This window comes from Petromyzon marinus, chromosome 13 (genome assembly GCF_048934315.1).
Source record: "Petromyzon marinus isolate PM22_M1 ecotype Great Lakes invasive population chromosome 13, UKy_Petmar_22M1.pri1.0, whole genome shotgun sequence".
NCBI classification, from domain to species: Eukaryota; Metazoa; Chordata; class Hyperoartia; order Petromyzontiformes; family Petromyzontidae; genus Petromyzon; species Petromyzon marinus.
Genome location: NC_133679.1, coordinates 13,664,172 through 13,780,069, shown reverse-complemented (window position 1 = coordinate 13,780,069; position 115,898 = coordinate 13,664,172). Strand labels below are relative to the sequence as shown.

General features: G+C 46.9%; 2 protein-coding genes across 4 annotated transcripts; one reads left to right on the top strand and one right to left on the bottom strand.

Annotated features, from left to right (window-relative positions):
- Positions 1-1,022: 1,022 nt before the first annotated feature.
- SLC30A5 (solute carrier family 30 member 5) lies at positions 1,023-19,475 on the bottom strand. The gene is made up of 16 exons (XM_032953627.2): positions 18,428-19,475; positions 17,502-17,624; positions 17,008-17,074; positions 16,819-16,904; positions 16,243-16,330; positions 16,008-16,095; positions 14,672-14,748; positions 14,033-14,203; positions 12,815-13,103; positions 11,664-11,872; positions 7,498-7,655; positions 6,611-6,740; positions 6,243-6,486; positions 4,766-4,992; positions 3,636-3,764; positions 1,023-2,086 (listed from the first exon to the last, which is right to left on the bottom strand). The coding sequence occupies exons 1-16, from the start codon at positions 18,499-18,501 to the stop codon at positions 1,916-1,918; spliced, it is 2,331 nt and encodes a 776-aa protein (XP_032809518.1). The 5' UTR covers positions 18,502-19,475; the 3' UTR covers positions 1,023-1,915.
- A 2,728-nt stretch (positions 19,476-22,203) lies between these two features.
- On the top strand, positions 22,204-115,068 carry IPO11 (importin 11). 3 transcript variants are annotated; one of them, XM_032953626.2, is made up of 31 exons: positions 22,204-22,478; positions 23,672-23,913; positions 30,770-30,870; positions 32,722-32,794; positions 37,995-38,198; positions 41,477-41,609; positions 44,257-44,315; positions 48,958-49,006; positions 50,371-50,441; positions 57,522-57,714; positions 58,009-58,161; positions 61,392-61,435; positions 63,117-63,207; positions 64,878-64,925; positions 67,118-67,223; positions 67,732-67,858; positions 71,175-71,208; positions 72,780-72,820; positions 73,460-73,576; positions 73,996-74,109; positions 75,969-76,084; positions 81,934-82,010; positions 83,868-83,947; positions 87,366-87,446; positions 94,819-94,914; positions 95,859-95,972; positions 97,334-97,455; positions 99,959-100,054; positions 101,098-101,179; positions 112,933-113,031; positions 114,879-115,068. In XM_032953626.2, exons 2-31 carry the CDS (start codon positions 23,776-23,778, stop codon positions 114,942-114,944), a joined length of 2,925 nt encoding a protein of 974 aa, XP_032809517.1. In that variant the 5' UTR covers positions 22,204-22,478; positions 23,672-23,775; the 3' UTR covers positions 114,945-115,068. The 3 variants fall into 3 exon arrangements, with proteins under 3 accessions (XP_032809517.1, XP_075923002.1, XP_075923001.1); XM_076066886.1 differs by lacking the exon at positions 22,204-22,478 and adding an exon at positions 22,521-22,666; XM_076066887.1 differs by lacking the exons at positions 48,958-49,006; positions 50,371-50,441.
- The last annotated feature ends 830 nt before the right edge of the window (positions 115,069-115,898 follow it).

The following is a 115,898-nucleotide window of genomic DNA, read 5'->3' as shown; positions in this document are numbered from 1 at the left end:
TTTGGTGAATGTGAACATGTTCATTATTCTTCTTTGGTTCTTTCGGTAAAGTCACGTAGAATGAGAATAAAATAATAAAATAACACAATAAAATTCTCACGTTTCAGCCACAACGCAAGCGGCCGTCTTTGCGTTGTGGCCGAAACGTCGTGAGAATTTTATTGTGTTCTTTTATTATTTTATTCTCATTCTACGTGACCTTACCGAAAGAACCAAAGAAGATGAATCCTTGCAGTCACGAAAGCTTCAAATCGAAAAAAAAATGTTCATTATTGGATAACAGATTGTGCGTCCAATTTCACAAAGCCAAAAGCATCGATCACATAAGCACTGCGATTAGTGTGTGGTTCGTGATCAAATATAATTTTTTTTTTTACAACTGATAAAACTGGATGGAGAACATATACAAATTTATTTCTTGCATTTAAAAAAGTTCAGAAAATTCAAGTGTATTAACCGAGTTATTCAATAGCAGATCACATTTATTCCAAACTGAAACCATATACTTTTAATCCAATTTATGGTTTATATACATTCCACAGTTGGTATTTATTTCACCATTTAATTTTAAGGCAATTTTTATTACAGTTAACACCGATGGCCAAATCACACCCAAATGTGTCTGATCGCATACATTCTCCCGGATGCTAAGCAGGTTTAATCTTGGATAGGTGCTTTAATGGACGATCATAACTGCATGTATCAGGTGTTGTAGGCTGGTGTGGGGTGCCCCAAAATTAATTACTGTACCATACTATTTCCGTATATGCTCCCCAGATTCAAATTTCACTGGTAAGCGTGGTGACGCAGTCAATTTGCGCAGCGTTGGGAGGCCCTCGTCAACGCGAGACGACTGGCAAGATCGAAAACCCAAACAGAGAAGTCAGCAGTTCTGTTTACCGTTGTGGCGCATTTAATCACCTAAACTTGCCTCCAGGTGTGGCTGTGATAAATAAACTTCAATACAGTATATAAACAACTCATCACCTGCTTACAATCAGAGCAATACAATAAAACGCCAGTGAAGTGATCCAACATTTTATTTACACCAGACGGTTCAGAATTTTGATAACCAAACATTAGATAAGAGTAGGATGGTCTATTTTGCACTTTAAAATACACGCGCATTTGTTAGGGGTGATACCCATATGCAGGCGAGGACAAACACAGACTTTTGTGTAACAGCAACGCTTAGCAAGGTTTGGGGGTAAAAACAATTCTTAGCGTTCCCGTGGACGATTGTAGACTTCTCGGTGAAGGCGCCATGGCATTACTGCGTGGTTAATCGTAGAAACCCTTTAGTTGCGCTTGAAGAAATTTGAGCGGAACTGTTGAGTGAGCTGCAACTTGCTTGGCGTTGCTTTCGAATTCTGAATGTAAGCGAGCCATCGCCGTTGGCTTGTTTGGTTAACACTCGAGTTCACAATTGGAAGGTGGTGAATTCAAATGGCAGTCAGGGGTCACCACTGGGACGATAAAATAAATCACCTCTAGGCATGTAACGATTCGTCAAACAAAATCGTTTGTTGCACTCACAGAACATGCATTAAATCCTGTGCGTGAGAATACGTTATTGTCAACTTGCAACTGGTTCACGTGATTTCTGCAACCAATAGAGTTGCTACAATCACCATGATGTAAAAAAATGTTTTCCTGAATTAAATTGTGATCTTCATAAAATTGCAAGACAGGCAAATCGTTACATGCCTAATCACTGTGACGCAATAAATGAACAGCATTTGCCCTGTGGATAAACTTGACTCCCACCATAGGAATGTGGAATTTCTAACGTTAGCTAAAGTGCTGCCAATGGAGATAAGAGCGCCCCCCAAAATGCCACTTCGACGTTGTCGCTGCATCCTCCAACCAGAGACATCCCCCCCCCCACCTCCTTCCCAAGAACTTTCATCGCATGTCACATGATGGTCATTCCGTCCTTGAGTGTGCCCAGGGCGTCCATCTGCTGCGTGAGCGCGATGACTTCGCGGTGGCCGGCGCCCAGGCCGGACATGTGCTGGAAGTACTCCTCCTTCTCCACCTGCACCGTCATGTTCGACACCCCGCACTCCTTGAAGACGGCCGTCACCTGCAACACAGCGTGACGTGCATCGTGCAGCACAAACATGTGTCCCCCGTTAGCCTTCCTTGGGTGGATAGAGCCTCGGTGAGGGCCACCCAAAAGCAAACCAACATCATCATATGGATGTATGTTTGGTGAACCTCTTTCACACCGTACATAGCCAACCGGGCTAATCGGAGGTGTTAGGGAAAGGACAACAAACTTAAAACACAATTTTTTTTTTTAAGAAATGAGTTTTCAATCTAGATTATTTAAAAGTGCATATCGCTCCAGTGGCTTCCGAATATCAGAAGGAAGATCGGTCCAGGTGGCCGCAGAAGCGCATCTGAAAGCGTGCGATGCGGTGACCGTCTTCGTTCAATGGTTCGCCAAAAGCCGCTGCGAGGATGACCGGAGCTTGCGTGATGAATGATGGTCTTTGTGGAGATCAGCAAGGTATTATGGTTAATTTGTAGCAAGCACTTTGTGTGTAATGAGTGCGACCTCATAATGTATTTGTTCGGCAAACGGAAGCCAATACAGCTTAGTGAGCACCGGATGGACTTGGTCAGATCTTGCAGTACCCGTCACGACACGTGACAAATAATTTAGTACACGCAGCTTGCGATCGCAAGCAGGGAATTTGATTTAATTCCCATTCCTCCGACTGTGAAAGGTTTCATTAAAATGTTGATTCGATATTTTAAATTAAAAAGGTTCTTCTTTCTTCACCTGCTTGACGGATGTTTGTAATGTTGAAAGACCCCCCCCCAAAGGCTTTGGAACATGGGCGTACAATTATGTGACACATAACGTTCTTGGACCATAGGGCAGCCCCCACGGTAGAAGGCAGTGGGAGCACAGGGAAGGATATTGACCTGGCAGACTCTCGGAGTGAACAAAAAACTTAACCCCTTCCCCAATTATAAATCACGTTTGTTATTGCTCAAATGGGTGCCACCCATGTCTCAGATCTTTGACATTCCTGTACAATGATAATGGCACAATTAACTTTTTGAAGTGAGAATAATTGCAAGTTTAAAGGCTGACTCACTTACTGAAGAGACAGCGATAACCCATGACTTGGGTTCATACTTGAAAAACACAGCAATAATGAGTTTACGAGCAAATGGGGCGAATGTCAAAGCACTGGGCCTGCATTTGCCTATATCCTGAGCTTTCAATCCATCCAGCACAATATACATACGGTTTTCAAATGTACAAGTGGAATGAGTTTATAGTCTAAGCACAGTCTCCAATGACTCTATGTAAAACATACATGTTTTTATTTATTTAGCATATTCCAGTTCTGAGCATGAATGTTGGTTTGATTTCTAAGTGAAGAACACTCTTCGGAGGGCATATAAAAGTGTCCCTCTAGCATTACATATTGCGTGATGTCCTTTTCCTGGGTCCTCTCACACACTGCTCATAGTGAGATTCAGATTAGACACTTCTCTAATCTCACGAATGACTGCGATGGAATAAAATCAAAGTAAAATATCTAAATAAGAAAAACAGCCAAGTGTAAGCGACACGCAGAAAAAAGTTGGTACTGCAGCAGCAAGAGTTGTACCTGCTGCACGACCCGCTGCTCCACGACTCCCACCTGCACCTGCACGTGCAATGTGCCCGCCACAACTGCAGCCGAGTGCCTCCAGAAGTAGGGGTTACGGTAGGAGAGCACGCCGTCCACGTTCAGCACCTGGCGGAGACAGACGTGCGTGCATGCGCGTACGTGCGCACACGACATCAGCTGTACGAGACCTGACAATAATAACGATAAACCATTCGATAGGGTTGTAAATGATTTGTCAATTAAATTGCATTATATATAAAAAAGGGAAATTTGTCAATGTGTGTCAGTTCGAAATGTTTAGCATACTTCCCAACATGCAACAAACTTGAAATTGGGCATGTGGGTAGCTTCCAGACTGTACACAATGCAAAAAGTATAAAAATAGACTTTTGTATTTTGGGGGGGGGCGCAATAATGGATAAATTTTGCACGGCGAGTGAGCGCTGACGTCGCATCTGTGATGTCACCCGCATGCGGAAGCGTTACGCAGTGTGCCTGCTGACGTCACGCATTCCACCTCCCCACCCTCCGCGTAGGCCGTATATTAATCCAAGACAAGAATCCAAGTCTCGGGCGAAGCCGGGTAGTAAAGCTAGTTATTAATAAAAATTGGCGCATGTAAGATTTGACTATTTGATTAATGTGCTATGTTACGGTGTGCACTGGGTGATTAGCGCACTACAATACGAACCTTATGGCGACCCGAATTTGATTCCTGGAGATGGCTGGAATCCAAAACGGTCATGGGGCCCCCGAACTTACCAACCCGCACTGGCTAGCGTGGTGAAGTATGGTCAAAGAACTCCCAAAAAATACACGCCATGGGGAGGCCTTAATCCAGCAGTAGACTGACGAGATAATTATAAAGAGGTTACGCCATAAACAATTTATTTGACTCCCGCAGTCCAAATAGTTGAATTCAATTTACAGCAAAGCATGCTTAGTTGACTATTGAACGTGCAATTGCTCCAGGGCAAACGGGCTGGAGGGGACTGGGGGCCCAGCTAAGCAGGGGGAAATCAGACAGCTGGGAGGGGTTGGGGAGTGTGTGGGGGGGGGGGGCATTTAAATCCTTGCACCAGGGCCCACCATAACAACCGCACTCGGCTCCCACTGTCACTCCGAACCTTGTTGAGGCCGTTGGCGAGCTCGCGTTCGCACTCTGGGGGGCAACGGAGGACGAGCACACGGCACGAGTCTCGCAGCAGTGGCACCACGCTCAGGAAGATGAGCACCGAGATGAACAGCGAGCAGATGGGGTCAGCGGCCAGCCACCCGAACTGCCTGATGAGCAGCGACGAGACGATGACGCCCACGCTGCCCAGTGTGTCGGCGAGGACGTGCAGGAACACGCCTTTGACGACAGCGGCAACGTTCAGAATCAGAATGTTTATTTATACTGGAGGAATTCGATGAGCTATAAAGCTCTTTTTCACCGATGTCCAGCAGGGGACGGTCAGAACGTTCCAACAACAAAAAACACGATAGGAGTGCAAAGTGTAGGAAAGGTAAACAAATCACTTAATATATATGTAAATAAAACTAAACTATGTTTTATCTTACAAGATCCACTGAGCTGTTAACTTATTTTCCAGAAGCGACCTGGCCACAAATGGCAGCTCAACAAAGTGACTTATCACGTGGAATTTTATAGCAGCAAAATAACCCAAATAATCAGGTGGTCGGCATAACCCAAAACATAAAAAAATAACATACGTGGATTATCTTCTTTGGTTCTTTCGGTAAAGTCACGTAGAATGAGAATAAAATAATAAAATAAAACAATAAGATTCTCACGACGTTTCGGCCACAACACAAGTGGCCTTCTTCAGGTGAAAGGAACAAACCTGTCGGGACGACAGAGCTACAATGAACGCTGCTAAGATTCGCAGCATCTTTTAAGCTGGTTGAGAGAAGTGAGGCACCTTGACAAAGGCGTTTAGATATCAAACAGAATTTAGCATTGAAACAGTTGAGGGATTAGCTTGTGACTGGTCACAGAAATAGCTATGTTAAAGTCAAAGCCTACATAGCTTTAACATAGCTATTTCTGTGACCAGTCACAAGCTAATCCCTCAACTGTTTCAATGCTAAATTCTCCTGTTTGATATGTAAACCCCTTTGTCAAGGTGCCTCACTTCTCTCAACCAGCTTAAAAGACACGCTGCGAATCTTAGCAGCGTTCATTGGAGCTCTGTCGTCCCGACAGGTTTGTTCCTTTCACCTGAAGAAGGCCACTTGTGTTGTGGCCGAAACGTCGTGAGAATTGTATTTTTTATTTTATTATTTTAATCTCATTCTATGTGACTTTACCGAAAGAACCAAAGAAGATGAATCCTTGCAGTCACGAAAGCTTTAAATCGAAATTTATACGTGGATTATTACGTGATGTTTTACAACACACGTTCGTCCTCTGAAATATTAGATGAGTGATCACATGATCCACCCTCTGCCAAAGGCCGATAGGCTGCGATGAGACCACGGGGCTCGGACAGCAGCTCTGCCTCACAATGTAGGTATTAAGCAGGGCCGTTTATTCTATGTGATACAAACACTCAGGACAACTATGGCAAGTGTGCACTCCTCGCCACGACGTCCACGCACCTCTCATGTTGGCGTTGAGGCCACCACCAATACCACCGCCGCCGCCGCCACTCTGCCCATGCGAGTGGCCATGGCTGTGACTGTGCCCGTGGTCCGAGTGGGCATGGCCGTGGTGCTCCGAGTGCGAGTGACCGTGCTCCTGGTGGCCCGAGCAGCCCCCGGCGCGGCCGTGGGCGTGGCTGTGTGCGTGGCTGAAGGCGCAGATGCCCACCAGGTTGACCAGGAGCCCAGCCACCGAGACGGGCTGTGACGCGCAGATAAAACAAACGGACGTGAGACGTGAGATGCACGCGTGAACCTTGGTGGGGGGCGGGGGGAGCGTTGACGGACAAGTGGCGCGCCACCGACTGCAGCGACCGCGCACGTACGGTGAGCATGTCTGTGTTGATGTGCGGGGGGTCGACGAGGCGCCCGATCGACTCCAGAAACACGAAGAAGGCGATGACCATGAGGAAGAGGCCGTTCACGAACCCCGACAGGATCTCCACTCGTCCATAGCTGCGTGACGGCAGTGAAAGCCCATGTGTGGACACGGACGGTGCATTTTATCACGCAAAACACAAATTGCTTTTGTTAAAACAATTTGGCCAAAACATTTAAAAAATGTTACACTATCTCCCCACATGGGTTACATGGGTTATGATTTGAAACATACTGAGTATGCGTTTTTCAATTACCCACCCACCACCCAATGATTTGAGGAATTTTCAGAAATCATTTGAAAAATCTATTTTTAACCTGTCTGCCTATTTTTTCTGTGACATTAATCCCCCATTGCCAGATTATTTGGGCACCGCAGTGGCGGGATGTTCGCTCCTTCGCCTGGTATGCAGGTGGTGGGTTTGAACCCGACCCTGACACCTGCATATTTGGAGTTTGCATGTTCTCCCTGTCATCGCATGGATTTTTCACCAGGCGTTTAAAGTAATCGACTACTATACATTTCCACATAAGCCACTTCGTTGAGCAATCATTTGCGGCTTCTGAAAAAAGAGCTTTAAAACTCAGTGGGCCTTACCTGGTAAATTAAATGGTAAGTAGTTCACCCAAGCTTTTGAACAAATAGCTTTAAGGCTATGGAACAATTTTTCCGGTATCAAGATAAAAAAATATATGCTTTAACCCTATTCTTTTTTCACATTCTGAAAGCCATGCCACCTTGGGTAGAGCTCATTTTCGCTTTGGTTTGTGGCCTACGTGCACCGGCCATGATGTTGTTGAGGTGGCGCTTGCCTGCCTGCTTGCTGTGTCTCACCCATAGGAGAAGATGCGAGTGGGCTTCCAGCGTGTCATGAGGGCTGCGAAGAGGCCCAGCACAAGCGCCGAGCAGTCAAACAGCATGTGGAAGCCGTCCGATATGAGGCCCAGGCTGTTGGTCCACACTCCGTAAAACAGCTCTACAAAGGTGAACATCTGCCAGTGGAGAATAACGAATAATGTACAAATATTAATCCCTGACAAGTTTTCGAGAGCCTTGAGACTCATTTTCAGGAGGGTCCTGCAATGGAGACAAGACAATTTGGATTCGTAAAGCAACTAGACGCGACTCAAGATGCTGCACAAATGCCAATATTTTTTATAGAAGCAGGCAGTTGTAGGCAGAGGCAAAGATACATGTCTAGAGCCTAGATTTCAACGGAGGCAGGGAGTCAACAGCACAGATGGTTTGGGGAATTGAGTTTTAAACTGCGTGGGCAGCAGGAGAATTATCCAAATGAGAATTGGATAATTCCATCTTATGGAATATTTAGCTTCACATAGGAAGAAACCAAAGTACTTAAATAAAAGCTATCAAGCGTATGTGTGAATAACACGGGTGAGTACAAACCATCGCTCCCCCCCATACACACACTCCCAAACATTCCCCATACGGTTATACAGAATGTTGGGACAATGGTGTTGGTGAGCATCTATTAAGGCCGGAACCGCAGACAGCGTAGTGTGACTGCCACCATGCTCGGCTGGCTTTGCCTCCAAAGTGATAAAATTTAAACACACCGCACTAGGTGCTCATTCAAGGCCGAGTCGACCAAGGTGTAGTCCCAGGTGACCGGTTCAGATATCCGTCACCGATGTTAGCAATGACTGGGAACCGAACTTAGATTACCAGGTTCATAGTGTGGTGCACTAATCACTGCTCCATCACTCAACCAAGCACACACACACACAAAAGTCTGCTGTAATAGTGCATCGTATGCACTCACACCATAAGCTATGTTCTTTCACTAATCCTCCATGCTCTGTAAATCCACTGGCTCTCTTTTGGCCGGAGCAGCATCGGATTAGAGGGGAGGGGGATATTGTACTGTACTGCGGCACCATAACACTGAGTCGTAGCTCTAGGAGGAGCATGAATTGAAAAATACTTACGTACAATTTAATTATTTCTGTAAAGCGTCTTGGAATAAGGCGCTAAATAAATATAGATAAGATACTCAACAAGTTTGTCATCAGCATTGTTAATACTATCATGAACAGCGCTAACACTACCAGGGTGATTGTACTGTCTCATCCATATGGTGTTTAACCACTATACTACTGGGGGTCAAAACCCTTCCCCCTTTCTGCTTATTCTCACCCACTGCTCTGCTGAGGAATTCCCTCCCATTACCTCTTTTATTTTTTCCAAGATGTTTAAAATCTTGCTCCATTCAACGAACGTGTCAAATCTTATCTATTGCTACTTGAAAAGTGCCGTTGGTTGCTGGCCGCTTGGTGTTTTGGGCCTTTGGGCCATGTGCTCAGTAACCGTGGGAAGAAACACATTACATACATGAAAGCACCATCATCACTTATCAAAAGTGCTAACAGTATCATCGTAATTCATTGTGACACGATGTGTCCATCAACAGTGTCATCGCCTCTATTATAATTCACAGCATTAACACCTTCAACCAGTAGTGGGTTGCTCGTTGCAGATGATAAACACCATTATCAGTAAGTGTCACCTACAGTGAGGGAAAAAAGTACTTGATCCCCTGCTGATTTTGTACGTTTGCCCACTGACAAAGAAATGATCAGTCTATAATTTTAATGGTAAGTTTATTTGAACAGTGAGACAGAATAACAACAAAAATCCAGAATACGCATGTCAAAAATATTATGAATTGATTTGCATCTTAATGAGGGAAATAAGTATTTGACCCCCTGTCAATCAGAAAGATTTCTGGCTCACAGGTGTCTTTTAAACAGGTAACGAGCTGAGATTAGGAGCATACTCGTAAAGGGAGTGTTCCTAATCTCAGCTTGTTACCTGTATAAAAGATACCTGTCCACAGAAGCAATCAATCAGATTCCAAACTCTCCACCATGGCCAAGACCAAAGAGCTCTCCAAGGATGTCAGGGACAAGATTGTAGACCTACACAAGGCTGGAATGGGCTACAAGACCATTGCCAAGCAGCTTGGTGAGAAGGTGACAACAGTTGGTGCGATTATTCGCAAATGGAAGAAACACAAAAGAACTGTCAATCTCCCTCGGCCTGGGGCTCCATGCAAGATCTCACCTCGTGGAGTTGCAATGATCATGAGAATGGTGAGGAATCAGCCCAGAACTACACGGGAAGATCTTGTCAATGATCTCAAGGCAGCTGGGACCATAGTCACCAAGAAAACAATTGGTAACACACTACGCCGTGAATGACTGAAATCCTGCAGCACCCGCAAGGTCCCCCTGCTCAAGAAAGCACATATACATGCCCGTCTGAAGTTTGCCAGTGAACATCTGAATGATTCAGAGGATAACTGGGTGAAAGTGTTGTGGTCAGATGAGACCAAAATGGAGCTCTTTGGCATCAACTTAACTCGCCGTGTTTGGAGGAGGAATGCTGCCTATGACCCCAAGAACACGATCCCTACCGTGAAACATGGAGGTGGAAATATTATGATTTGGGGGTGTTTTTATGCTAAGGGGACAGGACAACTTCCACCGCATCAAATGGACGATGGACAGGGCCATGTACCGTCAAATCTTGGGTGAGAACCTCCTTCCCTCAACCAGGGCATTGAAAATGGGTCGTGGATGGGTATTCCAGCATGACAATGACCCAAAACACACGGCCAAGGCAACAAAGGAGTGGCTCAAGAAGAAGCACATTAAGGTCCTGGAGTGGCCTAGCCAGTCTCCAGACCTTAATCCCATAGAAAATCTGTGGAGGGAGCTGAAGGTTCGAGTTGCCAAACGTCAGCCTCGAAACCTTAATGACTTGGAGAAGATCTGCAAAGAGGAGTGGGACAAAATCCCTCCTGAGATGTGTGCAAACCTGGTGGCCAACTACAAGAAACGTCTGACCTCTGTGATTGCCAACAAGGGTTTTGCCACCAAGTACTAGGTCATGTTTTGCAGAGGAGTCAAATACTTATTTCCCTCATTAAAATGCAAATCAATTTCTAACATTTTTGACATGCGTTTTTCTGGATTTTGTTGTTGTTATTCTGTCTCTCACTGTTCAAATAACCCTACCATTAAAATTATAGATTGATCATTTCATTGTCAGTGGGCAAACATACAAAATCAGCAGGGGATCAAATACTTTTTTCCCTCACTGTACCACCTTTGCTGTGAACAAAGTTATTGCCCTCATTACGAGTGTAAACATATACTTCTTTAATGGTAATACACATCAATTGATAGTGTTAACATCTTCACCAGTAAGTTTTATTAACACCTTGATCGTAAATGATATTAACATCGCTAATGACAAAGAAACCAGGTTCTTTAGGTATATTTATGCTCGAAATGCACCTTGCCAATGCAGTCCCTTGTATCGGATATCTTGGTAGGCCTGATAACCCCCCACCCCCAGAAACCATTGGTATTTTAAACCAACCAATTGGCCTAGCCTTCCTGCCACATTCCCCTTGGAGCTAAGCATGAAAATGACATCAAATCATTGATTCAATTAATTATAGTCACGATACATGCACCAATTAATGTGAGAAAAGATTATTTTCTATACATGCAAAATACATACTAACATTACATGTAGGCTGTGGCTCATGAACACGAACATGTCAACAAAAGAAACGAGAGGGCAAAACTGGAAGAAATTACTTTCTTGCACAGAAACACGACCAAGAAATTGTAATACTTCATCAAATCGCTGGGATGGGTGGGGGTGGGTAGGTGATTGAAGTGGGGCTTAATTTCTGCTGGGTCTGTCCAAGGTTGACCACCCAGAAAATATGATCACGCTCGGCACACTATATCCACTATACACCCGGCTATGTATTGCCGTGGCTATTAATCACGTGCCTACTCTAGTCTGCCTCGGATAAGCACCTCCAATTAGCACGGTTCGCTATGTACGACGCGAAAGAAGTTCAACATACAAACATAAATAGCACGAACGATCTGGACGGAACATATTTCGTGGGGAAATTCAAGCCCCTGCTGACCGACTCGCCGACTTGGCACACGCACCAGGTTGAGGCAGAGGAAGTAGAAGATCTGGCGAGAGTCGTATTCTTCCAGGATCTGCTTGAGGCAGTCCTTGATGAAGCGTGGCAGGGAGTGCGACGTGTGCTGCAGGGCATCCCCCATGAAGTTGTAGAGTGGCGTGCCCTCGGGGGAGTAGCCCACGAAGTTGCCCTTCTGCCCGCGCTTGTTCGGCGACGACAGGATGGTGGTGGCTGCGCCAGGCGGTGGCACCGCGGGCAAGTCAGTCGGTGACCCAACGCAAAAGGGCAGAGGTCACAAGGCAATGGGCAATTCGTGAGTGTGGACGCTTGCCTTGGGAGATTCTCTCAATGCATAACGGTACATTATAACGCACAGCCTCCTTTTGTTAATCCACTGCTGGATGAGGGCCTCCCCACGCCACGCAGGTCACAAGGGTTGTTTGGACCATACTTCACCGCACCGGTCGGCGGTGGAGCATATATGTAGGAGTTTTGTACGTGTCCTACCCAAGAATCAGCTTGCATTACCTTCAACCTGGACATCTTCTCTAATCCATGTTTCTCTGTCACTCAATGTAATTCCAAGCATGCTTCTTTGTGCACTTTTCATGTTTTGTTTCTTGTGAACGACATGCTGCAGCAGACAGGACGGGCCGATTCATTCATCATCCATCTAAATCTGAGCAGCCCTACTGAAGAAGGACACCCATACCAATCAGTTACTTGGAGAGATGCCAGTCAAATTGCCAAATCCACCCCCTAACCTGAACCCATGACCGATGCACTTAAACCCATGGCAGGATCGTGAGAGGTAGCAGTGGACTGACCATGGCTGATGCTGACGATTATGTATGAATGAATGTTGAACTTCTTTCGAACCATACGTAGCCAACCGTGCTCATCGGAGGTGCGGGGGAAGGACAACAAACCAAACACAAAAAGCAGCTCTAAAGAAATTAGTTTGTCAATCTAGATTTAAAAGTGCGTAGCTCAAGTGGCTTCCTAATATCGTAAAGAAGAGTGTTCCAGACGGCCGCAGAAGCGCATTCGAAAGAGTGCAATGCAGTGACTGTATTTGTTCGATGGCGAGCCAAAGCTGCCGTTGCAATAATGACCGTAAAAATTAATCTAAAATAACGAATCCAACCCCGTCCATCCCAAAAAAGCGCCCACCTATGAGGAAGAAGCTGGCGCTGACGGCCACGCCTCCAGACAGTACGTGCTCCGTGTCGCCAGGGCCTGCGGGCCGCTCAAAGGGCCGCAGCGTGTCGGCGAGCGGGTGCCCCCAGAGCCATGCGAGTGCCAGCGCGCACGGCACCAGGAAGACGGCGCTGAGACGGGTGCAGCGCGCGTTCTCCAACTTGGCGACGCACACCGCGTCCGCGTAGTAGTCCAGCACGCACACGGTGAACACCACCACCAGCAGTGGCCACAGCAGCTGGCCCCACGAGCCGACCTTGTTCTGCGGCGGCGGGGGGTGGAGGAAAGCCCACGCGGGAATGTCCGCGGTAATGTGTTAAGTGTGTGTACGGCTCTCCTTTGTGAATCTACTGCCGGGCTGTCACACTTAGCGACCAAAAGGAGAAGAACGAGGGGGAAAAGGCGGAAATGTGACGAGGTAGGTTGTAATGTACAGCCCTTTTGTCAGTCTGAGCCCCACTACCGATACGACATGCGGAAGCACTCATGCGGTCGTGGACTGACTTGGTTTTTAATCTATTAACCATTACAGGACTCCTCTTATCAGCCTATTAGCCGCAATTTTTTAAGAATAGCTGGAGTCGCAAGGCAAATTCGTCCCGGTTATACACGGGTTATTCGCATTTTTACCTCGCAAATTAGTGGAGTAAAATTGTGAAACAATAGGATCCGCGATTTGCGTCCCCCACATTGCCGTTAATAAGAGGAGTAATCCCGTACATGCCTAATAACCCAGGCTTCCATTGCAGGACATAGGACTTCTTCACAATTCTGGCTAATTGCCTGATGAAGCTGGTTGTAATCACCAGCAAAATGTCATACTCGAATGGTAAATGTTGTGGGTTTACTTTCCAACACACCGGTGTGCCGAAGTAGTAACTATTTGGCACGTTTTGTTTACGTGACAAACCTTGCTAATTGGCTGTATCGTATAGTGGCAGGTTTAACAACACATTTATATTTACACAATCTCACCCATAAAAACACCTTTATTATAGATATTGGTTGCGAAAGCCTACGTGTTAAACTGCATGAGATAGTTAACCTTCCCGATCCCTCGTCAGTTTTAGAACAAGACACTTGCAAGTCCAAACAACTTAACAGTGGCTACAGCAATAAGCCATCACTCCGGCAAATGAGAGGGACACAATACCCACGTGAACAGCGCTGTTGACATCATCGCAGTCGTACCTCCGTGGTGGATGACAGCACGAGCGCCCAGGGCAGCAGCAGGCCGGCCGACACCAACGTGGAGAGGGCGTTGAGGCGCTTGCTGCCCCCCACCTCGATAGAGAGCTTGCGCGAGGCCGCGTGGTAGCCGACCTTGAGCAGCAGCGTCAGCACCAGCAGGAGCACCCCACCCTGTGCACAACCGTGTTCACACTCATTGTTACCACCACCGCCTCGGGGGGGGGGGGGGCGTTACAAAAAGGGGGCAAGACAATGAGTGAGATTCATATCAACCGGATGTGCCATACTAATTACACTCGCAAATATGCAGGGGATACCGCGAATGATCCAGAAATGTGGACGGCGTTAATTGTTCGTGGATCCCAGAGATTTGTAAAACTCCTAACCTTGCCAGGCTGAGAGGTGGCGATTACATGGCAACATGGTAAATGTTTGTGAACCTCTCTGTATGGGTCTTAAGAGTGGATTTTCTCTGGCCACTCCCATTTGTTAAGCAATTGGCCAAAAACCAGAATGGACCAGCAGCCTTCAGAAAATATTTGCGACTGAAGGTTTTTTTGTTATAGGTAAATTACATATTTTTATTACTACGTATTTTTATCATCCCATTATTAGACTGCAGCAAAGCAACTTCATTACCTTGTGATCTGCCAGACCCAGAAGAGAAATGGCAGTGTGCAGCGCATGGGTCAAGGCACTGTCGTGATGGTCTTCAGCTGTGTACAGCTTAAGGAAAAGAAACATCTTCCAAGAAGTCACATCATTAACAACATTACATGCTTAAGGCTTATTAGTAAACGAAAAATTTAATTCTAAACATTATCCGAGTAAATATTTACATGGTGAAAAATGATCTCGGCCAAAGTAAACACTCATTAAAATAAAACATGAATCGGCTGAAAACATCTTCAGAGGACTGCAGAGCTTGGGCCAGGGGCGGAGCCAGGGGGGGGGGGGGTGACAGGGCTGACATCTGCATATAAGTGTACGACACTCGGTCTGGCGGACTCCGTGCAACTGCATTGCCAGAGTGTGTCGCCAACCGATGGCGTCTAGTTCAACAGCCTGACTGAAATCCTGGCTCCGCCCCTGGCTTGGGCAATTGTTGACACCAGCTCACCACCTAGATGCTGCCTTCCAGCTTATCTTTGGATCCTCAGCGATTGCGAGATGCAATTTTAACGAACGACGCATAAAACTAAACATTGTTATCGTTGTTAAAAATGGCAACAAGTAAAGGAAACAGTGAAGCTGGCCCAAGACAATAACAGGTGGAAAGATCTCATATGGCCCCGTCATCTCTAAAATACAACAGAAGGGAAATAAAGATGAGTTAATATAGCTTTACATCAGAAGGGAAGTGGGGCATTGCATTGCAAACCTGCCATTGTGCATTCTATAAAACTATTTTTTTTATTTTATTTGACCAGAAAAGGCCCACTGAGCTATATAGCTCTTTTTCAGAAGCGACTTGGGCATAATTGATAGCTCAACAAAGTGACTTATCACATGGAAAAGTATGGCAACTATACTTAGCACGGTTGGCTACATACGGTGTAAAAGAAGTTCAATGTACGTACGTACACAACAGACAACTACTCTAAATTCATGTTTCTAAATGTGGAGGGAAACCTGGAGAACCTGGATAAAAATATCCATGCGACCACAGGGAGAACATGCAAACGAGGCAGGGTCGGGATCAAACCCACGACCTCCTCTATACCAGGCGAGGTAGTTAACATCTCGTCACCATGGGGAAGTTACCTTTACAATTCCTAGTCATGGCTAACATCAGCGGCGAGTGATACCCGAACCAGTCCTGGGCCACCCCTTCACCAACAGCAACTTCTGAGCATTGCAAAGACAAAACCATCCCAATAGCCAAGACAGCATGCAAAGGCCTTCATCTAGCAGCGGATTTACAATGGGCTGCACACAATACAAAAACACACACAAAGGCTTTGCAAAAGGATACGATGCTCTGCAATTTTTGCCATGAGGTCATCGTTGTCGAACAATAACAGGCAGATGACACCGATGATGAATAATACAGATCCTCTGGTCTGTGGAAATAAGAACAATTACATGACTAGAATCCTCAGCTCTCTGGACCTCACGAATTACACACATTATTTGCATTTGTACTGGGAAACAATTAAATAAAAATTGCTTTTGTCAGAGACAACGACAGAAACGGCATGGCTTTAAACCTTAGCAGGGCTCCCGGTGGAGCTTGTGAAGAGAGTGGTGAGCAGCGATAGCACCAGGAGGTCACTGTGTTCAAACAGCAAAATGGTCCTGAGAAAACAAAATTAAAAAGTACATCATTGTAAAATAAAATACTAAAAAGGGAATTGACCAAACATCTCACTTGACATACCTTTCCTTCAAATGAGTCACAAGACTTTAAGCAGTAAGCAAATAATTATATTATTACATTATTTAAAAATAATAATATTGTGGCAAATTATCTATTTAATCCCACTCACCACTGTTAAGCTTGAGCAGTCTGAATGGCGGGGAGTTGATCAGCGACGTTTATATGTTCATGTCGAGGTTGATAAGTGAGCAAGTGGATGGCTTCAGCGCATCCTGATAAATATCTTAAAATCTACCAGCGAATTATTGAAACGGGTAGTGGTTTTACTATGTGCTCCATGATTTAAGATTGGTGACTGTAGTCATATGCCATGGGATGATTTTATGTGACCACATAACGTTGAATAACAGATTTAAGTACAATTGCTATCTTTGCTTTTGGTAAAGTGACATCTAAAAACACTCACCTCAAGGGTCCACAAAGTGCAAGGCCGTAAAACCACAGCAGCGACACGACACAGCCAAAGAATGCGTTTCGGACAATCTTCACCCACTGTAGAGGAAAAACATGTTAACAATTTCGCTAAGGTATATCTTAAACATAACCCAGACCTTTTTAAATTAACGTGCAGGATCTAAACATGTTGTTTACACACCTGTCTCCGAGTGATCCTTTTGCCAGAAGAGAATGGCTTTTGGAAGAACAGCAAAAAAGCTGCAGACCTGAAATTACAATTCCTTATTGACTTATCACGCAGTGGAAATCAATATTACGGTTAATTGCACTGGCTTCTGTGTTTAATCTTAGGTGTCAACATAAAATCCAGCTGGAAGAACAGTGGCTAGAGCATACAACTCCAAAACAGAAGGCCAACAAGTTCAGATCCCAGTTCGCACTTGACTAAAACCATTACATTTGTGAAAGGTCAAAAGTTGTACATCCTCTGAATGCAATAAATTCTGCAAAGCACATTATGTGGTTCCACCAGTGACTCAGGAATTTAATCTGAAGATGCACACCAGCCCAAACTCTTCTGAATAGAACCACTCTGACATTTGAACTAAAGTGCAGTTGCAGAACGATGTATTAATCAGATGTGACAACAAATTCACGAACAGCGGTGAAGTACGCATGCCTGCAGACACTCACCCGAACTTGACCAAGAACACAAACTGGACAATGTTGACCACCCTCAGCAGGTCGTAGGCTTCGAAGAGGCCAATACATTTCAACAACTTCGCAATGGCCAACAACACGATGTACCTCGCCACCCTGAAGGTTCAAAAGACAATCGGAAAAAATCACAGTTTGTTATTTCACCAGAAATTCGTGCATCATAGTGCAGGGAATCCCAAAAATGTGCGCACCACCCCATTATTCGTTTGTGCTAGGAAACATTTTCACCAGTGCGTCTCTCCAATGACAACTGGGAAATATACAATGTGTTTCCTTAGACGAGGGTAGGGAAACATTCTCATCGCTGAGAGAAGAGAACTTTTAAAATACCTTTGGCAGACCACACATTAACAAACGCCTCGTTCAAATGTCGCTGCAAGAGACCCTTGCAGCAGCAGCAACATGTCACTGCCTACACTAAGATTAGAAAAAAAACACAATGTTGCCACGTCGAAGATATTCCAAGAACTGTAAGCAAATAGTGCGGCTATGGTGCTTACAGAGACGGATACGTTTCATTTGTTGAGCCGTTTCAAAGTGGAAAGACTCGTGTAGGCACCAACAGACCGTAAACAAAAATTAAGCATCTGGGCCATGAGCCAAAGGGTTCTGTCCCATTCCTTAGAATTGTGCTCACGATTACTGAAAAGATAGTAGGTCACGCCTGTAATGCAATTGCATTGGATTGCAATGTTTCGGCTGTTTGTAAAACTCCCTAGGCTGCGAGTTGCCCAAAGCGGGCCAGATTTTCAGACACGCCAGTGGGCTCGTCTGTGTGGACAATTTCGTTTTTGCGCGGTCAGTTTTCTACCTTCGGTTTCAATCGATACACAAAACATCGAAATGCAGCGATCTACCAAGTACCAATATCTTATAAGCATGCGACAACTCGGACTTACCCAGAATTGTGGTTGCTCCCAATCGACCCCAGTTTGCCGCTGGAAATCACGTTACTGCTGTATTTTTCGTCCATGGTCGCTTCGTATTAAGATGTCGAGAATCGTAAATATGTATTATGCTTGTAAATATTGTAATATATTGTTTAATAGTTGTGCTTTCTCACACGTTCGTTACGCCCCTGGTTTAGGTTTAAGCGACGATCGCTCTCAGTGAACTGCTTAATATTTGAGGTCTCCTCTGCAATAGACCATCTCAATGGGACCTCACTTCGTACATGTGCAGTATATACACGCAGATATATGCACCATTTAGGTATATGTAAATATATTCTATTGCATGTGCGTACGTGTATTTATGTAATTCAGTACGTATATGGATTCTAATGCAACACGGACACGCTGTCAAACTACTTCACTACGTCTATCAATCATCTTGTGTGGGGACATAGAGTACTAACAATAATGTGAACAATTTCTTAATATGGAAAAACGCGAGTTATGGTGACAATAACTGTCAAACATTATTTAACATAACACAGTGACGTTGCTATTGAGGTGCCATGTAAATGAGATCTGTACACTGCAGAAACCAAAGAGATCATTTATTTTGTTTGCGACACCCAATTTCTACACAAGTGGCGCAATTTAAATCGTATTACTTCAACCTTAAAATACTTTAAAGTCTTAGACGTTTAACACTGGACGAGGCGGTGCCTCTGGGTGCTACGGCTGCTAACCACATCACGTGACTTCATTGAAGCACAACGGAGGCACCGACCGAGACGATATCAACAACAACAGCAGCGAGTATGCGTCAGAACTGCGACTATCTACCTTAATTGTTTTAAACTATTTTAATTTCCCTGTTTACCGGGTACAGTGCGCGGAGCCGCGCGTACAGGCCTCGCTCGGAGGAAGCAACGTAGCGCACGGCGAGTGCCTTTTTCGCACGCGCAGATTCACAACGGGTGACGGTCGTGACAACTTTGCACCAATTCGGCAGCGCAACCGATCTATGTGCAAAAAAAATAGTACGGCAAACCTCCCCTCCCTCCCCCCTCCAAAAAAAATGTAATAACGATGCGAAATTATAACGGCCATAGGTAGAAACGCGCCTGTGGAACAAAAATAAATAAAACTAATGTGATGTAATTTATTTTCAGGAGGTGGCACGAATCTGCGCGCTCGGGCAACTCCCGCCGGTCATCGAGACTCGGCAGCGCCACTCGACGCGGCGTTTCCCGCCAAATCCAGCGGGTGGCGAGCGCTGCGCAGGCGCCATCTTACTCAGGGGGGCGCCCTCCCCTCTCCCCTCCCTCCCATCTCCCCCCCCTCCCATCTCCCCCCCCTCCCTCCCATCTCCCCCCCCTCCCTCCCATCTCCCCCCCCTCCCCTCCCATCTCCCCCCCCTCCCTCCCATCTCCCCCCCCCTCACTCCCATCTCCCCCCCCTCCCTCCCATCTCCCCCCCCCTCCCATCTCCCCCCCCTCCCTCCCATCTCCCCCCCCTCCCTCCCATCCCCCTCCCTCCCATCTCCCTCCCTCCCATCTCCCCCCTCCCCTCCCATCTCCCCCCTCCCTCCCATCTCCCCCCCCTCCTTCCCATCTCCCCCCCCCTCCCTCCCATCTCCCCCCCTCCCTCCCATCTCCCCCCCCCTCCCTCCCATCTCCCCCCCCTCCCTCCCATCTCCCCCCCTCCCTCCCATCTCCCTCCCCCTCCCTCCCATCTCCCCCCTCCCATCTCCCCCCTCCCATCTCCCCCCTCCCTCCCATCTCCCCCTCCCATCTCTCCCTCCCATCTCCTCCCTCCCTCCCCTCTCTCCCCCCTCCCTCCCCTCTCTCCCCCCTCCCTCCCCTCTCTCCCCCCTCCCTCCCCTCTCTCCCCCCTCCCTCCCCTCTCTCCCTCCCCTCCCCTCTCTCCCTCCCCTCCCCTCTCTCCCTCTCCTCCCCTCCCTCACCCCTCCCTCACCTCACCCTTCCCCCCTCTTCCCCCCTCCCCTCTCCCTCCCCTCCCTCACCTCACCCCCCCTCCCCTCTTTCCCCCTCCCCTCTCGCCCCCTCCCCTCCCTCCCTCCCCTCACCCTTCCCCCCTCCCCTCTTGCCCCTTCCCCCTCCCCTCCCCCCCTCACCCTTCCCCCCTCACCGCCCTCACCTCCCTCATTAGCATAACGCTCTCGGCGTGCTGTCACCCCGCAGGGCAACCAATCCAAGAAGCCGTGGGAATGTTTATTGAGGGCTGGAGGAATCTGATGAGCTGTAAAGCGCTTTTGTTGTTTGTGTGTGTTTTTTTTAAATCGCGGGTGTCCAGTAAAGGGTTGTGAGTGCACGGTGTTGAGAACGTTACAACGGCAATACAACAAATCACTGAAATACACAAATAAAACTAAACTATATTGTGTTATCTTACCAGGTAAAGCCCACTGAGGTATTAACTTTTAGACGCGACCTGGCCACAAATGATAGCATCAATAAAGTGGCTTAAATCGTGTGGAAATTTACATTTGCTGCTATACATTTCCACACGATAAGCTATTTAGTAGTTGAGTTATAATTTATTGTGGCCAGGTCGCTTCTGAAAAAAATAACTTAAACAGCTCAGTGGGGCCTCACCTGGTAAAAAAATAGTTAAGAAATTTTTTTTTTAAATAATGTAATTTTTAGAGCAGCCAAATATAAAAAAAATCACGATGGGAGTGTAAAGTATATGGAAGGTAAATAAATCACTTAAATATGTAAATAAACTAAACAATGTTTTGGTTATCATACCAGGTAAAGCCCACTGGAGGTATTAACTCTTAGACGCGACCTGGTCACAAATGATAGCATCAACAAAGTGGCATAAATTTGTATTTAAAGCTTTCGTGACTGCAGTGATTCATATTCTTGGTTCTTTCGGTAAAGTCACGTTGAAGGGAAACAATAAAATAATAAAATATATATAAAACAATAAAATTCTCAAGACGTTTCGACTGTAACACAAACAGTCATCATCAGGTGTGAAAAACCAACGGCTTCTTGAAGCGTCGTGCTTCTTGAAGCACGCCGTTGTTTTTTTTAACACCTGATTATGACTGTTTGTGTTACAGTCGAAACGTCGTGAGAATTTTATTGTTTTATATATATTTAATTGTTTCCCTTCAACGTGACTTTACCGAAAGAACCAAGAATATAAAGTGGTTTAAATCGTGGAAATTTAATTTTGTTGTGGCCAGGTCGCTTCTGAAAACAAAAAGAGAGATACACAGCTCAGTGGGCCTTTGCACTGGTACTAAAATGTAAAAAAAGTTTTCAAATAAGTAATATTTAAAAATACTTTTTTAAAAACACGCTTTAATGAAATGTACCGTACTCGTAATGTCAGAAATCCACGACTCCTGGAAGTGGCCAACGTCAGTTGAGCGTGGACAATTAGACCCAAGCCGAAACATAACATGTAAAAAATAATGTTTAAAAATATATTTTATTTTAATGATAGAATATAGTATTGCCATCAGTATGACATAAGTATACCAAGTTTGCAGTCGATACCACATTGGGAAGTGGGTTAAAATTGAGTTACAGGATTTGAGGATACAACAACAGTGAGTTAAATAAAAGCGTGTAGTAATAATACAAAACATTCTTGGTTCTTTCGGTACAGTCACGTAGAAAGGGGAAACAATAAAAAAATCAAAATAATACAAAAGTGTAGTTTTTTTTTAATATCAAACCGAATGTGGTTGTTAAGACGAGGTTTTTTTTTTTAAAACAAAAAATCCCTACGTAAGATGGCCGACGTTGTGTGTCGCCTTGACTGGCACAAGCAGCAGCAGCAGCGATCGAGCGTGTTGTGGATTTCCATCGCTTCGTCGCACGGGCAAGAGGCGGAGTCGTTGGTGGTGGGATAGCACACACAAAAAAAAAACGTGAGAGCCATGCCGGGACTGGATGAGGCTCCTGCTGCTGCTGCTTCTTCTTCGCTCGGTTAAACGCAACGAAGTGAGAAGGATCGCTCGAGTTGAACGTCAACGCTAACGGAATGAACTCGCTCGGTGGACGTTGATCGTTGCCAGGTGAGAAAAGCTCGCACGAGGGAGTCTGAGCTGCTGCTGCTGTTGCCCGGGGGGGGGAGGAGAGAAAGGAGAGGATGGAAGAACCCCGAGGGAGATTGTTTGGGCGGTGTCGCAGTGAGAAGGGGAACTCGCGCGGCCGACGTTGATTGCAATTCGCGCTCCGCTCTGCCCGTCTCGGAGGCCGCTTTGTGAGCGGCGATTACACGCGGAGCTGTGTCTCTGTCCTTATCGAATGTGCTCCCCAAAGTCCTCTCCGTTGGGCTCTGTATTCGTCTATGTTAAGTGGGCCGCCGCGTGTTCTGGCCTCTTATGTGGGGCCGGCCCCATGTTGTCTGGCCTCAATGATGGCATCTCTTTAAATGAGGCCCCCCTCCCTCCCCCTCCCCAATGTTCTCTCGTCTCTTATTATTTTAAATGGGACCGATGGAATCTGTGCCACGTTAAAATAGTCCCTTTTAACAGGGCCCCGGATTTTATGGGCTCCTAAAATGTCTCTTTATAAAAATGTGCCCAATGTCCCTCTGGTTTGCTATTAAATAGGCCCTATGTCATCTCGTATTTGCCTCTTATTTTTTGGACATTTACAAGACAATGTCAGAACGTCATCCATATTCATGATGCCTCTGGGGCCTATACTGTACTTTTTGCAATTTTTTTCAGCTGTTTTAAGATGGGTGTCTTCACGTTCTCTTGATCACTTTCATGGGCACCTAATGCTCTTAAATCTAACACATTGTGCGGGTGGCAATGATACGGTTTCTACGATACAACAATCCCACTTCGACCTATTAAACCAAGCCCAGCAGAATTAAAACGCTACCCCGTGGAGAATGTATGGGGTTAAATGTGTTTTATTTCATTATTTTCGTTTTCTTTTATAATCCCAGTTTTTTCTTGGGTGTGCTATCGGTGTCCTATCATGAGACAAAGTATCGCTTTGTACCTCTCAACCCTTTCAATCAGAGAACGGCCCATGGAAGCGGATATCACAGAGCTACCTCTGAGATCACCGCAATAAGCTCTCCGGTTCGCACAGTAGGGGGCAGCAATTTCCCACTGCATATGAGAGTAATGATCGTCGCATCACATTCAAACCAACATTTTTAATTTCCAGCTGTAATGTAGTCAGGCGTTTTCTTTAACGTGTGGACCACAAACAATCTTGAACTCCCCGTACCCCTTCCCACCCATAGCTCGTTTTGGAGCGGTTTGAAGTCCCTGGACGTTCACCTCGGCGGAGAGAGTGACACATCACGCAGAGCGCTTGCTCGCGACGCAAAGAGAGAGAAGAAGGGCTATGGAGCTGGCGAGTGCCAGCGTCGTGGTGATCCAGACCCTGACGCGCGCCACCAACCAGGATGCCAGCGTGCTCAAACCGGCGGAGGAGCAGCTCCGCCAGTGGGAGATCCAGCCGGGCTTCTACAGCGTCCTGCTGGTGAGCACCGGCGCGCCAGCTGAGACGCAGCGTCGGGCGGGCCGACTTTAAAGCCACGGACGCACTAGAGCCAGTGTGAATTCCGGCTGGAATTGCGTCAGGATTGTAATTAATTGCATTCGGAATGTAATTGTAAATTTGGAGAAGAATGTCGTAATAATATTTGACCCCGGGTCTGCTGTACACAACAAGGCAACCCTTGCCTTCGATGGTAACCTGAAACGTGTTCGCTCCGAGCAACTGTGGCAACTTGGTATAGCAATGCCGTAGAGCGTAATTCCTCAACTATGTTTTCAGGCAGGCTTAATAATAAAACTGGTATGTCCTGGCAGGCCACGTATCGACATCTGGACATCTCTGCTAATATTGATCTCTACGGCTCTGTCATCTTAATCGTTGTTTATCTCTATTTCATCTCGCTTGTGAGCCAATTCCCTTGGTAAGCCATAGCTTTGTGGACCACTTCAAGGGCAGTTGGGGACCACATCTTGCTTTGCGCTGCCAGTTTTAGAGCCCTGCCATAGAGTGATGGAGTTGTCTAAAGACTGTGCTTGATGACCAATGCGCATTTCATAGTTGTTAACTTCTTGTGACCTGATTTAAAGTTTCCAGTTCAACGCGTAGGTTTAACACTTTCATTTATTATGAAAGTTTCAGTAGAATTGCCCACTAGGTGGCGTAGCAATCATATTTAACTACTGTAGATTTGGGCAACTGAATTTCCTATCGTAGAAAATGTTGCAGAAATCATTGTTTGCCCGAACATGTACCCCATGGATAGTGGGCCTTCAGGTCCTCTTTTGTGGTTCAAATAATTATTACATTTTTATTCAAATATGTTATTTCGATGTTTTATTTTACATGGGGTTGAATGTAGTATGCTGGTCTGGCCGGTTAGCTCAGTGATAGAGTGGCTCGCAGTAAGAAGGTTGTGAGTTCAAATCCTGGTTGGGGGTTCATTCAGTCCATCATCCCTCAGAGGTTGACAAATTGAGAACCACATTGTGGAGAAATCAATAATGGTTGTCCAATGGAGAGACTTCCCCCCTCCATAGAAATGTGTAATTTCCACCACTCTCTCTGGACTCTAAATAGGAAATGAGCACTGAAAATATCTGACTTTTGTCAGTTGTCATCTGAACGAATTGGACCGAGCAGAGGTATAAGGATTTGGGTAAGACCTGCCCTATTCACGTGATAACGCAAGTAACTTGGAAAATCATGGAAACGCCACTTTTTTTACTAGCTTGTGTTGTCCATCAACTTGAGTTCTGGAATAACTGGCGAACTTGCGTGCATTTGAGTCAACTCTACTTGGCTGTCCAACCAAATTGGAATTTCTGGTACTCAGCCTCCTGTAGCGATCACTCGCTGTTTGATGTTTCCGAGTTAAGAAGTGTTGTTATGGCATCCAGATGCCTATCTGGTGCTTTGATGGGCGACTGAAGCCTGCTCCCATTGTGTCTGATTTAAGAAGATGATTGATAGTGTTACGACATTTAGGTTCAAATTGAAAATTCCACGTTTTTAAATTGTGTTTTTTTAGTATTGCCGATTTTGTGGTGATGCAGGGGGGGCTTTTGCGATAAGATGTCTTATACAAAACACGAGTGGTGGGGATGAAGATGGTGTCAGAAAAATCATTGGCATTTTTAAAAAGAAGAAAGCAAGTCAGTTTGGCGACATCTCACCGCGGCTTATCTCACAAACAGCTGCTCGGGGCCACCGCAGCCCCATTGCCACCATGCCGTGTGTGTAATTATTGATCGCTGTCCACATGAAATAAACGGTCTTTTGGGAGGAAATCGCTTTCATGAACGGACCCACAATGGTCTTTGCAGCCCACTGCTTGCGAGTGCCAGCACTGTTCTGCTACTGTGTGGATTTCTTTTATCGGTGAACGCATTGTATTGACCCCGCACTGTGCTGCCATGCTGCGCGTTTGCTGTGGAACAACATCGCTGACGGTTCGCGGCCTAATTTGTGTGGCAGTTAATCAAGCGGGAGTGCTGCCTCTTATTCGATTCGATAAGTGAATAACTGAACAAACGTTATCCGCACACATGAATATAAAATTAAAATACATGTTTAGGCCATCCGCCTTTGAGCTTTCCAGGTCTGTGTTTTCTAGATGATGGCAAAACTTATTTTTAAATATATTAAACCGGGAAAGAAACTGCTGTCTAGCGCAATAATTTAATTATTTCTTACGATCACAATCCATTAGGGCCCCATGGGATTTTTAACAATTTTTTTAAGCATATAATGTTTGGCAGTGATTTAAAAAAAATGCAAAACAAATGCATTATCAACACTGACTCACATCAAATAATATAATAGGGTAATATTTTGACAGGCAGTATCTTTTATAATTGGTTCTGCTCTGAAGAGAAATCATTGCTCATAACATAAGCTTCGTGATATGGTCTTTTTTTAAAATCGTATTTTAGTTTCAGTTTATTTATTTTGGTATAGCCCTGTGAGCCATTCGGCTCTTGAATCGGGTGCAACCACAACAAACAAAAAAACAAAAACACAAACAAGAAAAACATCTTAAAGTGACTATGTGACTGTGCAAACAGAAAATCCATGAAAAAAACAGCACAATATTCCTGAAAAAAAAGCACCGTACACCAACGCTGTGTGCAGAAAATCCCAGTGGGATGCAAGTCAAACAACAACAACAACCACAAGAAAACTTAGATTAAGGCCATCAGTCTAACTCCGTACTACAACAAAACAAACATGTCCAAACCACAAAACTTTTTCGAAATCACCAAAAAAATAAAGCCATAATTGCATCGTAAGAGTATAAAGGCAGTATCTTTAAAGTTACAGTTATTGACAAATTTGGTGTTTTTGGTCACTGTAGTTTTTTTTTTTAAATTAAACATACACACGATGCATATGTGCAATTTATGGCAATTTTTTTTAAATCGTGTTTCCACTCATGGGGAGATGACAAAAATAAAAATGAATGAAAGTGGAGCTTCACCGGTCAGCCTGGATTGGAAGTGTTACGGTGAAGCTTACATGGGGTTTTCCCCCCTATAAAACCCCTCAAATATGCTTTCTCATTGAAATACTTTCCATGTGAGGATGAAGATGAAATCACTCACTTTCTGTCAGGACAGACAGTGCAACTCTGCACTTGAGGCTGAAACTCGGAATTCAAACACCCATGGTCGCAGTAGTGCCAGCTCTGTGTCGCTGACCTCCGAGCCCACCCGGTCACAGAAAAACAGTATTACATCTTCAACGACTACTCACCCTGCTCTTGTCGTGACAATGAATGAATGCCGGCAGGTGATAGTCTCAAGTTCCATCTTGAGTGTCTCAGCATAGCTTTTGATGCACGGCAGGTATCAGGAGATACTTTACATTTCCCGTGTCTTTCTTGGAATTTCAACTCAAACTAATAAATCATTGCTCACCAGCCTCCCCATCACCAACTCGGGAACGGTAATGCACTCATGTTTAAATTTTAGCCGGCTGCGTGCTAAGTTTACTTTGTTTAGATTGACACGTTTGATTCAGATGTAACGCCTCGCTCGGGTTGATAATATCACACGTTGCCCCCTGTTGTGCCTTCGGACTACCACGTCATGGGTCCAAAAGTTCAGTTTGTTTTTCTAACAGAGAACTGCAGGTGTTCCGACGGCTCTTGCACAAACCATTTCACGCGTGTTCACCCCTGTGGTGTCCCGTGTTTGGCACTGGTCCCGGGATCCATTCACCCCCCCCCCGCCCCCCGATTTCTCCCCCCCGGCCTTTTGTAACCCTGTGTTTGGGCCCCTCCAGGCCGTGGGGGCGTCAGCATTCCGGGTGGATTCAATTAGCCGTTTAAAGTTTCAGCTCCATCGCGCTTGCATGAAGCGTTCAATCAATAGTCTAGTCGCTTTTTTTACATTGTTGTGACTGTAGTGGCCTCTAGTGGCTGGAGGGGGGGGGTCACACAAACAAATTACAGAAATTACACATTCCTATGGCAGGTATCTCCATATGACAAGCACTGTTGACTTCTGTCACAGTGGAACTCATTTTAACTGACCCCATTCGGTGTGATGGGCTGAGTCAACCCCCGAACATGGTTTTAGCTCGAAACATTCTGATTGTGAGTCCGGTCACTCTACCGCTGATCCATGTGGCCGGATTTTATGTAATTATCGCATACGTTGGCTTATTAATAATGTCGACAGCTACCGCGTGTTATGTGTGAGTGCTGTTTGAACGTTTCAGCATTTGAAATCAACCTTGGTTTTACTCCAGGTGGCAGCACCGTTCCACCTGCGAGCGTGTTCTGTCCCTACACGTTTATATGGCCATAGGATGGCGCTCGAGAACCGATGTAATGACTCCTCACCCTAAAGGAAGATGCCATAGACTCGCACAGATAACCATAGATTCGCACGGCTAACCATAGACTCGCACAGAAACTCACAGACTCACAACAGAGACATATCTCTGATTGTGTGGCTTGGAACGTAACACTTGTCAGGAATGAAATGCTTATCAGCAATGAAAAAAAATTGCATGTTGCAAAGTATTGTTTAATTCATGCGTATGCGTGCTTTTTCTTCCTTGTTTTCATCATAGTTGTGACGATCAATAGACTGGGGGTGGAACGTGTGCAATTGACCGATGGGCTGACTGCCATTTGAGATCCCTGCCTCATTATCGTTAACGCAATTTAGCAATTCATTACACAGACTGCTTAATATTCATTGATGTAGAATGCAATTTACTGTGCGCTACATTATGAAAACACAAATTGCATCTGGCTTATTTTTTAAAGTACGTAAACTCATTCTCTGTTTTTTTCTTCTCGCGTGTAGCTGAGTGTAAAACAGTGAAAGTAATTTAGCTTTCAAGGTCCAGTTTATTGAGCCAATTAATGGCGTTTGTGGAGGCCACGTGCAGCTCCTGCATTCCTACTTTGAATGATCTTTGGGGCAGCGGTTTAGGACATATTACACGGCTTGCGGTGTGGATCCGCAGTCGCAGCTGGGGGCATTTCTTTATTTACCTTTTGCGCGTGAGATGGACGCAACACCCGTGCGATCTCCTCGTATGGTCGAATGCGGTGCAGTGGTGTCTGGTCACATTGAAGCCGGGGGGACGGTGGGGGTGGGAGGTTTCTGTGTGGGGGCGGAAATGATTTGTCTGTTGTAGGCGCCCGTTTTTGTCCGCTCTGCTCGCCAGCATTCGTTACACGGAGTCAAACCCTGGTGGTTTCGAGAGCTTTTTCTCAGGACTTAATTGGTTTTCGGGATGTTTGGCAGGCTCTTGGTGGGTTTTGCAGCTCCTCTTGTGTTGTCTGCAGCTCGGGCTTTACAACATCATCCCAGGGTACTCGGTGAGAGATCGAGCCTCTCTACGGACATTGGTGAATGTGCGCGAGCTAATTCGTGAACCCCATTTCCAAACCCAAGTAACCTAAGACATCCATCGAATTGACTTTTAGCTATCCCTGCAACGAGTAATAGGAATAGGTGACAAAACCATTGCCGTTGCAGCACCGTCGTTTTGGAACAACCTTGTTTCCTCTCTTAACCCTTTCCGAGACGTCTGCAAGTTAAAGGGCGGGTCCCGTTCACCGCAGAATCTCGGAACGCGCAAGCAGTTGGCGTTGATTTGACTGAGAGAGGCCTAGCGCTGCTATTTTAAAAGACATTGTACTGTACTCACTGCAGAGAACTGTATAGCGATCTGACCGCACTTTATGATAGCTGGTGCCAAACTGTGTCACACGCCATCCCGCATGGCCTTTTACTTCCTGATTTCGTTCAGAATCGATTCGACTCCCTTGGGAATAAATTCCGTTCCGATGACGTAAATGTACGTAATCAGAACGGAATCGGAAGAACTGATGACGTACACGTATGTCATCGCAATGGGAAAGGGTAACATCGTAAATCTTCCTTAAAAAAATATCCTGAAGCAGAAGATCAGTGCTGGATACAACTGCATTTGCAATTGTGATTCGTAACTTTCATCCTTACCCATGTATCGGTAGTTCAATTTTATTGAGGGACTGTGTGTTCTCTTGGTGTCGTCTGGGACTGTTTTCTTGTTGTTTTGCTGCATTGCCCAAGTTAGGAATTGGTGTACTTATGCAATTTGAACTTATATACTTAATGTATTTTATGTATGTTTTCGTGATTTGCTTACAAATTCCTATACTCTGCACTCCTATAGTTACTTGTAGTGTTTATTTTTGTAACTTTCTGACCCACCCCTACTGAATATGTTGGAAAAAGAGCTTCATAGCTCTTTGGATTTCTCCAGGATAAACAAAGATTCTGATTCTGAAATGCGGAGGTCTGATGCGAGCCAGGCCGAGAAGTCGCTGGGACGTCGTTGAGTTGAAGGCACCGGTTCCTGTTAGCCTTGCAATGCAGAAAATGTTAAGATGCATTGGGCAAAATATTTGTGGTTGGAGACTGTTGCAGATATCTTCATCGCAATCGGCCATGATCTCTCTGCTGCAGGATGAAGGCCTCCCCGTGTTTTCAAAGTTATTGCGCCATCCCTCACTGTTGTAATTTCCAAAATCAATCTCGCCGCACGTGAGCTGATCTGATTATGGTGGTCATCCTCTTTGGCTGTGTTCTCTAGTTTGCCTGCTATTCTGTCACCGGTCTCAATCGTTGGCTGTCATCCTTTCCAGTCATGATACATCCTGCCCAGGCAAAGTAAAAAAAAAAAATGTAAATTCAATGTGATGTCTCAAACTTGTATTTGTTCTCTAATACGTTGGCATCCTCTTTCCATCTCTCGTTGAATGGTGCGCAAACACTGCATTTATTATACTAATTCCTTAACCATTTGCCCTGTGACCCCATGAACCCTGCAGAACATCTTCATGGACCACAGTCTGGACGTGCACGTGCGGTGGCTCGCTGCCCTCTACTTCAAGAATGGAATTGACCGATACTGGCGGCGCCTGGCTCCCAAGTATGCTCCTGTCACCCTCATCATTAAGATAGCCTGGCGGTGGTGGTGCATACCTGTAATTCATCACTGTGGAGACGGTGAGGGTTGGTGGGTCAGACGAAGCTTGCGAGCCTCCTTTCCCGTGAGCGTCGGGGAGGAGCCAATACCCTGGTTTGCCAACAGAAGGTGGTACAGCAAAATGTGGACTCTTATCTGTTCCGTCTGTATGGGATAGTGTTGCCCTCTTGCGTGTGTGGGGTTTCCCCGGTTGCTCTGGTTGCCCGCCCGCACGTGTAAATACTCATTGATTGGCCGGCATCATCTTAATATATAGAGGACTGCAGAGCTTGTGCAATTGTTGGCGCTGGCTCACCATGTGGCTGCTGCCTGTCTGCTTTAATGTTTCCCCCTCGTGCCTCTGAATTGTTCTCTCTCTTCGAGAGTGAGCGAATACTCTGCGACGGTGGCGCGTTACAAGCTGAAATATATTATTGTTGGTCGTCATCTGCAACTCCTCTGAATAGGAATTTGTCATCATCATCATCATCGTCGTAATTGGAATTCATTATCAGGAGCACATTGTACAGAATCATCCACAGGAGTTTTGGTATCAACCACCATCATCATCGTTATAATCATCATCGTAGGGATTTGTCATTGAATTTCATCATTATGAGTGCATCGTCAGTAATCGTCAATAGTAGCTTATCCTTAGCCATCGTCATCATCGGGTGCATGTCCGAAGTTGGCGTAATGGGAATTCATCATCATCATGATCATCAGGAGAAAATCAGCATCACCCATATCTTTATGTCAATTATCATTTTCAGGAGCACAATACGGCATTATCACCACCATCATCACCATCGGATAAAATTGTCAGGAACACCATCGTCATAATTACTCATATATTCTTGGTTCTTTCGGTATATCATAAATAAAAATCATAATTTTCTTTATTGGAATTCATCATGAATGAAGTGCAACATGGGTAGCAAATAATGATCATCACCATCATACTTAGAGTCGTCAGAATAGTCATCATCAGTCCGTGTAATTGCCGGCTCAAGGCTTGGTTGTCCATTGTGCTCATCATCACCAAGCTGCATTTAACCGCATCGCCGGGCGCTCTGAGCCAATGAGAACGTGCGATGGGCGGTGCGTGGCCTCCTGCCAATGAGAACTCGGGGGGACGAATGACGGCACACCACGTCAAATTTATGTAGAGTAAATCCCCGTTTACCGTGCGGTCACACTTCGCGTTTTCGCGGTAACGCGGTTTTTAAAATATGGAACGTTTTTCATATAACTCGCACCGAGCCTGCTATATCGCGAGTCTGGTGTGTGATGGACTACTTTTCTGAGCAGCGTGGGTGTTGTTATCTTTGTTCGATGATGCTCGGCGCTGGTACCTTACCGGTGCGTACTGTGGTACACGGTGTGCCTTCCAATTCCTCAGTCTTTGTTCCGGCAGCATCTTTGTGTGCGCAGCGCTACCTCACTCCCTTATCTTTTTAATTCGCCATATCTCTGTATCACACACTTTATATTTGAATAAATGACTGTCACACAGCATATCTATAGTATTACTATGTAAACACATTTAAAAATAAACATCTAAAACAGTGTCTTGTCAAATAAAAAAATTGTAATAAAATTAAGGGCTGGAGCGGCACCCCCCCCACCTTTATTCCTTACGGGAAAACTCCTCCTGCTTAACGCGAATTCTCTTTATGCGGCAATTATCAGGAATGCACCCCGTCCCCCCCCCCCCCGCGTTAAGTGGGGACTTTCCATATATAATTTTTTTTACGAATTAAATGTGAATAGAAGATGAAGATGATGTGTTTCCTACTTGTGCTTGCCCTTCAGCTCGCTGTCGGAGGAGGAGAAGTCGTCGCTCCGTGCCGGTCTCATCGCTAACTTCAACGAGCCGGTCAATCAGGTGCGTCTTCCGCCCCGAGAGAAATGGGAATCCTGCCTGCTAATTGGTCGCACGGGAGCATCTATTATTAAAATCCCATTTGTTCTTGTCGGCTGTTCCTGCCTTTTTACATTGGGGGCAGGAGGAGAAGAGGGGGAGGCGTGGCTGTCCTTTTTTTTTTCCCCCCATTACCAGAAACGAATGGCGTTTCATGAAACTACTTTTACGCGCCCAAGGATTGTTCAATTTACGGTTTAATTATATTGTAACGTATCCTCGAGGATGGACGCTGAGAAGATGGAGCGATGCGATTGGTGGTGTGTGCAGGTGCTGGGTGGATTGTTGCATCGCAGGATTGTGATGGAGGATGGTGGCTCAGGGAGGTATTCTTCCAGCAGTGGATAACCATGGCTACTGTTGATAATACTTATCTGTTGTACTATTGGCAGATATTGTTATCCATGCCTGTCTGAAAAAATTACTTGGACACCTGCAGATAAATACGGATAATAGGTTGCATTTGCTGCCACGTCCATGTTACTCCTATTGTCCGCATAGATGTGGGTAAGAGGTGAATTTAGCACTTGTGCCAGCCTATTTTCTGGTAACTCATTTGTGAATAAAACGGGAATAATTTTACAATATAATTATATACGGGCTTTTGTAAAGCCACCGCTGACTGAGTGCCACCCAATGCGGTATCGAGATTGTGTCACCAAAATTCACCATAACACATAGGCTTTCGTGACCAATATTATTCATCATAAAGATTTTTCGGTTAGATCGCGTAAGTATAAATGTGTCATAACCCTCCACCACCCGACACAGCCAGTAAGGTTTGTCATGTAAACAATGCGCCAATTAGTTACTACTACAGCCCATCGGTGTATTGGAGAGTAAAGCCACAACATTTACAATTTGAATATGACATTTCGCTCGTAATTACATCCAGCATCACCTGGCGATTTGCCAGAATAGTGAAGCCATCCACCTGTTTCCGGTCTTAAATAGAGCAAGACGACATCATCACTGAACCCATCAGGTGCAGAAATCAGAGGCGGAGGGGGGGTATTGTAATTATATAATAGTTTAGTAATCATTGAATTAGTATGTGTTTCCTCTATAAGGAATTGTAACTGTAAGATGTCTTCTTTTTCCACGCGTTTGTTCCACTCATGTAGGGCCCGCTGTCCTTGCCAACCTTCTCCACGCTGCCCTGTCCTGCGCCATCTCTCTTTCCGCTCCTCAGGCCACCATGTCCGATCATTGTAATTGTAAGATGAGGAGATCAAGAGGAAGGCAGAAGAAGAGGTGGGGCAGGTGGATGACTTCACTATTCTGGCAAATCGCCCGATGATGCTGGATGTAATTACGAGCGAAATGGCATATTCAATTTGTAAATGTTGTGGCTTTACTCTCCAATACACCGATGGGCTGTAGTCGTAACTAATTGGCGTCGTATTAAAATTGTAAATGTTTTGGATGTACTCTCCAAGAAACCGGTGGGCTGAAGTAGTAACTAATTGGCGCGTTGTTTACGTGACAAACCTTACTGGCTGTGTCGGGTGGTGGAGGGTTACGACACATTATACTTACGCGATCTAACCCAAAAACCTTTATTATGAAACTTCACCATGCTGGTCAGTGCGGGCTGGTGAAGAGGGGGGGCCTGGGATGGTTGAGACTTCACTTGCTACTGACGTTAGCCACGGCGGGGAACCAAACTCCGATGCCATAGTCTATAGCTCAGAGCCGTAATCACTTGGCCAGCACGTGGATAACAGGAAGAATCTACGCGCAGTTCCATGTCACAAAATGCCACAGTCTTTCTCAACAGCGGAACGTTAAGATAAAGACTTCCTTTGGGAATGTCGGATGGCATTTTATTAATCGGCGCTAACCGCGTGTCGTCGGAATTGCCGGTTAGCGTGATGTGTGCGCTCATCTGTCGGGGTCATCGCTTATTTCTGCTGGCGGAGAAGGAGGTACGGACACATTCGTTTTCTCAGACACGTGCACGGAGTGAGTTGCAGATAAGGGCATGAGCGCACTGCGGGTACTGCGCCACATGGACTTTTAAGGCCGGAGCCTTAGAGGCGATTGTGTGGCTCAGCGGGAGTTGATAATGGCCATCCCAGAGCGCTGAGCTGGTACGACGGAGATCAACTGGCTTCTCAAGTGTAGTAAGTTGATAGTCTCGGGCCGAGTTACTTTTCATTCGTCAATTAATATTGGCACAATTCCAGATCTGAGAATTGCAAAATTAGATTCGACTGTCATATGACTTAGCTTTTTCAAGGACATAAGCGGATGCACTATCTAGTATGGATTAGAGGCTTTTTAAGGGAATTCAGAGAAGTAGTCTAATACATTATCCCAGGGGTTGTGTTCCGATACAAGGTAATTCACTGCTCGATGTGAGAATTCTGAATGGGACTTGTTTTTTTTTCCATAATAAATCTGTAGCCTTCAGAAATAATCCAAAAATAATGTGCCCTGGAATTTATCCACATGAAGTAACAACCAAATTTCTTCATGGCATTTTTTGTGCTGTCGTGATTTAACAGGTTGAGACCATCAATTCGCTACGCTTAAGAACCAGGCTTTTATTCCAAAGCCAGTTTATGTGTATCTCTGGGTCTCTGTGCGAGTCTCTGTGTATGTGTCTGTACACGAGGTTCTATTCATAAAGTTATTTGGGACTGAGCTCAACCCCAGATTCGAACCCGTGGATCTCAGCAGTACCAGCTCTGCGTCCCTGAACCCCGAAACATGCGGCCACCTCGTTGAGAGATCAGTGCAATTCGTGTGATGACGGCGCGGTGTCAAATGTGGGCGTGCCGGCCGGCGCGATAAGATGAACCGTGGGTGGTGGCGCTCCATGTGTGAGGGAAGGTCATGCGCGGATGCTACGTTAGGACGGATCAACTGCCGCCCTCCCCCGTTTCCCCGTTAGGCGACGAGCAGGCGGTCCCTTTTGGCGTCAGATAAATGAAGTTGTCTTATCAATTAAACATTTCTCCAGTGGAACACGTTTCTAACCTACATCTAAGATTCATGGATCGGTGGAAGAGCATGTGGCTTGTTTTAAAAGAGTCCGCCCCGGTCGCGTTAACACGCCGACACGAGGGGGGCGCTCCCCCGTGCCGCGGCAAAGATTTCTTGAAAAACAAAACGATATCGCCTGCGTTTGAATTGAGCGATGCATTATGAATGTGCATTTTTCTTTCATGATTCACGGTATTTGCTGTCGGCTCGTCCTCGTTGGCTCGTACATGACGCCATGTTTATCTTTGCACTTGAATAGTAAAAGAAAAGTAATAATGATAGTCACGACAACCACCCCTTTGGCCTGCAGATGCCTACGCTTTAGCATTTCGTAGGCTGTCCGTCGCACATCCCTTATACTCGTGTTGCCTACCAGTAAATGGATTTTGCTTTGTACATGTTTAAAATAAATATATAAATCCAACCAGGTAGTGCCATTGTTAAAGCGGACAGCGTCATGATTGTAAGGCCACGAATTTAAATCTTAGCCATGGTCGACTGAGTGCTTCATCTATCCTGGGCTGATGAAATGCGGTTCTATTTTGTAGAAGCATTGGTGCTCAGGATAGACTCATCCCTACTACCACTGGTTGTAAACACGAGATGAAAACTGCCCCCTACCTCGCTCCTGCACACGCCACCTAACCTTTTTATTCGAAACAGAGAGCTGCAAATGAAGCCACTTTTGGGAATCCTCTATCAATCGGTGCTCCAGTCAGCTGATTTTTTTTTAAGGCAACCAACCCTCTGTGCACGAATGCCCAGGTGGAGGATTTGTGGCTTAGGCTGTGCGAGTACAGAGCGGCATTTCACACAGGACCATTCCGTTAAGTTCAAGCAAGAGAAAAATGAGAGAGCGGTGTAGATTGAAATTTCGTTAAACCGCACATGCTCATATTATTCGCACCCTTGTTACCACCGAACACGAAGTGTTCCGGTTGTTTGTAACGTGTGCTCGTCACTCTGCCGACAGCATCTGGCTAAACACGCTCGGCGTGTCGGAGAGCAGCCTCGCCACATTCTAATGGTAATTGGCCGCGTCCCTTGATACATTTCTGCAATTTCAATACGGTCTCGTCTCCCCAGTAACTCCCGGGGGTTGATTAGCATTGGGGGGGGAGTCCTCCTAGGAGACCGATAGCTATTCACGCGTTTTACGAATTGCTTATGTCCTCCGTGACCCGGCTATCGCGGGCGCACGCTGCATTCCGCGCCCATGTTGGTTACCGCCGTGAAAAGATGGGCGACATGAAAGTATAATCCCCTGTTATTTCACAAACGTTCATATTTCCAATTGTTAAGATATATAATGGTGTTATCGGCACATTGATTAACATTGATTCTTGAGCTCTCCATACATGCGTTGAATCATATGTTTAATAAGCATGTTTTTTTTTTCTTATACGTTGCATGTAATGGGTTCAATTCTGAAATAATGTGTTGACCCCGAATCGTGACAATTCAATTTAGAATTTCCAGAGAGGAGCAGTGGGGGGTGTAGGGGGCAGGGCGGATAATTGGTGAACTACAGCTGAGCATTAGTTCATTATATGGTGCTCTATTAGCTGTTGCTTCAAATCATTTACAATTAAACAGAAATATCTATTTCGAGCCTTTTTTCCGTCGAGCAAGTCTGTTGCCCGTGGCCCGTGTTTGGCGCCCGTGATGGCAGCAGCATTGGTGGTGGGGGTGAGAGTGGTGGCAGTGGCAGCTGATGCTGCTCGTGACGGCTATGGCTGCGGTGGTGGTTGTTGCTGTGATGATCATCGTTGTGGCTTGTTTGTATTATTGGTACTTACATTGGTGCTGGTGTTTATTATTATTTAATATTACATTTGTTTACCCAGGAAATAAGGCCAGGTGGCTCAGCGGTAGAGCAAGGGGCCTGCAACGGGAAAGTTTCTGATTTCAAATCATCCTTCCGGAGTCAATAAAATGGGTACCGCTTTGTGGGGAAGTCAACAGTGGTTGTCCTCCTTAATCAAGACTCGCCCCCACCATCGCAATGTGGAATTCCCACCGCTGGGCCCGGGTCATAAATAATAAATGAGCACCAAGGCCTCAATGCAAATTTTAGCGAGAAATCGCGTTGACTTTGAACGCGGGAAATGCATTCGTCATCGAATATTTCCGTAGCTAAATATGCGAAACGGATCTATACGCCGGCGCTCAGGTGGCGACGCAGATCGCGGTGCTGATTGCCAAGGTGGCGCGGCTGGACTGCCCACGCCAGTGGCCCGAGCTCATCCCTGTGCTGCTGGAGGGCGTGCGCACACAGGCCATGCTGCCCCAGCACCGTGCGCTGCTCACTTTCTACCACGTCACCAAGGTGCTCGCCTCCAAGCGCCTGGCCGCCGATCGCCGTCTCTTCCAGGAGGTGAGCCGCCCCCCCCCCCCCCCCCCCGCCCGCCCTACGGTCCCCCCCCCCCCCCTTCTTTACTCACCGATCGTCATCGCGGCGAACCTCATATCGAGACGTCATTCGCTCGTCACGCACGGTCAGCGAAGGACCGTTGTGCCAAACGTGTGACCTCTTGCGAGAGCATTCGCGTTATCTGAACTTGCTGCCATACGAGCGTCGCAAGACGTGGACGCACTCGTATTCCAAGACCTGTTCGATTTCCAATAGGCTGTCACCAGATTAATGAAATAATTTATAAAGAGGGACGATACAAAATAGATTATTCAACAGTTTGTAACCAATTTATAGCCTTTAATCCACGATCCAAGGAGGGGGTACTTTGACCATATTTCACCACGCTGGGTTGGTGAAGGCTGCAGGGGGGGTGGGGGAGGAACGGTGAGGGTGGGGGGGGGACCCCAAGACTGGGTCGTATGTGAAATTATTATTTTTTTCAGCAGGAAGGGCCTAGTGAACTATGCTCTATTTCATGGCCAGGAATCAAACTGAGGTGGCCCGGTTCCTCAAGCATCGCGCTAACCCCCTGTGCCACCGCTCCAGCACTAAAGAGTTAATAAATAATAGGTTCTTAACGCGAATCGTGACCCTCCCATAATTGGACGATTGATAAATTCATTGGGACGGGCAACGGTGAATCAATGTCATTCCTACTGATTGCAATTGTATTATCTTTTTTTAAACCCTTTGTTTCATCGCAAGGTCCTGTAGTCTTTTTGCAGGTTCGCTTACATCGCTGTTATAGATCGGACACACACGCAGACTTTTTTCCTCGGGCACTCCACGCTGCCCTTTATGCGAAGCCTGCAGGCTCAAAGCCGGGTCCTGCTCTCGTAAGCGCTTCTTCCCCTTGAGAGAGCTCCCGCTGCCACTCTTATTGCTGATCTTTGCATGATTAATGTCGCCGGTTCAATGTAGCGATTGCTGTGTGTGTGTGTGTGTCAGTGTGGACGTGTGTGTGTCTTTGTTACGTGGAGAGATTCTGCGGTGGTTGGCGCACTGCGCTACAAACCTGGCGATTCTCTCTCAAGGCCAATAACAGTGGCAAATATGAATCGGTTGAGGGTCTACCCCTAGGTTGGCTCGGCCTTATATAAATTACCTGCTGCAATATGTGAACATCAGTGCTTGGAGAGACGAAGGTGCCTGCCACACCCCACCCTAGGTGCTCACTAACAGCACTTGCCCCAATAGTCTGTTAAGGCTATATGGGGAACCTTTGTCGTATGTCTGTCCTTGTGTTATAAACATGGCCTGAACATATTTTGGTGCTGTCATGTTCAGCTACTGCCTTTACAGTACCTTGAACTCCACTTATGTCAATGGATAATCCTTGTTTACACTATACATTGAAACTGTTAATGATCCATTTAGAGGTAATATTATAAATTCTGCTGTATTGCATATTACGAAAGTAGCCACGTTACTTTTTGACCGCGGGCCCTTTTATGATAGCGTTGACCTTTTGTTTGTACGAATCCATCCACGTTTTAGTACACACGTGTCACGGTGTTCTGCGTGGTGCCAATAGTGAGCAATTTATTTATTAATTTTCATTTTGCTAAGTGGCTGCCCACACACACACACGCGTACACATGCCTTAGAAGAGAGTGTGTGTGGGCTGAGCTAATTAAATGGCAAAAACAAAAAAAGGCGGTCGTTTTTTTCCCCCCCGACACCGCGACCCCTGCGCGCCACGTGCACGTGGGGCATTGACGTGGCACACTAGCAACCTTTGTGTGTGCGCGTGCGAGCCACTCGTTATGGTTAATCACCACGCCTAAGCACGGCTCGTCAGCTCGTGCTGCAGCCTATGTTGGTGCGAGCCAACGCGTCTCTTACCTTCATCAGCATTGTCGTCGTCATACCAAAAGAATCACCGCCTCTGTTTTTTTCTCTCATTCATTTGTAAAAAAAAAAAATTCGCCATCTGGCCAAGGTTTGGGCAAAACCGAGCCCACTTTTCACCCCGGCAACTGGAGAGCACAGAATAAGTGTTACTAACCTCATATTAAAACTAACAATGACATATCTGAGAATCACAATTAAGCGACAAACAATATATACTATAAAACATAAGAATTAAAGTAAAAAAAAAGTCAACCTCGAGTCTCATTTATGACTTCACCGCTTCCTTGTGAAACATAGGCGGTGCAACTAAGCATTCGATTAATCGTCGTCAATTTGTTAATTGGGCTCGCGATGTGCGCCTCAAGATTTGCGCGTGTGCCAATCGCGTAAGGGTCAGTTTGTACGTCGTTTGTCAAGGTGGCAATATGTGAACTACCCTGCCTTGTATGCAGGATCGTGTGGGTTCAATCTCGACCCTGAGGCCTGTATATTTGGAGTTTGCAGGTTCTCTGTGGTCGCGTGGATTTTTCTCCAGGCCCTTCGGTTTTTTCCCTCCACACTCTGCCCTAAATTTCCACATGATAAGCCGCTTTTTGCTGAGCAATAATTAGTAGCTAGGTTGCTGCTGTTAAAGAGCTAGAATAGTTCAGTGGGTCTTACCTGGTAAAATAAAAATAGCTGGTAATGGAATTGTAGCAAAAGGAGTGAACGCATCCAAGATGACCACCACCGTGGAGATGTATCTTGAAATACAGCATTGGCTATCTTAAAAATAACAATAAAAGACAAAATTACAATCTTCATATTATAGGTGCTACTCTTATCACTGTAAGAGCTGTTGTCACTTCTGCTGTTGTATTTATGTACGTTGAACTTCTTTTGCACCGTACGTAGCCAACCGTGCTGATCGGAGGTGTTGCTGCTGCTCTATCTAACAGCTGCTGCTGAAATAGCTGCTGTTGATGTATTAAAACTGGAGAAAGTCGCCCTCCAACAACAGTAGAGGGCAGAGGAGCGACACTCGCAACGACGAGCAGAGCGCCGGGCGGCTAAAATGCAGCAAGTTGGCACAGTCGGGGGCGCAGGTGGTTCATCTGCTAGTCATCTCAGTCGCTAAACCCATGGCACCTGGGTCTGTCCTGTGACCTGTCAGCGAGCCTTCGACACTTCACGCGGCCTCGAAATGCACCCGGCCTGGCACAAGGGCAGTGTTGGCACCACCGCCACTTAGTGGTGAATTTCGACTGTTGTTGTTGCTGCTGCTCTATTGAAGCTGGTGGTGCTGGTCTATTAAAGCTGGTGCTACTGCTGTAATGACTCCTACTGCTGCTGCAATCGCTGCTGTTTCTAACATCGCTCCCTCGGTTCCTCTCCGCTGGGCGTAGTTGGCGTCCGGCATCTACGGCTTCTGCTGCTCGCTGTGGACTCACTACACCGAGTCCTTCCTGCAGCAGGTGGCAGCCAGCGACCAGGACGCCACCGCTCACTCCCTCGAGCGCACGCTCCTCTCGCTCAAAGGTTTGTCGCTCTTGTATATATGTATGTTGAATTTCTTTTGCACCGTATGTAGCCAACCGTGCTAATCGGAGGTGCTGGGGAAGGACAACAAACTAAACACAAATAGCAGTTCTAAAGAAATAAGTTTTCAATCTAGATTTAAAAACGCATAGCTCCAGTGGCTTCCTAATATCTGAAGGAAGAGTGTTGCAGATGGCCCCAGACGCACATCTGAAAACGCGTGATCTGACCGTCTTTGTTCGATGGTTAGCCAAAAGCCGCTGCAACGATGACCAGAGTTCACGTGATGGTTTATGTTCCTTGACGAAATTAGCAAGGTATTGTGGTTCATTTGTGGCAAGTACTTTGTGTATAATGAGTGCCACCTTATAATTTATTTGTTCGGCAATCGGAAGCCAATGCAGCTCAGCGAGCACTGGACGGACATGGTTGGATCTTGCAGTACCCCTCATGACATGTGCCAAAGAATTTTGTATACGCTGCGGTGGACGGCGATGATGATGACGACGATTACGACGATTACGACGATGACAACGATGACAACGATGACAATGATATAGTCTGTGTACGTCGATGCAAGCCTGCGGCTTGTCCGTGTTTACACACCAGTGGTTGTTGATTTTGCCATTAGATTTGTGGTTGACGATGCAGGTGCTTCTGTAGTTTGTGTGATTTCTGGTTCGCGATCGCTCGGTCCTTTCTGCGTACGAATGTTGAGCCGCGGAAGGCTGAGTTGCGGTCGTTGGGTTGTGGTTCAAACGTTTCAATTAGGATTTTTTTTCGTGAACTCGGTGAGGACTCAAGACACCCTGAGATGAGGCTCGTTTGCAAGAGTTGACCTGGTTTACCGATACGACCGTGGCAAAACAAATAAAAATAGGACCACAAAAGAACTGTTGTCACACGAGAAATTGGAAATATTACACAAAAGTAATTCTCTGCAGCACAAATCGACTCGTGCAGTTTAATCTCCAGATTGAACACAGCAAATTACAAAACAAGGTCACAGAATATTGAAGCATTAGACAGATATATGGCAGTTACTGTAGTACTAATATGTCAACAACCAAGGGTATGTATAGGTTGTTGACTCTTGTGGTGTACGTGAATGAATTCTTCCAGTGGCATGTAATAGCACACACACTGACTCGGCCATCTTCATAATTGACGAACCACGGTATCATCATCATCATGAAGATCATCATAGTGAACACACATGCTCACAACGGCATCGGGGTTGTATTCATTATCATCAGTGGAATTAATAATAATTTCACCTTTGGACGCACCACACAGTATTCACTTTCTTTGGGACACGAGGAACCACCGACAAGCAGGAAGGCAGCCACGCAATGCGTCGTCGCCAACAACAATTTCCCAAGGTCTACAGTCCTCCATTTATACATATTAAGGAGTTATGAGCCAATACATGAGCACTTATACTGGTAGGAACGAAGTTGTAAACTGAGTGTACCAGCCTGCGATAGATTAATGTGTCCGTTCGTCCGTCCCCTTACAATACTTTAACGAAGTGAAATCTCGTGCTGTTGGGGTGTAAAAATTAAATTGCGCAAAATTCCAATGTTCCTACCAGCCCACCCTGCAGGGACCTGTTATGTGGGAGAAAACTCGAGCCCCCCCCCCCCCCCCCAAGAAAACCCACACGTGCAAGGAGGAAACACTCTATCCCGATTTTTATTGCTCCATCTCCACGGGTGGTTCTCTGTGGGTGCATTTTCTCCTTTGGCTGCGGTTCCTTCACGTCGTCAACATTTCACTTATCTGTGTACATTGCAACATTTGGATTTCATTCACTGTTATCACCTTGGCCTGTATATTTTTTTAGCCGTCCTAGTTTAGCAGCTTCCCTGGACCCTCGTGGTCTAATTGGTTAGAATGCAAAGTAAATAAATTGACACCTTGTTGTGACAGCTCCTACAGTGAATTAATCAATCTCATCTGAGTCTCCACCACCACCACCAAAGACAAAGTTCCCCCGTATAGCCTTCACAGACTCTTGGGGCAAATGCTGTTAATGAGCACCTATGAAGGCTGGCACAGCACACGGGACGGTGGCCAGCACAATGCCTGGCCGCATTTATCTCCCCAGTGGTGATCTTTACACACTGGACCGGGTACTCGTTTGTGGCTGAGTATATTCAGGGGAGACCCAGGACTGATTCAGATAATTTTCACTGGCATTGGCCGTGAGTTGGAACCGAACTTGGGGTGCCAAGTTTGTTGCGCAGCCTGTTAACCACTGCACTACCGCCGCACTACCGCTTCCCACCAATAGCAATAGCCGCCATCCACGGGGCCTGTGCCAGGCCAGGTGCACTTTGAGGCCACGTGAAGTGTCGAAGGCTTGCTGACAGGAGGTCTCGGGACGGACCCCCAGGTGCCATGGCTTGGCTGACTGAGATGACCGGTTGATGTACCAGTTGTACCCCCTACTGTGCCACCATCTCAACCAACACCACCGCCTTGCACCACTCCTACAAAACACGCCCCCACATGGCCCCGCAAGCCTCCACTCCTGTGTCAACTGTCGAAGCCTCCGTGAGTTCCCGTGGCCTCCCAGCCATCGCACGAGTTGACATTTCATTTCATTATCCCCCCTCCACCCCCACTCCCGACCCTCCCACAGTGCTGAGGAAGCTGACGGTGCACGGCTTTGCGGAGCCACATGGGCACGCAGAGGTCATGGTAAGATGCAAATATTTCTGTCTCTCTTCTCTTTCCCCCCGTTCCCTCTCTCCTCTGCCGCCCCATGCCCCTTGTGCTGCCCCCGTCACACACAAGCACACACAACAATAACAGCACCCCAAGACAGCTCTTGTGCCAGGCTAGGTGTGCTTTGAGGCTCCGTAAAGTGTCAAAGGATTACTGGGAAGAGCATGCCAGATGACAGACCGAGGTGTTGATGGATTAACTGGCTGAGATGACTGTCAGGCACAAAAAATCTTGGATTCCCTGGGTAGCCTACACAGGTGGTTGGGGTAAGTGCCATTAGCAAACACCGATTAGGGCTGAAACGGCACATGAGGAGGTAGATGGCCAGCACCTCACCCGGCCGCCTTTGTTTCCCTCATGGTGATGTTTATACATGGCAGCAGGTACTCAATTGAGCACTCATTTTAGTATCTGCTAATCACCAGGACTGATTCAGGTAATCGCCACTGGTGTCGGTGGCCGTGAGCGTAAATCGAACTCAGGTCTCTGGGTTCGTAGTGTATCGCGCCAAGCGTTACACTACTGCTCCAACCACTGCATATACAAGCTCACGGATGTACACTGGTACAGGCGGCCCATTTGCAATACTACCAATCACCACCACCACCACCGGAGTCTAGCCAATTAGAGGATCCGTTTTCTTCGTACGCGCGAGTGCAAATCGGAATGCGGCCAATTAGCGGCAGTAGCTGTGCGATTTGGCCGGCGAAGAAGCTGAGTCGAGCCCGTAATTGCAGCTTCTACTACGAATGCAGAGCGGGGAAAGGACACGGATGGGAATTAGGCCAATTAGCGGCCGTTGATAAGACAAGCGGTGCAAGAGAGCGGAATCTTGGCAAATTTGTAATGATGTTTTGTAACGCCTGCGCAAATTGGAGTCCAACTAGTTAGCGCCCGTTTATAGTTCAGCAAAAGTTTTAGGAGAATAAGCAATATATGTTCTTGCTATATATTTTTCTTAGGTTACGTAACGTATTGATATATCCATTTAATTGGTTTTCATTACCTTCGTTTTTCATTTTTTGATTTAAAGCTTTCGTGACTGCAGGGATTCATATTCTTGGTTCTTTCGGTAAAGTCACGTAGAAGGGAAACAATAAAATAATACAAATATTAAACAATAAAATTCTCACCACGTTTCGACAGCAACACAAGCAATCATCATCAGGTGTGAAAACCACAGCAAGAAAATTTGAAAAAAGTGGCGTTTTTTTAACGTTAGCACCACGGAGAGCGATTTGGCAGTTATTCAGATGGACGAGTCCATCTATGTTCGGAAAAGAGGAGGGGGGAGACGAAAATAATGGATGCGGTCTGAAAGCCACCGTAAGCGTGAACAATCAATTACGACCCGAAATTGTTTATCAAATCCTTCCGATGATTGCTAAGCCAGAATCCATCTTCTCAGTTGAAATTGTCTCTGTTTGTATATGTGGATAGCCTCATGAACAAATGTCTCATGGTAGCCAGATGGCTTGCAAAGAACCTCTGTCTTGGAGAAGTCAATGTCATGTGAGCCTACTGAATTATAACAGTGATCTTTCAGAAACCACAAAATATTATTAAACTATATAAATATATTTTTTATTTTACCAGGTAAGGCCCACTGAGCTGTATAGCTGTTTTCAGAAGTGACCTGGTCACAAATAATAGCTGAACAAAGTGGCTGATCACATGGAAATTTATATCAGCCAATACTCTAAACGCATGTCTATAAATGTGGAGGGAAAAACCGGAGGACCCGGAGAAAAATCCACGCGACCACTGGCAGAACATGCAAAGTTCAAAAATACAGGCATCAGGGTGGGGGTTGAACCCACAACCTCCTGTATACCTGGTGAGGTAGTTAACATCTTGCCACCGTGTCACCCTGTAACACAAGTTGCTTGGCAGTCATAGTTGTGCACTTTTACAAGTGTCTTCGGCATCGTGTGAGCTTATGGTGGGGAGGATTGGAAACCCAACGAGCCATTAGCTCGCTGTATTTGGTGTTAAAGTAGACCCCCCCCCCCCAGCGACCTGACTGCCTCTTAAACCGCGAAAATAATTAACGCGCACCTGCCCTGCACGTGCTGCTGCTGCTGCTGCCACTGGTGTCATTGTCACAGCTTTTATCTGAGCATTTTAACGTCGGGTCGCGATAATTTAAACAAGTGGCCGATGTGTATGATCACAGGCTTAGCTCCCATCTGGTTGAGTGTGCAAGAGATGTACTACAGCCAATTTGGTGTTGCCGTTTTTTTTCTCCTACCAATGCACTCTTGTCAATTACAACCGCAATAACAAAAAGTGATGTGGAGTATTTAAAAAAATATTTGCACCCTCTCCCCCCAAACATTGTTGTTAATGTTCTGTGCGTGGAACATCATCGCAAGCCGTGGAAGTAGAATGCATTCTCTCCTGCTGGCTGGAGTCAACAACTTTGGAGTTTTCCTTTTTTTTTGCACAAATTTGGGCTACGATTGTGGTACTCATAGCGCCTGCAGGTACAACGCTATATTTTTTTCCCTCGAATTAATATTTTTTTCCCCTGAATTAATGTTTTTAGCAGTAAAGGGGATGTCTAATAACTTAAAAACACATGTATCCCATGGCAATTATGGAGTATGACTGAGTGAATGCTGTTTGAAGAGACAAAGGGGCAGCACGTGCTTGCCCAGTGCTTGCGTCCCCCCCCACCCCAACTCCCACCCTAACCCCCCACCGTCCTCCACCATCCTCCACCCCCTTTCCCACTTCCACCCCTCGCACCTCCCCTAACCTCTGCGTGAATCCATCGAAGCGCGAGTGGCTTGGCTGCCAGCAGGCTCGTGACCTCCGACCCTAGGCCACGTCTCGGACCTTGGGTTGACGACTTGTCAGACCGTGTTAGCGTCTCGTGCGCCGCTGGCTGGCGGGCGTGCGTGTGTCCCACCAACACGGCCGGTGCGCCAATCTCTGCGGCGGCTTGTTATAATGTGCACGCACAATCCTACACTCAGTCTACTGCCAAACGAGGGTCTGATCACGCGGTGTGGGCCGTAGGGGATTTGTTTAAGCATGTTTCACCCAGAGCTGATGAGTGTGGCATGGCGAAGGTGAGCATAGACGTGGGAGCATAGAATTGTATTGCACACCAAGAGAATTTGCCGCTCTTGCCCTCCGCTGCCCACCGTATAGCTCGGCAGACACCTATGATGATCTCTCCTGCCTGGGTGGTCAACGGTCCCCACCACTATCCAGGCTCAACTCTGCTTAACTTCCGAGGTGTGACGAAATAATTGGGTGCATTCCGGGTGATTGGTAACAAGTGGCGTAATTTAATAATGCCCTTCGTTTACGCAGGAGAGTCTCTGGGATGTTTTGGCCATTTCCATTGATGAGCATTTGTCTTCATGTGCCAAATAATGATTTGTTTATTTATAGAAAGCAAAGTGGTACAGCACTGTGTAAATATAAGATAAAACGTTGTTGCTTCTTGGAATTTATATAATAAATTATAGATTAATAGAAAATTATGACTTTGTAAATATATTGTCTCACTTACTTTCCTGAATAGGGCCAATTACCCAAAATATTTAGACTTTTAACTTTCTATACGCATAACGTCAACACTCATAAGTAATTAACATGTTATTAAAAGTTGTATTTGCGATCTTTACATCAATAAGGTTTTTCCGATTTGGCTCAAACGACTAGGATGAAGAATGCCTCCCATATGCCACATCAGTTATTGTAGTTGTCTGACCTTACTTCACCACACTGGCAAGTGCAGGTTCAGTGAAGTTTGGCGGGGGTGCCCAAGCACACACCGATGTTAGTTACGGTCGGGAATCAAATGGGGGTCACGGGGGTTTAAAGCGGTCCAGTGCACTTAAACATTTTTTTTTATTTTACCAAGTAAGGCCCGACTGAGCTGTATAGATCTTTTTCAGAAGCGACCTGGCCACAAATGATAGCTGAACGAAGTGGCGTATCATGTGGAAATGTATATCTGCCAAATACCCGTGAACGCATGTTGATTCTAAATGTGGAGGGAAAAACCGGAGGACCTGGAGAAAAAGCGACGCAACCACGGGGGGGAACACGCAAACTCCAAATATACAGACATCAGGGTCGGGATCGAACCCACGACCCCTGTATACCAGGCGATGGAGATAAGATCTCGCCACTGTGGTTTCCCCCTGTGCAATATTCATCATCAACCATGATCAATCCATTGCTGCACAAATAGCATTCCTATCTTATACCGCACAAATCGACAGATATATCGCAAGAATTACAGCTAATGTTATTTGACGGAGTAGTTAATTGATTGATACTTGGCTTGTGAATAAATAGGTTGAATCTGTATTATTTTTTTTTTTTACCCCGTACAATTTCTTCTTCTGCCATATTTCACAAAAGCACTGAACGTGGGATCCCTGCCGTTGGCAAGAGGGAAAGCTGCTTAAGTTGATACCAGGCTGTGCCGGTCACTGCACATCCTTTGCCTTCCCTCTGGTAGCAGTCTGGGCAGATTTTCAGCTGGCACAGCCCCCCCTGGGTCACGCTGGGCTCGGTGTGTCCTTCAGCACGCGCTCTTGGTCACTGTGACGGACGCGCCGATGTGTGTCCGTTTCTCTCATTTGGCCAGGCCTTTCTGAACGCCGTGTTTGAGAGGATGCAGCAGTACCTCAACTGCCGTGAGTATGCGTTACAAGTGTTGATTGCGCGCTCTGCGCCGAATGTCCTCCGGGTTCACGAGTAGACTTATGAGCAGAGGTGGCACGCAACTGCATCGGCCTCCACCATAACGAATGGAGGTATACCGGATGTGGTGTGCCAGGTGCCGAAATATTTCACAGGTTGTCGATTTGGACATATCCGGCTGACGGGGATAAATAAATTACCGGTTGACGTGTGCCACACTGGCAGCATCGCCGAAACGATAACAATAATTACGCTTATGCCACCAGACTCGTTTTCGAGCCTGTTAGTCACAATCCCGATGGACAATTTCCCCCACAGGGTGAGATATAGCTAACAGCATTTTGGGAAAGTGCTCACCTTTTTTTTCATTTTGCGAATCTATGGTGTTCTCAGAGCAACCCGCCCCCCCCACCTGTGCTTGGACCTATGATGCATTGTGCCGAATCAAGAGAACAAAATAAAAAGAGGCATTTGGTCCAATTGGTGGGAAATGCTCGCAATTGCGGGAGGTGCATTTTCCGTTGGAAGTGCACGGATAAGTGGTCTCGTCCTTCGCGCTGCACTATGGGCAGCCGAGAGTTTGTCCGTGATGGTTACAAATTGTAGCTTGGGTTGCCGCCGGCCTGGTCTGAGGGTGCAGTGCTCTTGGTTAAAGCTCCACAAGTTAAAATGAGGGTGCTTAAAAAAATATTTTTTTTCCCGGTGACCATGCTACAAAAAAAAAGGTTAAAACCGGTTTGCACTGGTTTTCCATGCATATAGAAATATATGGAGAAAACATAACGATCTCACATTTTTAACTGTCAAACAAAGGGAGCTGCCTCGGTGGCATGGTTCGGCACTGTCACCCCGCTGACCTCAGCAGTGTGTATGGGTATGTTAGGTCGTTACATTTGGTGGGTAATAGTGTGGGTATGCCCACCTCTTCTACCACGTCTGGTCAGCGTGGAAGAGCAGACCAGATAAACCTCTAGAGCAAGTGCTAGTGGAGACCCGGTTACATCATAGACACCTGGTCACAGCAAACAAAATAAATCGTGAATAAAACAATCCGAAAAGAACTGTTCGTGGTCAGGTTTCCGAATGGGAAGGTCGTGCATCAACAGCGCACAGCTAGCACAACAAATATGAGGCTAGCAGAACACAAATAACATAGTTATTACACCTGCGTTAATCAGAGCGGCCACTGGATTTGAACCGCGAACCTCTGCAAACAATTGCCAAACTTGCTGCCGCTGGGCCGTGCCACCCGCCCCTACTCACTCACCACGCTTGCCGTGTCATGTACCCTAACTATATTTTTTTTTCCTGTCACCATCACCCCCACCCCCCACCTCCCCGTGTTCCCCTTCTGAAGTAAGAACTATCACAGCAGGCCACCCGTGCAGAGAGAAGCTGGAAAAAGCAGTCATCCTGTGCACCAAAGTGGTAGGTTTGCATATGGAACCCCAAACAGCGGCCCTTTGTTGTTGATGATCAGCCGTGATCAATCCACTGCTGGATAAGTGCCTCCCCGAGCCATGACGCCAAACGGCGGCCCTTTGTTGTTGATGATCAGCCGTGATCAATCCACTGCTGGATAAGTGCCTCTGTGAGCCTTCCCCACCTGTAACGGTCCTGCGCTGCAACGATCCACCTTGCACATGCGCACGAGCCGATTTCAATGCTCTCTTGTCGGCCATTCCATCAGTTTACCAGACGCATGCTTCCTGGGGCCATGCGTGGCATCTATAATGTCTGCATGCACAGCGATGATCTAGGTTGTTGTGGGGACGGGATGGCCCGGATAAAACAAAAACGCGCGTAATGCAAAGCATTTGTTAACGGTGTTGAAGATGTAGAATTTGTCTGGGGTTTTGTTGCCTTTTAAAATCATCGGTTTACTTTACAACGTGGCGGTAGTCACATGGTGCAACTGAGTCACTGACCCTCGATGAGTGTGGAGCAGCTCACAAATAAGCGACTTAAAGTAAAATACAAATATATTTTCACATAGTTGATCGAGCATTTCATCCAATTTGTGTGTACATTTTGGTTTTGTAATGGTGGAGCAAAAATGTAAAATTATTCATTATTTTGGCAAGACATAATTACTCTTGTCATTAAATTGAACTTTGCATTCATAAAATTAACCATCCTGCATGTCCACTGGTTGGGTGATTTATGATTTGTCGTTCATTCGGGAGTTTTTTTTTGTTACACCATTTAGGCAAACCAAAATAAAAAGGCGTGCCGTGCGCAAATTAACGTTCATTGTACGCAGCGGTACAATACGGAGTGTCCTCTGCATGCCACCTGGGAATTGCAATCATCTCTCCAGTGAAAATACAATGAAGAACAGCGGAGCGTAAAGCCGTACACAGCCACAAACGGTAAAAACAAAACGTTTACCGAGCGCCCGTTCCACAGGCAATTCATCATCGAGAGCACGATATGACATTTTTACGCTCCGCGCATCCCACGCGGATTAATTGTCATCGGTAGAGTCTTGTTACTGGCATTATTAACTCCGTGGGTGTATTTATACGATGCTTGAAATCCCGTCTGCGGAGGAATAACTGCGATTGGGTGGGTGGCGGTGCAGGTGTGCGCGCACTGATAAGCAAGTTCCGCCTCTCGGCTTTGCGCGTGTCCTCAAACGGCTGCTGCTTGCCGTCACGGCCGCACCCGTTAATCGGGCGACATGCCCGCTCACCGCGCCATCGCCTGCGCTTAGCGGTTCCCCCGCCGAGCCTCTCGCCACGCGAGTGTAGGAACTGCGCTCCGCCGCCGTCGACGCCACTAATTGATTCCATCGCTCGGGCCGCGCCATAGTGCGCCGAGAAGTGTCGCTCACAAAAGTGGAGTGTGCCGACATGAAAGGTCAGCGGTTTTGTTCCCAATTAAGGTTGATGCCACGTTGTGGGAGATTGTGCCATTAGCGAAATACGTGTGGGAGATGGTGCGAACGACTTTGGGGCCACCTTTGAGGAGCCGTTGACTCGCAGTTTCGATTGGCGCGGCTAGAAAATGCGCCCGTAGCGTGGAGTGGGGTCTGGGCTCGGAGTGGCGGTGACAGGTTACAAATTTTGCATGTCCGCGGCCCATTAATTAGCCTCAAGATGCGTGCCTTTGCTTCGAAGGTCAAACTCTTTCCGAGGCCCTCATGCACTTCGTCGCTCTGTATTTTTAATTCGGATCCGGAGTGTGGTGGGTTTTTTTTTTCTCTCGCCATGTCCTTGTGAGAAGGAAATGAATGGCCTTGGCTGTCGAGCATGTTTTGGCATAGAGACACGGATAAGTAAGTACATCATGTCTCATTTGGCAGCCATGACGTGATTAAATAACCCACCGCCCGTATAATTGATGTCTTTTTGAATGCCGTATTTATTTTGTCGTTTTTATTTAAATATTTCTGTACGCGGCACATACGTCCGCGCGGAGCGCTGTAATTCTGCGCCGCACGGGAATAAATCAACGGGGGTTCCGCTCGGATTGTGAGAGAGCGTGATTTACGACAGCGAATCGCTCATTCTAGCCTCGGACCGTCCGCCCGATGGCCTGACTTTCACAGAGGTCACCTCGTCGTCTCTAGCGCAGCCAGGTGACGGGGGAACCGGTCCCGCTGGAGACGTGGCATTTTTGGTTACGACCGCCTGGTGCCCGTTGTCCGTTCGTGGTGTTCGCACCTCTTTCGCCGCTCAGGCGAATTGTCGCTCTGTTGCGTCCGATTACCTTTGTGATTGGTGCCCTTTTAAAGTTTTTCGTTTTTCCATCCGCGCGTTCACTGTCCCGTCACCGCGTCTGTGTCGCCCGCCTCTTTATCTCATTCTGCGGATCGCAGTTCTTGATGTGATCCCAACAAACATAGTGCTTTATTTTGGGCCTCTGGGGCGCGCCGCGCTTGCGAGATGTGATCTTCCTCGCCTGGCACGCAGGAGGTCATGGGGTTCGATCTTGGATCCTGGCGATGCTTGTTGTATATTTGTAGTCTGTGTGATCTCTCTTTCCTCATTTTTGTGGCATGTATTTTTCTCCGGGTTTCCCCCGGTTTTACCCTCCGCTTTTAGAAACATGCGTTTAGGTTATTTGGCTGTTGCTATGAATTCCCACATAATATAAACCACTTGGATGAGCAATCACCATGTGTGGCCAGGTCACCTCTGAAAGAGAGCTTCTAGCTCAGTGGGCTTTATTATCCACGTGTTGTCCTGAGAGTAGTTTTGCAGTTTTTACGGCTCTAATTAAGTTAACTACTTATCACTCAGAACTGCGTTGGTGACATTGCTTGTTGTGGAGATGTCCTACACCAGTGGTTCTCAACCGAAGTCACGAGGACCCTTGGGGGTACATGACAATATCCCAGGTGGTACGTGAGGTAATTTATAAATGTGTGAAATTATATCATACACGAGAGTCATTGGTGAATAATCATGTATGAATCTGCCAATATAAAATAACTTCGATAAAATGTTAATCCATATGGTAATGTAGAACAATGTTAAAGACATATTCTTAGTTTTTTCGGTAAAGTCACGTTGAAGAGAAACAACAAAATAACAAAATATATATAAAACAATAAAAAATTCTCACGACGTTTCGACCATAACTCAAACGGTCATCATCAGGTGTGTCGGTTTGCATAAATTTATTTTGAAAACGGCATATTTATTTATATATATAAAAAAATAACGTTTGCGTCACGCGCAACGATGGCAGTTTGCCAGGACTAGTCCATCTATTTTTTGAAAAGAGGAGGGGGGAGACGAAATTTGTTTTTATGTATGCTGTCTGAAAGGCACTGTAAGCGTGAACAATCAATCAAGAACTGAAATGATTTATCAAATCTTTCCAATGATTGCTAAGATAGAATCCATCTTCTCGGTTGAAATTGTCTCTGTGTTTGTATATGTGGATAGCCTCATGAACGAATCTCTCATGGAAGCCAGATGGCTTACAAAGAACCTCCGTCTTGGAAAAGTCAATGGCATGTGAGCCTACTGAATTAGAACAATGATCTGCTACGGCCGAGGTGTTGGTCCTACCGTGTTTAAGGTCTGCTTTATGTTCACGAATGCGGTCCGAGATATGGCGTTTGGTTTCTCCAATGTAACTACTACCACAGAGGCAACTTAGTTTGTAGACACCAGGGTATTGTATGTCCGGAATCACATCTTTTACAGACGGAACCAGATCACGGATTTTATGTAATGTGTTGAAACGGACCTGGATCTTGTGTTTATTCAAGATTTTGGAGATCTTTTTTGTGATCCCAGCAATGTAGGGTAAAGTGATGGTTTTGAAAGGCTCCTCAAGAGGGTTCTTCTTCATGGTTTGAGTGATAGCTTTGCGGATTGTATAGTCGGAGTAACCATTAGCCCTAAGAGCTTGGTGTACGTGCTTGAGTTCACTGCTTATGTGTTCCTGGTCGGATATGCATTGGGCTCTATGATACAGAGTCTTGATGAGAGAATTCTTCTGTGATGGATGGTGGTGGGAATCCGGTTTCAGATAAGCACAAAATAATTTCTGATTCAACCGCATTAATTGATCAATCTAAACAGTTTTCGTTGAAACCTTCTGCTGCCAGGCCACCAAGATTATACGGCTTACCAAAAATACATAAAGTTGATACACCTCTTCGTCCCATAGTCTCTACTATCAGCTCCCCCACCTACAAACTAGCTCGTTTTTTGTCTGAAATCCTGCGTCCTTTCACTGGAAAGACCACCTCTGCGGTACAAAATTCTACTCACCTGGTATCAACAATCAAGGGTATTTCCCTGTCCCCAGACGACCTGCTTGTCAGTTTTGATGTAGTTTCCTTATTCACCAAGGTTCCTGTACCTGACACCATTGCAATCATTGAAGACTTGGTTCATCAAGGACTAAACACTGAGGTACCCCCCCTGGTGAGACACTGTTTAACCAATACATACTTCACTTGGAATGGAACTTTCTACAAACAAACTGAGGGCACCCCAATGGGCTCCCCCCTTTCTCCAGTTATAGCTAACATTTTCATGGAGAAATTTGAGACTGACGCCATCCAGACTGCCACTCTGCGCCCAACCTTATGGAAGAGGTACGTGGATGACACTTTTGTCATCTGGCCACATGGCCGGCCTGCTCTAGACAAATTCTTCGACCACATCAATTCCATACACCCAGCCATCAGATTTACCATGGAAGTCGAAATAGATGGCAAGATACCTTTTTTGGATGTCCTAATTAAAAAGAGACCTGATGGTTCAATGAGCCACTCTGTCTACAGGAAAGCTACCCATACGGATGCTTATCTGAAACCGGATTCCCACCACCATCCATCACAGAAGAATTCTCTCATCAAGACTCTGTATCATAGAGCCCAATGCATATCCGACCAGGAACACATAAGCAGTGAACTCAAGCACGTACACCAAGCTCTTAGGGCTAATGGTTACTCCGACTATACAATCCGCAAAGCTATCACTCAAACCATGAAGAAGAACCCTCTTGAGGAGCCTTTCAAAACCATCACTTTACCCTACATTGCTGGGATCACAAAAAAGATCTCCAAAATCTTGAATAAACACAAGATCCAGGTCCGTTTCAACACATTACATAAAATCCGTGATCTGGTTCCGTCTGTAAAAGATGTGATTCCGGACATACAATACCCTGGTGTCTACAAACTAAGTTGCCTCTGTGGTAGTAGTTACATTGGAGAAACCAAACGCCATATCTCGGACCGCATTCGTGAACATAAAGCAGACCTTAAACACGGTAGGACCAACACCTCGGCCGTAGCAGATCATTGTTCTAATTCAGTAGGCTCACATGCCATTGACTTTTCCAAGACGGAGGTTCTTTGTAAGCCATCTGGCTTCCATGAGAGATTCGTTCATGAGGCTATCCACATATACAAACACAGAGACAATTTCAACCGAGAAGATGGATTCTATCTTAGCAATCATTGGAAAGATTTGATAAATCATTTCAGTTCTTGATTGATTGTTCACGCTTACAGTGCCTTTCAGACAGCATACATAAAAACAAATTTCGTCTCCCCCCTCCTCTTTTCAAAAAATAGATGGACTAGTCCTGGCAAACTGCCATCGTTGCGCGTGACGCAAACGTTATTTTTTTATATATATAAATAAATATGCCGTTTTCAAAATAAATTTATGCAAACCGACACACCTGATGATGACCGTTTGAGTTATGGTCGAAACGTCGTGAGAATTTTTTATTGTTTTATATATATTTTGTTATTTTGTTGTTTCTCTTCAACGTGACTTTACCGAAAAAACTAAGAATATGAATTACTGCAGTCACGAAAGCTTTAAATCAAAATTTAATGTTAAAGACCTTTCTAAAGCAATTGATCGTGAGCAATGTGCTTTTCAAGAGTAACCAGCGAGCGTGAACAAATTACATCACACATGCAGAGCGTCCGTAGAATGTTTTTTATTCACTTGCAGTTACCAGCTAGTTAGGATACGTCATAAAATGGACAGTTGGTTACAATGATAATAGGTTTTTCCACTTTTATCTAGCAACAAAACAGGTGTTAAGATGTTAAAACACCAAACTGAAACCTTTTACAAGGAATCATGTCTGCATTAACCACAATACTTGTGGTCAGAATGCTAACAATAAACATACTCTGATAATACATTGGCATTGTCCTTGAAACTGATTGGTCCACACCAGAGACAGCTTTCTTTTGAGCCTCGTCTCAAACGGTGTTAGACCAGAGGATGCCAAAAGGCGTACATCCCAAAGACAATGCCACTATCAGAGTAATGAGAGCTCGGGATGAGCATCTATATCATGGGACCTCCTTTGCCAGTACCAAAATATGAGAATAGGTTTTTCCCCTTTTTTCTGGCAACAAAACAGGTTACAATATTGATGTTCATTATTCATACATTTATTTCTCAGAACCATGTTGGGTCATGCAAGGGGGTACTCTATTGAAACAAAATTCAACAAGGGGGGTACAGTAGCCAAAAATGGTTGAGAAACCACTACAAGTGTAAAGCAATCCTTTCAAACTTTAAATTCGAATAAAACGATTGCAACGAGCCGTGTGGCTCCTCGCTCCCCGCGTTTCCTCTCCCCGTGTGCGTGCGTGTTTTTGCCATGCGTGTGTGTGCATGGCACAAGCGCCATGGTGACGTCACCGCCACTTAGTGGCGAACGACGATTGTTGTTTGTGGGGAGCGGTGGCAAAGTGTTTAGCTCGCTGAGCTCCATACCTGGTGAGCCAAGTTCAATTAACCACTCAGGGCCAACGTCAGTGATGAATAATCTAAACCGATCCTGGGCCTCCGTTTATGTCAACTCGCCCTTAAATACCTGGTGTGGTGTGTAACCATCACCGCTGTGGATACAAAGGCGGCCAGGCACGGTGTTGGCCACCCACCCCCTCGTGTCCCGTCCTGCCGTGCCGGCCATCGTAGGTGCTCGTTAACCGGCATTTGCCTCAACAGTCTATTAAAGGATATATGGGGGGGGGGGGTTCTTTATGTGTGCGGTGTGCAGCTACTGGACTTCCTTGAGCAGCACCCGTTCTCGTTCGTGCCGTTTGTGAGCCGCTCGCTCGAGCTAGCCGTGGGCTCCGTGTTCGCACGTGCCGAGGGCCGGCCCGCGTTTGAGCGCTTCACCGTGCAGTGCATGAGCCTCATCAAGATGATCGTCAAGAACGACTCGTACCGCCCATCCAAGAACCCCGAGGGTACTGACTTCTCACCCCCCCCCCCCCACTTGCATGTTTCTTCCACCCCCCATGTCCCCCACTCCCCCCCCCCCCCCCACCGTGCATCTCTTCCACCCCGGCCTTCCTTCGTCAACAAAGACGGGGAACACCACAGCTGCCCTTGGCTTGCGCTGCGACCTGGGCCAGCGGATGCCATTGCTGTTATAAATTTTTAACATCGGCGTTATCTCCGTTGGAATGTCACGAGAGTTACACAAGTACACAACATGGTACGGGTCGCCCAGCTCTGACATAGTGCTGTGTGACCGACAGACAGCAAGCCGCAGACTATGGAGGCGTACCGTGTGAAGAGCGCCTTCTTCAACTACCAGACGCTGACGGAGATCTGCCGCCGTCTCGTCTCGCACTACTTCCTGCTCACGCCCGAGGACCTGGCCATGTGGGACGAGGACCCGGAGGGGTTTGGTGAGAGCTCACGCTCCTGCACAAACGTGGTGGTGGTGGTGGTTGCGTAGGCCTTGAGTCCAGACCATGTGCGGTATTCCCTCGTTATTCACGAACTTCCTTTCCGCGATTTTGGATATCTGAGAATCGCATCTGGAAGTCTTCACACTGCATCGTGAGATAGAGCGGAAGAAAGTGATGAGATAAAGTGAGAGAGAATGTGATGTGAGAAAGTGATGAGAGATAAAGTGATGAAATAAAGAGATGAGAGAGATAACTTCTCGATGCTTTAGAAGCATCTGCAGACTTTGTGTTTACGAGATAACACTTCAAAAAGCTTTATAAGCATTTTTTTGTATAATGATAATTTTCATGTATTTAATAGCTTATTTATGAATTTATTTAAGGTAATTCATTGAAAAGATAGGTTTCCATAGGCCAATATCATTATCTCTGAAATTTGCTATTCACAAGCATCTCGAGAACGTATCCCTCGCGATTAACGAGGGGAACTGTATTTCACTCGTCGGTACCACCTGAGGTGTGGTCGTCACTTTAGACGTTACAATTTCTTTGTGTTGCCAATAACAGTGAATTTACTTGATAACCACTTGAAGTGAGTGGGTTGATCATGTAACTCACTCATATTGGGCATGTAGGTAAATCGTAAATATGGCATGTCTGATTCACGTGACACTTATTAATTGGCTGTGTTGGGTGGAGGAGGATTTACCACGAACAGTTTTGCACGACCTGACCCAAAATGAAACAATTATGAATCGGGTGAAGACCGCATTGCTGATAAAAATGAATGTCAAATTCAAAGATTCGATTTTCCCGCTGCCTCTGTGATGCTATCGATTGCCTCGTTCGAAGATATATTTCCATTCAACTCGGAATGCGAAGTCGGCCAAAAAATATCAGCCAATCTGAGTTGAATAAAAACACAGAAATGTGGTGTCGGGTTGGGGGGAGGGAGCGCGGCAGGGGGTGCAACTTGACAACGTACTGTGTTACTAAACAGGCCATAGAAGTCGATATCATGGAACTACTTCTGAAATCCTGATTTTTTTAAATTTACATATTCACAAGAGGGGATATGCTGCACTTTACCACAATTGTGTTACAGTCTGAGCAGTGTTGTTCTTTACTCTCAGAGTTAGAGTTCAGCCAAATTAAGTGCAAAAACATATCTCATGATCTTGCGGTGTAGCATTCCATCTAGCTCCTACTTATGAGCTAATTTCGTCATTCCATCTACGTGCTGAACGTGTCCATCCAACTGGATAATTATTGGCTAATTGATGATGTTGAAGTGAAAAAAACCAAGATTAATGCTATGGGTTTTTTGGTGCCGTCATTGGTGACCACACTGGAAGCATCAACTCACTGCTACGCTTGAGAACCCAGATTCCAAGCCAGAATCTCAGACTGACTGGTACCAGTGTACTGGTCCTGGAGCCACTGGGCCCACCTTTACTGCTAGAGGGGTTTATAACATTACTAAATTTCACGACGTAGATTTGGAAAGTCAGTAAATGAGTTGCTGCATCATTAGAAATCTTTCACGTTTAGCCACAATAAATGCCTCTGTCTCTATTCGAACCCAGTACCCATTCGCGGTGCTAGCTCTGACCTTTGAACCCCCCCCCCCCCGCCCAACTCCAGGATGCAGCTTCCATTCGAGTCGCTTCATCGTTATTACAAACAATATTTAGCCACAGTCGATGCCTCTGCCTCGGATAAACCCCACAGGTGTGACACTCTAATTTGCTGAAAGCTTCTCTAATAATCACCTGACCTGTTCCGCGTAAGAATGTGTGGTTAATTAAACCGTCCGCAGTGCACGATAGTAGTTTATAATAATCGTGCCTCCCTTGCGGTGATTGATTAAATGCTCGCTTTTTTAAATTATTTTATTCCTTGCCGTAACCTATTGTGCCGTTAATAAAGCATAATGTTTATTGGAGTTGGCAGTGCGCGCAATACAGCGACACGTTTAACGACTTTTTTGTGGAAGATAAACACTCGCGCAAGCAGCCGTCATGATGCCCTTTGCCGTCCAACGTGGTTACATCATGGTAACTCCCTTGCCTGGTATGCAGGAGGTCGTCGATTTGATACCGACCCTGGCGCCTGTTTATTTGGAATTTGCATGTTCTCTCTCTCCATGGTTTCGTGGATTTTTCTCGGGGTCCACCGGTGTTTCCCCTCCACATTCAGAAACTTGCATTTAGAGTATTGTGCTGCGATATATTTCCACGTGATAAGCCACTTTGTTGAGCTACCATTTGTGGCCTGGTCGCTTCTGAAAAAGAGCTATATAGCTCTGGGCCTTATGTGGTAGAATAAAAAATAGTTTATATCATTGGGCTTTTTGCTGACAGCGGACCACAGTTGGGCACTACTGATGCAGAGAAAACAAATCATGGTAATTTAGGACTGGTAGTTTCCGGAAGTGACATTACTATTATTGAACAAGCCCTCGTGCATAAACTAGATATCTCCAGTTATTTAGATTTCATCCAGCAGTGGATTGATCATGGATGATGATATAAACCAGCCAAAGAGTGCGCAATCTTGATTTTAAAATGTCAAATATGATTTCTTGCTTATGGGCATTTAGGCAGTGCACATCTTCCGTTTAAAAACCCTGAGCCAGTGGTGGAAATTCCACAACCCTATGCCGGGGAGGGGAGGTGAATTTATCCAGAGGAACAACCACTGTGAACTTCCTCACAAAGTGGTGCTCATTATCTTCCCCGGAGGTGTGGAGGGCCCCAAGTCTAACCCGAAACCACGATACCAACTCGTGACTTCTCTGTTTGCGAGCTACTCGCTCTACCCCTGAGTCAACTGGCTGGGGGTTTTTTTGAACGCACGTAAATGATTGTGAATTAATACATTAAAAAAACACGCCCTGTTAACAAATGAAATAAATAAAAACCCGTGTGATTTCCACGTCCATACAGGCATTAAAACCATAGGTATCTGGCTGCACCCCCCAACATTTTCACAGTTCATATGCTTCCCCCCCCCCTCCACTGAATATCCTTAATAAAGCCCCCCCCCCCCGCCTTGTGACTCAACATGTCACTCAACCCCCATGGCTACATGACCCACCCCCAACTCCCCGCCCAACATTAAAACCCTTCCTACTCGGCAGCTGTTAATTCGCACAACGCGCGTTCAGTGCAGCGAATAGAGCCACGTGTAATTGTGTGCTTGCCCCGCCCTTTTTTTCCTTCCAGCCATTGAAGAGAGCGGAGGCGATTCCTGGAAGTACAGCCTTCGGGTATGGAGAAGCGCTCGCTCGGCTTCCTGGCTGCGGTTGCTGTTGTATTGCCACTGGAGCTTTGCACTTTTAAATCCCCGATTGAAAACCCATTTCTTTAGAACTGCTTGTTGTGTTTAGTTTGACTGTTCCACCCCCCCCCCCCCCTCCTCCGAATCTCCAGTTAGCACAGTTGGCTAAGTAGAGTGTAAAAGAAGTTCAATATACATACGTGCATACTTGTATACAATATCCATACACAAAATACAAGATACCCCCCCCGGAATGCCTTTAACAGACGGTTGGGGCAAGTGCTGTTTGCATGTACCTATGAAGGCCGGCATAGCACATGAGGGGGTGGGTCTCCCCAGTGCTGATATTTACACACCACAACAGGTACTAATTTAAGGTTGAATCGACCTCGGGGAAGCCCAGGACATATTAAAATATTGGCCACTGTTATTGGTCGTGAGCGGAAATCGAACCCGGGTCACTGGGTTCGTTTGCGCAGGACGCTAACTAACCACTGCACCACCGCCCCCCACACATCCATACAGCCACCCACATGCATAGGCGTGCACATTGTGGGGCGGCAGGATGGCAGCGCTGCGGAAAGCACCCGCAGCGAGAATGACCTGGGATTGATTCCAGACTGGCACCTTTCTAACAGAATTTGTATCATCTCCCCTTATTCTGCATGGTCTCCACCAGATTTCTCCTGTTTTCTTCCACATACATTGTAAATGGTGTTTAAACATCCCATTGTAGCAGGACCCTCCTGGACAAAGAGTCATGCGACTCATTCTGGCTTTCCTGGGTTAATCAGGAATATTTAGATGTTTTTTTCCCTGGATTTTCTGTTTGCACAGTCACATAATCACTTTAAGATGTTTTCTTGTTCATGTTTTTGTTTGTTGCGGTTGCACCCGATTCAAGAGCCGAATGGCTCAAAGGGCTATCTATACCTAATAAATGGAACTATGAACTAATCAGTGGGGTTGGAATAAATTCACCCTCGCTCCCTGCCAATGATTATATTGAGTTGTAACGATTCAGCAATTGGCATTCCGGCCGGGGTTCGATCTTTTTTTCTTTCAACTTCCTCATGAGTCACTGATTTTCTAGTGCTGGCGAGCGTTGGTTAAACCCATTGCACACAACAGAAGCAACGTCGCGTTTTCTTTCCTATGATGCAGTCGTTGGTGGCGTGGCAAGAGACCTTCAAAATTGCAGTTCGCTCTTGAAAAAATAAAATTTTGTTTTTATATAATAGCGTCATTCATGTGACTGCACCACGTAAACACTGTGCGATCCGCTACGGAAAGAAAGCGCATGCATTAAGATGTTTTCAGCCAATTAATGAGCGTGCTTATAATCCTCGTCTCTTGAGGGGTCTAGCCTGTTTAAACAGAACTGAGATTGAACGCGCTACTCTTGAGAACCCGGTTTAATTGCTGATTGGAACCCAGCTTCCAACCCAGGATCAGTGGCGACCCAGTGCTTTGACCTCTGAGCCACCCACTCATGCGTAGCATTGTCTTTCAGAGAGCTGCTCTATAATTGGGGGGGGGGGTCTTCTGAGAGCACTCAGAATTTTTTGGAGCGGGTGACGATGCAGATAATGATAACAATTGTGATGATGGTGACGATAATGACGACGACGATGATCTGAATGCCTCACCTGTCTGTGCTTTCCCACCAGCCCTGCACTGAGGTCCTCTTCCTTGACATTTTCCACGAGTACAGTGAGACGCTGACCCCCGTTCTCCTGGAAATGCTGCACGCACTCCAAGGTGAAGGACCACGACGTGACGATTTAAATAGATTCTCACGGTCACGATACGTGCTTCGAATTGTGGCTGTAAACAATGTGGTCTCTGTTGTGTGCAGTGGCTTCTGGTGACCTCTTACAAGCGACTAGAGGCAGCTTGTTACATTAAAACAAATAATTGATTCTTGAATCACAAAGTTTCGTCTAATTAGCGAGAAGTTGGTGGGGTGAATTGTTTACCTGCCCAGGAAGAACCAACAAGGGGAGATAGACTTGCTTCCCACAGCAATTGCTTGTGAATTACAATCTAATTTCCAGCATCAATTAATTAAGCTCTACATTTAATTTGGCCGACTTAATTCCTGGTTTGCTTAAAAATGTGATTTATATTGCAGAAAAAAAAACATTCTTGTGTAAATGCAAGCTGGGCAGATGAAAGCTGAGGTATGCATAAGCTTGCGTGTTTGGGTGTGTGCTGTAGTGTTGTGGTTAGTACGCTGCGCTATGAATCTGGCGACCCGGGTTCGATTCCTGCTCACGGCCAACATCAGTGACGATTATCTGAACTGGTCCTGGGCCTGCCCTAGGTCGACTCAGCCTCAATTTAGAACCTTGTGCGGTGTGTAAACATCGCCACTGGGAAGACAAAGGCGGTTGGGCGTGGTGCTGGCCGCCCACCCCCTCGTGTACCGTTTAGACTTTCATAGGTGCTCGCTGACAGCACTTGTGCCAACAGTCTGTTAAAGCTATACGGGGGATCTTTGTATTTGTGTTGAGCGGTGACCCAGCTGTATGTTAGCATAAGCATTGGGGAGACAGAGGCTGGCCGGGCGTGGTGCTGTCTATCCACATCTTCATATGCCTTGCTGGCCTTTATAGGTGCTGCTCACCAGCAGCACTTTCCCACAGACGGTCTGTTAAAGGCTAAACAAGGAATCTTTATCGGGATTTGTTTTTGGTGTCCCAGTACGTTAACGCACTGCACCATGATCCCATCGGACCCGCGTTCAATTCCCGGCCACGGCTAACACCGGCAGCGAGCCGTATCTAAACCAGTTGCGCGTCTCACCAAAGACGACTACTCGACCTTACATGAGAAATCTGGTGGTGTGGGTGTACATCGGCACCGACGGCTTGACTTGGTGCTGGCTACACCCACCACCACCCCCCGGTTGTGTGCCGTTGCGGTTCAGTAAGTCCAAAAGGGTGCACGGTTGTGGGATTATTGCCTTTTGTGTTTCTGCTCGGTTTGCAGCAACACCAAGGACTGAATTTAAACACTGCTGGCTCAGTAGAACTGTGGTCTGATCATGCGGCGTAGGGAAATACAAGTCACATTATAATTGTGATCCTCCCTTTGCCAATAAAACACTGCTATTTGCATATAAATTGGGTGTTAGCTCGGGTTTATAAAGAACTTTTTTTCCCCCAGCATATATATTTTAGCTATTGAATAGAAAAATAAATGTTATTTCTACTAAAAATTGCATTTACTGGCAAATCATGTCATGGACACTTCAGTTCGCAATTGTTTTAATCCCAGTGCTATCTTGCTTGTGCGCTTGCATGTGTGCGTTGTTTGTCGGATAGAATTAAAAAGGAGGATATTGAATAGAGGGCTCTGAGCGGCTTTGTTTTTACTCCGGGAGGCCTTGTTTATTTATTTATGTCTCCATCTTTCTCTCTTTGCAGTCCCCACCAGCCAGGAGGATTCCGTGGGGTTATTTATTAAAGATGCAGGTGGGTACTAAATAACGCATCGGCAATTCATCGCCGTGGCTCCGCGCTATATTTAGCGGGGGGGGGGGGGATGAGGAGGTCTGTATGAGTTTTGGGGGGGGGGGGGCTTGTCATCCGTTGGGAGGGCTCCATTTTCATCCCCCACACTATATTCCAGTGGAAAAGTATGGCCAGGAGTCATCTGCTCTGGACCATTCAAAGTAAAGGTGCAGCGCTGCTATGACTCGCTCACGCCACTGCCCGGCGTAAGGGCGTCGAGTGGAGGGAAGGAGGAGGCCCTCGGACAGGAGGGTACCTTGGACTCCTTTTCCTTGGTGGCCAGACGTTTTGGAGAGGGCAGGAGTTTATCGGCACAGCTCCACCACGCACGGCTTGACGATCAAACTCATACTTTATTGTGTTTAGTTTCTTGTCCTTCCCCGGCACCTCCGATTAACGCGGTTGGCCACATACGGTGCGAAAGAAGTTCAACATACACACGTGCGTCTCTGCGAGTCTATACACTCCACTACTATACACTACATTATACATTACACAACACACCACTACTATACACTAAACTTCTATGTCACACACTACACCACAATGTTAAACTGAAAACTAATTTCTTTGGAACTGCTTTTTTTTGTTTAGTTTGTTGTCCTTCACCCACACCTCTGATTAGCAGTTTAACATACATACGGACTTAAGAAACTTCTTCCGTTGTTTCAACCGCGGCAAATCTAGCGTGCTAGCCGCCACACCACAGCAGCATCTGATTGCTGGTGGCGTGCTTTTTTTGTTGTCAGCATGCCGCACGGCATTGCACGTTTTGATTTTAGCATATAGAATATTTTTTTTTCCCATATCTGGCCGCTTTACACGGCACCAACGTAGCAATAAGTGAACGCGAAATGTATCACCGTTCGGTGGGCGCTTTTAGATTGGAAATTAGCGGCAGCTTTAAAGTAAGATTTAGCCCCTGAAGAAACAAACATCTCTTATCTTGTAGGTACAAATGCACATAGGTTGTGCCCTCCCGCGCTGTGTGCGACGTGAATTTGAAGGCTCGTTAACGGGGAACAAATTACTCCGCTGTATTGTGCAAGAAAAGTCTCCGCAGCGATGGATTAAAAAGTTTGGCAGACATAAAGATTCAGACTTTGTATGGGACACAGTCTAGTTATGAATGTGCGTACGTACGTATAAAGAGCTCTCTGTTTTTTGAGGTTGTATAGTCCTTTAAGGTACGACTGTTCCCTTTGTATGGCACAGTCGGGAGCGTTTAGTGCAGTGGTTAGCCCCTCTGCACAACGAACCCAGTGACCCGGGTTATATTCCCAATCACAGCCACCACCAGTGACACTTATCTAAGTACCAAGTAAAATGCACTCGGATATGGAGCTGGCCACCCCACCCCATCACGTGCCGTGCTGACCTTAATACTAGTCGCTAACAGCACTCGCCATAAAAAGGCTGTTCAGGCTATATAGGGCATCTTTGTATATGACCTATAGGTGAATAGGGATGCATTGTTACAGTTGATTTATAGGATAACGACAGATGTGTGTATTGAAATGTGTAGCCATTCATGCTGTCGACTGCCCCTGTTCAAGTTCAGACTCCAGACTTTCCTTGTAATCTTCTGCCTACCACTTACTGCCTTTGCCTCTCTACAAGATATGCTTCTATATAGATGCAGTGACATTTAGATGCCACGTAAATCTACATTGCCTTATGTAGGTTATATGTAATTGAGAAACACGCTGTGTAGCCGTTAAAGGCTCAAACATTCCCCAAATTGGTATAAAGAGGATTGGGACTCCTGAATTGAATTGCGACCCAGGATTCTAAGAGTTGTTATCGCTAGCTTGCTTCTTTCTTTGAGGTGTGGTTGCGTTCCCACTGACGCCCTGTCCTGTTGTGTGAGGGGTGCCACGGTGGCTAGGAGATGTTAACTACCTCACCTGGTATTCAGGAGGTCGTGGGTTCGATCCCGACCCTGACGCCTGCTGCTCCTGTATATTTGGAGATTGCATGTTCTCCCGGTTGATTTTTCTCCGGGTCCTTTTTTCCCTTCGCATTTAGAAACGTGCGGTTGTGGCCAGGTCGCTTCTGAAAAAGAGCTATATAGCTCAAGTGAGCCTTTCCTGGTAAAAAAATAACAAATGGTGTGCTGCATCAATCCCTGGTTGTCCACGCACTGTCTCCAGTTTACAACGCGGTTGGCCTGGCTGCGTACGAGCTCTTTGACACCGTGGACTTTGATGAATGGTTCAGAAACCAGCTCGTCGTCGAGCTGCAGGTGAAGGACTCGAGGTGAGTTATATAAGACCTGCCAATTCTCTCCTCCCGTTGAATTAAAATATTAACAAGAGAAGAATAAATGCCTTAAATCGCCTTGCATCTTGGCTACTGCAGCTCCCTCTGTACTGTGGCCTCTTCAAATCCGTCCCCACCAATTCAGTTTGTTCCTGAAGGTGCTTAACGTTTCAAGCAAAGCTTGGCGTATCTCGTTGATAAATTGGTTTGCGAGGATTGTTCATCGACTCACCCAGTAAGCGAGGTGAATACCAAATAATTGGTGCTTTCTATGCGTGCACACGTGACGATTTAATTTGTTTGACTATGTTGGGTGGTGGATGGTCTTAGGACACAAATCGACCAGATTGTTGCACGGCCCACGCTCAAAACAAAATCGATCACGAATCGTAATTAGTGGCCCACGAAAAAAATGACGTGTGAAGTAAGTAAATTAAAAAAAAAATGGTCCACGGATTGCGCTTCGTGTGGCTTTCACCTCGCCGCGTGGCCGTTGCTGGTGCAGGTACCGGCTGATCCGCAGGCGGGTCATCTGGCTGGTGGGCCAGTGGGTCGCGGTGAAGTTCAAGCAGGAGCTGAGGCCAGTCCTCTACCAGGCGCTGCTTTCCCTGCTGCAGGATGCCGACCTAGTGGTGCGTCACCGCCCCCCCCCCCGCTTTCCCTACCGTGGCTTGTTGCACAATCTGCCATGTACCGCCAAGCTAAGTTTACTGATCGATTCGTCAATTAAAAATGTTATGCTCGTGATAACCTGCATCAGATTATCTATGTATGAATACATTATTTTCATCATTTTTTTTTATATGCCGCTGTTTATTATTTGGTTCACGTAACCCCCCCCCTCCCTCACATGTGGTCACTAGAATTGCAGACCCATCAAGTGAAAAAGCCTTGAATCGTGGAGCAGGTGGCGAGTTGCTACACCCATTTAAATTACCCAGGAAAGCCTCGACTGGGTCTCCAGACTGCTGTTATTCATTCAAGAGGGTCCTTGATTATGGGTATGCCTCTGCTTTACCGAGTTGGTCACAGCACTTAATTGAGGGTAATTTTCATTGCCCTCAGGAAGGACTCATTGTGACCCCCAGGAACTAGGGATTTATGGTATTTAAGAAGAGAACCCTCTATGTGCAATGTATAATCTTGGACCAAGGTCAAACCAATACATTTTCTGAAATGTTTCACTGTGACCTTCCATCATGATTCATAATCACTTGTGCCATCTGACCCAAAAATCAGCCATTAATCATGATATCGGTGGCGAAAGTCTGCTACGTGTGAAATGAACGTTCGTTATCGTTCGTGGTGGTGAAACCTCGCGGATTGCCCCCGTACTCTGCGTAATGTAAGTAGCGACCGGGGCAGTAGAGGATGAACCCTTGTGAGTCTTCGCTTCAATCGCGTTGTGCAGTTTTATATCGGTGGATTATATTGCCAAGAAAAAAATATATATTCTTGCCCATACGTGTAGGCCGGCTTTGTTCCTGTCGTCAGCTTGGGCGCAAGGTGCCCGGTCAGTGGCGGCAGCTGTGGCAGCCGCGGCACTGCTAGGTGCGGCAGGGGCGTGGTGCGGCTGCTTCTCCTTCGCTGCTATGGCTGCGTTCGATTGGCGCCGGAACCTACGACTATGCGATCAACGCTCTCGCATTTAATCCGCTTGGTTACCTCTCAACGCGATCTCACACCCCCCCCCCCCGCCGCTTCCAAGGTGGCCGACCTGGCAGATAATGAACTCCCGGATGGCGCGTTGCGCCGCCCTCGTCAGACGTGATTGCTTTTCCCGGTTCCCTGCTGTGCTGCGTGTCCCCCGGTTGTCTTAATGAGGGCTGTTTGCCCGCGCCCCCTTGCAAGCCGCGCTATTCAATCGGGGCACCCGGCGTGCTCTATCGCTGTCGGTACTTGGCACACGGTGTTGACTTGTAATTATCTTGGGGGGCGTTTCAGCGTCTGGTTTGCGTGAGATGCCGATGAAGGTCGACTTGTTGTTGATGTTTAGCTTTGCTCTGGCTAGGCTAAGCAGTGCTTGGGCAAGTAAATGCGGAAGAGACTTTCACTTGCAGCGACGTGCGTGGGATTTGTGTTCTCTTGCCACCGAATTGGCGCACGGTATAAAGTGTCGGAGCACTGAGCCGGCACACTGCTGAGATCCTGGGATCGATTCTAAGCTCCAGCCACCCCTGATGAAACCGTGTTTTCAAGCATAGCAATTTGCTGGTCTCAGCCCGATCGCCAATTACTGCACCAAAAAAAGGAAACCTATCGCATTGTATTGGATATTTAACAAAATTTCAGCATATTTCAGTTGTGTGGATTTACCATTTTAATTAGTAATTCTATTGCTGGCTTTCCTGGGTAAATAATTATTGTACATATTTCGTGGAGCCATTTCTGACGCAAGGTGGTGCACGTGCACAGCATCACCGAATGTATATGTCGTTAAATAATATGGTTTTTCCCCTTTTTTTCTGGCAACAAAATTGAAACCTTTTTACGAGGATTCATGTCTGCATTAACCACAATACCTGCAGTCAAAATGCAAACAAAAAACATACTATGATAATATATGCATTGTCCTTGAAACTGATTGGTCCACACCAAGGGACAGCTTTCTTTTGAGCCTCGACCCAATTGGTGCTCGACCAGATGACGCCAAAAGGCGTACAGCTCAAAGACAATGCACTATCAAAGTAATGAGGGCTCGGGGTGCGCATCTACATCATTAGACCTCCTTTGCCAGTACCAAAATGTAATAATAGGGTTTTTCCCCTTTTTTCTGGCAACAAAACTGAACATGATTGATCTCAAACAGTATTCTCATGCTCTATGCCAGCGCAATCATTTGGCAGTCCAATCAGCCCAACTTTATCATGGGTGAGCAGCTCTGTGCTGTTGGTTTCAAGTACAGCGTGCGGCATGAGTTAATGCACCCATCCCACCTATCTGGAACCGGCCTGGTCCTGGTCTCGGTCACTGCCAGCCATGATTCTGTCCCGTGCGTGAAAACCTCTGACATATTGGCACAGACACCTTGAACGCAACACTGATCCGTGCAGCCAGCGTGTACGTATTTTTGCTTCACTAGTAAAATTGACATTAAAATATTTTCTTGGCCTCTGGTCCTTGGGGTGTTTTCACACACACACTCTTCCTTGGGAACTTTTCCATCGTGGCAGAGAAGTAGCGCTGCTGAAGTTAATGCAGATCACGTACGCTTCATTGGGGTTGGGAGAGTGCAGCAGGGAATAAAAATTCTGAGTATATAGATTGATTGATAGATTTTATTTATTTCAACAGGAAGGGCCCCAATAAGCTGTTGGGTTCTATTTCATGGGCGTTCTGTGACGATACAGGTATTAGTTTACACAATCATGGTTACATAGGTCGCGATACAAACGGCGAGTTTCGGTACATGTGCTTCACGTGTCTACAGGAATAGGGAACAAAGTAAAGGAAGGAAAAAGATGCAATTCAACAAAGCAAATGCAGTTTGCTAAGTATGAGCCACACAGAATCACGCTCTCTGCCAATTAAATATTACAGCTATGTCAGACCATCAGAATCTTGATTTGTTTCTCACGGAGAAATGCGATGAACTATGAAGCTCTTTTCACATATATTTCCAATAGGGGAGGATCAGAAAGTTACAACAAACAATACACAAACGATAGGAGTGCAAAGAATATCACTAAAAATGTATAAAATAGATAAAGTATATATTATATAACGCATCATCGATTCGCGGGCAACATCACTGACATCCACCAAGCCTCTGCAGAGGCTATTGAAAAGTTTAATCACCTCAATACACACACACACGTATATAACTTTGCTCATTTCACCTTGCCACATGAAAGCACGAGAAGGTTTGGCTCTCATTGGTTTTAGGAACATACTGTCCGGCAAATCGAAGCGCGGCCCTGACTGTAACGGTGTTTATCTCTTTCGCAGGTTCGGCTGGCAGCGGCGACCACCCTCAAACTTTATATCCTTCTTAAAGCGATTACACCCATTATATATTTACTGCTAAACTAACAAAAACTATTAACACTATTTTTTATTTTACCGAGTAAGGCCCACTGAGCTTATAAAGCTCTCTTTCCGAAGCGACCTGGAGAACACAAATGATACCTCCACAAAGTGGCTTATGATGTGGAAATCTATTGCAGCCAAATACTCTAAATGCATATTTCTAAATGTGGAGGGAATAACCGGGGGGCCTGGAGAAAAATCCACGCGAGCACGGGGAGAACACGTGGACTCCGAATATACAGAAAGCGTCGGGGTCAGGATCGAACTCCTGCATACCAGGCGAGGTATTTAACATCTCGCCACCATGGCGAGGTGTTGCTGGGGGGAGGCCTTTATCCAGCAGTGGATTGACAAAGCTGCAGTTTTTTTTACTTAATTAATTGAAAGATCGTTATCCTTAACACGAGAGAGCCAAATATTAAAAACGCCTGTGGGCAAACAAAAACACGAGTGACATTTTTCTTAATTAAGAGTTGGATGCTCTCATCTGTGTTTTTCCCACACAATTAACCCCTGTGTTATCTATGTGGTACAGCTCCAATAAACCATGCATAATAAGGTGAATTTAGCCACCACTTCTGGGTGAACTTATCTCCCTAAAGGTTCTAAAGGTACAAGGTTTTTTTCGCGTGGATAATCGGGGGGTGATTTCGCACGTTTATGCAGGAGTGCCGTGGATAGGGGAAATATTTTAGACCTGACAACACTTGATTCGTAATTTATTTTTTGGGGTCAGATCGCCGTGTGAGTAAAATGTTGCGTCATTAAAAAAAAACACTCTACCCAACAGAGCCAATCGGTAACGTCACGTGTTGACCAAACTTGACCAAATTATTACCGCTTCAACAGCGCCCACCGGTGTGTTGTTTGGAGAGCGATCCGCACAACGCTTAACCGGGCACGATGTGTCACAGGTTGCTGCTCAACACCGGTGGCGCTGAAGCAAGTCATGAATTGGCGTGTTTGTTCATCACGTCATGACTTTATTAATTGGCCGCGTCATGTAGAGGGGGGTGCTCGACGCGCATTTTAATAACGCGACCGAACTGACCGCAAACATGAGCCGTGAATCTTAACATTGTTCGCGAAAGCCCTCCTGTTAGTGCGCCCCGTGATAGACGTGATCGGGCTGTGCGTTCACGAGCGGCCTGCCAACGGTGTTTTGAAGGTCGCATTCGGCCCTTAGTGATGTGTTAGGTTCCCCACCCCTGGTTTGCAGCGTTTCCAGAAGCCTGCACTGGATGGGGAGTCCGACTCGCAGTTAGAAGGTTGCGAGTTTAAATCCCCGGGTTGGTTTTGCAGTCGGGCCTTCATTCAACCAGAGTTCGCCAAATCGGCACCCCTTTGTGGGAAGTCGCCACTTGTCACGTGGATCGACTCGTCCCCCTGCCATAGGAATGTGGAATCTTCACACCGCTGGTTCGTGGCAGGAAAGCACGTCGACTTGTTTCACTTGCGAGAAGCATCGCAGGCAGTACCGCTCATGTACAGTGTCTCCGTTTTTTTTCTTGACGAGCCTCATACCTGTGGATGATTTTGACTTCAAGACCGAACAGTTCACGCCTGTAAGTAAAAGCCCATGAGAACTTTCGCCACTCAGGGTCTCAGCTCAAACCCCCTCCACCCCCCACACTCACGGCGCCCCACTTAACTTACCGGCAGTGAATCCCCAGCAATCTCAGTGAGCCCCACACACACACATGGACATTCTTAATTAAGCCCGTGTAATTATCTCGGTTGTATAAAACCGGCCGAACCTTCACCATCATCCGTGCTTTCTCAAGCCCTTCTCAAGGGTTATATTTGGGACATCTTAATAATACTCGTGCACACTCGGCATCGAGCCGGTCTGAGATGACCGGGTATTTAACTGTTTGTTTATCGATTAAAATCGATTTGTTAAGCTTCTGACACGCATTGAATGGCAAGTCAGAAAGAATTGGGACATTTACAAAGTATGGTAATCATGCGGTCGCGTTGCATTTCAGGCTGTTGTAAGAATTGTGGAACGTCATCGGCAAAAAACGAGCCGAAACAATTGCTTTGTCAAGACGAATCGCGATCCGGAATCGTGACAATTTATCCCGAGCATCGCCGGGCTCGATATTTGCGAGCGGCTCGTCGTTTTCCGCGGTGCGCGCGGTGCAGTGTATCGACGTGACTGCTCTCTTCGCGCTGACCATCCGCGCTTGTCTCCCGGTCAGTACCTCGAGTCCATCTTCAGCCTGCTCTTCCAGCTGCTGCAGAGCGTCTCCGACTGCGACTCAAAGATGCACGTCCTGAATGTCACGTCCTGCGTCATCGAGCGGGTCGGCTCCCAGGTGCTCCCTCTCCTTTCGAATAAACCGATGTCTGACGTTGTTAAATGAAGCTGCTCGCTTCGGAGCGCAGTGGCTGTCTGTGCCTGCGTTAGACGGATGCGGGCAGCAGTAAGCGCCGTGGTTTGACGCACCGGGCTACAAATCCAGCGACCCAAGTTCGTTTCTCGCTCGCGAACCAATAACAGCGGCGAATGTTGAAATGGTCCTGGACAATCCCCTAAGTTGACTCGGCCTCAAGTAAGCACCTGGTGCGGTGTGTAAACATCAGCACCGGGGAGACGAAGCGGGCCAGGCATGGTCTTGGCCACCCACCCCTTCCTGCACCGTGCCGGCCGTCCATAGGTGCTCGCTTAACAGAACTTGCCCCAATAGTGTGTTAAGAGGCTACACGGGGGGGGATCTTTGTCTTTGTTACACAGATAAGGCCGCATTCGGGCTCGCTTGTGCAGTACTTGCCGGTGCTGTGGAAGCAGTCGGAGGAGCACAACATGCTTCGCTGTGCCATCCTCACCACCCTCATCAACTTGGTGCAGGTGAGCATGCCGCTTCGCTCGCTCGCTCGCCCTTCCGCTCGCCCTCCCTGCCTCTCGCAGCCCTTCTCTTCTCCCCTCGCACTGCCCGCAATAATTTGGAACTGAAATCCCGTCATCTCACTAAAGCACTTTTACCACCTTGTTCGGTTCCAGGAAAGCGTATTCGCCCTTAGCTATTACTGCATAAGTAGTGCTGTTTGTTGCTGGCCTGTTCGCGTTTTTGGGCCTTTGGGCCTGTGCTCGACAACCTTTGGGAAAGGGGGAGGGGGCGATGACTTCACCCCTTATTTTGTCCCTCCAGGGACGATACAATGGTATCGAGATGTTAACTACCTCGTCGAGTATACAGAAGGTCGTGGGTTTGATGCTGACCCCGACAGTGCCTGTATATTTGGTTTGGAGTGTGTATTTTTCTTCAGGTCCTCTTGGGTTTTTTTTCTTTCTCCACATTTGGAGTATTTGGCTGGTATACATTCAGACAAGGTAAGCTGCTTTGTTGAGCTATAATTTGTGGGCAGGTCGCTTCTGAAAAAGAGCTGTATGCCTTTGTGGGCCTTATCTGGCAAAATGTAAGTAGTTTTTAAGTAAATCTTTATTCCTTGCTTGAGCTCCAGCAAAACAAAGAACAAAGACAAAATACAAAAAAGAATGCAAAATACAACTACAGATTCATGTGAAGCTGATAATATCATCAGCGTCATGTTGTGATATTGTTGGTATCGTGTAGGTTAATATCACGGCAGCCCTCATTGGCAAGCGCCAACGGGTACGTAAAGCACAATGTTTTTTTATAGTCCATTGGGCAGCAGAAGTCTCTGGCAAGGGTGCAATAAATACTCAGAGTAAAGATAAGATGGCACATTCGTTTTGCAATTGCGATGGGATCCAGTGGAACGAAGGAAAGTGATTATGAGGTCATGTCGACCATGATGACCTATTAACCTTGACCTTAATATGTACATCACGGGAGAAATTAAATAACTTCTGCACAATAGAGAACATAAATAATCTTCCGGATCTGGGTAGGTTAAGCTGCCCCACCTGCGTAATTCATCTCACTAACATCTCAGCACGCCCCTAAGTCATTTTCACTTAATACTTCGCTGTAACAAAAACAAATACTTCAATTCTGTGACCTTTCACTTGGGACGGCAATTAATGTTTCTCGTTCTCAGTAGTTGTCGGTGGGCTCTCATAAATTGAGTTTATGAACTGCAGTTTTTATTTTTAGGAATCGATAGATGCTGAGCACAGCCAGCAAAGCACAGCCCTATCAACGTTTGTGACAGTTAAGCGTTGAACACGTTTTTTGACTTGAGCGAGGGCAACGTTCGAAGAGCTCGGGGGGGGGGGGGGGGGAAGAGATGACGGCACGGAATTTTCTTGGCCACGGGAGAACAAGCAAAACATGGGCTTTCCTCTCGCTTCCCACCGTCCAAATTTTGATTTAAAGCTTTCGTGACTGCAGGGATTCATATTCTTGGTTCTTTCGGTAAAGTCACGTAGAAGGGAAACAATAAAATAATAAAAATATAAAACAATAACATTCTCACGACGTTTCGACTGCAACACAAGCAATCATCATCAGGTGTGAAAACCTCAAGAAGATTTGAAGAACAAAAAACCGCAACTTTCTTCAAATTTTCTTGTTGTGCTTTTCACACCTGATGATGATTGCTTGTGTTGCAGTCGAAACGTCGTGAGAATTTTATTGTTTCATATTTTTATTATTTTATTGTTTCCCTTCTACGTGGTGACTTTACCGAAAGAAACCAAGAATACGATTCCCACCGTCCATTACGGACCTCGCGTTGGTGCCAGCGCCGCTGGGTTTCGTCTGCGTTGTCTCGTCTCGCAAGGGCCTGGGTGCGGACAGTGTGGGCCTCTACCCGTTCCTGCTGCCCGTCATTCAGCTCAGCACGGACATCTCGAAGCCCCCCCACGTCTATCTGCTCGAGGACGGGCTCGAGCTTTGGTAAGAGCACCATCTCCGTACGTCTGTTTTGTCAGCGACCGCCCTGCACGCACCCTCAACCCGCCTCCCATTTGTCGGTTTTATCCCGGCAAGGCTGCCGTTTGTTGCCATTCAAGTAATTTGATTGATCGTTCTCCTTCGTGCCTTCGAGTCGGTGCCGCGCACCGATCGGCACGATGTCCAATGATTCGCCGCGCGAGCTGTGAAAGCTGTCCAGCATGTTCGACTGAAATGTCCAAAGTCCTGCTGTGAACAACGCGCGCACGGCACGATCCGAAAACACATCAGCGAGCAAAACCGCGAAAAAACCTACGCGGCGGTAGTAGTGGTGGTCATGTGATTTATCGGCATGCGCCGGATCAGTATGCGGGGAGGTCAGAAGTGGCATGTGTTGTTGTACCTGGCCGGGGTGTAGCTTCTTTCTTGATTAACCGCGTGATTGCTGCTCCCCCCCCTCCCTCCCTCTACCATACAACATCAATCAGCTTATGCCTCGCTAACAGAAATAAAATAAATAACTCCTGGTACATTTGGGGTGACGCAGCCCGGCGTGTTGCGTTAATTGAAGCCGCGTTTCCCGGCCGCATGCCGTGGCCGCCCACAGCGGCGGTGGCTGCCACAATCTGCCGCGTGTTGGTGCGTGCGCGCTCACCGTGACGCAGAGCGATGTACGTGGAACATCTTTGGCAGTTCGCTTTTTTTTTTTATTTCTCCCACTACCAGAAGGGACAAGAATGTTGGCCGATGAAGTTTAAAAAAAAAATTGCGTAGCATTTTTAGCGCAGATTCCCATCCGGACAAATTCGGCCCAAGAAAAAACGCTGATTGGCGGTTTGCCTTGTTTTGTCGGTGATTGAGATGTTGTTGCTTCATAAAAAAAAGATGATCACGAACGTTGTTCACTAGGGAGATATTTTTTTCTCACGTAATTTTAAGCTTTTTTCTTTCAATTGCAACCTACATTTCAAAATTGCGCACCTATGTTTGTTTTAGAATATATACGTGGATACGTTTGGTTATATTCTTGAATAATTTCTGAACTCTAATATTCGAGTCCTTCCAGATTGTTTACAGAAAGGTAATGGTTTTCCTAGTTTACCGACTTTTTTTTGTTCATCACGATCCTGCTACATTGGGATGTTTGCAAAATTATTTTCATGATCGTTGGCTTTGTGTGGGAAGAGAACTGCACAAATCCCACCACACATACGAGGGTGATGAGACTCAGAGCTCCGCACAGATGGGTTTCATTGCTCCGTTTTGTCAAAAAACTGACCAACTCGCAGTGCAAGCCTTCAACACCTGGTATTTCCAGGCAGTCTCCCATATAAGTACTAACCAGGCTCCACTATTGCTGATTTGGTCACGGACAAATCTCCTGTAATAATAGCGTTAATGGAATTGTTCCTTGCGATGAAAATAAAATATAAAAATAAAACATTGATATGCCATCTCTCACCCATGGGTCAACTAATCCGGTCGTTTGGAACATAATGGAGAAAACGTCAGATTTTTACGATTCATAAAATCTCCTTGCAGCACCTGTGGTTTTTGGTTGCCCACCGTTGCGTGAAGGTCAGCGCATGATTAATTGTGGAGGAGTCCTGATGACATTCACGAACGGGACATCTGGGGACGAAGTCATCCTGAAGGTTGCGTTCTTTTTATTCTTTTTTTAATGACTGAAAACGCTCGTTTACGAGAGCTCCTTTGGTTTTTAATGGGATGGCATCGCACGCGCGGGGATCCGTGGATGGCGGGCACAGGAGAGAGCATGCATTGCAAATCATCTCATAAATATTTACCAAATTAAATAGTAAAGCTGTAATCTCGCGCCTATTAGTGCGGTGGGCTTAGGCGGCAAGCTGTCGTTTGCTCGCCTCTTGGCCCGTGTATTATTAAAATCTTAAGTAAGTGGGTTCATTATTTTATTTGTTCTGTGCGTTGCATTTTATTTGTGTGTGCTCGCATTGCCCACTGCACGCGTAATAATGTGTAATCTCTTTAATGGTAATGAAAATTGTAATAATGTTAGTGTTGCTTGGCGGTCGTGCTTGAACCGTGCACCGACGGCGGGATCTGGTAGAGGGTAGCAGAAAGTGTTGGCGAGATGTGGTGGTGGAATCACCGGTTTTGGCAACCGTAACATCTCGGCCTATCCAGGAAAAACTCACCGAGTTCTGGAGAAAAATTTTATTTTCAGCAGGATTCCACTATTATTGGGATATTTACATATATGTTTTATGTTATGGGTTAACATCACCGCTGCAGCCACTAACTAGGAGGCGCTGCCATTCGCCACGTTGTCCAAAAATAAATGGGAATCAATTCCCTGAATCAAATCACGGACGTGAATTGTTCCACACCTTATTATAAATCAGTTTAATTTGGCTTGTAGCGGAGATCCAAATGAGCCCGTTTATTAACTCTTAACACTTATTATAATCTGGATTGCCGTAGCCATTTAAATTGATGGTCGTGGTGTCGATGGATTTTTTTTCGCGTGGAAATACAGTGTCTTGTTTAATAAGTGCGGTTGTAGTTGCTTTATTATTGCTCATAATACGTACACATTTACAGTAAGCGTAGGTCATAGTTTATTGTGTACGAACCAAGACCTTCATTTGGCAAACGATTCTTTCCCTATTCATTAAGCCTAACCTGATGGACCCTGGCGATAACAATTTAATATTAAGACGCTGGCCAAATTAGAACCGCTTTTAATTAAGTTGCTATTTTCGTCTTTTAAAAATTATTACACATGTGTACACACACACGCACGGGCTGCGCACGGCGCGCTAAAGTAAAATTGTGCGTGTTTGTTCGGAAGAATATTATCGGCACGTTTAATACGCGTAGGTCACGCAGCGCAGCTGTTCCAATGCTTTTTTACTCGCTGGTGGCGGTGGTGGTATTGGCGTTCTGGCCTGCGCGCGTGCGAGCACGTGATATTTAAGAGAGAAACAGGAGCCCCGGTTTGTAGACACAGTATTAGGCCGGCATTTGGTTAAATATCCTGCGCGTGTATGCTCTTGCCTCCCCTTCTAAGCAAACAGTCGGGTCAATTATGCTCGCGGCGCAGAGAAAGGGGGGGCCCAGTGCTGGCGCTGGATCTGCCTGGGACACAATTACCGGGTTTCCATTGAGAAGCAGGAGAAATAACTCTGATTGGTCCAATCCATAGTACATTTGTGTTGAGTCATTTTAGGTGCGTTGGTTGTGGATGGACGGGAGGGGGGGGGGGAGGTGTGGATGGTTGTTTGACCATACACCGCTGGTCATCGCGGGTTGGTGAAGAGGAGCACGTATTGTCTCGCCTCGCAGGTGTATGTACGTTGTATGTACGTTGAACTTCTTTCGCGTCATACGTAGTCAGCCAACCGTAGTAATAGGAGGTGATTACCGAGACTGGTACGTGTGTCTCTATCCAGCACTTGAGCTACTCAGATGTATGAGGCACTCGATCCGCCTTGTCCCCCACACACGAGTCGATTTGGTATCACGACCCCACAATCCGCCTGGCTCCCGCACACGTGCCGATTTGTTCTGGCCTCCATCTCCGCGGTGGCGGCGGACGTCGCGGCAACGGACGTCCGCTCGGGCGTGTCCACTCCTTCGGCCGCCGCTCCCGTCGTTCAGCCTCCACGGCCCGTCGGGCCACCATTGCCCTCTCCAGCAACTCTCGTCCTCTGCTGAAAATCGCTGCTTGCTAGCAAGTAAATGCTAAATTTTTTTTATTTAGTTGCGCTAATTTAATTGGAGCGGAACATGTAAGTCACACCTGAACGGAGGGGTGGGGGGCGAGAGGGCTTTGTATGGAACGGGGCCGCTCGCCGGACGGATTGCTAATGGCGTAATTAACATGGGGAGGCAAGCTTCGGCGGGCGACCTTGTTCCCGTGGGGGCGGTGAGCTGCAGCTGATGATATAACGCTGATTGACACTTGTGAAATTAGGCGCGGCGTGTGCTGTGGGGGTGGGGTAGGGGGTGGGGAGGAGGGGAGGGGTTGGGGGGCACCTGTCTCGACCGTCGGCGCGTGCGCCCAGCGGTCACCCGCACGCTGACGCCGCTTGCACATCACTTCTGTCAATCTGGCCGCGTATCGGCATGCTAGGTGCGGCTTGGCTGAGCGGGTGTGATCGCACGTATGGCTTGGCTGAGCGGGTGTGATCGCACGTATGGCTTGGGTGAGTGCGTGATGTGTGTGGTTGGGTAGGTGAGCCCGCTACGAACCTGACGACCTGAGTTCGATTCCCGCTCACGGCCAACACCGGTGACGATTAGCCTCCTCGTGTGCCGTGCCAGTCTTCGTAGGTGTTCGCTGACAGCACTTGCCCCAACAGTCTGTTAAGCCTATGCGGGCATCTTTGTCTATGTGGCTGGAAAGTAAGTAGGTGGGTGAGTGAGTGTGGCTGGGTGGGTGAGTGAGTGTGGCTGGGTGGGTGAGTGAGTGTGGCTGGGTGGGTGAGTGTGGTTGGCTAGGTGAGTAAGTGTGTGTAGCTGGGATCAAAAGACCACAAGAGCCGCAAGGCTTGTGGCGCGGGTTTCTGGGGGGGGTGGTGGGCACCGCGGTGGGGTGGGGGGGTCTGATTATTTAGGGTTTCGGCACTCCTCGCGATATTAACCGTTCACTTGGCCTTCCCTCCGCAAATTAATTAGCCGCGCTTACAACCACGGCATTAAAGTGACATTGTAGGTAATGCGGGCGTAATTTAATTAGCGCCGAGCTCCTCTTTTTGCCCCGTTATTACTCTTCCGCTCCTGAAGCGCGCTCCCAAACATTAGCCGCATTTCGGTTATGTTTCCCCGCCGCATGGCCGCGTTGCAAATCTTCCAGATTGATCGTCGCCCGAGCTGGCCTTGACTGCAAATTTATTTTTACCTTTTTTTGTTGCTTTGCGCCGCACAATTCCTATTGGTTCTTTGCGGAGGTTCGTGAATTTGTTTCGCAGGGTGTCGGTTTTCGCGGATGCATGCGTTTGTTTTATGGTCTGTTTGCGAAGTCGTCCTGTTTTACAATTAGCTGCGGAGATAAATAACGTCGGGACTGAGATGTGCGTGTGGCCATCCATTTCCCGCTTTTCGTTAGTCGCCGCAAGAAATGTCTCCCTTCTTTTTTGGTTTCCCGCTAACAGAATCTTAATAACACGATTACAATCGCGTCTTACGGCTAAATTTCGAGCTGAGAAAATAAACAGACGCCGCGGCCTGATCCGCTGGAAATTATTCTTTGAGAGCAAATGTTGAATGCTCAGTTTTTGTTTTCTTAAGACTCTGCACATCTCCCGAGTGTGCGGATTAAAATAGAGATTAAGGAAAGGTCTGCCCTGCCGCACAAACACAGACCTTGCAAAAACCTTTTCACCCCCCCCCACCCCCCCGTGATTAATGCTGCCTTATAGCCGTAAAGTATGCAGCTGGGTGACATTCTGGGCGTCTGCCCTATAAAGAAGGCTTATTTCGCAAAACATCAGCCTCGCTGATATCAAAATGTAAAATCAGTTTTCCGATCAAATGAGTGTAACACTCTGCTGCTCAACCACCATTTGCCTCTTGAAGGGCAGTCGTGACATTTCTACATTGACGTGGCATGTGTCAGTCATTTCACAAGGAGCACTATATGGCAGCGCTCACACCAAAGTGGGGTGAGGGTTTTCTGCACGGGTCCTGATGAAGAGCCATTGCTGAAAATGCGAACCGACTGAATATTAACGATGTGAAGTCCTTTTTTTGATTCTCATCAGTCTTAACACTGAACCTACCCCGTCACTCGGGGTTTGGCTGCTATGGCGTGGCCGGGCGTGTGGCTTGTTGACGCACGGCATGGCGTCTGCTGTCGCGCTGCCCAGGTTGATGACACTGGAGAACAGTCCGGCCGTCACAGCCGAGCTGCTGCACATCTTCCACAACATGCCGGCCATCCTTGGTACGCCGCACTCTCCACAGGGACACCGGGCGTTCGGCGGATGCGACTAATCGTACAACGCGTTCACCCGTCTCGACCTAGTCCTCAGCACGATGGGTCGGGCTTCGCACCCACCCACCCTCACTCAGACCGAGAGACCCGAACCTCAAGACATTAAAAAACAATCTCAAACTGACCGAGGAACTCTCAGATCAAATGTTGTCAGAATTTTAACGAAGTCTCTACATTCAGGGTCGTGATTCGACTCAATAATTTTTTCGTTTTCTCTTTGTTGCGTTTTCAGTTGGCCGGATGCGAGCCGTATCCCTAGGAAGGCCGTAGCTCGTTTGGCCCTTACGAGAGCATTTGTGGGCCGCGTTTGACCTGCGGGCCACCAGTTAAAGAGTGGAGGCTCCTGCCAGCAGTGGTGTGAGCGAGCAGTCGCAAGGTTGCACCTGTACCCTTTTGTAAAGACCAGGAGCTTTAGTGTTCTTGTAAGTGAACCTGAAGGGGGTGAGGCTCATCCTGGCCTCAATAAAATCCCCCACGTGAACCGGCGATTGGACCGCAAGGATCCATATAATAACAACAACAAAACTTGAAAATGTTTTATTGCTGCATGCGGGTGATTCCAGATGCTGCATAGGTAATATGCTCGGTTCGCCACATCTCTGCTGACGTAGTATTCCCAGGCAGCAGCTTCGCTTCTTTAACGCTCACCTGCCGGTGTTTAACTGCTCGTTAGACGGCTATTGTTCGTAATAATTGAGAGCAAACTTACAATAGGTACAATCAAGTACGCATTGCCAATGTCGTGCTCCGGTCTGTGTACGCAGAGGCAATGCGCGCAGTACTTGAATGACATTCTGATTTGTTTTATAGGTTGGCCGGTGTATGTGCACACATACGAGTGTGTGCTAGCGTTCATTGCTTAATTTCTCATCAATTGTCAGGATTGCATGGAAACTTATTAGCACCTCTAAATTCATCATCATCATCATTACTTTTGTAATTTCATAGAAAGAGTGCCCATTGATTTCATTTAACCCAATAGTGTTCCTCTTAGGCAGTGTAATGAAGCCGGTGCATTGCAAACGGCAGGCTCATGAATATAAATCGGACAAAAAAAGTGTAAAGTTTACGCCGTTCCGAGCCTTCACAAATTTGAAATTTGATATTGAGGCCATGAAACTCCCATACTTAGTCCGTCCCGTGTCACCGGCGCATTTGGGAAAAGCCTAATCCTTTCCACTTCTCGCTGTCTTGCGCCGTGAGCGATGCAAACCCAGCGTTAGATGACCGCACCAACTCAGGCCACGCTGCGTGATTGACCGATGCCCTTAAATGACTCGGTATTATTATTGACGGACCTCCCTCGTGAATTACCTTGCCCTCGCAGGATATGTCGCGTTCGTCTCGACAGCTTCTCCAACCCTCTTTGCCGATTACGACAGAACCATCTGAAGTGACTAACTCGTCCTTATTATTTGCGTTTGCTTAACCAGGAAAACCTCAAGCAGTCTCTTTACACTTGTTTTCATATATATAAAGGGTTCTGCCAAGTTTTGTCACAGGAGTGGGCGACATGCCTCCTTGTAATTACAATCGAGTCATTTGCAGGTGATTTCTTTAGGCATTGGGATGTTTGGCCAACACCAGTTACGGCGTATGCTTTTTTGTTTTTAAATAATGGGAGGAAACCAAAGAACCCGGAGGAAGCCCATGCAGCACAGCAAGATGTCATCCAAACTCCACATAGACAGGCACACCCGAGGATGGAATTGAACCCAGGTTCCTCTTGCTGTGAGGCACACACGTTATCACGGCGCCACGAAAACTGAATGGATGCATGCGCTTGCTCCTGCCTGCTGTCTGCAGAACTGGGCTCGGAGAACATTCAGATGTGTTTACAGATCGTGCGGGCCTACACTTACTTGGCTCCTGTCGAATTTCTGGAGGTGAGAGCTATGTTTTATTTACCGTTTACCGCCACACCCCTCCCCCTTCCCTTGGCAATCCCCTGCTGGATGGTCTCCCCACCCCGCCAAATGCAGTGTCAGTCACAGGCGTTGTTTGACCTTTTTTCACCACGCGGGTCTGTGAGGGTTGGTGGAGGAAAAGGGGATGGGACCAGATCAGAACGCCACCGTGGCGAGATTTTAACTACCTCGCCTGGTGTACACGAGGTTGATCCCGGCCCCGACGCCTGTACATTTGGAGTCTGCATGTTCTCCCCGTGGTTGCGTGGATTTTTCTCCGGGTCCTCTGATTTTCCCTCCACGTTTAGAAACATGCTTTAAGAGTATTTGGCTACTATAAATTTCGACATGATAAGCCACTTTGTTGAGCTGTCATTTGTGGCCGGGTCACTTCTGAAAAAGAGCTTTAAAACTCAATGGAACTTACCTGGTAAAATAGATTTTTTTAATAGTTTTAGATCATTTGTCACTAGCCGCTACTGTTTTACACGGCTGTGAATTGAACTCGGGTCGCCCGATTTACAGCCCGCTCGGTGCGCTAACTGCTGTGCCACCTCTCCTCCCGTGCAGGATGTGAGATGAGTGTCCTTTCCGACAGCGTTTCTCCACTCCAGACCTCGCGAACCACCCGCGGTCCGCATCTTCCTGATTTACCAATCCCTTGTGCCCATGTGCAGATTGAGCCACTGCACGTGTTGCGTGGCTGCTCTCCAGGACTGGAGTCGAGAAACATTGCTGTAATGCCTTCCCATTAGCTGATATGTAGTTCGCACAATGCTGTATTCCTGGGGCACTTTACACACGGCTTGTATTGCAGTGAAGGCAAAGACAAAATCTCTCATTGTATAACTTGGTGCACGGATTGGTGTATGTCTGGGTGCATGGATTGGTGTATGTCTGGGTGCACGGATTGGTGCATGTCTGGGTGCACGGATTGGTGCATGTCTGGGTGCACGGATTGGTGTATGTCTGGGTGCACGGATTGGTGTATGTCTGGGTGCACGGATTGGTGTATGTCTGGGTGCATGGATTGGTGTATGTCTGGGTGCATGGATTGGTGTATGTCTGGGTGCACGGATTGGTGTATGTCTGGGTGCACGGATTGGTGTATGTCTGGGTGCACGGATTGGTGTATGTCTGGGTGCACGGATTGGTGTATGTCTGGGTGCACGGATTGGTGTATGTCTGGGTGCACGGATTGGTGTATGTCTGGGTGCACGGATTGGTGTATGTCTGGGTGCACGGATTGGTGTATGTCTGGGTGCACGGATTGGTGTATGTCTGGGTGTATGGATTGGTGTATGTCTGGGTGCACGGATTGGTGTATGTCTGGGTGCACGGATTGGTGTATGTCTGGGTGCACGGATTGGTGTATGTCTGGGTGCACGGATTGGTGTATGTCTGGGTGCACGGATTGGTGTATGTCTGGGTGCACGGATTGGTGTATGTCTGGGTGCACGGATTGGTGTATGTCTGGGTGCACGGATTGGTGTATGTCTGGGTGCACGGATTGGTGTATGTCTGGGTGCATGGATTGGTGTATGTCTGGGTGCATGGATTGGTGTATGTCTGGGTGCATGGATTGGTGTATGTCTGGGCGCATGGATTGGTGTATGTCTGGGTGCATGGATTGGTGTATGTCTGGGTGCATGGATTGGTGTATGTCTGGGTGCATGGATTGGTGTATGTCTGGGTGCATGGATTGGTGTATGTCTGGGTGCATGGATTGGTGTATGTCTGGGTGCATGGATTGGTGTATGTCTGGGTGCATGGATTGGTGTATGTCTGGGTGCATGGATTGGTGTATGTCTGGGTGCATGGATTGGTGTATGTCTGGGTGCATGGATTGGTGTATGTCTGGGTGCATGGATTGGTGTATGTCTGGGTGCATGGATTGGTGTATGTCTGGGTGCATGGATTGGTGTATGTCTGGGTGCATGGATTGGTGCATGTCTGGGTGCATGGATTGGTGCATGTCTGGGTGCATGGATTGGTGCATGTCTGGGTGCATGGATTGGTGTATGTCTGGGTGCATGGATTGGTGTATGTCTGGGTGCATGGATTGGTGTATGTCTGGGTGCATGGATTGGTGTATGTCTGGGTGTGTGGATTGGTGTATGTCTGGGTGCACGGATTGGTGTATGTCTGGGTGCATGGATTGGTGTATGTCTGGGTGCATGGATTGGTGTATGTCTGGGTGTATGGATTGGTGTATGTCTGGGTGCACGGATTGGTGTATGTCTGGGTGCATGGATTGGTGTATGTCTGGGTGCATGGATTGGTGTATGTCTGGGTGCATGGATTGGTGTATGTCTGGGTGCATGGATTGGTGTATGTCTGGGTGCATGGATTGGTGTATGTCTGGGTGCATGGATTGGTGTATGTCTGGGTGCATGGATTGGTGTATGTCTGGGTATATGCCTGGGTCGGTGTGCGGCTGATGCATGGATTAATATTGAGGTTTAAGACGATAATATGCAGCGTGTTGCGTGCATGAGAATGCATATTCTCGGATTTATGCTTGTAATGTGCTTACATTACAGCAATGCCAATGATATACAAACTTTATAAATTAGACCTTATGAACTGAAAAAAACGAGACTGTAAAAACGCAACAAGAAAGAATCAATCCTTGAAATGGTTCATGGCCCTGATTCGTGACAATTCATGCGAGGGGGAGGGAAAGTTAGTTGAGTGACCTCATTGTGAACTCAAATCCCATACGGTTTAACACAGCCTCAGTGCAGTGACAGTGATTTTATTGGAGCAGTGTGACGGAACATCTGGTCGTGAATTTTACATCTTTTTTTCAAGCTCGTGTTGGACATCCTGGGACACAAAAAACAAAGACCAAAGATCCCCCGTGTAGCCTTAACAGATTGCTGGGACAAGTGCCGTTAACGAGCACCTATCAGGACCGGCACGGCACACGATGGGGTGGGTGGCCAGCACCATGCCCAGCTGCCTTTGTCTTCTTAGTGGCAATGTTTACACACTGTACCAGGTACTAATTTGAGGCTGAGTCGACGTAGGGGATGCCCCGGACCAGCTCAGATAATCATCACGGGTGTTCGTCGTGAGCGGGAATCGAACTCGGGATGCTGGGTTCGTAGCGCAGCGCGCTAACCGCTACATTAACGCTCCCACGCACACACACGCACTCACCGTGTCCATCTACAAAATCGAAACGTGATCGTATCATCGCGTCTTTGCGATGGAGGCAAGAATGCTGCCAGGATGGAACCGACGGCTCTTCGCGATTTGCAAGCCCAAGTGGTTGGCTTGTTCTTGGAACCTTGAGCTGTCATCTGCCTTTGTGCCGTATGGTAATGGTAACCTCGGGGGCCTTCTGCTGGATGATGAATGCTCGCATGTAAATGTTACCGCGTCCCCGCAGAGCTACGGGGCCACGCTGTGCAAGGCATTCTGCGACCTGCAGGCCGACATCACCACCGAGGGGCAGGTGCACATCCTTAAGGTGAGTGTGGTGTGTCCGTCACTCCACGTGTACGTGCTTGTCCCGTTCCCTTAATTGCAATCGTTGTGTTCTGCCCACCTGCTCACTCGCCGACTCGCCCAGTTTTGTCGTTTGTTTGGTAGCACGCGCTCATGCGCACACGCTCATGCGCGCACGCTCATGCGCGCACGCTCATGCGCGCACGCTCATGCGCGCACGCTCATGCGCACACGCTATGTCACTCATTCACCCAATTGCTCACTGGCTCGCCTGCTCTCTCACTCATTCATCCTTTCAGTTACCCGCTCCGCTCGCTCGCTCATCTCTCTAACCCACTTGCTCACTCGTCCACTGATCAGCTCACTCTGGCCACCATCCCGTTCAACTCGCTCATGGTGGAGACTTGACGTGCAGAAAATGTTATTTGCGATGTGTGCAATATTATGGAGATGTTAAGTTTAGGCTAGTAATGGCTCGAACGAAAACAAGACAGGCGAGACATTCGGAGACACAAAAATGAGGTGAAAAAAATCATTTAAATCTTTGTGACCTCGGGTCATGACATTTCATTAAATGTCGGGAGGATTGAAAAATCATAAAAATTCCTAACAATATTAAAGTGACTTCCAAAACAGACAGCTACAAAGGAGATGGGAAATTAATGCATTCTCGAGTCAAAATCGTGACCTCGAATCGCGACAATTTAATTTTTTGCACGTCTCGCGACCAGTTGTACTCCTTATCCGAGACAAGGGTGTGCAGGGAGAGGGGGAGACAGAACCCCCCGCCCCCCCACTCGCCGCTCCAGAGACTGAGACGATGGACGGAGGAGGGGGGGGTCGTGTCCCCACTATAATTAGACTGGTCCCTGTAGCCATCCCGACACACGGAACCTCTTGAGTGCATGCGTCTCTCTGCGAGCTACAGCGACAGGGTGAGGGGGGGGCGGGGAGAGAACCCTTGACTTTTGCCGCACTGCAGTGGCGGGGTAGACGGACGGATGGATGGATGGACGGACGCACGAGCGAGTGAGCGAGTCACTCCACCGCCGTCAGTCCCGCTTGACAAATGCATTGCTGGCCATGGAGAAATGGCATTCCGAGCTGGCAGTGATCGACGGGCGAGGGGAGGGTGGAGGGGAAGGGGTAAGGGGAGGGGGTGTTGTAGCCCGGGCCCTTGCTCACGCCGACACTCGGGTCATGGTGCAAGAGCCCCCATTAAGCAAACGGAATCCGGCCAAGCGTGACCCAAACTGTTTGCATTAAAGTTATGGAGCCCGTCACTTGGCGCAGAATTAATGGCGGGGAACGTAAGGTGCACACAGTGTATAGCTAGGGATGTTAAGTCGGGATTTTTGCTGCTCGGTGAAGGTGGCGTTACTATTGATTTTTTTATCATTATGTTTGGAAATGTTTCACTGTGGCCTCGTTTCACAGGTTTGTCCTCGTCAGCACTGCTGCCTCTACGCGTGCGGAACTTACGCTTGCGCAAAGAGCCCCCCGTCTCCTTAGAGGCCTTCACACTTCTCTCTGTGTCTGTCGCTTCTTATCTCAGTGTCTCTCTGGGTAGCTCCATGTCTGACTTGGTGTGTTTATATATTTTGCTGTCACTTTCCATGTCTTTCTCAGTCTTTGTCTATATCTCCATGTCTCTGTGTCTCTGTCTATTTGTGTCGTGTGTGTGTGTGTCTCTCTCCCTGTGTTTCCCTGCCGCATCTGCCTTGAGCATCTCTCTCTGTTTCTCTGTCAACTCTCTATCTCCGTGTATCTGTGTGTCTATTAACTGTCGGAGAAAAGTAAGCAGGATTGGGCAGAACACGTCGCTGGATGGGATGAGCGCTGGGGGTCCAGACTAACCATGGCAGGCAAAGGGAGAACTCGTGGGGACTGAGCGATGAAGCCGGCCCATGTGCAGGATCTAGATGAGATGTTGCATGGCAGGACCGTAAAGAGACTGTGATGGCACATTGAGGCTTTCATCCACCACCGGATCACTCGCGGCTGATGGTGAAGATTGTGTGAACGAAGATGGGGAAGGGTTACATATACAATATGCATATATATAATGATCCGACACCCAAGCTAAAGATATGTACATACAGGTATGTTGTGAGAAATAAATAAAAACATCAGCGTGCAAACAAGTCTGCCTGCGATGCTTGCAAGGCGCCGCGTTTTGTAAATAACGGAAATAAGGCATAGAGCGCCGTTTGTCCGCCCGCAAGCCCGGCGGAGCGCTTCAAAGCCGTCGCGTGCAGCGCCCTCCGCGTGGGTTTCACGAGACGGAGGTGCTGTTTGCCGACGGCCGCCACTGCGCCCGACAGAACTGCGAAGTCTTTATTATGTACATAGCCAATAATCGGGAGGTGCGGCGGGGAAGGGATGTCTCAATTTGTGTGCAGTAAATTATAAATGTATCTTGTAATTTTACTGTTTGTTTCAGGTTGCACCCGGATCAAGAGCCGAATGGCTCACAGGGTTATTCCAAATAAATGAAACTGAAAATAAAATGGAACTGAAAACACAAGAAAGCTATTCTAAAGAAGTGTACATTGGCCAGCGAAGTTGTATCTGGTCCCTTCAAGCCACATTTAAACTTTCAATTGAGTTTGAGTGTGCTTAATGTGTTACAGAGGATGATCCCATTAGGCTAGTTTCTCGGATATTTTACACGGGAGATCCGTGTTACTGCGTCAGTACAGCAACAACAACAACAAACGTACACGAGGCAAAAGCATCAATATCGAAGACGAATTACACCACGTGTACAGCATTCATCATCCAGAAAAATCAGTTCTCAAGAAATGAGTTTTAACGAGCGTAACGTTAAACAGGTTGCTTGATCGTAATTCATTCTGACCGTGTTAGGAGACCACGAAGAAAAAATTCACACGTTATCAATGCGGGGGGGGGGCGGGGGGGGTGATTTAAATTTGATTGCCCGGGGGGGGGGGGGTTAAAAAGGCGGTGTGACCTCATCGGTGCGGATGAGATTCCAGTGCGCTGGTAAAAGCCGTTCTTATTGGCCGTCCGAGCGCATTCACATATGCTAGGTAGGGAAGGACATGAATCAGCCACTCCTTTGATCAGTCTGGGTTTTTTACCCTTTGAAGTTGTGCCAGCTGCGAGCGCTACGATTCTATTCTTGAGCCTAGCGGAGGTGAAGATTTGACGTGAAGTTCCATTTTTGTATGTGGAGCGGTGCACGAGAGAGCGCGAGGAGCAGGTCGCGTGCGGGGTCCGCAGGCCCCCCCCCCACCCCCTGCTAAAATCGTAGCCGTTATCGCTGGGCTCTGGAAGAGGTGTGGGGGAAGCCTTTACTTACAGAGGGGCAAATAGGACTTTAAAAAATATATATAAATATTCCATTTGGCAGGTTTCACCTTGGCGCCATCCTATTTTTTACTTTCACTGAACCATATTAATTTTAAAGATTTATTTTTCTAGGTAAGGCCCCCCGCTGAGCTATATTGTAGCGGCTTTTGGCTCGTCATCGAACAAAGACGGTCACTGCATTGCGCGCTTTCAGATTTGCTTCTTCGGCCGTCTGGAACGCTCTTCCTTCCGATATTAGGAAGCCACTGGAGCTTTGCACTTTTAAATCTAGATTGAAAACTAATTTCTTTGAAACTGATTTTTGTGTTTAGTTTGTTGTCCTTCCCCCACACCTCCGATTAGCACGGTTGGCTACGTGCGGTGCGAAAGCAGTTCAACATACATATATAGCTTTTTTTCAGAAGCTCGCAGGTCATAAATGGTAGCTCAAGTAAAGCGGCTTATCGTGTGGAAATACAGAGCAGCCAAATAATCTAAGCACACGTTTCTGAAACCGCGAGAAAAATCCCCGCGACCACGTGGAGAGAGACGTGCAAACTCCAAATATACAGGCGTCACGGTCGGGATCGAACACACGACCGCCTGCATAGCGGGAGAGGGCGATAACATCTTGCCACCGCGGTATTCCAATAGTAATGCAAACAAAGCTTATGTGAGTGTCGACCGAGTATAAAGAGTCCTTTGCGGTGACAGAAGGGGCTGAGCTCGCTTAAAAGTTAGAGGCATGGTGTTGCTAGGGCTTTTAAAACAACGATCCTCCTCTCGTACCCAATGAGTGCAGGTAACGTGTTTGCTTGGCACATACGTGTCCTTTACGGGACGTTTTGAAACGTTAGCCTCGTGTGATCACATGCCTTGTTAAAATGCACATATCCTGAGCATGGAATCGGTTGTAATCCATTAATCTCTGTGTTTAATCAGTGATAAAGAACTTTATTGCTCATCGGATTTCTCGAGTATAAATAAATATTCTGAGTGAATCTGTTCATCAATACACGCATAGATGTGATGCTGCATTACGGGAGGCTCATTGAACTGTGAGAGTGATGTTATTGCTCCTCTGTTGTAGTACATTTCCCATACAGTGCGGATTTATATTGCATCCAAATGTGACCGCATCTCAAGATATTCGTCAGAACAGTGAGCATATTTATTTGATCTATGGAGAGAGAGAGGCAGCGAGTTATAGGTCGAGAAGAGAATTGTCTGGAGCCTGTACTTGGACACGGAGACAGGGAGTTGACAGTATGGACGGCTGGGGATAAGGGACACCAGGACTATGTGGGACACCAGAGGTTGAATGAGTGACATCCCACTCAGCAAAGGTTGACATAATCTGGATTGTTGCTCTGTTGAAAATTCTGAATTATTACATATAGAAAATTCCATTCATATAGTGCTTTTCATCAAGGATCTCAAAGCACTGTCGCAGCAGACACTCAGCATAAAACTAATGATATTATAAATACATTTAATTCCATTTATGAAATGAACTTCAAGTTTAATGAGTGGAAGCGTATACATAGCTTTTAAGACACATTTTAAAACATGTCCACAGATTCAGAGATCCTGATATCTCGTGGAAGACCGTTCCATATCCTGGGCGCTACACGGGAACTATCTCGGTCACCCATAGACCGAAGCCTTGACCTGGGAATTCAGAGAAGATCTGCATCCACAGATATATATGATGACCGTGACATCGATGACAGTGGTTAAGTGTAATTTTGTACATTTAATGTTTCATTTATTCATCCTTGTACTCGCAGATCATCGCGCTCCCATATGGACATGAAGTCTTGTCCAGGAGGCTTGGCCAGGGGCAATGGATCGGGACACCTAGAGGGATATTCGAAACGGCCCACTGCTTTTCTGCCCTTCGTGAAAGTTTATTTAACTGTCCAAAGTGAATGCTTGGGGAATGGATTTAAGTCTTTGAGGGAGTGCACCTGCAAATCTGACGGTGCTTAAGTTGTATTGCCAATAAAGATTTAAAATTTCGTGTTCAACCCAGAGGATGAACACGAAATTTAGCACTCTTCTGAAATTCGTGGTCTGCCAGGCAAGTGTCTAACTGTGTCGTTGGCCGACTGGTTTTGCATCACGTAAATTTTTCTTAGGTTTGTTGAATTCTCGTCTCTCATCTTGTTGTATTTACCTCCGTGCAGTTTAACGCTCTCTGTGTGTTGCGTTGATGTCACCCTATGTGCTATTTGTTTTTTTTACACCTGATGAAGATCGCTTGTGTTGCGGTCGAAACGTCGTGATTGATTTATTTTATTTTAATAGAATTTTATGGTATTTCTACATACGTGACTTTACCGAAAAAAAACAATGTGTATTGCCAGTGTTTGTTGGCAAGGCTGAGCGCACCTGTTTTCACAACTTCGGAAACAAAAGAAATTCCTTTCAGAAGAACGCAAAACAAAGCGAAGAGGCACTGTCGCTTATTTGTTCAGAACTCCAGCTGCTTTGATAACACATCAATAATTCATTTTGGTCTGTCACCAAGGAAATCTTTGGCAGTGTGTTGTCCTAAGGAAATGCGTCAAAAAACTAGTGCATTTGTCAGCAAAGCGCATGCTGCATACCGGCGTGGATTTTTGTGCAACCCGAATCAAACTGTAAACAATATTGATCCATCCCCCGTAATCATAAAACATGACGGGTCCATTTTTTTAAAGTTGTCATTCTGCCAGCACACAAAATGACTGCGACGTGGTTCAAAAACAGGCGACATGGCGAGATGTTAACAACCATTGCCTGGTATACAGGAGGTCGTGGGTTCAATTCCGACCCTAACACTGCCTGTATATTTGGAATTTACATGTTCTCTCCCCGGTCGCGTGGATTTTTCTCCAGGTCTTTGGGTTTTTGCCCCATTTGGAGTATTTGGCTGCTATACATTTCTACATGATCAGCCACTTCGCTTCTGAAAAAGAGCTATGTAGCTCAGTGGGCCTAACCTGGTAAAATTAACAAAAACTGTTGAGTTCAAGTTTAAGCTCCTTCCATGATTGAAATCTGCATATCGCCATTCGCACTTGAGGGTTGGACCGCGGTCAGTCTGTCGGTCAATTCGAAATATCCGATTATTGGATCAAATGCAAGTGCCCGTGAATATAAAGAAAATAAGGGAGTCAATTAAGCCTTGTGCATCTGCCTATTTTTTGTTGATCCAAATGTCAAAGGCAGAAAGTATGGGGGGGGGGGGGGTTGGGGGCAGAAGGGCTACTGATGTTTGTACTGAAAAAAAAGGTGAGACATCAAAAGAATTCTAAGATATGGTTAGAAATTATTTGCTCCGTTGCTTTTAACCGCTCCAGTCATTTGTCTTCCTAAAAAAACACCTTTGGTCTTTCGGTGTGCACATCATTTGCACACATGTGCGGCACGTGTACGTGTGTGTATGTTGATGTGTGTGCACGATGAGCAGTAGTGCAACGATCTTCGTGCTATAAACCCGGCGACCCGGGTTCGATTCCCGCTCACTACTATAATTCAGTAGGCTCACGTGACATTGACTTCTCCAAGACAGAGGTTCTCTGCAAGCCATCTGGCTATCATGAGAGATTCGTACATGAGGCTATCCACATATACAAACACAGAGACAATTTCAACCGAGAAGATGGATTCTGGCTTAGCAATCATTGGAAGGATTTGATAAACCATTTTGGGTCTTAATTGATTGTTCACGCTTACGGTGGCTTTCAGACCGCATCCATTATTTTCGTCTCCCCCCTCCTCTTTTCCGAACATAGATGGACTCGTCCATTTGAATCACTGCCAAATCGCTCTCCGTGGTGCTAACGTTAAAAAAAACCGCCATTTTTTTCAAATTTGCTTGCTGTGGTTTTCACACCTGATGATGATTGCTTGTGTTGCAGTCGAAACGTCGTGAGAATTTTATTTTTTATATTTTTATTATTTTATTGTTTCCCTTCTACGTGACTTTACCGAAAGAACCAAGAATATGAATCCCTGCAGTCACGAAAGCTTTAAATAAAAATGTATATGGAGGATCTTTGTTTTTGTGTTGTTGTGTTTGTCATTTGCAGATCATTGAAAACATTCTCAAAGTGCACCCAGTAGCAGGGCCACAGATTTTCCACCCACTCCTTCCCAGCATCTTCAAAGGGATCCTGGATGGGGAGGTAACGGACTCGAAGCTTTAATCTTCATATACAACATACATACACATACATATATGCCGGCATTTGTATGTAGTCGTTTTTTTAGTTTTTTTGCTCTGCCTGTATGTATGTTGAACTTCCTTCGCACCGTACGTAGCCAACCGTGCGAATTGGAGGTGCGGGGGAAGGACAACAAACTAAACAAAGAAAGCAGTTCTAAAAAAATCCGTTTTAAATATATAGATTTGAAGGTGCATAGCTCCAGTGGCTTCCTAATATGAGAAGAAACTGCGTTCCAGACGGCTGCAGAAGCACATCTGAAAGCGTGCGATGCAGTGACCGTCTTTGTTGGCTGGAATCAGTGCCCAGACTAATCCTTTTCTTTCATCCACTCCAGCGCTTGGTTTTCTCTTTTATAATTGTGGAGCGCAAATCTGCAAGCCGCGAGTGCTGTCTCCTGTACATTCAACCCCCCCCCCCCCTGCCCATCCCATCTCCCCCTTCCTGATTTGAAATTCACCGTGGTGAGAGAATATCCTGAGATCGCCAAATGCATTAACATGTTTGACGTACCGGCGTATACACACCCCGTTGGAATGTTATTACAAAAGCCCCGCAATTAGCGTTCTCAACGTAAACCAGATCATCGCAGGATTACGTGGGCGTTGTTGTTAACCAACCCACTTTAATTGGCGCTTAATTGTTATATCGAAGGCTGTGAATAATTCCGAACAATGGACTTGATAAAGCACCTGTTTCTCGTGCATAAAAAGCACTCCGATTGCTTTTGTGATACCACAGACGAGCACAAATGGGAGGGGGTGGGGGGGGGACGTTGTGATACGTTCTAGCAGCAGCAGCAGCAACAGCAGCGGCAGATTGTCGCAGCGTGTGTTTTCGCGTGCAGGGAAGGTGACCTCTCCTTGTGTCCCCCCTCCTCCCCCCGTGCTTCTCGCCACAATCAGAGGTATCCGGTTGTGATGGCCACGTACCTCGGCATCTTTGGTAGAATCATCCTCCAGAACCCTGCGTACTTTTCGGGCCTGCTCGGGCAGATCGGCATGGAGCTGGGCCAAGAGGTGAGGAGCCTTGTGTCTTGGTGTTTCCGGTTTTACGATGGTTTTAGTTTCAAAGGAGACCGGGTGGCTCCGAGGTGAGAGCACCAAGCCAGCATGGCTGAGAATCCGAGACTCGATTCCAGTTTTCAGCCGTGCTAAAATGATAACAACTGTGCGTTATTGTTATCAAACAACTGCATCATGAATTCCTCACCATCTCCACCATCTCCTTCGACGTCAAATCGTCATTATCAAAGGTAATACAAAAAAAAAACATTGTCTTAATCATTTATTACGTATTCATTGAAGTCACTGTTATTCGACACTTACCATTTCCCCCCAATGTATCTCAAATTTTTTCCCAGTGGAACAAGGTTTTTGCATTCATGAGCGTTTTCAAAAACGTAACCCTCGCGGATAGAGAGGGTTTACTGCATGTTCAACTTCTTTCGCACCGTTCGTAGCCCACCGCGCTAACACTAAAAGCAGGGTTATGTGAGTGTAGCGTGCTAATATGGTCTCGGCGTGGTCCTCAATACATTTGGTTTTTCACTTGAAATTTCAGAAAACAAAATCCAGATCTGAGAATAAAACTAAACACTAGTTGGACTACTATGCAAAGAACACATCAACAGCAACGTGTATTTGAATATGCAGTGTCCTCCCAGTGTGGATAAGAGGTCACTTGAAAACATCCCAGAAGTGATTATGTGAAGTCGCATTCCACGGGCTGATCTCTAACACGCGGGGGGGCAATGCACTCATCTGCGAGTCTTCCCAAAAGGAGCTTGGTCTCGAGGTGAAGGCAGTGCCTTGTTCATCATCTCTATCGGGTTGCTTGATTTAGAGGTCGCGCAGAGGTCAGAGCATCAAGCCAGCTCCGCCGAGTTCCTAGGCTCGAATCCAGTTTTCAGGCTCGCGCGATCAAAATGGATTTTTACGACGGGAAAAAAACAACGTTTCATTTTGTATAAACCAGAGAGTTCAGGGTGCCTTGCCCTCGCCTTTTGGCTGCTTCCACCATAAAAGAACGAACAGGCGAGCAAGCGAGCAAGTTAGCGATACAAAAGACTCCCAGTTGGCTTTGCTCTCCCACGTATAATTCGTCCTGTTGAGTCACCCAGATCGTTTGAGTTGTCGCTCCGCTGACACGCTGTTGTTGCTGTACCGCACGTTGTTCGGCACGACATCCGGCGTTTTGCTTTCGTGAAACGAAGAAGCTGCAAGCACGTGGGAGCAGAACGTCAGGATGTGATCTCCGAATAAGACGCGGCACAACAACGCAAAAGCAACATCGCGAAAGCTTACGCAGCAAGTGGGTGAGCGATTCCGCATTTGTTTTGCGCTACGCTCGAGCGCTCGCCTCTCTAATCGCTTCACAGCCGGACCAGCTGCTGGGCTCCCTCGTGGACATGTGGGTGGACCGCATGGACAACATCACGCAGCCAGGGAGGCGCAAGCTGTCTGCGCTCGCGCTCGCCTCCCTCCTCCCCACGGACAACAGGTACGGGGCGCTTGCGCGTGCAGCGCCGTGAAGCGCCACGCAGCAGCAGCAGCAGCAGCAGCAGCGGCAGCAGCCGTGGGCTTGCGGAGGCGGCGGCGGTGGTGGTGGTGGTGGTGGTGGCGGCAGTGGTGGTGGTTGCGACTCCCCCGTCTCATTTACATTTCTGAATGTCGAGCGCCGCGGCGCCGGGCTGATTAATGCCTGCCGCCCGTATCGGACCGAAGCTAAAAAGGCAATTAAATGACCGTGCTCATTGCTAGTCCGCGCAAGGTTTATGCGCATGTAATATGCGTAATTTTCAAAGGGGATTAATTGATTGTCCACCAGACTGATTTATTCAGGCTTTGTGTAAACAAAACTAGTGTTTTGTACATATGCGCAGGGTTTTTGCTTCAGGTGTGGCTAATTTCCTTCGATGTGAATTAAGTTAGAGAGTGCACGCACGCTGGTCGTAAACTAACTAGAAGTGTAAAGTAAAAGTAAATGACCGCTTCTCTTTCGGCTTCTTCCCTTGGAACTGCTCCTCTTTGGAACTGCCTCCTCCCACCATCGTCACTTTTATCAACAATAATAACGATAACAATCTTGCTCAATTGCAAGAAAGTGCTACTTTTCTTCTGCTCACTTGACCCTGTGGGCCTTGTGCTCAGCAATTACGTAGAAATAAATAAATGCGGTGCACGCTTTCGTGGATTATGTGTGCACACAAAGACAAAGATCCCCCATGTAGCCTTAACAGACTTGGCAGGTGCTGTGAGCGAGCATCTTTGATGGCCAACAACGGCACACGAGGAGTTGGGTGGCCAGCGCCACGCCCGGCCGCCTCTGTGTCCCCAGTGCAGATGTTTACGCAACCGCTCTACCTTCTCATTTAAGGCTCTTGTCGACCTAGGGGAGGCCCAGGACCGGCTAAAATGTTCACCACTGCTATCGGTCGTGAGCAGGAATCGAACCGAGTTTGTAGCTCAGCGTGCTCACCTCTACACTACCGCTCCCCCGCTGCACTACATAGACAAACACGCGCGGAGACACTGGAGGTGCAATTACTCGCATCATTCACGCCCAGGCGATGCATGCATTCAGATTATCCGTGGCTTCTTTCAGCCGGGAGAGGAAGGGAGCTGGAGAGAAATGCTGATACCGCCGCAGGGTATATTTCACATTGGTTTAGGGTGAAATTAAAAGACAAAGGGCTCAGTTCCTTTTGGCTTGCGAACGAGAAGGCTGTTCGGCGTCGCTCCCACTGGGGTTAGGATGCGGCTTTACCGCATCTTAAATGCACCAGCGTGCATCAAATAGTTACCATTTTGTGGGGCGTTTTGTAGTTATGTATTCGTACAATTGTTTATACCCAGGAAAGCCTCCCACAGTTCATTGAGACTTGTTTTTATGGAGGGTCCTGCCCGAGTGTGTTGCAGTAGAGGGCGCTGATTGCTATGTAAATTCCAACTGAGTTAAATTGGCAGATATATATTTCTTCGTCAAATTTGCACCACGATGCCCGGCGCATAGTGGCGCCCGCCCTTGCGAACGGCGTCATGAGATATTTTAACTTCCACTGTGCAGAAGCAGACGGTGTTTTTTTGGTTCATGCACTGGACCACTGCAGTAACGACAAAGGCCGGCCACTGGATTTGAATCTTGAACCTCCGCAGCGAGTAGCAAACGCTTTCTGCTCGGCCATATAAAATCGATGGTTCGATGGATATGGTTGCCTCTGCCATAGGAATGTATAATTTCCTGTACCAGCTCAACAAATACAAAAATGCCAAGTTCAGTCCTCATTTGACAGTGCAACAATTTGACTTGCACATTTACACGTTCAGTTGCTGGTCCGTCCACGTCTCAGTGAACGTCTTCCCTTAGTGTAAAAGGACGATTCAACCCCAAGAATCTTAACAGCTCTTATCTTGTAGCTACACGTCTGGTAATGACAACAAAAATAGTTTAAATTGATTTTCGGCATTGCTGACTTGTCACCGCAATGGTTTTGGAGATATCAGGATGGTGCTGTAGCGGTATTCCTAAAGTCACCTTAAATATATTTTTCAATAACCTTAAAACTGTATGTCTGTAAATGCTAGGCTTGTAAAACAAATATTTGAGTGTTGTGTTTTTTTTCAATCGTTTGTATAATTTCTAAATATGTATATACTTTTTATCTCTCCCGGAAATGTTTTATTTTTGGCCATTAGCCTGACAAACACAAAATTTAACATTAGCATCGCATTCGAATATAATTTGTATGCACAATTGCATAAATGACGCTTTATAAAATGAAATGATTATGATGATTCGACAGGTGTTATCATGAGCATCAAAAACAAGTTTTTAATCTATAAATGTATGCATCATTGCATATATAATCCGTAATCATTCGCCTGACTCTCCGTACGTATGTACGTGTATATCGCGCGTGTGAGACTCCGAGTTGGTGGAACGACGGGTGGCTTCGTGTGGAATGCACGCGTGTGTGCGACTCTGAGCCGACGCTGTTGTGCAGCATTGTCCAGGACCGCTTCTGTGGCCTCGTCAACGTCTGCGCCGAGGCCTTGCACGACATCATGATGGAAGACCCGGACGGAGGCGCCTACAGAGAGTGAGTAAGGTGGGGGGGGGGGACCAAGTGGCTGGGGGCGGCGTGGGGATTTAAACGACTATTAAACGAATTATATTTGACCAGGTAAGGCCCATGAAGCTGTATAGCTTTTTTTCAGAAGCGACCTGGACACGAATGATCACCCAATGAGAAGTGGCTTAGGTGGAAATGTATTGCAGCTAAATAGTCTGAGCGCATTTTTTATTCTAAACGTGGAGGGAAAAACCAGAGGACGTAGAGAAAAATCTCCACGACCACAGGGAGAGACACATGCAAACTTCAAATATACAGCAGGCGTCAGGGTCGGGATCAAAACCACGACCTCCTGTACACCAGGCAAGGTAGTTAATATCTCGCCACCACGAGGATAGTGCGGTCACACCCTGTATTTGCATAGCAGCGGTCGTGAAGAGAGCCCTATGCCTGCAAAAAAAAACATGATAGTTCATCCGTCCATCTCCAATGGGGATGAGCCACCACCTAAATGCTCATTCATGCATAACGACACTTTGTTATTTTTTCCAACATTTCAATTTTGTTATCAAAGTCACGTCGTAAGTGAAAGAATACATTAATAATTTGAAACCTTGCAGAGCAATGCATAGCCTCATGTAACAGAAATGCACGTGGAATGTGATATCAGAGAACTACTTTTGAGATCCCTTTCATGTGACGTCATATCGACAACCAGGGTTGATGAGACTTTCTCACGTACCCGGCTATCGGGATGTTTATTGCATTGTCGCCAAGCCAATTATGTTTTTGCTAAGTCAAATCAAGTAAAAAATAACTTCTCACGATGTTTTATGTTGTTGTGCAATCATTGGTGGAATTGGCTGAGACCATAAACTCGGGCGGTAGAAGCCTCGATTTGAACCCAGAATCTCAGCAATGACAGCTCAGTTGTCCAAACCCCCTTGAGCTGCCCGACTGCCTCTTATAAATGATTAACACGTATCGTTTTTTGAAATCATCGTCGTCTTCGCTTTAGACGTTAACGTTTTGTTCCCGACGGTGATGATTGCGTGTCGTTCCCCCGGAAGCCGACTGATCATGGCCGTGGAAGAGGTTCACTTCGGAGAGGAGCTGGAGCAGCCAACGGAACAAGACAAGCGAAAGAAGCTGGTGAGGGTGCCCCCCTTGCTTCTGTGCCGCCACACCAGGCCCCCCCCCCTCCGTCCCTTTCATGGCCATCCGCCTCTGACGGTGGCTGTGCGGCTCCTGAGTATCGACCTCACACCGCCAAGATCTTGAGTTGGCTAGTGTGTGTATGTATGTATGTAGAACTTCTTATGCACAAACCATGCTAATTGGAGGTGTGGAATCTGGGTTTCACAAGCGCCCTGTGATTATAAACCGGCTTCTGAAGGGTGGCAAGTTGATGGTCTCGGCCCGGCCACCGATGCCTGTACGTTGAATGTTTTTTTTTTTTAAACCAGACCTGTACCGCGTGCGCCAGGCAAATGTAAAGTGGTAGAGCTGATAAGCAACATGCCAGGACCATAAGTACGAATTAGCCAAATTACATAGGGTGACAGTAGACAGTGTTTTCTCTCGAAATTCCAACACCTCGTCTATCAAAGCTGGTGGCCTACGAAATCGCCGCTTATTATGCAAATGAGACCGATGAGTTAAACCCCAACGAGGGATCCTTTGAACACGAGGTTAAGAAATCGTGTGGAGGCGCCACGCGCGATAATTAGCGCCGGGAATCAGTGCTGGCAAAATAAATCGCCTTCGACGTGGAAAAATCACGTGCGTCACGCGTCCCTGTTTTTTTTTTTTTTACAAATTGTTAATTCTCATTTTAAAGGCCAATTTCTCCACTAAAATTATGAAATGATTATCCGCAAAGGGAATATAGGAATAGGCGTACCTTTAACTTTGTATTTTTATTTTATTCTGCCAGTCTGAAAGATGGTTTTGACGATAATTACAGTCCTTACAAACTACCGTTTAAATAGAAAGCGTAATTATGCTTAATAACGGCCCGGGAATTGGTCACTCTTTGCAGGACACTGTACTTCCCCCGTCAGTTATTATTCCGCAGAAGGTAATTTCCGTAGCAGGCTTTGCAAATTGTCGTAATGAGGTACAGTTAACGTCGGCCAGCATTCTCCGTCTCCTTTTCAACTTCCGCTCCCATCTGCCGTCACAAGTGCAGGCCAAACTATCCCTCGCCTTAAGGTCGTTCCGTTTAGTTTCGCGTGTAACGATTGGATGATTAATTGGACGACGTGTCGACTGATGTGACGTTGTCATTATCGTTTAAGGCAAATCAGAAGTGTCAACATACGCTTTTATCTTTTGCATGTTTCACGCCCATTCCAAGCCGAATTTAATACGTTGGCTGAAAATGAATCCACGTTATAAATCATGTTATGTGATCCGACCTTTTCAATGCCAAAAGTAACACCTTTATCCACGGACCTCTGTGATGTGAGGAACTTGGAAGTACCGCGTGCACGTGTGCATGCGTGCACGTGCCTGTGTGTGTATGTGGGCTTAGACTTGGTATGCAAGTGTATTTGCGTATGTGTATGCCCTTGTTTGTATGTGGGCGCATGCGTTTGTATGTATGTGTGCGCGTGTTTCTACGTGTGCGGGGACCTGAGTTCAATTCCCGCTTAAGGCCGACACCAGTGACGATTGTCTAAACCGGTGCTGAGCCGTCCGTAGGTCAACTGAAATGAGTACCTAGTGCAGTGTGTAAACATCGCCACTAGGGAGACAAAGGCGGTCAGGCGTGGTGCTGGCCACCCACCCCCTCGTGTGCCGTGCCGGCCTTTATAGGTGCTCGCTAACAGCACTTGCCCCAGCAGTCTGTTGTGGCTATACGAGGGATCTTTGTCCTTGTTGTACGCGTGTCTGTGTGCGCGTGTCTGTGTACGCGTGTCTGTGTGCGCGTGTCTTTGTGCGCGTGTGTGCGCACACAGACACAAGCGCCGTGGTGACGTCACCGCCACTTAGTGGCAAATGGCTGTTGTGCAAGATGAACATCCAAACATTGTTGGATGTTTTGATTTAAAGCTTTCGTGACTGCAGGGATTCATATTCTTGGTTCTTTCGGTAAAGTCACGTAGAAGGGAAACAATGAAATAAAGAAATTGTTTTATATTTTTAATATTTTATTGTTTCCCTTCTACGTGACTTTACCGAAAGAACCAAGAATATTGTTGGATGTTCTATTGATCAGACGGCAAAAGTTTTGAAGCGCATCCGCTGGGGGTTTGTTTTCATTTTCAAAAGTAATATGTTTTTCTTGTTTTTAATTTACATGCAAACATATTGTATATATATGAAACACAATTCACCAGTGATTTATTCGCTGCCCTTGACAATTTGCCGTCACAGCTATGCAATTGATCTCAATCGCACAGACGCACCTTTTGAAAGGTTACATGTGAAGATATGCTTGCAAGTTTTTTTTTAAGAATAGTGGCATGGGTTATTATTTATATGGTCGTATACAGTGCAACGTCGTCATCATCATCATCAAACATCTTATGAAAGACTCAACTCGGAAGAACCCCTTCGTTTTGATCTTGCGCGAAGCTCCATGGTCGACCCTAAACTGCATTCACTGCACAGACCATGGCAGATGCAGGTTCATGATGCACAAATGGAAAATTTCGAAGTCCCCAGTGCGTGACTTTGGTCATCCAGAACGGACCATACAACATATCACAATGCAATGCCCGATCCACAAATATAAGAAGGCATCGCAGCGATACACTCCGCTGCTCCTGATGCCGTTATCTGGGCTTGACCAGCTGAATGTGGAATTGTAGTTGTTGCTATGCATCTCCCATCAGCCGTACGAAAGAAGAAGAAGAAGATCATCATCTGTCACGCTAAGTCTGCCCCTGCTGGATGAAAGTACAGTGAGGGAAAAAAGTATTTGATCCCCTGCTGATTTTGTACGTTTGCCCACTGACAAAGAAATGATCGGTCTATAATTTTAATGGTAGGTTTATTTGAACAGTGAGAGACAGAATAACAACAACAAAATCCAGAAAAACGCATGTCAAAAATGTTATAGATTGATTTGCATTTTAATGAGGGAAATAAGTATATGACCCCCTCTCAATCAGAAAGATTTCTGGCTCCCAGGTGTCTTTTATACAGGTAACGAGCTGAGATAAGGAGCACACTCTTAAAGGGAGTGCTCCTAATCTCAGCTTGTTACCTGCATAAAAGACACCTGTCCACAGAATCAATCAATCAGATTCCAAACTCTCCACCATGGCCAAGACCAAAGAGCTCTCCAAGGATGTCAGGGACAAGATTGTAGACCTACACAAGGCTGGAATGGGCTACAAGACCATTGCCAAGTAGCTTGGTGAGAAGGTGGCAACAGTTGGTGCGATTATTCGCAAATGGAAGAAACACAAAAGAACTGTCAATCTCCCTTGGCCTGGGGCTCCATGCAAGATCTCACCTCGTGGAGTTGCAATGATCATGAGAACGGTGAGGAATCAGCCCATAACTACACGGGAGGATCTTGTCAATGATCTCAAGGCAGCTGGGACCATAGTCACCAAGAAAACAATTGGTAACACACTACGCCGTGAAGGACTGAAATCCTGCAGCGGCCGCAAGGTCCCCCTGCTCAAGAAAGCACATACACATGCCCATCTGAAGTTTGCCAATGAATATCTGAATGATTCAGAGGACAACTGGGTGAAAGTGTTGTGGTCAGATGAGACCAAAATGGAGTTCTTTGGCATCAACTCAACTCGCCGTGTTTGGAGGAGGAGGAATGCTGCCTATGACCCCAAGAACACCATCCCCACCGTCAAACATGGAAGTGGAAACATTATGCTTTGGGGATGTTTTTCTGCTAAGGGGACAGGACAACTTCACCGCATCAAAGGGACGATGGACGGGGCCATGTACCGTCAAATCTTGGGTGAGAACCTCCTTCCCTCAGCCAAGGCATTGAAAATGGGTCGTGGATGGGTATTCCAGCATGACAATGACCCAAAACACACAGCCAAGGCAACAAAAGAGTGGCTTAAGAAGAAGCACATTAAGGTCCTGGAGTGGCCTAGCCAGTCTCCAGCCCTTAATCCCATAGAAAATCTGTGGAGGGAGCTGAAGGTTCCAGTTGCCAAACGTCAGCCTCGAAACCTTAATGACTTGGAGAAGATCTGCAAAGAGGACTGGGACAAAATCCCTCCTGAGATGTGTGCAAACCTGGTGGCCAACTACAAGAAACGTCTGACCTCTTTGATTGCCAACAAGGGTTTTGCCACCAAGTACTAAGTCATGTTTTGCAGAGGGGTCAAATACCTATTTCCCTCGTTAAAATGCAAATCAATTTATTACATTTTTGACATGCGTTTTTCTGGATTTTGTTGTTGTTATTGTCTCTCACTGTTCAAATAAACCTACCATTAAAATGATAGACTGATCATTTCTTTGTCAGTGGGCAAACGTACAAAATCAGCAGGGGATCAAATACTTTTTTTCCCTCACTATCTTCAAGCCATCGACATCCCTCGAGGGTCTCACCGATGCCACGATCCATTTCACTCCCGTACATGAGCTCATCGCGTTGCCCCATCCTTTGTGGTTGGTCGTGCTCTTGGACGCGGGTTCCCTCCTGTAACCTGCTCTTCCATAACCCGCCTCGACCACTGGACGTCGTCGCTTCTAGCGACCGTCTGCTGCCCAATCATCTGACCTCTCTTGAACACTCCCGTGTAACGTCACGAGTTTGCGCGCCTTCTCTGATCTGCGCGTTCATTCCTCTTTCTGTCTCGTGGTGTCATTTCAAACGTGCAGCTGTCCCCAGCTTCCTTGCGCACTTTTCAGTGTTTGTTTTTGTCGCGATGCACCTCTACATTAGCAAGTTCAGTCTTTGAAAATAACTCCCAACCTCTTTGTGTCATTTTGATTAATTGCCCAGGTCTACTGTACTCCTGGTTTGCAGTTGCATCTAAACAATCGTTATGCATGGTTTTACAAACTTGCCGTATGCAACTTTTGTTTTGCTCATATTTATACTGAGCACAACGTGACATATTTATTATTTTGTATTGATTGTTATGAAGACCATCATAGAAGACCTATAAGCAACCGCATCTCAAAGCTGTATAGAAGATATGGGGAATGGACTTGTACACTGTGATTTTTATTTAATTTAAAGAGGAGACGGTTGAAACTAACTAACTTTTAATTTTATCATGTAAAGCCCACCGTTATAAAGCTCTATATAGCTGTTTCAGAAGCTATCTGGCCACGAATGACAGCCCAACGAAGTGGCTTATCACGTGGACATGCATAGCAGCCAAATACTCGCCTTTTGATTCTAAATATGGCGGGGAAAACGGGAGGACCCGGAGAACAATCCACGCAACCACAGGGAGAGAGAGAGAGAGGCACTTAAACTCCAAATATACAGCAGGCATCAGGGTCGGGATCGAACCCACGACCTCCTGTGTACCAGGTGAGGAAGTTAACATCTCCTCTGCTGCCCACTGTCTGCCTACTGTCAGTGGGCAGCAAAGAGGGGTGAGGGGCTCCTCACCGAGCAAAGATTGCCTTTGGGCCTTTGAAAGCGTAATCTATGATTGGTAATTTACGAAGCCTCAGTTTTCCAGCAGGAAAAAAATTACGGGGGAAATATTGGCAGCACATTTACTTCGCCGCAAACCGAAAATGTTGTCCAGTTTTGTCTGTAACACTGCTTTTGTGTTTTACACAATGCGCTACCCACAATGAACTTGGAAAGTCCACAGGTGCTTTTGAGTCTCAGTCGTGTTTGCCGAGCGGTATTTATTCCGTGTGGCACGTCCTCGAACAGCGAGCGTTTCCTTCTCATCGCCAATTCCCAAACAAATGTGAACCCGAAAACGAAACAATTAACGACGTGTGGGCGTGAAGGTTGAGCAAGATGAACGAGCAGCTGTTTTTCGAGAGTGCCGAGTGTGCACGTCACACCTTTTCACACGTGTTTTTCGGATCGTGGTCCGTGCTCGTTCGGCAAGACGTTTCGCTCCATTGTGATGGGAGCTGCTTCAGGAACTGAATTCACCGAAAGTGCCTCCTCGGCATGGCAAGCGAAGGATCTGGGCATTGTGGCGAACAGCACCGTGGTACGGCCCAAAACACTCGAGGAGAGAGCCGTACAGCACAATCGCAAAAACCCACTTAGCAGCATGTCACGTTGCTTTGTTTGTATGTATTTATGTTCGTAAATAGATCCTCATTTGTCTTTTGACATCTGCCGCGCCTTCACATGTTTACAAGAACAACGCTGGCAGAAGCACGGGAAGAGTGCGTGTGCACAAGATGTTTATTCCGACAAAGGAGATGCGCCGTGATATACGAGTGTGCGTGTTCTTGCATGTGTGTTCAAGGATGTGTTTTCATGCATGTTGATGTGCGCGTGTGTTTGTATGTGGGGATAGGTCGTGTTGCGGCTAGCGTGCTGAGCTACGATTCGGGCAACCCGAGTTCGATTCCCGCTCACGATCATCGTTGATGATTATGTGAACCGGCAATGGGCCTCCCCTAGGTCGATTCGATCTCAAATTAGTACCTGGTTCGATGTATAAACATCGCTATTCGGGTACAAAAGGTGGCCGGGCGAGGTTACTAGCCACCCCCCCACCCCCTTGTATGCCGTGCCGGCCTTCATAGGTGATTGCTAACAGCACTTGCGCCAACAGTCTGTTTAAACTATACAGTAGATCTTTAAACGATACAGTGGTCTATTGTGTGTACGAGTGCATTGCGGGTAGTGGCAGTGTAGTGGTTCGCACACTCCGCTACGAGCCCAGCGACCCAAGTTTTGTTCCTGCTCGTGAAAAATAACAGTGGGAAATATCTGAACCGGTCCTGGGCCTCTCCCAGGTCGACTCAGCCTCAAATGAGTGCCTGCCTCGATGTGTAAACTAGGGGACAAAGAAGAAAGCCGGGCATGGTGCTGGTCACCCCACCCTGGCCTTCATAGGGGCTCGCTCACAGTACTTGCCCCGATGGCTTTTTTAAGGCTATACAGGGAGCTTTGTTTTTTGCGCATCGGAGTGAGGTGACTGCCACTTCAACGGCACAGACCTGCGGGCCCATTCGTGAGCAGCCCCCGTTCCTTCTCCTAGCTGTCTCATTTCAATATGTTTAAAGGGAACACAATGTGACACGCGCTCATCCGCTACCCGTTGTAAATACTGTCCTGTGCGTGCGTCAGTGAATGCTTGTAAACAAATATTAAAATATACAGGAGGGGTGGTGTCGTGGCAGCTTGCTCGCTGCACTACGCCGACTGTATTTTTGTGCCCTGCCAATCAACCTGTGGGTTTTAGCTGCGCACCAGTGTCTTCAACTCCCCAATCTGCTCCAGATTAATGCCGGAAGATTTGCTCTTAATTATAAATCTGGCACACCCCACTGTCCCCCCTTGTTTGTGCACCTAACGATGGCAGCGTATCCCTCGTGTTGGGTTTTTGGTGGTTGAACTTGAGTTGCCTTACTTGAATAAGCGTCAAAAGCGATTTTCCTGCTCAAATGAGCATTGAGGCATCGGTGCCCATCTATCTTACAGCTCTGAAACCAGCGGTCGACATTCCACATTTCTATGGTAGGGAGCGAATCTTGACATAGGACCACCTCGATTGAGGTAGCCGCCAGCGGTACTTATTTAATGGACCCCGGAGGAATTATTGGCCGAGCCAACTTCCAACCAGGTTTTTTTTTTTCCGATTGCAAGCCTGCTCCCTTTGCCGACTTCAAACTGCTCTTGAAATTCCCGTGTGCCACTTCTTGCGAGTTGTATAATGATTGTAATAACTTTTCAGCCCATGAATTCAGCGCTGCATAAAGGCTTCTCCATGTTCGATGTCACGGGAGTTGTTGACCATATTTAACCACACTGGTGAGTGCAGGTGGCACGGAGTGGGGGTGGGGTGGGGGGGAACAGGTTGGGGTGGCAGATAATCCCAGGAGCGGGTCAGAAATGACTCGCCACTGACGCTAGCCGTGGCAGGGAATCGAGCTCGGGTTGCCCCGAGTCCACAGCAACAGTGCACTAACTGCAACGCCACCGATCCACCGCCATCCCCCTCCCCTCCTCCTCTCCCAGCAGGTTTATATAACGGGTTAAATTCCCAGGTGACTCGTCACTTCCACATTGACCCACTCTGGTGCGCTTCACTAGATAATGGAGGAACGTGCGGCCGGGTCGACGTTAATGCAATGTCTCTCTTTCTCGCGGTTCACAGTTTAATCTGTGCCCAGTCAATAGTTGAGTAACGTCGTGCTTACAAATGTCCACGGTAAGCGATACATATATTAAGGGGGGGGAAGCAGCGCTGTGACCCGAGGGGGATGGTGAGTGTTTATACCCTGAGCGTTGAAGAAATGTTTTGAGAATGTAAAGTGTTTATTTATCAGAGCTTAGTTATTAGCCACTGGAACATATGGTCTCTTGTCTGTCGAGATGAAAAATTTTAAATTGTGACAATGATCATCTGGTGGGTGGCTGGAATAAAAAAAAAATCGTATCGTGCGAATGCTCTTCATCACAGAATGTGCAGTTGTCGGTATCAATAGCAATTCTACAATTACACCAGGCCTCTGAAATATAATATATTATTTGCCCAGGAAAGCCACAGTGAGTCCAAATATATTATTTTCAACAAGCTAAACTATATTTTTCATATTACCAGGTAAAGCCCACTGAGCTATATAGCTCTTTTTCAGAAGGAACCTGGCCACAAATTATAGCTTAACGAAATGGCTTATCGCGTGGAAATTTAGCAGCCAAATACTCTACATGCATGTTTTATAAATGTGGAGGGAAAAACCAGAGGACCAGAAAAAAACAACAACACGACCACGGGTAGAGAGACACGCAAACTCCAAATATTCAGCAGCTGTCAGGGTCTGGATTGAATCCATGACCTCCTGTATACCAGGCGAGGTAGTTAACATCTCGCCACGGTGAATCCTGCCACATTGGGATATGTTTGACCAAGGACATTGATTGTTTTCAGCTACGGGAGCAAACCCGAGAACCTGGAAGGAAACCCATACAACAATAAAAAGGGGACGACATTCAAACTGCACTCACAGAAAGGTGACCGAGTCAGGAATTTTACACATGTCCTTCTTGCTATGGGGCACAAGTATTACCACTGCACCATTCCGTTTCCCGTTTTAATAGAGCACGGTTGACGTTTTTGGCATTGGTCCGTTCTTCACAGCACCTTTTAAAGGCAGTGTTATTTAATGGTGTGTTGATGGGTTTTTTTTTGTCATGGTATGCAACGCCAATGGTATGCAACGGCCGTTGTGAGACATTCACATACGTGTATTTCATATTGCAAAATGGGATTCGATTAATGTCGTTTTCTGGGGAATCGGCGTTCATCTATTTACGCGGTGAATCGTTACGCCCAGAGCAACGTCGTACAAAACAATAAACAACACGAAAAGAAAATAGGTTCAAGTCGGGCCACTCCAATTGTATTGTCTTCCCCATTTGCTTTCGTTAACCAAAAGCCGATTAGGCTGTAAACAAATTAATCAAAAAAAAACTTACACATTACACCTGATTAATCGCCGCTAATGGTGTACAACGTCTTGGTTGAATCCAGCGACGAAATATCACGCGGGGCACGTTAAATGAGCTCGTCGACACGCGTAAGCGGAGCGCTTCGTCAAAGTCTTGCGTTCATTTAATGAAAGTCCGTTGGCACTCGAGCTCGGCATCTCTCTCCCTCGTGTGTTTTCTGCGAAGCGGCCGCGAGACCGCGACTCGGCTTCTGTATTTAGCGAGGAAACCTCCAGGGGCCGCAGCATTCCCCTTTCTTTCTTCTTGTTGCCGCTTTATAAAGGAGGATCCTGCATCGGGCCATTTGGCCAATTCCTGTGAATGTGTGAAGGAACCAGAGGAGCCATGTAAATAATAAAGTATTAAAGCTTTCGTGACTGCGTAAAATTTACTCATTGGTTTTTTCGGTAAAGTCACGCATGTAGAAATACAATGAAATTATGTTAAAACGAAAAAACAATCACGACGATTCGATCACAACGCAAGCGATCTTCATCAGGTGTCAAGAACAAATCACGGAGGTAAATACAACAAAAAGATGAGAGACGAGAATTCACCAAACCTGGAAAAAAACATTACGTGAAGCACATCCAGTCAGGCCAACAACACAGTTAGACACTTGCTGGCGGACCACGTGAGTGAGCCATGTAAACCCCGCGACGCGTGCGTTGAGACGGGGAGCTGCCCCCCGCAGTGGATGTGCAGCGATCAGTGCACCGGACTTGCAATCAAGAGGTCGCCGGCTGGATCCACATCTCTCACGTGTGGTGGTGGGGGGGGGGGGAAATGTGGGTAACCACGTGTTTTAAACACGTCCCGTTGACGTGGAGCAGTAGACCAAAATAGCACCCAGAGGCCTCCCTAGTGGTGGCCTTTCTACCAGGAGTTTCACGAGCCAAGCAAATGCAAGGCCGTATCCATTTTCGATTAAATTGGAACACTCAGAAGTGTATACATATTGGTTCATTTCTGTACTTTATATATATTACGTTTATTACGTTGGTGGTCCAGGTCACTCTTGCAAATGAGAATCATCCTGGTCTCTTGAGTTATTCCCATCTGGTTAAACTAAATGAACTTGAAAATTGTATAACAACCCCTGTTGACAAACGACTGGCCTGTGGTTGCATAATACCAATCAAGTGCCAAGGCTTACCATGCCAAGATTTGGCCACAGGTGATATCCAATAGGCATTGTCCGATACAGATTGGTTTTTATTTAAGTTGTGATGTCTATACGCAGACGCATAGTAAAATGTAACGGCTATAGTGCAGCTTCGTATCTGACAATTCTTTCTGGAAAAAAGTAATATGCTTGAAAACGTTATCAAATGCAGGTGCAATTTTACAAGAACTATCCGATAGACTACCCTCCTATCTAGTATAATCTCTATTATCCTGGGTAAAGGTTTTGTTTCTAAATGGAAACTCAATTTTGAAATACCACCGAGTCACTGACGGTGGAAGCGCAATGTCAAATTTGACATGGATCTCAGCCAAATGTGTTAGTGGTTTTGTTCTCCTGTGCGCTTTCATTCTCGAGCCTAATTCTTATTGAAATTATTTCTTATTTAATGAAAGGCATTTCATCCACAGTCTTCTTACAATGTTTAAAACATAATAATGAAATAACGTTTGTAAAAAAAAATGTGAATTTGTCCGTCTCACATCTTGGCCAATAGGGCTTCGTATGTGTGTGTGTGTGTGCATGTGTGTGTGCATGCGTGTACGTGCGTGTACGTGCGTGTGTGTGCGTGTACGTGCATGCGTGTGTGTGCGTGTACGTGCATGCGTGTGTGTGCGTGTACGTGCGTGCGTGTGTACGTGCGCGTGTGTGTACGTGTGTGTGCGTGTGTACGTGCGTGCGTGTACGTGTGTGCGTGCGTGTGCGTGCGTGCGTGTGCGTGCGTGTGTACGTGCGTGTGTACGTGCGTGTGTGTACGTGTGTACGTGCGTGGACGTGTGTACGTGCGTGTGTGTGGCACAGCGGTATGAGTTCATAGCCCGGGATTCTCAAGTCGGCCCATCGCCTCCGGGGGTCAATAAAATGGCTACCACATTGCAGGAGAAGTCGGCAGTGGTTGTCCTCGGGAAAATTACCGCCTCTGTCATAGGAATGTGGAATTATCCATCCTTAACTGGGACATGCGCACCAGTGTGTCCACTCAATTCAGTAGGACGCCACTTACACTTTTTTTTGTGTGCTTGGGGGATTTATTTTCTGTCCGCCTTCCAGCTAACGTCGTTTCTCTCCCCGTCCGGCTCTTCCCGCCCCCCCCCCTCCTCTGGCCGGGCCCCTGCTGCGTTTGTGATGCAGCTGGCGATGAAGGACCCCGTGCACAGTACGTCGCTGCAGCAGTACGTGTACGACAAGCTGAAGGCCCAGCAGGACTTCATGGGCCCCCAGGCCTTCCAGGTCATACCCCCTTCCCGGTGTGAAGCTCCCACCAGCGTTGAGCAGGTGTCCCCCGTTGTCCAGTGGTTTAGCGGTGGTTGGCATTGTGCCCTGGTGCAATGAGTGAATTGAAATGGGGCTCCCAGTGTCTTAATTTAACCCCACCCACCACCTCTGTGTTGGTACCCCTGCGACTGGGCTTCTCTAGCCCATGGATGCTGATTGCTGTTGCACAAAACCTGCGCACTCGTTAGCTATGCCGCTGTAGAGGGACCCGTGCACAGACTCTCTCGGCGGCCCACATATTTACGTAGATGCTGCTTCGCACAGAGACCCGTAGACTGACACGGAGAAACGCATGCATCGGGGGACTCGCAGGCTCGGTGGACAGCCAGTGGTGTAGCGTTGCTGGCAGGGGCCCTGGTGCAAGCGACGAAATGGGTCCCACCTGTCTGATGTATCCCCCCTCCTCGTCGCCCAGTGCCTGGGCCTCGGCGCAGTTGCACTGCCTGCACACTCGACAGCCACTGCCACTGCCATTGCCATCACTTTGAGCCCTAATGCTTAGCCTCTGTACTGCCAAGGAAAGGCTGATGGCTCAATAGTCTGTGTTTATTTATATGGCTTCAAATGGTATATATTTATTTACCCCCCCCCCCCCCCCCCTACTTACTACTTGGCCCTTGAGCTTTGAATTTTAAGAGGTATCCATGTATTTTTATTAGTATGATGATTCAATGATGAGACTGTACTGTATAATTGCATTATGTATTGTACAATGCTGTTCAGGCTGATTCCGTAATGTACACAGGAATATAGTTTTATTTATTTCATGCGATGTCTGTGTGACATCCCACTCCACCGTTATCAGCCACGATCTCGCCACTACCGGACGAAGGGCTCCCAAAGCGTCGCTATTTCTCCCCACATAATAATATCACGGTATCATAATATCAATACATGAGTGTTAAAATAGCATAATAATAATAGCGAAATAATAAACTATATAACCGTATAATTACATATTATATTAACGTTCAGGATGGCTCCAAAATGTATCATTTTTTTGCTTGATTTAATGTGAAGAGAAAAAAACCTAGTACTGCTTTGTGCTATTGAGACATTGAGGTCATTTTTCTGTGTCCGATGTAAAGATAGTGTTGGGAGCGTAGCTGGCTTCAGGGGAGAGATACCCACGTCATGTCTCTGGGAAGTCCCTGAGGGCAGATGCATCACACCCAGGCATCGAGACGCGGGTCTCAAAATCTCCACTCTCAGGAAAATGAGTTGCCTATACAGGAGTGTCGATTATTAGTATGAATGTCTGGTTAAAAAAAAAGTGTTTTTGTGAAATAATTAGTAAAATATTCGATGTGAATTTTTTATTCATGTTGATGTAATCAATCGGGAAGGCGGAGGTTGTGATGTTGAGACGCTTGGGTGGAGGAGGAAGGCAACTTCCTACGTTGGGAATTGGAGCCGCAACCCAGAGGTCGCTGACCAAGGGGGAAGACCGAAAGGCAGACGACGGCGGTGGTGGTGATGATGACGAGAAGGAGGGCGCTCCTTGAAGGACGTCTTGACCGGGCAACAGCCTCCGGCCAGATGGCCGGTGGTGACGAGGAGACTAAGAGCAGAAGACCTTGGCTTCTCTCTCGTTGACGGTGCGACGTCAGCACCTCGAGATCGAACAGAAAGGAAGCGATAAGGATGTCGTGTGGCGGCAATGAGCTGATGACCTCTTGACCTTGAGTGAAGTCACCCGGGCAGCTCGTCAAGAGCTCTCTTGCATGGAGCACCAACACCAGCAACATCCGCGTGGTCATTTTTTCCGGCTGACCGATGTGCCGTGTCCTCTTCCTCCGCAGGTGCTGATGGAGACCGTGGACCCGGAATTGACCACGCAGCTGCAGGAGTTCATGTCGTCCCTGTGACGCTGCGAGCCCGATTTTTTAAATTACGGGGGTCGCCTTTATTGCGCTGCGGCTGGGTTCACGCCGTCCCCAGGCTAAGAAGTCGGGAGTCCGCGATGGATGACGGCAGCGTGGGTGGGTGGGTGGGGGGCGGGAGACGGAGGGGTGTTGCGGAAACCAGGTCTTACCACGCTCTCCCTGCTTGTGAACGCGTTGCGCTGTAGCGGCCTCTTCCCATTCGACGCTCTGCCCCGTCGCCGCTCGTGACGCAGACGCCCGCCCCGCTTGCGGGGTAAGGGGGGCGGCTGCGTCTGCGCTCGCGCGTCCCCGGGGTGGATGTTGTCAAGCCGGTGTCGACGCAACGCGTCGGCGGTGCTTCCGTCGGCAGTTCCGTGTTGAGAGTAGAAATTTTGGGGGGGATTTTATAACCCGCAAGGTGATAAGATTTAACAGTGAAATACACAAACGGCGGTGGCGGCGGCGGCGGCTTAGAATCATGACGGGACCGCGGTCACGGGAAAGGGCGCGGAACTCGGCACGAACCAAACCACCTCCGGCCTCATCTCAACCGGTTTCGGACCACGAGACCAGCGGGCGCCTCTTTGTCCAGAAACAGTGCCTGGCTTGTCGTGGGTCCCACGACCGAATAATCTTCAGTGTCTCTGTGTAATCGTCAAGAGCTGGTATTAGCTGACTTTATCGACAAACCAAACTGAGAATGACCTATTATTATTATTCATGAAAATGTTGCAGTCATCAGTTGGCTGCACTGAGCCCTCGTGAGTTTTGACGGCTACGTTGACAACACAGTTTTCTTTTTAAGTGGCATTTATCGAGGCACGGATTCATGGTAGCCTTGTAGCACTCGCGACAGGTTTGACATTCAACTTAAAATTCCCTTAATTCATTTTGAATGCCATTCCCACGATAATAGTGAACTAAATACATAATTCCGTCTTAATTTGGATGGCTGTT

Coding starts and splice junctions, on each gene's coding strand:
- SLC30A5 (XM_032953627.2), bottom strand. CDS start 18,501: ATGGACGAAAAATACAGCAGTAACGTGATTTCCAGCGGCAAACTGGGG. Junction 14,749..16,007: donor GGCAAAAATTGCAGAGCATC/GTATCCTTTTGC, acceptor AGCTGTACACAG/CTGAAGACCATCACGACAGT. Junction 2,087..3,635: donor AGCAGCGGGTCGTGCAGCAG/GTACAACTCTTG, acceptor GCTGTGTTGCAG/GTGACGGCCGTCTTCAAGGA.
- IPO11 (XM_032953626.2), top strand. CDS start 23,776: ATGGAGCTGGCGAGTGCCAGCGTCGTGGTGATCCAGACCCTGACGCGC. Junction 38,199..41,476: donor ATCGCCGTCTCTTCCAGGAG/GTGAGCCGCCCC, acceptor CGCTGGGCGTAG/TTGGCGTCCGGCATCTACGG. Junction 100,055..101,097: donor GACGGAGGCGCCTACAGAGA/GTGAGTAAGGTG, acceptor TTCCCCCGGAAG/CCGACTGATCATGGCCGTGG.